General features: G+C 37.4%; 2 protein-coding genes and 1 long non-coding RNA gene across 11 annotated transcripts in view; 1 reads left to right on the top strand and 2 right to left on the bottom strand.

Moving 5' to 3' along the window:
- PRKACB (protein kinase cAMP-activated catalytic subunit beta) overlaps positions 1–40,429 on the bottom strand; it is a 53,823-nt gene extending 13,394 nt beyond the window's left edge. Inside the window, exons 1-4 of one of the 3 annotated variants that reach the window (XM_041421337.1) lie at positions 40,371–40,429; positions 3,852–3,913; positions 2,791–2,919; positions 479–577 (exon numbers count right to left, since the gene is read on the bottom strand). In XM_041421337.1, coding sequence (XP_041277271.1) covers positions 479–577; positions 2,791–2,919; positions 3,852–3,913; positions 40,371–40,413 — 333 coding nt within the window. In that variant the 5' untranslated portion in view covers positions 40,414–40,429. Of the gene's footprint in view, positions 1–478; positions 578–2,790; positions 2,920–3,851; positions 3,914–6,749; positions 6,805–20,480; positions 20,683–40,370 lie in introns of those variants that run through there. The other 2 variants (XM_041421336.1, XM_041421338.1) reach the window with 2 other exon arrangements.
- Positions 40,430–54,715: 14,286 nt separating this feature from the next.
- On the bottom strand, positions 54,716–67,446 carry LOC121344953. Of its 3 annotated transcripts, XR_005953905.1 has the most exons (6): positions 67,308–67,410; positions 62,349–62,504; positions 62,035–62,249; positions 61,301–61,442; positions 58,985–59,222; positions 54,716–58,313 (listed from the first exon to the last, which is right to left on the bottom strand). It is a non-coding gene; the product is annotated as an uncharacterized LOC121344953 (long non-coding RNA). The 3 variants fall into 3 exon arrangements; XR_005953904.1 differs by lacking the exon at positions 62,349–62,504 and having other exon boundaries at positions 54,717–58,313; positions 62,035–62,296; positions 67,308–67,427; XR_005953903.1 differs by lacking the exons at positions 62,035–62,249; positions 62,349–62,504 and having other exon boundaries at positions 54,717–58,313; positions 67,308–67,446.
- Positions 67,428–133,127, top strand: TTLL7 (tubulin tyrosine ligase like 7). 5 transcript variants are annotated; one of them, XR_005953902.1, is made up of 22 exons: positions 67,428–67,549; positions 87,414–87,589; positions 87,743–87,874; positions 88,786–88,907; positions 89,672–89,739; positions 94,340–94,498; positions 95,990–96,206; positions 98,629–98,793; positions 99,594–99,752; positions 104,445–104,539; positions 105,191–105,338; positions 105,422–105,495; positions 108,390–108,525; positions 109,329–109,415; positions 113,707–113,902; positions 114,608–114,888; positions 117,810–117,944; positions 119,597–119,677; positions 123,413–123,573; positions 127,419–127,592; positions 127,961–128,079; positions 130,774–130,900. XR_005953902.1 is itself a non-coding variant. In XM_041421368.1 (22 exons), exons 2-22 carry the CDS (start codon positions 87,565–87,567, stop codon positions 130,828–130,830), a joined length of 2,712 nt encoding a protein of 903 aa, XP_041277302.1. In that variant the 5' UTR covers positions 67,428–67,549; positions 87,414–87,564; the 3' UTR covers positions 130,831–133,127. The 5 variants fall into 5 exon arrangements, 4 of the variants coding, with proteins under 4 accessions (XP_041277302.1, XP_041277299.1, XP_041277301.1 ...); XM_041421368.1 differs by having other exon boundaries at positions 127,961–128,000; positions 130,774–133,127; XM_041421365.1 differs by lacking the exon at positions 127,961–128,079 and having other exon boundaries at positions 130,774–133,127.
- The last annotated feature ends 11,052 nt before the right edge of the window (positions 133,128–144,179 follow it).

The raw sequence follows: 144,179 nt of genomic DNA, 5'->3' as shown, positions 1-144,179 counted from the left end.
ATTAGAAGCTGAGCTCAAAGTTCTGTCCTTCATGGTTAAAACAGTCATTAACACCTGCCTCAGGTATAAATCTCAAGCAAAAAGATCTGCAGAACAATTACAAATTTACCATTCTATATAGTGGTACAGAAGACACACTTTGATATCTCTCAAAGGTAAAATGATGCCTTAAAGCTCCCTTGCTGTACAATCCAGCTGCCCTCCAAGAGAAGAGAAAACTCTGAGGAGTTTAACTTAATTTAATTTTTATTTTTTATTTGGAGATATCCTTTCAAACATTACCTGATGAACCGGGGTATATGAAGTGTACACGAGTGCACTCCACTCCTACTCAAGCCCTGGCAACAATGCCAAATGAAGCATCTTTGAAAACAAAAATACTTGAACTATTGTACAGTAAAAGTTATATATTTTAATATCTAAGGTGTAAGCATGCAGTTCCCTGAAACCCAACAACTGCTTTGAAAGTAATGACTACCTTAAAAGAATACTCCAGTTTAACAAGGAAAGGAAAGTTCACTGCTTGTAATATCCTCTTCTCATTCAGTGTGTGCTCTATCTGCTTCAGTTTGACGACCTAGGAGAGAAAAAACAATCTTCAGCTTAAGTGTGATATTTTATAGTTCTTGATAAACTTTTTAGTGTTAAACAATTAGTTGAAAGCAAATTTGTAATTTTACAGAAAATGAAAAACCTTATAGATTTCTAGTACAATAACAGAGATTGGATAACAAAGAGAAAGACATACGCTGAATGCTTTCCCTTTTTTTCAAGTAAAACGGAAATGAAAACTTATAGGCAGCCTGCCCATTGTCTAATTTCAGACATTTGTATGTTTTCTGTCATAAACAAAGAGATAGAAACGTGTTCTCACCAATCCATCTCCTATTTTTTTAACAATTAATGGAAGCTACTAATATATTTCTAATAGAATACATAAATAATTATGCTAAGTTGAAAAGGCAGGTATTTCATAAAGAAACATATCAAGACTTCTTATTATAGACAGAACCATCTAATTTATGCACAGAAGACTGATGTCTGTATGCAAACATCTTTATAATCCTGGGAGTCATTTACTGCATGTCCACTGCAGTTGATAAAAATGTGACCGTTTTGCTTTTTCCAGATAACTTTCCAATTTTGAGAGGTAGTAATGAATTTAATTAACTTTCTTAAAAAAACTCTTTAAGTATTTTTATGGCAGCTTTCTGAAGTAAGATGTTACTTCCTAAACTCCTTCAGTGATCACAACTCAGCCATTCACAAAGAAGGGTTCAAAGTAAAAAACAGCTGAGAACCTGAAATTTGGTGGTGGGCTCCTTGTGCAGCACTGGGATGCTCAGCCTGCAGGATGCCACAGCCATACTGAGGTCATGCTGAGGCACATTTCCACATGGGTGGAAATGGCTGGGCTGTCTTTATTTGTGCCATGTGCTGGAATGTAATTTTAACTTAATTGGATTTTTTTTTAAAATACAAGTTAGACACCGTTATAACAGGAGAATGCTTTAGACGCAAAAAATTGTATTTTTCTATGTAAAAAAAAATCCTGTCAGGTTTGACACTAAGAGGTAAGTTTGTTTTAGTTTCTGTTTGTGAGACCATTATAAAGCAGTCCTTCATTAAATGACCCATTATTCAAGGTCCAAGACTGCAACCACATGTAAGGAGTACTGGAACTGCAACTCAGGCAAAATAGCCTGACTGTGTCACTGCCACAGTTCCATTACATAAAACTACTCAGAAATGTAATAATGCCTAAATGCAGAAGTCCACACTGAGGCAATGCTGATTTTGAGTTTGTTAGTTGCTGATTATTAAATTCCCTTTGCCAGATTAATATTGTCTTAATATGATCTTTGTTACACAGCAGTGAAGTTATGTAGAGTGTCTTACAAAACACAAACAGCTCTTACATTGAGGACCTTGGCATCCACTAACCTAAATAATGCACTTTTGAAAAACTTGTCAAGACCATTAAAAACTACTTGTATTGATAAATTCTGTTAAAATACTTTTTGTATTCTGGAATTCTGTACTGTAAAATTTAAAATTTAAATTTTATCAAATGATATTACTTACTTAATCTAAGAGTAATAAACTGCTAAAAAAATATCAGGCTGGAGCGGCAATACAGGTTCAGACTACAGCACCGAAGTTTACAACACAGAAAATGTCCATTATGTGACAGCTGTTCTGAGACTCCTGTTCTACATACAATGTTGCTACAGATTCAGCAGGATTATTGCATAATTAAACATACAGAAAGTAATACCTCATAGGACCAAGAATGGAAAATAAGTTATTTGTGCAGACAATTTAAGTTTTAATTATGGTGCACAAATGAAATGTTGAGAATTTCTGATCTAGGTAGTTTTGAACTATCCTGCAAAAGTTCATCTGTTTATTTGAACTATAGCACTACATTTTGCTTTTGCCAAGAACATGCCACCTTACAAAATCTAAGCGAAGAATTTACCCAATAACATTTTATTAATACCTTGGACTTAGAGGCTACTTAGAGGCTTAGCAGGCCTAACTTAACAGGCTTAACTTAACAGGCTACTCTTTAGCCTGTTAATGTTACTGGCCATTGTACAAAGTCTACACAGTCCCAGCAACGGAACCTACTGGCTGAAAGAGAAAATAAAGCATTTAAATTATCACTGGTATCCAAGTGTTATAAGAAAAAGCACAGTATGTGCAACTCAGTTCAGCCACAGCTACCAGATCTTCATCTACATCAAACTCTTCTGTAGCACAAAACCCACTATAAATTATACCAACCTTCTGTTTGTCCAGTATCTTCATAGCATAATACTGTTCTGTGGATTTATGTTTCACCATCATTACTCTCCCAAATGATCCTGTTCCAAGGGTTTTTTGCCTCTCAAAATCATCTAGGCCAGCAGTATTCTATATGTAGGATATAATCACATTTTTACAATAATACCAAAGAGAATTTTAACTGTATGAATTCAGTTATGAAAAAAGTCGAGAAACACTACATTTATCAAAGGTAACTATAGCCAACTACACTGTTATAATTTGGTACCTGTCAAATTTTAAAGAGATTTTACATTGCACTCATTAAAACAGAAGAAGGCTTAACTGAATTATATCAACATTTTTGTAATTTGTCCATACAGCTGTCCATACATGCTTAGTAAGGAACATCTAGCAGTAAACAGATCATGAATATAACATGCAGATAAATAATCCCTTCATGCTTCATTATCAAGAATATTAGAACATGCAAAAGACCCCAAGCTCTAGAGACAGTTCTACAGGAGAGTTGTCTGAAGAGCGCATCCCCAAGTACATTTTCTCAGACATTCATCGCCATAGCATATCAAATACTGTATTAGAACAAGAATGAACCTTCCCTAAAATCCCAAATTTTACAAGACTTCTCTAACAAGCTCCTTAACCAGCTCCCAAGTCCTATGCAGTAGCCTTAATACTCTTAATTCCACTTACTATCATGTCAGAAATTATTAACATGGTAAATTACAGATGTGCCAATGCTTCTGGTTACTAAAAAAAGCCAACTAAAAACATGCCAATAGATTTTGAGTCTTGTCATGTTGACTGTGAACATCATTCTCGTAAGAGAAAATGTTGTTCAGTGGGAGCATTTTGTCAGCTCAGATCTGGAGAAGACTTGAGAACCTTTGTTGATAAACTTCAATGGAAAGTGACAAAGCAAGCATTAAAACAACCTGAAATTCCTTTACAAATTGCACTAAAATTATTTCTGCACTACTCATTACAGACTGATAACATACTTATAACATTATCCAAAAAATGCAATACAGAAAATTACTGAATGCTTAAATGAGTGATACCTGAGGGGGGCTTTCCCATTTTCTTAAAAAGTCTTCTTTGGCTTTGGCTAGGAACTCTTTCACTGAAAACACACAAAAAAAGTGTATTTCAATTAATAAAATTCATTGTGAGTGCAATGGAGATGCTTTGTTAACAAAATACATAAACTTTATTATCAACTTCTTTCTTAATTGATAATATACTATTTTTACCATGGATGAAAGCAAGCATCGATGCCTCTAGAACTTCTACAGTATCTCCAGGTGATAGCTAAGCTTTCTGGAGTAACTACATCATTCTACACAGATTACTTAAAACTTTACCAGCTCTAGTAGCTCAAATACTCTCTAGGCAAGCAGGCTTTAAGGTGATGTCAGACATTCTTAATTCAGCTGGGAAAAAACCAAACACCTGACATTTATAAATAGCCATTCCACAAAGATTGACTTCTTATCTGTTTAAATAAACATTGCATTTTCTTTCAGCTGCTTGAGTGTAATGTCAATCTCATTGCTTTTTCCCCTCATCACCTTTATTTAAAGGCTGTTTGCAAGCTCAAGGACCAAATGGACAGCATTACTGCAAGCAAAGACAAAGCACAGGGCTACAACAACACTGCACATTAGGCATGCCCACAGTCAGAGAATATGCAGTTTTAGTATTGATTTTCCATTGAAATTGAAGGAATGTACAATGGCAAAATTCTGGATGACTGTTTAAAATGTGCACCAAAATATTTTGTTCAGATCATCTCTCAGCTGTTCTCTTTTTTTGAATATCAATGCTCAGCCAGATCAATGTGGATTACTTCATGCACAGTCATTAACGGGAGGTGTTTCAGACATTGCTGTGGTTCTCAAAGAGTCACAGAATCATGAAAATATCATACTGGTTGTGTGTTCTCTGAATCATTTCACATAATACAACATTAATAACCGTGTTTTTTCTGTACTGTGACGTTTTGCCACAAGCAATTGCTAAAAATACACAGCAATATGCCAAGATTATTCTGGTCAATATCTAGCACTCTGTGTTTTAGCAATTGTATTTTACATTCTGACAGTCAAAAAATTAGGTTTATAACAGGTTGTAAACAAATCACTTGATGAATCAGAACTTCCTTGTACTTTTCAGTGAATACTAATGTTGACAAAGAAAACTTCAAAAATTCTCTTCTTATACTGGTACATTTCCAACAGGAGTAAAAACAGCAGCAGCCCTGGAGAAGGCTGATAAGATTTATTTTTTCCCCCTCCTTCTTGGGTGTGCTATGGGACTTGACTATCACAAAACACTCAAAGGAGGTTTATGGCTCCCACTACCACTGGCTCTAATGGAGCACTAAATAAAATGGTAATTTTGTAGAAGTTGTGAGAAGTTCTGGCTAACCTCAGCATTAGAAAAGTGTTTAAAACATGATATCAACCCAGCAATTTTATTTGAAGAGACACAAGCAATATCACAGAGGAGGGACATATTCAGTACTCTAAACTAATGGTTAAGAAGAGCGATAAAAACACAGTTTATATCAAAGAAACTGGTAAAATGGTATTAAAACTAACTCAGAGTTAAAAATATTTTAGTGGCTAATCAGTAAAAAATGTTAACATATATACCCTGTGTGTAGAAAATATTTCCTTTGTTTATAAGTTATAGAGGTTATTCATGTAACGACTTTTAATTATCCTAATTTGAAGATAGGACAGGATTTCCTGTGGCATGAAATAATTTTCAACACAAAAACCGGAAACTAGCAATGTCCAAATTCATGTTTGGTGAACCTTCTTCCATGAGGAGAACAGAGAGGACTTGATCAAGTGAGGAATACTGATACAGTTTTTCAAACATCAATTTATGTCAAAGTAGCACAATATTTTCTCTTAATGACAAGAAAAAAAATAGGAAAATCATTAAGATTGGCAAAAAGCTGAGCCTTCAAACTTTAGTGGCTGTAGCTTAGAAGTGAACGTTAACATGACACAGCACAACCAAAACACAAAGTAATTGGTTTTTTAAAAAATGTTATTACAGTACATATGTTTGAATATCCCTCATGCCATCTCTGTTCATATAAATAAATATTTTAAGTTGCCAGTTACTTCACATTGAAGTATGACTATTCAGTATTTATAAAAATATACAATGACATTTACAGTCATTTTTGTCTCTGTTCTACTTATGGAATAAAGAATGCTGTTTATGAACTAAATGTGATCCAGCTGGAAATATTCAAATTGCGGATTCACGAGAAAAATCTCTCATTTCAGAATACCACTAAGCCACAAGCTCTCCTGCAACAAAACTCCTACCTTGTTCTACTTTACTTTGGCCCTCTTTTCATAGAAATCAGCACTGAACATACATTTTCAAAATAAAGTCATCCAAGGGTAATAACTTATCTGAAAATCACTAGTTTTAAAAAACAGTTTCATTTTTTGTGCTCAGTTTTATTAAAATCAGTTTCTTCCTAATGGGAGAGTACATTGAATTACGCCTGGTTCTCACTTTCAGAGGTCACCTGGGCTCCTGCACCTCAACACAATTCCACAGGTGCTTTCAAACAGAACTTAGGCAATTTAAGTGCATGCACTTCAGTCATTTCTCAAAACACAACTTGGAATTTGAACTTTTGAAAATTATCTCTCAAGCACAAAACAGCAGCTCTTGCTACATGAGAACACATTTAATGTCTACTTTCAAGTGCAGAATCAAAATTTATGCCAACTGGGTAGCAGTGGCCATTGGTATTACTGTGATGATGCAAACAAATAGGTGTCATAGATGATGACTTAGAGGTTTTCCTCAAGTGCACATTTTTAGCCACCTTACATTATGATGATGTGGCTCTTGTTTGCTTTTCCAGTCTAAACTGTACCTAGCATCTGTGACTTTGGGCACTAATGAAGGAATGAGCATACCAAACGTCTCTATAGGTTCCCCAAGGGTTTGCAGGAACATTCACCCACACAGATGAGATGATGAAGAGAGGAAAGAAAGAGAAGAAGAAAAAAAAGTTTTATGCATTTCCACAACAAACACATAGAAAACACAAATACATTCCACCCGTTCCCCTCCCTACTCAAGAACAGACCCTGTAATAAACCAGCCCTTTCCCACACAGACAGAATGACTCATGTTAAATCACAGAATGTTTAAGCAAAGAAAGAAAAAAAAATCACCAAAGGCAGCTAAAATCAGTATGAAAAAAAGATGATGCATCACAGAAATAAGCACAGCTTAGAAAACTTCAGGAGATCAAGTTGGCATCTTTAATTATTAATCTATTCCAAGACATACACATCCACGGAACTGTTGCTAACAATAGTGTATCTATCTTCATCACAGCATGCTGGATCACAATAAAACCTGTAATCGGGTGATCTTCCCACTACTTAGCACTTTGTTCCAGAAGACAGCATGTGTGAATTGCATGGCATGTGGTAGATAGCAAAGAAGTGGCAAGCAGTCTCCAGAAAAAAAAAATCTCAATCAGATTTCAGTCCCATTACCCAATAACAGCAACTTGAGAAGTCTAAACTGCACAGCTGAAGTTACTGTATGCAAAGTGGAAGGTACACAGGGATCTGGTATGGACACCATATGAGTATGATTGAATTTGGTACGGCTGTCAGAAAAAAGGAACTAAGGATGTGGATATACAGGTTCCCATAAACATTGAAGAGCAAGGATCTGTGGCTGAGGGAAGTGAAGATGAGAGTGTATGCACAGACCAGCAACAAACACTGCTCAGACTGGGTTTACTGGTACAGTGGAAGCTGGAGCGCAGGAGGATGAAACCAAAGCAGGAGGATCTGCTGCTCAAGAAAGGAAGGTACTAGAAGGAGACAGCAAAGTACAGGTAACAGCACCAGCACAAGAACCACAGCAGAAACAATTGAACATGGCAGGAAGGACACCAGTTGGAAGCAGAGAGGATGCACCCACCAGCTGTGCAGGGATTAGGCAAGCACAAACACACAGCACAAACCCAGCCCTTTGCGACCAGCATGAGCAAGCGCAGGCAGGAGAGTCAGGTTTTATGCAGTGCAAACACCCAAAACAGGACATTTGGTGAGATTCAGAAGAAGGTGAGAAGAAATGGAATAATGGCCAAATACCACAAGTGAATGGCTTGAAGTAGTCTTACAACTTCTGCTCTGGTTCACCTTGGTTAGAAGCAGTGCTACAACTACTACAACACAAGGCCTCAGCTACTCCCCTGGATATCACAAGGGGGGCTTGTGCAGAACTGTACTTGGAACCAAGGCAACATGAAGATAAGCAGGAAAATCTGCTGGAACAGTGTTCTAAGGGAAGAGGAACCCAGCATCCATAGGTTCCTAGGTAATGTCAGCATAGGAGTAATTAAAGCAAGCCCCAAGCAAACAAACCAACAAAACCCAAACAAATGAAAAAACTCTGCTACACCCAAAACCGAAATACCCCTGAGCCCACCTCCAAACAAGAGGAGATTGGTCTCTATTAGTATATTCACACACTTCACAATATGTTTGCTTGTTTTATTGATCAACTTTTCTATGAAAAGTTAACATGCTTATTAAAAAAATTGTTAACTAAGGGTATGAATACTGTAATGAATACTTTGACCTAAAAGACAGTTTAAGGGCAAGTGAATCAGAAGCAAGTTCATGTAAAAAATCAAGAGGCTGAGGACCTCTCGGTTGCAGGATTGCAATGACAGCAGAGGGAAAGGGGTCACAGATGGAGCAGTCCTGAGAGTTACCATGAGTTACTCTGCCTTTCTCCCACCTCCCACATGCACAGTATTTGTTATTCTCAATCACATCTCCCACAAGAGCCAGCAAGCCAGGATTTTTTTTTTTTAAGAGGAAAAAAAAGTATTTGGCTAGCATTCACGGCAAGAAAGCAAGAACTAAACTGATTAAGACTAAACACTGGGCACCACTACAAACCCCCATCTGCTGTGCTAAATGCCAATCTCTGTCTGGTATTTAAAATGCCCTTTATCAAAATACAATTCAAATTTTGTTCCAAAACTGTAATATAATCATTTGAAGTCTGGAGTTAAATGGGCTATTTAATTAAATCATTTAATGGAAAAATGAATATGTATGAAGAGATTCTGGTAAATGTATATGTATATTTCATTTTTATAAAAAGTGTATTTATAGCCTTAAACTTTATCAAGATGTACATAGATATCTCAGTGAATCCTGTGGTTATGGTACCATATTTCAGATGCAAGTGAGAAGCTTCTGATTCCGGTTCTAAGTCCCATTCTTACATCATTAACCTGTTGTCTAAATTTTCAAATATTTCTCTTTTGATTAGCAGGAATAATATAAAAAGGTTCAACATAAGGTTTCTCTGCCCTGGCAAGTGTTTCAAAATGAACACAGCTAAGTGTTATGTATTATCATACACTCAGAGGAAGCAGTGAGAGCACCAATTAACAATTTCATAGCTGGAAAACACTTCAAAGCCCAAACTAAAATGGTGTCATTGAAACAGGCCATCAACAAAACCAAGCACTTTATTTCTCATACTATGAAAACAGTGGGTGAAAAAAGTCCGGGGAAATCACCAGCCCCCTCGTGAAGAGCTGACCAGCAAGGAGTCTGCCTTGTTTCTGCCAAGGCTAGATCAATGAACTGCATCAATTGAATATACCATTTGTCCAGGTTTTGACTTCAAGAGCAAGGTTTCAACTTCATATTTCTCTTTAAACACTAATTATGATAAACACAGGTGATGCAGAACAAACCAACTTACCAGCTGAAACGGGTAAGACCCTTTCTTCAGTTAAAAAAACAAACCAAACCAAATCAATCTAATCCAAACCAAACCAAAAAACCAAAATCCAACACTCCCCAGAAACAAAGAGCCAAACATGTGGAGCAGTTCTGAAAGAGCCCATTAGCTGAAATACAAAACCAGAAAGTTCTTAGTAGCTACATGATCATGTAAAAATTATGTATCTACTAATTAGTAGATTAACAGAATTAAGCTTGCTGTTGACTGAATATAAGCTTGCTATTAAAATGGAAGCACTAATTAGCTAACTGTATACTGCAAACTTTTCTATAGAATACTGGAAAGAATGGGGAAGAAGTGGGAAAAGAGAGAGGCATACTAAAAACAGAGATAAACAGGATAAACAGTAAATTAAGACCAATTACAGCTGTTGTGCCTAAAAACTAGAACAAGGCAGTAGAATCTGATCTTAGTAGGAGCACATTCAGGAGCTAATTTAAAATGTGCAGCAATTGTAAAATACAAATTGATCTTATCCATTACAACTAAATTTTCAAGCACAGGCAAAAATCTTATTTTAATCCTGTCCATGATTTTCATGTTTTAAGCTAAACAGTATTTTGTGAATTTCATAAAAGCAAAGTTAAAACAGTTAAGAGCTCTGTAAAGAACCCAGTTCACCTCTTTACTTGGCTGGCTACACAGCAGCAGCCTGTACAAGAGATGCGACAGATTAAGACACATCAGAACAGGAGCCGGGATTTCAGCCATCAGGGATAACACTGATCTTTGTTGAAATCAGAGCAGTAGATACTCTACTGCACACAACTGCCACAGTCAGACTGACATCCTTCTATTTTTATTATAGACAATATAATTGATTTCATTTTCAAATCCAATGCTCAGTCTCTCTCCCTTGATCTTTTCTTAAATACCTAAGTACTGCTTCAGAGGTGGTGAACTCTGCTGATGCCAAAAAATATAATACAATAGGGGCCTCTCTGGGGAGACAGAACCAAACCCAAATAACAGAGTCACTTAGAACATGAATCCCTGAAATTTTGTTTAACGCCCCCCAAAATGTATAATGTAAATCAGTAAAGTCAAATGTATAATGCAAAGCAGTAGCTTTTCAGTCACAAACACAATCAAATCTTGTACTAGCATTGCTCAGCAAAGTTGTACATGCATCCTTGTCCCAGCTGAATCCTTTTCCACAAAAACATACATATATGAGATAAAACTCTGCTTTCTTAATCTAAAAGAGAATCCAGACCCAATGTTCATCAAAATTTACAAACACATACTTTAATAAGCGACTTCTCTCTCAACAGAAGATAAATGCCAAAAGCCCCATAGCAGCTAACCAAAACTTATGATCCAACTTAGGATCTATTATTCAAATCCTAAAGTAATAATAACATGCAAGATTTCCTCAATGCTGACAAGCAGAGTATCTTCATCTGAACATCCACATATAGGATGTGACAAAGCCTCCTGCAGATTCCTGGTGGCTGAGAGCTGTTCCACCCCACCTTTAAGTATTTTGGCCCTTAAGGCTGCCACCCCTCTTTGTGACCCAAGTTTTCCTTTCAAATTAAAGAGCTATTAGCAACCTTTTGGTGATGGATTAGAGTTGGGGTTTTTGTTTCAATTCTCTAAATGGATCAGTTAGAACCAGCATTCAATTAGTTCTGGAATATATTAAAACTAGGCTTTAGCTTAATGAAACGAGTCTCACTCATACCTTCTTCCTGCCCTTGAAGCATTAATTGAAGGAGATGACACCTTTGTAAATCTGCTTCCTCTCTTGCAACAATCCATGTGATCTGAAGCTTAAAAGTCCAAGAAATAGCAGTTTGGTTTGTTAGCCTACAGTTCAGTGTGGGCTGAAAAAAACCCCACATCAGTCCTGTCCTCCCACAGTCACTCATTCCTGCATTTCTCTAATGATCTTCCTTGAAAGAGCAAAAGCATTCCTGCGTCTGACTGCCAAGCCAGGTCAGGGAACCAGCCCAGACTAAAAAGTAATGGGCAGAAGGCAGGGAATGAGCAGAGAAGCAGCTCCCTATTCTCTTCTTCTTATGAATGCTTCTCCTGAGGTGAGTGGGCAAATATGGGGGACAGAACTGCTCCTTTTCTGAAAGGGTATCAGCTTGTGCTAGCATGACAAGGCCATGAACATACCACACTGGCCTGCTGAAAAGGCTTCTGAGAAATAATTCTAATTTTAAGTTATTGGTTTTCAATTATTCTATTGAATAATTCCATTATCTTAAAATTTAAAATTAATGAATTATGTGTTTAATGAAATTACTTTCAAATGCAGTACATAATACTCCCCACTTAAAAATTTGTTCATACAGAAAAAAAAATCTATGTGAAGAATCTTAACATGTAATTGAAGAATCTTAACATGTAATATACTCAACTGTCATACACTGAGGTACTTTGGAAGCAATTAGGAATTAAGCTGCAGCTGTGCAGAACCATTCTCTATAGTTGTGGCTGAACTTTGTCCAGCAAATAATCTAAAATGTTGCAACTATCACAGGACCTGTAGTGTAAAAGAACACCTTTCTGTGTTAAATATAACAGTATTAACAATACAACAAAAAAAGCTGAAAACTGTGTCAAAATTCAAACATCTTTTGTTCCTGCAATGCATATATTTCCATGGTTACCATGTGGGGAGAAAAAAAAGAATACAGTTTAAGAATGAGTTCCAAGAACAACATCTTCTAGGGCACTACTATAAAGTATTTTGTAAAAGTATCACATTTTTGAGTAGAGCTTTTTAGCAAATTCTAGCAGTTAACACAAATACACAAATTAATCAGATTTTCCTCTTAGAGCCAAAACCACTTACCAAGAAAAATGTTTTCAGCACCTGCTGCAGATGCCCTCTAGTTAAGCTCTCTGCACCATTAAGATTCTGGCCAACTGGTCAGCACCCACCTCCCTCTCCACATCACTGCCCCACATTTCCTCTTTGCAGAAGTTCAGTGACTACAAAGGATAACATACTGCCATGCAGCTATCCCTGAGACCAGGCTTTATGGCTAGATTATTAGCAACTGTAACATAAATCTGCAGGTAGCTCATCTTATCTGCATATTGACTAATGAATTCCCTGCAAGTAAGGAATAGTACCACACATGCTCGTGCACAAATACCCCTTCCTTTTAAAAGCAACCTTTAGAAGTTTTACTAAACTAATTTCTTCCTTATCCTCCGAACTAAACAACTGCAGGGGCTGTTCACTGTATGGATTAATTTAAAATGTTACTTGAGAAGAGAAACTACTTTGTTGCTTTTTCTTTTTTCCAAATATTTAATACAAGGCATAAAAATAATAGTAGATGCACCAATCTTGGTCTCTGTACACTCACATCTAAGCCCACTTCCCATAAGCTATCTTGTTCCAGCCCTTGCATAATTAAAACTCCACAAAAATTCTCATATAGATACTTTGGGATCAGCAAGACATCTTCACAGCTGTCAGGGCAAATCAGCAAAATAGTTCTTCATCTCCTCACAAGATCTGAGCTTCTGACACATCGCTGCACTGACATATCTCCTGCAGAACATGCTTTCAATATTTACAGGAAAGGACTGCCTGCAGTAACCAGCCAAGCAGGAGAAGTTCATTTATACCCTTAAATAGCAGAGACTGGCTTCCTGAATAAGGAAGTCTTATGTAAATAAACACATTTCACAATTCAACACACTGGGTGAATAACAAGTTTTTGTTTGTCTCAGGATTAAGGCAAGCAAAAAGTATGTAAGAATGTTTATTATCCATTCTGATAAAGAATGAGATTTTAGAGAGAAACTGGGTAAATTCAGCACTTATTTGGCATAAAAGCATGCATAAAACTTGCATAGAACTGAACTGCAAAACCTAAAAAATAAAAAAAAGCTGAAGAAATTTAACCACTTTAATTCTTAATGGGCTGGGGTATCTGTCAGCAGCTAAAGATGAATAAAGAAAAACACCAAAAACATTGTGCAAGTTACAAAACCACCTGTAAGAACCTCCACAATTAAAGCTGGGAAACTTCTGTGAACTTTGGCCTACAACAGCAGGACTAACAGAAACTCTCCAAGTAACCAGCAACAAATATATAAACAATTTGAGATGCTAACTAAAAACAATGGCAAAAACCAAATCTTTCTGATAAAAAAATATACGTAAGTAATGAATGTAATGGCAACTAGAGTAAGTCAGAGTTCAAGATTACAACATACCAAATACCCTTTCCTTTGGAAGAAATCTCAATTCTGTTAATCTCATTTTTTGCTTCTACCCCAAACCATGCACTTTGTGGATGTATTTTATGAATTATGTAAATGCAGCAGCTTTTGTCTTGTCTTTTTCAAATATTTTGTACAAGAACTAGAATAAAACACGAATCCAATTTAACACGAACCCAAGAAATTGCCATAGTTTGCTGTCAGAGGCTAATGGGTAACAGTGGGGAATTTTTGCAAAGAGGAAAGCATTAGTCCCATGAGACACCCATAGGCAGATATATGGTTCTGGCACCCGGAAATTCCATGGCATCCTTCCATTTTTTTACAATCTTTTGAGCAGTGGGAATAATCAGCTGCTGCTTATTGTCCCTTGCTGTTAGAAATGTTCTCAGTGCACATAACCAATGTATTTATACTACCTCCCTTCACTCCTTACACATGCCTATGCCACAGTGTGCCCAAAACTGGACAGTATTTCAGCAGAGTCCATCCGCGTGGCTCACGCCCTTTCCATGTACTGCTCCATCTGTCTCCACACACATCTGGGAAATGTCTTTTGAGTGCAAGTGTCTGTATCACCAATTACTTCTATTTGCAGTATTGGAAAGTAGTAGCCCAATCATGTAATTAGTGACACTTCAGAATATTAAGCCGATTCTTAGTGAAACAGAACATTTAGCAGACTATACCTTTCACCCCTGGGAGCTGGGCTATTAGTTACTTGACCTTACAGTTTTATCTGTTCAAGCTATTCAAAAGAAAAGTCCAACTTCAAAGAAATAGAAAAACAGCTTTTTCTTTGAGTCTTTCTAGAAAAAAAAACTAAGCATATAACCAGACCTTTTTTGGGGAGGGAACAAAAGAGAGAAATAAAAGGGGAAAAAAATTAGCCACTCGTACTTGCAATTGAAGAAAATACATAATTTTTTCATCAAGGTTTCACTTGCATCTTGGCCATCTTTCACAAGGAAAGCATCTGATTTTATCCACTGACAGGGTGTAATGTAACACTGCTGCAGTGAAGTCAGCCACAAAAATGCATTGAAAAGCATAAGTGGTTTAAATAAGGAAATGTTTACAGCAAAGACTTAACCTTGATGGAGCAGGAGATAGTTGCCTTTCCCTTGTCAAAATTACACTAATTTATAGGTATTTTTGATTGGGAGTCGACACCTGTTAAAAGTTGTTCCTATTTATTTCTATGTTTTAATGGAACTGAGAGCCTGCATGTCAAGATGAATAAAATCTACAGATGCAAATTGCAGAATAAACCCCCAGGAGAAAGAAAAAATCCCCAACCCTAAACAGAACCACCCCCCCCCCCCCCCCCGCCCCAGAAACACACACCACTAAACAAACAAAAAACCAAAATAATTGTTGAGGTTACAAACAGCTATAACCTCTTCCTCACCTAGCTTGTGTGAAATTTATTCCTTTATGACTCATAAATCATAAGAGAATATCCAAATAAAACCCAAAATCTCAGAATTCACAGACCTGATTCCCACAAATCTCAATTCCTGTGGATGCTATGACCTAACTGTAAGAGAACCAGAGGAAAATGTGGTGGAAAAGCCAGCCTGGTACCAGCTGGTGAAAAGTGGAGACTTTCTGACCCCAGGAGAGACCTCTCCATGAGCAGGGGAGGCGGCTGTGACATGGAGGAAATGCAGAGGCTGTCGCTGCCCCCCCTTTCCCCAGAGGCTGAGCGGGGACAGGTGGTGGCGGGGATGCCGGGATGCCATTGTGTCCCTGATGCCATCGTGTCCCCGCGGGGCAAGTGCGGGCCGTGTGGCCACAGCAGGTCCATGCTGTGCTCCCACCTGCCAGCATCCCTGCAGGGATATGGGGAGCACAACCAGGGGCTGGGACGCCACTTTCGGGGACAGCCTGCATTTAGGTTTATTCAAAGAGCCATGAATGATGCTGTAGCACAAATCTCCATTGTGTAGGTACAAAGTCTGAAACACTGCCTTAATAACTGCATCGGTTTTGACATTTATACTTTGTACACCAAGGAAATGACAGCCACACTTTCCATTCTGGGGAAGATGACCTCAACACATTTGTATGAGATAAGTATAGATAAGCTGATATTAGATAAGGCAGTGGGATAACTCCTCCCTGCCAAGCACACAAGTGAAATCTTTGTAAAAATGGTCCTTTAAATTTGTAGTATTAAGCAAAACCACAGACACACATGCACACAAATACCCCACATACATGATTAACTGCTCTTTCTTTTCAAAAAATCTCTGTCTCAAGTAATTTTCCCAAGCTCCAGACAATCTGTTTGAAATGAAAAGGCATCACTTTGGAAAACAGCATATTTGGGCTTTTTGAAAACAATTTTCAAAGGATATATTTTTCTAAGAAAACAGATTTACAGTCTATATATTGAAAAAAACAACTTTCAATAATATTACAAGTAAGACTATAGCACTTCACAACTCCATTCATTATATTCAATATACCTTATAATAACTAGTCACAGTGGTTTGGGAAAGTAAATACCTGCCTGATAAGTTTACCAGATCTATTACAGTATCTCATTTCAAAAGAGACTCCCCTCCCTTACTTCCATGAATGACCTCAACTATTCTGCCATCCCAGCATTTAGAAGACTAAAAAGAATAGCAGAATAAGCTGGTTCAGATGAAAAACAAAAGCCTGTTTAGATTTTTCAGGTGATGATTACAATAATTTCAGAAGGCTTCTCTGATTTGTATCAATTCACAGAAAACAATTATGAGTGACACAGAAAATTAAATGAACAGACGTGTATATATTCAATTACAAAATTGTCCAAATCAGGTATTTCTAAAAGAAAGCTTTAAAATAATATTTAAAACACTAAATACCAGTCATGCAAAGCAAACTGTTTAATAAAAAACTGCAAATCTTTAATAATTTTACAAAGAAACCCACAGTGAGTCGATTACAAAAACAAAGAAATCAGCAGTCGATGCAGCTCTGCAGACAAGAAAGAGAAACCTGGTAGATTTTTCCCTGATTGTGAAGATGGAACAAAAAATGTGTCAAAAGGGAATAGAAAAGACTTACCATTCATGCTGAAGAGCTAGTTTTCAGAAACATATTGCTCCAAATATTAATCCAACAGTTGATGAAATATGTTAATCTCTACCAAATCAGTGCTTCAATCTCTAAATACACTTACACACTAACCAGAAAGAGAGCACACAGCATCCAGAGAGCTGCACTTCCTTATGAGCTCCTTGTGATGCAAAAAACTACGAAGCACAAGATACCAGTAGAATATCAAAATCAATATTGAGGACGCAGGTATTTGGCTTTGCTCATTAACTACTACTGTTCTGACCAATGCTACCTATTCATGTCTAAAGCAACTCAAAATGGCAGGGGAAAAAAGCATGCAAACACCAGGAGGGTTTAAGATGTTCTCAATTATATCAAGCACTGGTTGTTTCCATGGCAACCTTAGACCAGAATTATCTGTTGACTTGTACCCAACTAGTAGTTATTCTAAAGCTTTAAGCAATTCATACAGTATGCTCTGTACATTATTTCATATTTAACATGTGTTTTTTTCTCTCTACACACAAATATACAAGTAACTATTCAGCTAAATCTCTATAAATCATTCTACTGTATTTGGAAGTATACTGGTATTATTTTGAATCAGAGACCAAATGATATTCTTTTGACTGTTTATCACCCATCCACTTTCAATTTAGAGACTATGAAGATGGCAGATGCACTAGTGGTGACCCTCCTGACCATTTCAGTTATCCAAGTTGTTGATATTCTTATGCAGATTTGTTAAACACTTTATTGGTTCAAGAATATAAGACACACTTATCTAACTGTCTCTACATTCAAAACCATGCAACCTCGTTCTCCTTTCCTTTCGCATTTCAATTTTTGAAAGAGCAACAAGCAACTAAGAAAACAAAGCAAAAATCAAAATGTAGGTTCCGTATAGTTGCAAGTGGTCACAGTCAAGACTTCTAAACAAAGAATGAAATGCATCATTCTGATGGCTCCCATCAAGTCCCTTTCACCCCTGGGCGGTGCAGCACAACTGACCTGGTCACCAGTTCAGGCTCTACCATCACATGTGTGCTCAGTCAGCTTTTTAAAACAGATTTCAAGGCCTGTGATGCCCTTAGTCACCTCTGCCCTACTGGACTCTGAGGATATTACAAAACACAATAACTTCATGCATCAACCAAGCATCCAAGGCAAGTTGGAGAAACTGTATGCTTTATGTATCAAAAAAACAAAGCAATGTTAAGTTTCAAACTCAACCACTGAAAATCCCCTAAGGCCATAGACCACACAGTAATTTATTCAAATCATAACACTGACAACAGCAACTGACAACCAAAGTCCACCAAAACAAGCAGCAGGTCCTTCCCCTTCAGCAAACCCAGAGCTTCTGCAGAAACTGCTTGTAAAAGAAACAGACTTGCTATTGTATTTCATTACACCAGAAGATAAAAATACACTCACTTCCTTTTCAAATGGATTGTACCTGAAGCCTAAAACAACAAAAACTCTGAGAAGCTACTTTCCAACTTATTTTTTCACGACTTAGAGTGTTTTTGCCTTGAACTTCAAGAGTAATTCATGCTGTCTGCTAAGTAGCTTCACCTAAAACTTTACACTAACGTTTCTAAGTTGCAGTGATATTGTCAGAATAGTTGAGAATATTCAAATATCCTTCCAAGACAAACACAAGTATGTTTCTAAAACACTGCTTATTCATTAAACTTTCTGTGAAATTAATCTACAAGCTGAATTCAGTGACTCTACAGAATTCTACGACATTTCACTCTTGGATATAAAAACCCCCCACAACAAAACAACATGACCCCCAAACAAATAAACCAACCAAAATGAAATTAACAAAAAACCCCAAACACCTTGTTTCTCTTTCATGTTTTAGAAACTATTTTGACAGATGCTGTACTTTTCTGAAGATCAAATTAGGAGTCAGGAGTAGACAGAAATAATTCCTCCACTGTACTCCTTTTCTTCTCTATCAGTCTGGCTACACTGGTAGCAAAATGAGAACCTTTAAATGTGAACTCAGTTCATGGGTACGTACAGTAATTTATGTTATTATTTTTTTAAATAATCTAGAGACTGAAAGTAGAGTTTCAGGATGAAGATTCAGAATTTCATCCCAAAACCAAAGCCACACAGTCACCCACCACTCAGTTACCAGCTCAGCAACTTCAGCTCAGAAAACTGCATGCAACTGCTCTGCTTAATGACAACTTAAAATAGCACTCACAGAACAGCCATTTTCACCATGTTTATCAAGAGACACGACAGTCCATTTCCTCATCACACATGTCACACTAGGAAGCCTGCCTTATGAAGAGGGGGAGAAAGTAGAGACTTGTACAAAACAGGTCGCAATTTGTGAGTGTCAGTAGGTCATTACCATGTTTTTTCTTCATGGTATATAAACAAAAAGGCTTCAGTGTTATTTTTTTCAAACAGCTATTTACATAAAAAAGAGCTTCTACATAAACACAAGTATGTGCCTATTTTTAACAAGCTGAAAATATTATGGAGAAGTGAAAGCTCAGAATTCATGCACTTTCATAATTTATCTTCCCAACAAAATGAATCAATTCTTTCCTGTCTCATTTGGGAGACCTAGATTTAATCTATTTTAGATCACTGCATTAACACCTTTTTGTTTCCATGTTTACTGCTTATCCTCTGAGAATAGATTCACTCCCTATTCATAAAATATTTTAAATTTCAAGTAAGAAGTATAAATGCTGATTTTCTATATGGTAATATTGTGATGCTGAGAATTTCCAGCATGGCCTATCTTCAACTGAAATAATTGTGCTATCTTAAATCCATCAATGAATCTGAAATTTGGAACGAAATTATCATAAATTACCATATTGTAACATTTTAAAATGAGAATTTAACCAGAGACAAGAACTGCTTTGCAAAATACTACACAGCTTTAAAATAAAAAGAAAATCAAATGTCAATTTATTTAGATTGTGATTTTTTGAAATCTCTTTTATTACTCAAAATACAACCATGACAAATTTTAATCCATACAAATAATACTGCAAACTGTTCGGTAATTAAAAAATTAAAGCTAATCAGCATTCCCACACTAAGTTAATACGTAATAGTTAAAATCAAACTAAATTTTATATTGTTTACCACTATATAGAACATTTCTGATGTATATATCCGTTAAAATAAAACTATGAATTATGAAAATCCCTTTAATTTGAATTTTAATCTGCACAGCAATGTCTGCCTATTTTGAAGTTTGAACGTTCTAGTCTTTAGTTAGAGTCTTCTATTTCTGCTGAACTCACTGATTTAATTTGAAAATGAAATAAGTAATTTAGAAGTAAGAACTGGGGTGGGGGGGCTTGCGAAAACAGGTCAACTGTGCTTTGAAAGAAAAAGGAATGCAGGATAAATTCTCCTGCCAGCCACCAGTCCACGAACCAGCCCCCATCTCCCCCTGCCTGATGCAATATGCTCTTCTTCCCATTACTACCTTTAGGTAATGAATTACAAAATTGCCCCAGAACCTATCACAGATCAGTGTTCACACTTCATTCACGAGGCAAACTGAAGAGCAAAGACCTATAAAAGAAAAAACCCCTCCCCACACTTACTTGATTTGTCCCACTGGACAGTGAACTCAGAGCACTGCTGGCTCTCATTTTCCAGAGCCGCTCTCTGCTCATGCGCACCATTCTTGGAGTGCCTATGGAAGAGGCGGTTAGCAAACCCTTCCAGTCTCTGCAGCGCCGTGGCCGTCCCCGTGCCCTGGCTACAAGGGACCTCCTTGTGCCCTGCCATCTACACACACCAGTGACTCTCACAAAAGCAAAAGAGAAAACATCTGAAGGGAGCTGGACACCCCACTGCCACAAAGAGCTATGCATGTGTCGAGCTTCCTGCCTGCAGTGTTTGCTAACCACGACTCTCTTCTACTTCCTGTTAAGGAAAGCTCTATGATGTACTGGTTTATACAGTGAAAAGTTTCTTTTCATGTAAATTGAAAAGTGCTTTGTTTTTTAAAAAACAAACAAGCAATAATTTCTCTAGTATGTGTTCTCATAGCTTTTTTACGCATTACACTTCATACTTAAGCATACATTTTATGTTAGAGTACTATGAACAACCTGTTCAGAAGTAAAGATCAGAAAGTAGATAGGTATTTTTTTAATTTACCACAACCACACGTGAAAAAAACCAAAAGTAACTATTCTGCAGTTCCTCCCCTGTTATTAAGATGGAGTACCACATCATCACAGCAAACATAACCAGCTGGAATCTAATCTTTAGTAATCTCATGCTTTCAACTAATCAACTTCCTAAGCAAGGAAGTTACTGGCAAACACTACTGAACAAACTTATTTTAATACTGGAGGAAGAAAAACCATATTATTTTCCTCCTTTGTGGATAAAATCGGTGACGAAGTCGAGTTGCACATTTAAACACAACTGCACTGTACTTTTTCAAACTGGCTTCTACTTCCGCGAATGAACCAAACGCATTTAACTTTTTGCTGATTTCATTCTTTCACAAGAAATCTTAGTATTTTCAACTGTGGAGTAAGTCTGGAAAATGTAACTTTTAATGGCACAAAATATAAGGAAAAGAAACTGAAAGCTGTATTTAACTCTATAATTATTGGCAAATTATGTAATTTTGCATGCTTACAATGGGTAATATTAAATATTCGTTTTTGTGAAAATGGAAACACATTTATTTTGGAACATCTACAATGTGGCTTTTTAAAACTTTAGGCTATTCTTAAGAAAGATTGAAATATGTTTTCCACAATCTGTCTCCTGTCTTACAGTCAACACGTGTTAAAGACATACCTCTCATTTTTCACCACCATATATCTCACTGCATGGTTTTCAAATGTCAGCAAATACCCACCCTTGGACATTATATAACCATTTCATAACAGCCTTGTGCCTCAGAAAAAACCCTCATGCTGACAAACTGCCCATGACAGTGATAAAACAATAAAAATGCCAACAGACAGATTTTACAAATTTGGCTACATTCTTCCTTTTGGGCACTGCTACACTTGTGATTGGCCTCGGCCAGCACAACCTATTACATTTCTAGACTCTACACAAAGCCCAGGAATGCCCTGTGCTTGCAGGCTCCAGATACCCTGGAAAAGTAACTTCTTTCTCCAGCCCCTGGTCAAAATTTGGAATCAACTGTATAAATGCCTACATTCTGCGCAGCCATCTGCTAATTTGGTTGAGCATCAGCTATCGCAGCGGTGACCAGGCTGCTCCTCCATCAGGGTCTGGTGCTGCAACCTTCCCTGGATGCCACCTCATGCCTTCCAGCTTTTCACCTGCTCTGTTCCAAGACCAATTATGACATCCACAACATCCCATTGGTTCAAGGCTCTGCTGCCAGAAACAAGAGGTAGTGAAGATCATGAGGATCTGTTTGTCTTACCAGGGGTCACAAATAGGCAGAAGGGATCTATTACATGCCATATATAACCAAACACATTAAAACAGAGTAAGGCCATGCACCTCCCACATAACAATATAAAAAATATTTAAGACAACATCAAGATGCTTATACCCTGCAGGGTGATCTTTCTGAAGCTGAAGAGCCTCTCTGGAATTGTACAGATGTGCTCCCTCTGTAGCTCACCATAAGTCCTTGGGCACTGAGAGAATCTTTCCAAGAGACTCTCTAACCGTGGCTGTTTTCTCCAGTAAACAAAGCTACCCGGTACAATGTATTGCTTATCTTGTCTCTCTGGTCTCCCATGGTTCTGAGCCGTTACACTACTGTTGTCTTATCTTTCACACAGGTCTTCAACTAAACCTTTTTGTTTCCCTGATCTGAAAGACAGTAATTTACAAAATTCACATTACATAAGATCCAGTTTGCCAGCCATGTTGAGTCCATGGAGAGATGTGGAAACTACCACAGAGCAACTCTGCCCATCAGAATTCAGGGCTCTCAATGCACCCAAATGTCCAGCCTGGTACTTGAGGCAGGGGCCAAAAATAAGAATCATAAATACTCATACTCTGACATCACAGAAGTAAGTGGTTCAAGTGAAAACATGTTACCAAAAAGGAATTCTTAGAAGAAATCCTAAGAGAAAGCGTGAATTTGCCAGAATTTTATGAATTACTGCCAGTGTACAGTTACAGAAGTTTTTGCACATATAAAACATGAAAAGCAAGCACTGGTCACATTTTCACAGACAGTAATACACTTTCCTAATCTAGGAAATTCTTGGCATTGATTGGCATTGCCCAATGACAATACAAAAAACTACTGTGCAGACCTATATCTCACATGGCTTTCAGTGTCTTCAAATGAAGTCCATGATTTTTAAAGGTGGAAATTCCTATTTCCGTTTACTTAATCTTTCACCTTATTGGCACACTGATCTTCCAATTAATTATTACAGCAAGTAAATTATTTGCTATACAGGAAGAACAGAATGCAAGAAAGAGTCTGACATTCCTGTTCTGCAAGAGATAACAAACTTCCAATTTCTTGCAGCCAAAGTCAACACCAAAATGTTAATTTTCTTTAGAAATTTTATTTTTGCTATCTTCTGACCACCAAATCTTGGCAAAATTTTAAAACAAATTCAAAAACTCAGAGCAGTAACATTAAACAAGTAACAGAAAACTGAAACATTCAACTCTGAATTTGAACACTGCATGTGCAAATTCTGGTATTTTGATAAACAGTATTTCAGCAAAAATGCTCCCACAATTTTATAAAAAGCAACATCACGAGGTGTTAGCCCAAGGACAAGGGTTAACACAGTGGTCCTCTAAGCTGATAAAGGCAACAAAGCCATTTACACTTTTCCTGATGCCAACCTATTGGTTGGGCAGATGTCCCAGGGGCTGATGCCCTGTGGCATGTTGTGACACACAGCACTACAACGCAGCCACAGATCTTCCAGCTCCTTGTTGAAAAAAGAATCTACCAGGTAGCTACATGGGCAATTTATTTTTAATAATCTCTGCTAAAACAATATTTCTCAATTTCTAAGAAGAAACTCTACTGTACCAGTCAAGCCTTAAAAATGCAGGATTAAGACTAAGAGAACACTCCTCTCCTCAAAGGACCCAGATGGTTGAGTAACAGCATGTTACCATGTGTTGTAACTTTACTTGGAAATCGTTAGAAATATTTTTAAAGGGTAATGTGTGCATTTTTCTATATTCAGGCAAAGCAGGACTGTACAAATAACACCGTTCTCTAATGTTTAATGGAGGTTAACCCTGAGAATCTTGTAATCAAGAACAAGAGTTTTTAAGACAAGTAAATCTATTCCTTGACAGGACGTAGAAAAATGGGTTTACAATACCAACCAAATTTCAGATCACCTACAGCTAAATAAAATTTAGGCTTTAATTCCATATATTGAAGCTGTATTTTTCTGGTTTCATGTTCTATTTCTCTAAATAAAACCACTATTTTCTATCTTCTTTTAAATATGAAACATATTATTTTAAATTGAAATATTTCTTTTTTTCAGAGGCCTCTATTTGTATTAAAGAGACATACTGCAACATTTTCTGCATATTTTTTGGTAATCAATGGAAAAAATAACTTAAACCTTATAAATGACTAATAAAGAACTTATTTTTCCTAGAGGTTAAAGAAAGTTTATTTATTTGCTTTAAAAATTGATGACTTGGTGAAACACATTTTCTCCTTTATGCATCAGTTATTTCAAGAATGAAAGATGAACATCCAACTTCAGCATTTATTATTTATTACAAAAGGAATGAGCAATTACTTGATACAAAGTATTAGTGAGGGATCCTCCATTTTTAAGAGCTTGGGGATCTTGCCAAATTTTGCTGGTCTCTTACTGACCAGTAAAGTATTTTTAAGTTGAAAGATGCAGCCAACACATTTCATAAAAAGAAAATAATTTAAATGTCTAATTTTGAATTAAAAAATAAAAGTTTCTAAGCATTTAATGACTCTCAATTTTTTTACGATATATACAAAAAAACTAGAGTGTCTGTGCTATAAGCCTTGGGCAATATGTGTGGTATTTTTCTAGTTGTTAGATAAACCTTGAGAGAAAAGGATGTAAAACAAAGTATACAGATAGCCCTTTTGTAACTCAAAAACCCCCTACATTTTCATCCGAAATTATGTAATTGAACACAATCCATTTTGAGTCTTGCCAGGCATGCATATTTCAGAAGGAATTATGGGTAGAGAGACAAAAAAAGGCCCTTGAAAAAGCAGATGTGTTTTGATTTTCACTGTACATCCAGCGCTATTCCACTGGATTGCATTTCTTCTTAAACACACGGAAGGAGGAGCAGTATTTGCTCACAGCTTACAGCTTTAATGGCTCTCCATTTTGAAACAAAGATTTTCCAAAACATACATAAAGAAAATAAACACAATCAGTAACCTCCCTGATTAATAAACCACAAGAAAGCAAACCCATACAGGTTTAGTGTGCCTCTCTGCCTACATTTTTTCTAACAAGGTTAACCCTTCCTAGAGAGTCCCTCCGAGAGCTGCACTGAGGCTGGGACTGCAGCACTGCTATAAATAGGACCGCCAGGAGGAAGTTGTTGCTATGGAAACTCTAGTCATATTTCTATTTTGACTCCATAGGTCTCTACTGGCATCTACTGTACACCAGTTTAACTGCAGCACACATTTAATACCTTCTCATCAGGAAGCATTAATTTAAGCTCACATGGTCAAACAGCATTATTTGCTTGTTAACCATGATCATACAAAATGAATAAAAAAAGAAATGAGAACTTGGAGTAAAAAAAGAAATAAAAATGTCAAATTCAGCATCTGATTTTTCATATGTAAGCTAACAGTTCTTACTCTTCCCATCAGTTTTCTTGTCACAATTTGACAAATTCGTCATCTAAGATGTTGTGATTCACATATGTGTTCTGGACACATACCATGGCAGCAGATCAAGTTTCCTCATTTCTACCAACACATTATCTGGTCTTTTTGAAATCAAATACCTTGTGGTCACAGTCCCAAATCTAGCACTGACAAGAAGGGGACAGAGAACTCTCTCGGTACAAAAGGCCAATCTTAACAAAACTGCCAAATTTGCCAAAGACAAGTGGATTTCTCTCCTAAGACATCACCTTGTTCTATGCTTGTCTCACAGCTTCCTTCTAGGTGCTGTGCTCACTGACACCGGCCAATATGACATTTCAGACTGCAAGATCAACATTGGCAGAATGTGAATAAAAATTACACAATTGCTCCACAGTAAAACAAAGGTTAACCAGGAACCATCTTTGAAACAGCTGCTTTCATCTAAGTACAGGAGATCTGAAAGTACTGGTGAAATCTGCTCGGTGTCCGTGCCCCTCCAAATCACACACTGCTCAAATAACCTTCTGTAGTTACTTGCTAGCACAATTCACGATAGCTTGACAGCCAATCAGAAGTTTTGTACAGTTACTTTGCAGCAAAAGAGAAAGTACCTATGCATGTGGTTTTTGTTGTATTTATACAAAATAGTACTCTGCCAGGAGTAAGCTGTTTCTGCTTTTGAACCAATGAGGTCTAGAAAAAACATATAAGTATATGGACTTTAAAAATTAAAATCCAAGGTTAAATTGTGAAGCAATTTAGCATGAACTCAGTTGATCTGCCTCTCTGAAAAACCTAACAGTAAATAAAGGTTTTGGTCCATTTAATTTACGTCAAACTAGTCACTTCTGTTGATTAATATTGAGCATTAATGGGTTATTGATCCAAAATGAGTAAGATGAAGTTCTTGAATTAGAAGAACCATGCAGACATTTTGCTCAGTATCTGACTGGGCTCAAGGAGAAGCTCCCTGCTCCCATCCTGGCCATTCTCCATCAGAACAAGGATGCTGAAGATCTGGCTCTCACAGGAACCATAAAGGCTCCTGCACATGCAAAGCTGCTGTGGAGAGGATCTTGGCTACAGGAAGCTTTGGGTAGAGGAGCTCTCCTTTTTGCAAAATCTACAGGTTTGGTCTATCCTTCCTTGGTTTAGCTACTTAGCTAAAGGAACTTGAAAGGAACTGCCCCATATGAGGCACACTTATGTTCAAAAACCCCTTCCTAGGACACATTAAGCATTATGTGTCCTGAATCAGAGTGCTACACATAACAAATTATTATTAACCCTGAGAGATCTGGAGTCATATTTATAGATAGTTTTTGATGCAGGATAATGGGAGGAAGGAAGAGAAAGGACAGCAGCAAAATGTTCACCTAAACAGAAGTCTTGTAGGCAAAAATTATTCATTATATTAGCAGATACACTTCACTACCAGATCTGTACTGCACAGTAAAAGACCAGAATGCTAAATACTAGAGTAACCAGAGACATTTTAGCAACACTTTCAGGAAGTCAATCTGCATTTTAAATCACCAGCATACTTCCTAGTGGAAAAAATAACCCAAACTGAATGACTCTACCTTGAGCTAAGTATTTTAAATTCATACCTTTGTTTTCCTCCAAAACTGGAGCATTCCTTGATTACATGACATTTAGATTCAATTAGAAAAATATCTAAATAAGAAAGCAAACCCAAAGTAACTCTATTAAAAGGGATAGTGCTTTTTCATAGACTGAAGGAGTAGAGAGTGCAAACTAGAATACAGTAGTGGCTTTCATAAAGTACACTCTGAAGTACAAAACATTTGGCCAAGTGCTCCAGAGATGCGCTCACCACTACACAGCCCCTGTATTCCAGTGCCTCAGCAGACTGCCCTAGAGGTCCTGCTCCCTCCTCTCTCACCAGCCTGCTCAGCTTCAGATACCCCACAAAACAGAGGAACAAGTGAAGCACTCACTGTCCCCCACAGCAGCTAGAGTGGAATATGGGCATTAAACCCTGAAAAGTAGAGGGGATGCTGCTGACCACAGGACAAGAGGCTGTAGGACATGTAAGAGGTTCACATTTCAGAGTCCAAATAAGACATCTTGTGCTAAGTGAGTGGGATCTCAACTACAGGAACTTGCACAACGGCAGAGGCATCACAAGCATAGCTCAGAAAACAAGATTTCTCTATATACTGAGGTTAATTACACTATGTTTACAAAATATATGTTAGTCTGCATTTAAATGGAGTAACAAATGCCATCTGTTGGTTTAAGACCAAACAAAGCATGAGGTACAAAAATTTTAACACTGAACAGAAAACTTTAGAAGTACACAGACATTCATTTATAATGTGTTGTATAAACACAACTGAATATCTCAGATTTTTTAGAGGGAAAATAATTTACACACTAACCTTCTAATTATTGGCTATTTTTCTTAGTGAAGCAGCAATGAAGATCACAGATCATACTTTTTTCCCTATTTGTGATGGGTTTTATTTAAAAAATTCTAATTTGTATAGATTTTATTTAACATGAGGTGCATTGTTTATTATTAGTCTGAATATAATCTTAAATAGCATTTACATTTGAATATAACAGAAATAATTATCTAAGTTTAAAAAAATTTCTTAAAATTAAACATTTGCCTTTCGCTATTTATGAAATGTGTTTACGAGTAAGCAACAAGCACTTGGCTTCTCAGTCCACATTACCTTGTGGCATTCCCAAGTTGTTACTTTACAACAAATGCCAAAACAACTGAAGCTTGGACAGGTAGAATGGTTTAAAGGTATCTTTCACTCTTCTATTTACAATGAATGAGATAAATACATGACTACAAGTATATTTAATTTGGTTTTATGTTTGCTTTAAAGCACAGGAAAGCAGGAGGCACTTTCCACTACAGAAACACTACAGATAAATGCGTAGTGTTTCTTTTCTCTTTTTGTGGATAAAATACACCAATCTTTGTAATTCTCTGAACTATTGTTTGAACAAAGTCAAACAATTCACATGGCATGCTAGCTCCACATGCAATATGAATGTCATCAACGATATAATTCCTTAATACTGTATCCTCAACCTCTCAATTGTATTTTCCCTTTCAAAGCAGCATGATCAAAGATTTTTTTAAAAAAGATCAAAAGAAAGTAGTGATTCCTTCACCAACTTATAGAGAATAAGTTACAAGCTGTGCTCAACATATTTTATTTTTAGTGGAAAATGAGTGCTTGATAATACATAACATTTTTATTCTGAGAAGTTTAACAATTCTGCATTTTGTTTAAAAAGCAAATATTTTCTTTATAAGAAACAGGTTTTCATTATGCTGGCTACTTGTAATACAGCTCACTCCATTAGATTTCACAAAGAATAAGAATTTTCCAAGGTAACACTATTTAAATAAAATAAAGAAATAATTTAAAATTAAGTGTAATATAAACTTTTAACTGACAGGTTAACCACAGTAAATCGTCTCAAAGCTACTTTTTAATTAGATACAAGAACATCCATTAGTTGAAATTGTATTTACCTTTAATTTTCTTTAAAGAGAAATAAGAACAAAGAGTAATTAAAAATGCATTCTGAAAATCCCTGTACTTCATACTGTGAATTGCCACTAAAAGCATCTTCTCAAAGCAGTGACAATCAACCCCATACCCTCCTGAACAAGGATGCTGTGACTCTTGTGTACCACCGTGTGCTTCAGCACCCACCTCCACTGCAGACTGCACACAGGGGGAGCAGATCCTTTGCCAAACAGGCTTCACCATCTGGGCCTTCCTGCTAATAACTGGGAATGTCATCCTTTATCTGGCAGTGGTTACATCATAGGGTAGGCCATCCTAATCAGGATTACTCCAAAATAAAGAAAATGTTTTGACTATTCCTATTTTGAATGGGTGAAGTCTATCTCATGATAGCATCATACAGGCCCTTCTTATTTCTGGGAAATAAAAATCTCTCTAATTTAGCAGAGCTGGAAGACATCTCTTGAGCTTTTATCCTAATTTACTTGAACCATTTTGAGAAAAAATGCTTAAAAGTTTGTAACTAGCCAGAGGCTTCATTTCTTCCTCCTGGAAGAACAAACATGTTTCACTGGGAGCCAGCCTCAGATGCTCATAGCTCTTCCTAACAAGCTCAATACAGAATTGTTATTTCTGGGAGTCACATGGCATGTGGGAAGGTTCTGGTTTTCTTCCAATTCCTCTCAAGTTAAAATCTACCCAAGAAAGCTGCCAACTGCCAAAATGAGGTAACAGTTGCACTACATTGGGCAATTTTTCTAAACTTATTTCCACTATAAGATCCACCTTCCTCCACTTTAGGGAGGGTGGGTGGAAGGAAACACATGGCATCCCATTTAAGTGAAGTATCAAAATAATGAACTTAGTAATTGCAGTAACTGAGCCCTCTCCTCACCCTTCTGATACAAAAAAAAAAAAAAAAAGGCCCAGCACTTAAACTACAAGAAATAAAAGCCTAAATGAATACTTATCTGAAGTGAAAATGAGAGCTTACATATTATAAGCTATATATTACACATATATACATATTAGGTAACATATGGCATTTGCATTCCTTTGTCTCCGTGAAGTTGACACTTTCAGAAGAAAATATCAGCTTCATTTATGAGCCAAATAAGGCAAAGTATTATTGCAGTTTTTGAAAACACTGCTGATACATGATTTTTCTGCAAAGTTGTGCAAGGCTAACAATGCATTTATGCTTTGCTGGAAAACTTGCAGTCTCATTGCTATTCATGTTGAAACACCAAGTTTATCTTCCTTCCTTGCTCTGAGGAAAAATGGGTACATATATACTTACTCTAAGAAACAGGAAAGAAATGTTGATATTCTGGGTACAAGTTTTGTTCTACTTAAAGCAACCAGCTCAAGGAATATAGATAGGAAAAACATACTTTCAGAAGAACTGCAAACAAAACCATAACTAACAACCCTAATTACAAAATGTTTGCAGTCAACTAGAATAAGTATAAAAATAGCAGGGCAGGAAACTCAGTGTGAACCTTTAACTCTTCTCCTTTTCTACAAAGACAAATTCTTCTCAATACTATTAAAAATGCAATTCATGTCTCTAGGTAAATATTTTAATTCTGAAAATCATATATGAACATCATTACATGAATATATATATTACACAGTATTCTGAAAAACTTCCCCTCCTCCTTCCTCTCATTTGGACAGTTTTTGTTGAAAGTGTTTCACTCCCTTAAAGGAGTGAACACACATCTAGAGACACAATTACCAGACACAGGACTGGACACAGCCACCTGCAAGACAAGAGGCCACTTACTCATGTCCTGGGCAGTGTGCTGAGGAGGCTGAGCTCAGATGTTCTCTCCGCCATTCTTCACAGAATTCTTTTGCACCTCTGCTTTTGCAAATATCCCTTTGATATAATTTTGTTCCACATATTATACATAAAAGTATTTTTCAGTTCAGCCTGACTGCTCAATATGCCAAAATTTCTAATCATACATTCCATCTGTTTTCATTAATTTATGTAGTCTAAAAATAATTGGTAGCCTGAAATTCAACAGAAAACTCAGCCATACACATGGAAACAATTTCAAATAAAATTGACTGTTTTTTGTTTAAATTAAAAATAAGACTTATTTTGTTGTTTCATGCTTAAATTAGCATCCTCAAGTTCAAACACTGTTAATTTTTTTTTTGTATCAGACAAGAAGATGGGTTAATATCACACTTTTGACAGTAAACAACATAAATTGGCTGACATATTAAAAATTAAGAGAATTATAAGTACACATAAAAACAACACATTTAATAAAGTCTGATTTTTGTCCTAAATCAAATAAACCCCAAATTAAGGCCTCCTAAGAAAACATACTGAGTGAAATAGATATTTTCAAGACATATTTACACCAGCAACTTTACTTATTGCTAAAACAGGTTAAAATATGAAAGATAAAGGAAATTATATTTGCTTCTTTGCTTACAACTAATTAGTGAGCCATTACAACACAGCTTAAAATTAAAATATTATTTTCTCTGCCAGTAAGTGTCCACTTCAGGAACAACTATGACACAAGCATAGGGAACACAACAATATTACAGTATACCAGAACAAAAATTAGAATTTCACAACAGAACTGGGGGAAGAAAAGGCAAAAAAAAAATCAGAGGAAGGGGTAACAGGCAAAGAACTGAGAACTGATGCAAGACTGCATTAGGGAGCTGGCACAAGGCAGAGGTAAAACTGAAACAAGGAGCTAAGGAAGGACAGAGTGAGGGCTCTGCATCTGAAACCACTATGGTGAGTGAAGTCAAAACCTGAGTTTGAGGGTTACAGAACAGGAAAAGGCATCTTCACCAACAGTCTCAAACAATTAGAAGAGTTTTATACTCTCATATTATTAAAAAAATAAAGTTGTACAATGCAAGCCTCCAAGAGTGTAGCGTAGCCAAAATTTTTCTAGATAAAAAGGTCTGCCCTATCAATGTACATGGAGAAGAAAATAGCCTAACCCCTTGCTGCACCAGTTTTTCAGCCCTTTAAATTTAAAGGACAATACTCCATATCTCTATACAACTTCACCCTTAATTCTCTTTTAGACATTCATTTTAGAAGGTCAAAGGCCAAAAACTGATTTAACACAATCTTATTATCTCAACTCTTTTCAGTTCTCAAACTAAAATGGAAGCTTAATTTAGTTACTGAGTGCCAACTCGGTATAAAGGAAAGATGAAACATCCACTTCTTCAATATTCTTCAGTATTTTAGCAACTTATGACTTGGCTCTAACTGACTTAGGAAATGAATAACAAACTACAGATACACTTTGGGCATGCTAAACAAATGGACCCCTCAAACACTAAAGTTTGCTAGATCTTGTTTTGCTAGCCTTCATTTTTATCTGATGTTGCTACAGATACTGGTTGAGACATTTAAGCTGTAAAACTTAGTGGCTGCAGCATCATTAATATGTTGATGTCTTCATATGAAATAATAATAATAAAATAAACAATCTGACCTTAGGGTGCGATCTCTTCAGCCAGAGCAAAGACTGAAGCATGAGAAGTGACTTCAGAAAAGCACTTCTACTCCTTGGTTTACAGGATAAGATATCAAAACATCCAAAGTTTATCATGGATTGCATGGATCACCTAAGGGTACTCCCCCGGACCCCAAATTATGATGCAGTTCAGACTGCAAAAAAAAATAATATTCCTTTATGATGTGGTTAAATATTGGTATCTATGGTGCTGCTTGTCATTGGTATTTTTGTCTTTGTAACTTTCAGACTGAATTATTACAAGTGGCAATTACACACATTTATGCTCAAAACCCCAACTAGAGTCAGTGTACAACAGCACTGCATGCTCTGACAGAGCCATGGAACCAACAGTTTAGTGACATTTTACCTGCTCTCCTAAGACTCATCTGTTGCATTCTACAGCTGCCTTCAACCCAGAAATTACTAAAATTCTTTATTGCCTTGGTGACTCTATCCATTTTCATGACTGTGATGGTTTGGTGAGGTGAGATATAACATTTAACTTGGACCATGCACAGTGAGGATAAAGATCCCGAATGGCCATTACAAAATAAATATTAACCTAAACATAATTTCTGAGCCATGACACCACAACTGCAGAGTAAGAAAGGTAAAGACTCTTTGATTTCCAATAGTTGGCATATTTTTAATACAAGACTTGTTTTTAATAAGAGATTAATAAGTTTTGAAAAGCCTGTCACCTACAGGGAAGCAAATGTTTTTTCTTTGATGCTGAATGTAAGTTCACAGAGAAAACAATTTCAAAATAAAATACTATCAATATGATTCTGAGCTCATGACTTCCAGCATACATTTAATTTTCCCTTGCAGTATCTGAACATTTTCAGGACAGAAATGAAGATGATGAAGTTTCCCCAGCTTGCTTATTTTGAAGAAGAATTTACACAATTCACCTGACTTTATTTCAGGCTTTTTAAATTAACAAACATAAAAGCTTGAAACATGGCCAGAAAGGCGAACGGCTATTCCAGGACCCCATTAGGAGGCACTTTATGCAGGAACACATGGGAAACCTGCTCTGCAATAGAAGCCAAAAGTTTGCAAAGTACTTTCCCAGAGTCCATTTAGGTTTAAAAATAGAAATGTAGTATTATGATACAGCAGTCACATGTGGTACATTTGATCTATTTTGAGCTAAAATTAATAAGCACTTTGAGAACGTGAAGTAAATTGATATACTAATTGCCATAAAATAAGGTATAGTTTTCTCTCTGTAACAGACTGCCAATTTAGATGTATGACTGGCAAAAAATGAAGATACATGTTATTTTAAGTTACTAGAAGTGTTACTACAAGCCTAGGGTAATTATAAGAAGTCACTTTACTGTATTGCCGTATGCCTAGGTCTTCTAAAGAATTAATTGTTAAATTAATATTTGCAGTTATTTGCCAGTTTACAGATGAAAGGTGTTTAATAGTGCCAACTAATTTAAAAAGCTAATTATTTTCCCAAACCAATTTCCCTGTTATTTTCCCTATGTTTTTCCTAACAGAAATTCAGAAATGGTTAAAAGCAATAGGAGTGTTAAGCCTGATTGCATTGCCTCTGCCTTGTTTTTCTGGAACATCGCGAATGAGAAGTAAGGATTTAAACAATCATATGACTCCCAAGTTTAACAGCCCAGATTTTCAGTGCACCAAGCCTAAGTAGGAAGGTCAACAAATACTGCAGTTTGACCTCGGATAAGAGCTGAACAGGATCTACAAACAGTTTTCATAGCGTGATACTAGAGCATGACACATTTCTGCTATTCCTACAAAACACTGATGGGTGGGCTTCTAATGAGATTTTTAGGAGTACTTCTGAGTTTAGCAAAAAGAACTCCATAAGAGTTCCCAAAAGGAACTTATCACAAGCAAAGGCTTATTACAACACCTATTCCTTTCTTATGATCCCAAATTGACTGTCTTAAACTTGATATAATATTTATACAAATTGATTTCTTCCCAATATTTTAAATAAATTCCTCTAACTTGAACATAAAAATATGCAAACTACAAACTATGTCAGTGAAAAAGCTACCATATGACCTCTTAGCTTTATTGTGCATTCTAAACACAATAATCAGGAATTCCAGTGATACTGGATAAAATCAGCTAAATTACTATCAATCTATTCTCATACTAATTATGACGATTTATGAATAAAGACAATAACCGAATAGTAAAATTACTGCCTTTTCATAGGAAGATGTTTACAAATCAAACCATACAAACAAGTACTTGTCTACATAACTTAAACAGAAAACTATTTCTTAAAGACATGATTTATATTTCACATTTTGGCATTCAAAGGCATTAAAAAAATCAGAATTAGTATTCTTTTCATAACCTCTGCATGGCCCTTGTTTACACATTCTTTGTTACAACAGATACAGGCATGTATTCAATTTTCCACAGACTGGTACTTCCTGCAGAACAATGTATGGAACTACCCTGGCAATCAATAAGGATCAGGCAGTGAAGGAAATGTATCAGTTGAGCTCCATTGGAAAGACCTACAGAACTCTGGAAGCAGGATGAAGTAGCCTTTAGCAGCATCAAGACAAGCTGCTGCCAAAGGCTACTAAATACCATCCTTGAAGAGTAGACACTATCCTTGTTATGTGACAAGTTACTTAAACCATATGATTTTCAGCCGTAGGTACTCCTGCTTTTTTATCCCCAGGACGATGAAATAGAGCGCCTATTTCACAAAGAAGAAATAAAAACTATTAGAACAGGAAGAAAACAAGCAGGGAGGAAAATGAGGCTTTATTTTATTTTCTACCCACTTGCATTGGTTAACTTTTAGTAACAAATCAAATAACTTTCATATAGACCTTCAACAGCTTGGGAAAAAGGCGTAATGAAGAAGCAGAGAGGGGCTCTGCGTGTATGTTAATTACAGCTGAAAGAAGTTCAATAGGACTCATAAGAAGTATACATAGAAATGAGGGAAATAAGTTCAATTCCTTAATAAAACCCTTTTCCCCTGCCCCCATCATGAGACTGATTTTAATTTGCCTGAGCAAGGAATCCTTTAATTGTTACAAGAGCTTTTTTATAACCATAAAAATTCATTTTAAGATCACTCTTTATTATGGACAATAGGGGCCTGACAGAACTGGAATAGTTTCACCAGAATTTTTTTAAAGCTTACAAATTTACACAAGAATTACAAACTTTCTTAACAGCAAGAGAGCATCAGTTTTGCAAAATAAAGTGGCATGCTTTATGTCTGGTGGTATGTGATCACGAACTCTGAGAAGCTGTTTCTGTAGAGAAAGCATATACTGAAGTTTTACTGCCTGGGAAAGGAAAATTATGTATCACCTGAAAATTATGTATCACCTGAAAAGTCCCATCTCAGCCTGTTGATAGAAACACTAAACCATAAAATGAAAGCAAAGAACTAAGTAACACAGCAAAAGAACCTTTGGACAGTACATGTCATTACAGCTCTGCCAGACAAGAAAAAACCAACCAAACCCATGCTCCTTACAAAAATGCACATTGTCACCTACTTGACCCGAACAGGTTACCTGTTTCCATCACCCACTCATCACTTGGACAGAAATAAGTGAAATGCTGCTCTCTGCAGATTCTCTTGATTCAACCCCGGGTATTTACAAAGAATGTATAAAAATCTACCTATACAAAGAAAAGAAGGCAAGAAGTCCATAACAAGTTTTCTTTAGCCATACTCGGTCAAAAAATGCCTGGCTGTGTTTTTCACAGGCCGTCTTCCACTATTTGCTCAAACTCTATCTGGGGTATTCTTGCTGTGTCTTTGACTCCTCTGAAAAACAACACACACTCATCTTCCCCAAATGATATACAGGTACATAGGTTCTCCTCCCTGAAATATTCCACTGGTGAGCTGCCTGTTTTTTTTATTTTGAAAACATCAGTTTGGCTGGTTTGAGTTTTGGTGGACTTTCTGGTTTATTTACCAGGAATAGGAAAGTTGCATTTCCAGCCTTCATCTACCCAGCCCATAATACCACAAATGTGATAAGAAAGGACAGTGTAAGAAGTGTTTGAATAATTCTCCTCTTAACAAGGAAAGTAAGATATTGAAAACAACACTGAAATAATATAACTTTTACTTCTAAGCAAAGCAAAATTAAACTAACATTGAGTAGCTAAAAATATTAAAATGCATAGTTTTTAATCTGCAATAGTCATCACTGTCTACTACTTAAAACAATACTATTAATTATCCTGTAATATGAGATTAAAATATATTCTTGAAATACAAGGTGTTAAAAACAACCCCATGGCACCTTGTTTCAACAAGGTGTACACATCCTTTTTCTTTTTTAAATATTACTTGGACAGGTGCAGGATTTGAGGGGTAAAGTTCATTAACAATGACAATCTCACTAGCTCAAAATACTTTCTACATCAGACTTTAGAAGACAAAAGACAAACAGAAGACAGATGTATGGCGTATAAACATTGGCTGGCAAGAAAATATTTTCTTTTAGTGAGAATCCTAGCAATGTTTGTCATTAAAATCACTCAATGAAAAGAATGTGAAGAAAATACAGCACAGAAGATACATCTCTTATGTTGTTACATGTACTAAAATAGAAACACTGAATAAAGACAAACTGTCTTGATCCTCATAAATTAATTTGTTCCTAAGCTAGATTCTCTTTCTTAATAAATCAACAAGTAATACTGCAACATGTAGCTTGAATTAATGAAAATGCTGTACTTGCATTGTGTAACAGAGGACCAGAATATAAGATTTCACTTCAAAAAGATTTTCACTCTCTTAAAGTGAAAGTCTTCTTAAAAATGCTCTTGTTAAGAGGTTAAAACATTCAATAATGTAAGAAAAAAATGTTAATTGCACCATGCTAGTATGTGCCAATAGAACAACCAAAGAAAAGCAGATCCCTTACCTATTAATGGCTTAATTTAAAAAAAATTAACTTTAAACACAAATGTCCAAATTTTTCTACCCTTAACCAGACATCCAAGTTCAAAACATTACTACCACACCATCATCATAGACTGCAAATGATTTATGGCCTATTTACAGGGGGCTTCATACATATAATTATTTTCAGATCAAAATTAGTGCTACTTGGAATAGCAGTATGACCCACACATTCCGAGATTTAAATAGAAAAATAAAAAAAAAATCTAAGAGGATAAATATTTCCAATACACTTTATTTCCTTTTATTTATATGAATCAAATACATTTGCTTAAAAAATTTCCCCACAATGTATTAAAAGACTTTCTTTTGAAATAGGCCTCTTATTTTGGCCACTTTATCAAAATTGGTGGCTAAGATGGGAATAGGACAAGAGCTGGCTATCATCTCTACTCTTTTGTGCCTTCACCAGTAAAAAGATGAACTGATACCTGCTTTCCTGTAGTATGTCACATACAATGTCTACAGAATATTAATATGTATTACAGAATTTTGAACTACTACCATGAATGCTTTAAAATGCACCTGTTGAAATATTAACTACTGTTTCCTCACATTTTCCTAACTTCAATTCCAATGCATGTCTCACCAACATCATCATTGTCAAAATACAATAAAATGTTTACAAACAATGATCGTGCCTACAGCATAATTATATTTGTTGTATTAAAACTCTTATGCTTCTTCTCACTTTCTCCAACCTGAAAAACCATCACCATTAGTGGTGATGGTAGGAAAATTTTTTCTTGCCCTTGTTCAGAGCTTTTCTTTCTTCAGTTAAACAAATTCCATCTATACATCAAGTATGCATACTTCAGTATAAAGCATCTATAAATGTTAGGCTACTGTTAGGACTACATTTTTGCCTTCTTAAATTATAAAAATTTCAAGGGGCACATTTATATCTGCTTGTAGGTCATCTTTCAAAACTGTTCTAATTTTGCCATTCCTTCTTAAACACTATTACCAGTGAAGAAGTACTTGAACAGAATGATCAGCTGGAAGTACTTTTTAAACAGCAATGATGTCTAAGCTCAGTATTTTGGTACTTCACATTGCAGTCCTCTAAGTTCAGTTCTAAATCACCCAATCTGTGACAATTACTCTGTATTTGGACCACAAAACCACCTCAGTAAGTACATCTATAAAAATGAAATACTGGTTTTGTTGTGGTTACATATTGTCTCATAAAATACTGCAAGGTTGATGCTGCTGCAGCAGGAAAGTAATTCTGATTCAGATAACCCTCCTGCAACCACACAAAGAAATGAGAACCTCCCAAACAATAACAGATGTCAGCAGCATCTGCAGTTTAATCGTTCATGAGAGAATACACTCTGCCATGTGATGAAACACCAGAAAAAATTTAATGCTACTTTTTATTGAATAGTTCTTGATGCAATCACAAATAGGGAGATCTAGTGTTTCATCATATCCTCGGAGTGCAATGAAGGTCCATTGGGCTCTTTTCAGCAGGGAAAGGAGTGTCCCAAAGAGGAGTCACACCAACAGACGTGTCAACAATTCTTTTTTTTTTTTTTTTTTTTTAAATGCACACTACTAATATACTTCTGTATTTTGGAAGAGAAAAATACTCTTCATACTATAATGCTCTAGCTGATACCTGTATCATTAGCAAATACTTAATAGGGACTAATAATACCACTTCTTAATTTTCTTGTACCTTTCCTCTTCAGTATTTACTATTACATCAACTCAAAGTTGCCAATACTGTGGCTTACACCCATATACTGAATATATTCCATCTTTTGCAACTGAAGCATACATTTTCCCCAAATACATTTCCCTCACTAAATGTCTCCTTTTCACTATTACATGTGCATTCAACAAGAAATAAAAAATGTTTGTCATATAACTCTTGCCTTCTTGAGACTATCCAACTGTGTTCAGACCATTTGAGAGGAATTCTTATCCTGGCTTTATTTCTTAAAAATGTACCTATCTATCGTCTCCTTCCCAGCTTGCAGCCACTTTCTACAAACCCCTCTCTAGGGGCTCATGTGGTCCAACCTTTCTTGACAAAAGCATGCCCTAGACAAGATGGCCCAACACTTTGTCCAGCTGAACCTTAAGTGTCCTCTGTTGGTGAGTCCACTACTTCCCTGGGGAGATCATTCCAGTGGCTGACAGTTCTCCTGGTGAAAAATTTGTCTCCAAGTCCAAAGGGACTGCATGTGAAAGGACTGCACTTTCACGCTTTCCATATTGAACATCTACTGCTGTGTTTTCTCAGCCACTGTGTCTTGGGCTAGTCCTGTTAACAACTAGACTGGCAGCAGAACAAGTAAAGTTTGTATGTATTAGTGGAAATGAATGAGTCAATTTAGTTGGTGGAGAAAATTATAGTGTTGTGAATAGAACTGTGTAAAACCAGCCAAGTACTATTTTCTGTTTGGAATTATTTTCACACAAAGAAAGGCAGAACTACCACAAGTTATTTTTGAAAGAAGGGACAGTAAGGCTATGAACTTTATTTTTACTTTAACTGAAAAATACATCCCACAGAAAATCAGTATCTTCACCGCTAAGCAAGAATACAGTTCAACTGCAGAAAAGATAAATGCAAGAGATGCCTTAATTTTGTTTTTGCCAAAGATAATACTAAATTTCCAATGCTTACACCTCTAGCACTACCATACCATTTAGGTTAACTTTGGTATTGGATTCTTTCACATCTCTCATTCTGCTGCTGCACAATTCTGCTTCTCTCTTCTTCCTCCTGCTACTCCTTACTCACAGGCTATATCTAAGAGGAATGTGCAGGTTTTAGTCATCTTCCAGTTTTATTTGTCCCAACAAATACTTGAGTACATTCTGGAGCAATTAAAATACGAAAAGGAAAGCTGGTGATCTTTTTGATAACTTTGACAAAAGAAATTGTGCTGACAGCCATGAGGGTAATCACATTTAACAGAACTAAAATGATACAAACGCTATTTTAGTCTCATTTGTAAGCAAAAAATGGGGCAACTCTTGCAGATAGTATTTGAGAATTGCATGGTGATGCACAGCACTACAAAATCAGTCAGCAACACCTCTGGATCAAGGGAAGGCTCTGAAGAGTCCCTCAAATTAAAAAAAATCTCATGTTAACACATCCAACAGGTGATACTGACACCCTGCAACAGTAGCATTTTCTTCTCCCCTTCAGTGAAACCTGTGTTTTCTTCAATGGCAAAAGCCACTTGCAACACCATTCCCCCTTTTGGATTTCTCCTTTGTATTAGCCCAACCTAAGGTGGGGTGGTGTTTTAAGATAGGTCCATGAAATAAAGGGTTAAAACAGTAGCACCATGTGGGAGCAAGGGTCTTAACCATTGTGGTGAGACACAGAGCAGTCCTTGAACAGCTCTATCAGCACAGGAGGAGCAGTGAATTGTAGCTATGAGCAGAGCAGGAGGGGTGATAAGGGCAGGCATTTTTCAAGTCAGCTTTACTGCCAAGGAAAACTGGTCATGTAAGTACTGCATAAGCAGCAAGTTGAAGAACGGTTCATAATTATAGCCTCAAACCTCAAGCTGAAGACAGTAGAAACATGTTTTGCTTTTTTTCAAAAATATCATACCAGCAAAAATCAGGTTCTACTCTGAAGACTCTTGCCCAGCAGACACTATAAAATTGCTTCCAAAATAGGTCCTGAAAAAAAACATTCTAAAGCAACAGTGACAAGTAATAGGGACTATAACTGGTTTGAAAATTCAACCAAATCATCATACATCACTGGAAAGAACAAGTTATTTGACCAAACTATGTTATGTATTTCTGCTGTCAATTACTTAGCAGATGTTTTTCTTTAATAAACTGCACAGTTTCAAGCATCTGCTTAAAAGCAGAAAACACAAAACAAATCCCCAAAACCACCACCACCAAAAAAATCCCAACTCTTCTGAAGTAAATAACTAATACCATTTTAGCTCCTGAAAGTACCAAGCTTCTAGAGACACCTTCCATTAAAAAAAAAAAAAACAAAAAAACCACAAAAAAACCCAAAAAACAAACAAACAAAAAAACCCCAACAACAAAAAAAAAAAAACAAACCACCCAAAACCCAAATAAAAACCACAAAAAACCAGCCAAACAAACAAAAAACACCAAAACCAAACTAAAAATCCAACAACTCCCCAAAAAATCCACAAGAACTGGCTGAAGCTATACAATGTGCCAAGTATACCTGGCACCTCTGGCAGAAAACCACAGAACGTATCTTGGTGCATCTGGCATGAAGGTAGTCAGGGGTGTCCTCTCTGCCTCTCTAGTAAGAGCTGAACTCAACTACATGACTGAGGCAGGAGTAACCCCAGCAGAAGACTGTTGTCCCGTGAGATACAAGTCTTTCCCATGCAGTATTTCGGTAGGCTTCATGGCATCCTGTTCATCTTCACACCTCATCTTGGAAAATTCCATTATGCCCTCATACATCACTTTCTCACCATTTGCCCTGCCTAGACAGCAGGGGATGGGATCTCCTACCATCAGGAGAGGCACGATGCCAGGTGGATCAGCTTGTACTTTGGGCTAAATCCAGAGCTCAGTCAGGAAAAATACATTAAAGATATGAGCACATCCATAATGCTCTGCCTGGGGTCCTGAAAGCTGGCTCCCTCTGGGATAAGGTGGACATGCATGCCACGGCCCAAGTGGGACTAATGGCAAGCTCAACCTCAGCTTCTCCAAAACCTCTTATTAAGATGCTCTTGGTTCATCTTTACATTTATACATTTCCTCTCCAAGTCTCCACACGATGCAAGATCTCACCATCAGACTCTACTGCTCTGACCAAGCTGCAACCAGGTGGAAGAAGCTATCCAGGATGTCCCAACACTTGTAGTACTTTGATCTCCTCAGGCAGAGCATCTCTGGCCAGCATTCATCAGCTCCCCTTTCTGGGATGGGAGTATGTGGACAAGATCCAAACCATATTCTGCTCAGAGCTCCCTTTGTTTCCCTGTTTTTACATTTCTCGACTCACGTTCCTTCTTTTACCAGCTGTTGCCTGTTTTTTTTCTCCATCCTCATTTTCTCTAGCTTCTCATTCTCAAGGATAGCTCTAATATTTTATTAGGAATAAACTGATATCTGTTCCTAAGGAAAAAGCCAATAGAAGCAATGACTCAAAGCAGCTACTTAAAAAAGGCAAGAAAAAGTAAGCATAGGACATTCCTCACTCCTCATGCCACACAGTTTCACAGATCATGCCCTCTAGCTACTCTAGATAAGAGATGTCACTTACACAGCAATTACATAGTAATTCTTCACATGAACATCATTCCATCCTTGCCAACCTTTTCCTGAGTGCTCACCTGAGATGCAAGGAGTTTGATGTTCATCACCAACACATGGTAGTAAGTATTGCTTAAAAATAAAAATTGTTAATTGAAATTGAAGAACCCCAAACTCTGAACACATTCTTTAAAGTTCAAGAATGTCCTACCTTGGAGTTCAATATAAAAAAACCTAAGTTAATATGCAAATGAAAAAAATTCTGCATTTGAATATTAAATGAACAGTTGGATTATGAGGTAAGTTGTATCAAAAGAGCAATCTTTTTGGAAGAAAGCAGATCATAACAATAGACCAAATTTAGATAGAAACTGAACTTTATTAGGTATTTGTGCAATCTGTGTGAAAAGCAGGCTAATTTTTTTTAGTGTCAGTTTTGCATCTGATCATTCATCCTCAAGAAATTCAAGGGAAAAAAAAGCTAATTTGCAAAAGAACCAGGAAACACCCTAAGAACCACTACAAAGCACTACACACCCTCAATCTCCCAGGCAATTCCACATACCATGAAGCTGCTGTACACTTAAAACAAATTTCAAGACTTGCTTGTTTTGCAATTTGTTATTCATACATGCCATTATAGTAAGCTAAAGGATCTAGCACCTAATTTCTCTCTGAAGTTCAATTCACTACACACATACCACCGCAATGTAGATTTTTCAGCCAATGGAGAGAATCCAGTTTGAACACACGATGCACTGTTGCACTCTACTGCTTTAGAATGCTTAACCCATAGTTCCCAAAGCAGAGGACCAGTGCTGGGAGTTGCAGGGTGTGCTTCTCACTACACAAGTCTTTTCAAGGAACAAATATACAACTGAGGCATTGAATTTTTAAAAACTGCCAAAATAAAATAGTCCTCAACAAGCTAATGAAAACATCTTCATATCTTCTTTCATCATAGCTGTTAGAGGAAAATACCATGATCTTTCAAATGGGCTTGGCATGATTTTAGCTATGTAATGCTCTTTCTCTCTCTGTCTCTCACCACCTACCCTGTTCTTCAATGAGAAACCCTGATCAAAACCTCCATCCTCCACAACAGTCTATGGAGCAGTTAATAAAATGCTTGAATATAGATAATTTGCATTAAAAACTTTATCTTAATGATAGACTTTGGTGGTGCATTTAAATCACAATTTTGCCCTGCGCAAAGTAAGGCTAGATTATCATATGCTTAACAATCAGAATTTACATGCACAATAAAACTGTTACTGCTGCTTGCTACAAGACAAAGAATTCAATACCTAATGTTACAGTAATCAAAACTAACCTTAATCATTACAACAATGCAACTACTGAAGTAGCAGAGTACATACACCCTTAATTATGTCATTTTGTGAGAGGGAAAAGCAAACTGATTCTGGGCACAGGCAAAGTAACAGTCTTTTCTATCTTTCAAGTTTCCATCTTCTTGCCAAAAAAGCACTTTCCTTTGTTTTAATTTCTTGAGCCACATGGCAGCTGTGGATGTCTGTGGGTTTACAGACAATGCTAGCAGCAAGTGCAGTATGTTAATGAACACATACTTCCTGGAAGCAGCTTAACCTGAATGAAACAAAAGCAACAAAAAGTTCCTGATGTCCTCTGTTTAAATATTACAGTACTTCAGCAAAAGCATACAAGTTAACAAGAGGCAGAGGAATAACAAACTAACAATTATCTTTACAAAGCACCAAACAGTTTATACATCTATCCACTCAGCCAGCAACATTTTAAAGGACACACAGGTAAGGTACCTTGCTACTTTACTGTTACTCTAGCACAGAAATACTGTATCCCTCTAAAGAAAAAACGGCAGTGCAAGTAGAACAGCACCTCTCTAAGTCCTTCCTAAGGGGAGGATTTCGCTCAAAATGCTCATCAGGCTTTCTCTGGTAAAAATCAGCTATGCCATAGAAAAGATTTTTGCTTTCTCAGAATCTGGACACCCATTTATCTCTTACATGCAGAGCATATTTATACACCTCCTTGATTTACTGAAAAGTATTTCTAAAACCAAAATTACTGCTCAGAACTACAGACAGATGACATCCTAGTGTAGAGAAACTGGTTGTTTATTCAGAAGTACAAAAACCGTGGCTTTAAAAACCTACACAAAACAAACACCAAGGTGTTTTCACAGCTTTACTGCATAGCATAATGCTAAGAAGTTAGCCTAACCCTTACTACACATATAACAAGGAATACATTCCAGAAGTCATTCTACCACAAGTCAGAAAACACCTTTTCCTTCTGGCCAGGGAAAAGCAGTAGGTAATTTAATGGAAGAAATAAAAACTTTGTTACATTTCTTCCTGTGAATATCAAATTGCAAAAAAAAAAACCCCAAAACAACCAAACAAAACAAATAGATACAAAATTAAAATCTTAAACAGAAAAAAAAAAAAAAAGAAGAAAAGAATCCTCTTCTAAAATACTATTGTCTTAAAGGTCCATATGGCCAGTGTAGAGACAGAAGCAAGCAATGTTTTGCTCCATTTTTCTCTACCTTCATATTGCTCTAGATGTCCAACTGTCAGGTGCTAACATCTCTCACCAAAAAGTTGAAGTCTTGAATTTCTTATACAAACAAATGCAGACGAGAAAGTGGTAGTTTGGAGTAATAATTTTTTTCAAGAAGTTGGCAGAGTGAGATATTAAAGAGCTCAATGCTAAAAAATACAGACTCCTTTTTCTTGCCACCTGAGCACTTCACTGCCAATGGTGCTTTCAATGCTTCCTTTGAATCTGTCTTTTCCCATCTGACACCTCAGAAAATTGATTTGGTGTGCAAAAATAATTATGGCTACCTCAAAAGAGATAAAACTTGCATTGTTTTCTGCCTATGTAAAATACCTTAACAATGGATTGGAGAAACACTTGAATCCTGACCTGTGAAAGGTCTAGGAATAAAACCTGATTTTTCAACAGGGCAAGTCACCAGATGGGCTCAGCTGTTTTGTGAAACCTTACTCTCAGCGGATGTGATTCTGCTGAGATGTGGAAGAAAGAGCAAGGGAGATGCCAAAGAGAGGCTCAAACGAGTCCTGGTCACCTCTGCTGATCCCAACATCACAGGCAGGGCAGTAGCTCCTTTTAGCTCCCTGTATAGCCTGTATAGCACACCCTCTAAACTGCTGCATCCCAATTCTCCTGCTACACAAACTAAGTCTCACCTTCATTTCCTGTCAGTATTTGCCTCATTTCCCAAAAGAGTTTCAGAGAAGATATTATGTTTGTACAAACAAAATGGGGTCCTAGCTCATGACTAGTCCTCCTGAACACTAGGATAACAAAAAGAAATAAAATGTGTCTAAATCCTTTCCCAACCATTGAAGGGGAAGGTTAAAAAAAAAAAAAAAAAAAAAAAAAAGGAAACAAAGTGATTTTATCCTCTAGTTTTGCAACTCTAAGACAACATACTCCCCACTTCAACTATCTCCTCCGAGCTCCACTACTACTTTGTTCTCTTTCCCATTTCCCAGGAAGCACTTCTACCTCACAGCACAGAAACTGCTTATGGTAGGAAAATACTTGCAGTACAGCCTGAAACCACAGCTCTCCTTTTGGCAACAGCAGTAGGTCAGGCAGCTCCTATTCAGTGCCTGCTATCCACTCTCTTCTCTGTGCCATATCCCACCTGCACTGGTACAACTGCTTGTGTGGCTGAAGCGAACTGGATCAGGAAGCCAAATACAGGTAACTGAAGTCCCTCCTGCTTTCCCTTTCTGTAGGGTTATTTTTAACCTAGATCAATCTCAAATTCAGTTCACCTTGTTGTCTCATAAATAGTTACTCCAGCACACTTGAGGGCACAGAGGCAGGAAAACAAGTAGCAGGGGAGAGAAAAGCAGAACAGCAAATGAAAGAAATGCTTATGAAATAGCACCTTGCACCTGAAACAAAGACAAAGCTTGAGAACAGCACTGCAGGGCAGACTTTTTACCAAGTTCTAGCCCTAAATTTCAGAAGTTTATAAGGAAAATCCCCACTGACTCAAGGTTCCTGAAAACTTTCAAGCTTAAATGCTAGAAGCACGGATTGAATTAAACAAAACTAACCAGTCTAGATCAGATCTGATCTGGAACTCACCTGCTGTATAGCAGAAACAATATTCTTTATTAAACCAACTGCTGTAGTTTAGGGGAAAAAAAAAAAGCATCTGGACAAATAAGTCCTTTATGATGTCTAGAAAGGATGCAGGCAAAAGACAAAATCTGACAGCTGTCCAAAAGCCTTTCCAAAGGAGCTCTGTCCAAAGGAGGGATGTGTCAGCTCCAGGAGAACTTTCACTCTCTGGAGAGGACTCCTAGCCAGCCTGGCACTGAACGGAGCAGAGCCTTCCACTCACACCATAACCTGCACTGCTGCATCCTCACATTCTGCTCTCTGTACCAATGAGAGGCTTCATTTTTGCAGCACAGCATAGCCTTAATTAGCTTAAGGAACAAAGTGACTTGAAAGAATATGAGAAATCCCAGCATTATTCAAGATATTACTTTTGATTATGTCACTTCTACAAATGTGGATGGGTAGACAAACAAACACTAAACAAACCCAGCAAGGAGGGAATGCCAAGTAATTTAAAATGCTCTATCTCTAAAGTAGTCTGAGCCTATAATAAAGGCCTAACCACAACAGCTAAATACAAATCAATTTATCACTTGGAGGCCTTCTGACCTTTTGTTATGCTACCATGTGGCTATCTTTAATGAGTGATAACCTCTCTTTGCTAGTCCAAGCTGTGAATAAGCATTTTGTTTTTAATTAAAGCAGAATTTTCAGATGATGCCTTTCTTCACATAGTGCATACTGGTAGTCTTACATTGGTGATTACAGCAGAGGGATTTATCAGGTATCTTTTCAGCAAGTAATTACAACTATTTCTTATTTTCTTATTGCTGAAACATACCTGATTCATAGATGACACAAACCCAACATAGTGGGAAAGAAGCATTATATACATTGTTCAGAGATGTTATTCAGGCAGACCATTCCAGCATCACTCCAATATATACTTTTAATTACTCTTTATACAATACATATTTTAGCCGATGTTCTGATCCAAGAACAAGGCTCCAAAAGATACCCATTTCAACACTGGAATGCTAAACATAATGAGCAAAAGAAAAAAGACACTCTCTGTTAAATAAAACTACACTCTGATCAAAAACACTCAAGCAAGAGCCTCGAACAAGGCTCCAAAAGATACCCATTTCAACACTGGAATGCTAAACATAATGAGCAAAAGAAAAAAGACACTCTGTTAAATAAAACTACACTCTGACCAAAAACACTCACGCAAGAGCCTTTGGAAAAGTGACAGGGAATCAGCTACCTTGGGATAGCAATGGATACAGAGCTTTTCACCTCTACTTCATCAATTTTAATTTAACCAAGGTCAGCAGTGATAAAGCCTTGCCTCATCTAGTCTTAACAAGAAATACACTTGTGGCCTCTTTTGGTCTTCAGCAAGAAAATACAACAGAATGACCCAGCAGTGAATACCCCAAAAAATATGGAAAATATGAAAAAACAAATACCCTCAGTTTTTAAGAAATGCACCCAGAGGAGGTTAAAATCTACTGCAAAAAGTAGAAGGCTGCATCTTCCTGTCAAGCACACTTCAAAGGAGCACTGCTTAAACTTTCTACAAATTATAAGAGTCAAAAAGCAAAGAATTGAGCATAATGGGAACTCTGTCATACTGAAGATACTGTAGGGAACACTTCGAGGAAAAGTGGGAGTGAATGAACACAAAACTCACATGCAGAAAACACATCACATCACACATGCTGTACTTGGCTATTTAAAGACCACAGAAGTGAAAGTTAGTAAAATCATGCTGGATTAATAGAACCAGAGATCTGGCTACCAGGTAAGAAGATACATGTGGTGAATTATGCTTTGAAAATCATGCATAGTTTCCTTTTAAAATACATTTTAAGAGCAATTTGCTACCACATACTGCTAGAGAAAAAGCAGCAAAGACCATCTGAATCCCAGCAAATAAAACTCAGAAGCCAAGCCCACATCATCAAGATCTATTGGAAGAAGAAAAAGTTTACAAATCTTCCACTGCCTGAAGAGTGCATTCTAATTACCTGGTCTCTCAACTAGCTTGATGGTTACAAAGAAACAGACAACATCACGCCTAAGTACTCTAAAATCTGTGGGGGAATGGGCAATGGGGGAAACAAAATAACCCAACAAAAACCACAAACAAATCTGCCAGTGGGATTACTATTAATTCATAGCCAAACCTCTTGCTATCGTGTATGACATTCCATTGCATATTTAAAAAATCTGTATTATTGTGTTATCTGATGTAAAACACACACAAAACTTTCTACAAAGTATATAGTTTTCCAGAGCAGACATTCATTCTAGTTTATAAAGCAGTTCTAGTAAAAACATTCCTGGTTTGTGTGAAATTAATAATGATTTTGAAAGTAACAGATTCTCTTGCTGAATTAAAAAGTTATGTGACCTTTTTAAACCTGAGATGTGTTGTAGCTAGGTTTCATGCTATTTCCACAAATTATTCCAAAACAATGAATAATAATAAAGCTAACATTTTCCTACATTAATTGCAACAAGTTAAAGAGGACTCCCTGTGGCCTTTTTTAAAAAATGGAATTTACTACATGTTGACATTTTTAACTTTTAGGTTGCAAAAGTTCTCAACTACCGTAAATGGAGCAGCTGAAAAAAACCCAACAAATAACAAAGAGAATAATTAAATTAATATTAGGATGAGGAATCAGAGTAAATTTTATGGCTACTGATAATTGTGTCTCTCCAGATTTCAAATTAAAGATACTTATATTACTGTTCTAAAAGGCCCTCAGAATTTGTAGGTTGCAGTGGAAAACCATGAAAGCATTTAAAACAAAGTTTAAAATGGAGCCAGAACCCTGACGCTTCTTGTTACCAAAGGACAACTTTTAGTTTTGGTCCTCTAAATCAAAACCCAATGCATATTAGGAGACCGTGGAACAGAAGGCCACAGAAATAAAACCCTAAGAGATGACACTAACTTTCCCTTCCATCTTCTGTGTACACAATGTATCTTGCCCTCCCTGCTACACAAGCCCGATTCACTCTGGCGGTGACCAAGCTTAAGAAACCACCGCCACTCAGATTTCATTCACCTGCAACTTCAGCCCAAAATACTCCAAAACATTTCCTCTCATCTACTACTGGTGTCCACATATTGATGGTTTTATTCCATTTCACTGCCTAAGTGAAGTAACGAGTAGTAAAGACATTTGACTATAAATGGAAAGCTACAATAAATGAGAAGGATGTAAGGGCCATAGTTAGGTGAACAGCATTTACTGTGCTGATCACAGACAGTGCAAGAGGTCTCAAATTACACTTCATGAACTAGTAAGTATAGTTATCAGGGGAAGCTATGTTACCCTTCATTGTTCTTCCAGGGACCTTAGCATGCCCTTGATCCACACAATTCCATAAGCTTTATGCATGAATCAAGGCACAACATCACCTTTAGAATTCAAAGTTGGATATTCTTCTGTTAGCCCTTCAAACAATTTCATTTGCAGTGTCCTGTAGTCTGGAATACATGCTACTGAGGACACTTAGCATGCAAAACTAGAAAACTGGTACAAAAATGCAAATAAATAATCCAGAAATATTAAAGCTCCATCTCATTTTATATTTCTTTTGGTTTTGGTTGCCATGTATCATATAAATAGACGACAATCAACATTCATTGACAGTAAACCAAATGTTGTTTCCAATGATTAATTTGTTGTATAGTATTCTTATCTTACCAATTTTCCATGGTAAGTGAATCCTGGTCTTTCCCAGCAGTATGTCAATGATGACCAAGTTTTTCTCCTAGTCACAGGAGTTGTATCATTACAGAATTTTGCTGCTAAATATACTGAGTAATTAAACATCTGAGCTTGATGGCTCTAGCAGCATTTCATTTTTAAACCCTAACAAAGGGGGAGAGAGGTTCTGAAGGAAACTCCTTCTGCAACCCAAAAAATTACTGTATTTTGTAGTATGAGAATTTATTAAAATGAAAGTAAACATTGTGTGTTGTAGTGTTGTTTAACTGCACAAACTAATAGCAGTACAGTTAACATGAAGTACAAAATGCAGTGTTTTGTCATCTAAAATACTTCAAACAATCCATCCTCTCCATACTTATCTTTATAGTTAGGCTAAAATACTTCCCATCAAAATTAATGCACTCAAGCAAAAAACAAAACCACTAAACAATAACGGTCATATAACAATTTGGATTGTGAAGTCTAAAATAATAGTGAGCTAAGACACAAGAACTGAAAGGTGAAACCAACAATCAGAACTGGGTAGGTCAGCCAGAGCCCCTGCTCCCACAGCTGGAAGCACCCACTGCAGATCCCTGGGAAGCCAGAGGAATGCTGTGTGGGCAGGCCCCGGCCTATGCAAATCGGGTTACCTAGTTCTACCCCAGACCTCAATAGTAAATACACAAAAAGTACACACACTAAAAAATCTCAAAAAAAAAAAAAAACCAACAAACAGAAAACCCAAAAACAAACAAACAAACAAACAAAAAAAACCCCACCACAACAACAAAAAACCTAAAACCAAACCCACTCCCCGAACTTCGGCGTTTAAAGTTATTTCCATTTTATTGCCCTAGGATTTTCTAGTAACAAAGGGTATTGTTGTCACAACACTGAGCTTGCACAACTGCCTGCTCACTACATCTTGTCTTCACTCTTATCCATCATAAACATATCCAAAGTTTTTCACTAGAAGTAAGTCAACGTGAAAAAAAAAAAATAAAGTCTAGGGTTTTCTTCCCAACAACTGAATCAGCTTTACATTGTTCAAAGTTATGCTGAAATACTCACAGGGAGAAAAAACCCCAACAAAACAACAAAAACAAAGCAAACAAACGAACAGAAACACCAGCAGAAAGCTCCCTGCCATGACGAGTTCAGATCAATGCTTTTGTCTTCCATTTTACTCAGGGCTCAGGAGAGCAAGGCTGTACCGAGGGCTCTCCCAGCGCGCTCCCGAGCGATGTAAACACGGCGCGGGGCTGGGGCTGCGCAGCGGGGCGCGGGCACGGCCGCGGGGTCACCGGGGCTGCACGATCCGGGCGAGCACAGGAGTTTCTGACCTACATTCCCCGCAGCGGGATGAAAACCCTCCCGCCGCAGACGGAGCGCGGCGGGCGGGCGGCCTCCCCCGCCGGCAGGGTGTGTTCGGGGGTGGGGAAAGCGAGCGGGCCGGGGCGAGGATGAAGGCTGGCGGAGGCGCCGACACCTGCCCGCCGACACCGCGGCCCCGCCGTCGGCTCCTCCTCCACCGGGGACGGACACCTGCTGCGGGACAGCCGCACGCGCGGCCCGGAGGCGGCCTCGGCTCGGCGGCTGCGGGCGGGTTTGTCCCGCTGGTTTCCCGAGAGCCCGCTGAACCCCGCTGCAGGGCCGGGGTCGGGCGAACTCCCCGCGGCGCCGCGCAGGCCGCGGCTGGGCCTGTAGGGGCGGAGGTCTCGCCCCCCCCCTGCAGCAGCACCCGCCCCACCGCGGCGGCGGCAGCGGCGGCGGAGCTGCCCTGGCCCCGCTCTGGGTCTCTGTGTCTCCGGCCGCCGCGGAGGAGGAGGCGAGCGCTCTGCCCCCTCCCCCGCCCCGCACTCGGCGGAAATGACGGCCGGGGCGGCGCCTCCTCCCGCTGCGCCGCCCGCGGGGGCGCAGCCGACCACGGCCGGGCCGCTGCGGCCGAAGCGGGGGCGAGGCCGCTCTGCCCAAGGTGACCCCGGGAGGCCGCGCGGGCCGCGGCCCTGCGGCTGCGCCCGCCCCGCGCCCCTGAGCATCCCCGAGGACACCCGCCCGGGCCTGCACCCCGGCGGCCGACGGGAGGAAACTCGCACTTGCCGCCTGTTCAGTGACTGTTTTTACACGGCTGTCCAGACTATAGGAAAAAAAAAAAAAAAAAGCCGTAGAAAGTAAGCGGGCTGCCAGGATAGAGTTGCTTTTTTTTTTTTTTTCCTCCCCCCGTTTTGCTGCCACCCATCATAAATAGCTCCAGCTACACATTTTCAAGCGGTATTGTGACTTTCAAGTTGATGATAGCTCTCTTTATATATTTATCATGTGAAACGCTTTGAGTGTTTTAGCACTGGAAGGAAATGCTTATCAAAAAAAGGCTCTATTTTATGTGCTTTAAAGTGGAGAGAGTGGAGAGCAGAAGTGCTAATCTTATGGATCACAAACTGCATATATTCTGCCAGGACAATGTATGTGATACCCACCCTCTTCTGGCAGCATTCTTTCCCCAAGAGTGCAGGAATTGTTCTGGCTACCATCCTTCACTGGGGTTATCAAAATCCTTTCCCAGCACCGTGGGCTGCCTGCTGGTGAAGCACATGCTATCACAGTCTAATACTGAATCACCTTACTATAAGACAGGATTTTATACACTAATGCACACTAAAGTAGATACTTCCAGGAAATTTCCAGTTTCCTAGGCTCGTGCAGTGGAGCGCAGTGTATGGGAGCACTGGGCAGATCTAGCCAGTGTGTGGTCTACCTTGACAGTTGTACAAGCTGCCTGGGTTATATGGCTGAAAAGTTTTGGGAACACTTACCTGAATTATCTTGATGTTTTGTAGGTTGAGGTTTGATCAATGAACTTCTCAGTTTAAGGGACTTTCTCCTGATTTTCTTCACCTTTTCCCTTGCATTACCCTGATGTGTGTTATACTGCTTACTTCAGGGGAGTACCTGTGTTTCTATGATTAGGAAGCTGTCTCTGAGGATGCCAGGTCTCTGTTGCTTTGAAGATAGAAACAAGACTCAAACATCATGAGGAAATAACCTGCAAACCATTGAGGGCAATGAAGCAGCTACTATTGAAGAGGGCTGTCTCATTTTGCCAAACATTCTTTATGCACTTAAAAAGAGGTTCAGCGAGTTATCAGTAATTCACTCTGCTGAGGAATGGCATGTAGATTGCAAAGGCCAGATCTGCACCAGGAGGAGAACTTAAGCACGTGAAAATGAGAGGGTACTTTTTCTATCTGTCATCTCGATCATTCATACAATGACAAAAAATAGAACTCTCAGGTGCTGTAGTGTTTGAATAAATATCTGAAAATGATGTCTCGGGTAAAGATCTTATCCCAGTTTTAAATGTTTTCCCTGCTCCAGCCATCATAATTTTAATTTTGGCCAGATTGAGTCTGAGTCAGCTGATTTTCATCCAGGTGCTGACAGGCATTTTGATATCCTTGAGAAGACAGCAGTGGCATTGCTAACAAATGAGATTTGCTGCAGCATCTTTAGCATATTCCTGGCGTTACAGCTCATCCCTTTGCTGGCAAATTATGCTGCAAAGGCTGCATATGTGAGAATCCACCAAGGTCCAATAGACATGACTGTTCTTTGGGTCTAGGTGGACAAGGATCTTTGCATGTACTCCAGCAAAATCCTACATATACATGTCCAGACCATAAATATATATATATATATGTATGTATATATATATAGTGTGTGTGTGCACCAATGCAATGACACTGGTTCTCAACCATGTGCTCTTAATGCACATGGTATCACTGATGGATTTGCATAAATGTTTTTACCCAAACACTCTCTTTATCAGAAACCTAACAAATATAATTCAACAGTGCTGTGAAGTATTAAATTAACCATATCCATGGTTCTAGCATTACACGTGTAGGAAAAGACAACAGAAATAAGGAGTTAGGGATGGACATTTGTATTCACATTCACACTACTCACACATCTTATGCTGTATTAACAAGTTAATAGTCGTTGTTTAATTGCAAAACATACCGATGATTATAGATATTATGTGTATACAATCACTTAGCATTCAGACTGTCAATTCTTATTCCAGCCATAATCTTCACTTTCCTTAATTTTTTTATATAAAATCCTTTTATGCTGAAATGCCTTATATCACTCCTTATTTACAAGTAGTTTGCCTTCTTTCAACACATTGGTTGAAAAATAAAGTAATGCAAATATGAAAATGTTCTGTTTGTGTATGTTAATATATTTCACTAAAGGCCCAATCTCAAATTTAAAATTTCATTTGTTTTGCTGATCTATATGAGATTTAAAAAAGTATGCTCTAAGAAAGTCAACTCAGCAGTTTTAGCAGTATGGATTTGATGATGTTTCAATGACTCTCAGCAGGTTTTCATACAATTTTTAACGTATTTCTTGGGAACTATCAGTTAGAAATATCCTAGCAAGACTAATCCTTCACTCTGATAAAGCCTAAAGCTCTGTATCAGATGTGTAGTTCTCTCATGAAACTCACATATTGTACCCTATATAGACTTAGAACTAAAAATGAGAGGGTCATTTCAGGACAAAAAAGACCATTTCTTCTGGATTAAAGACTCTCAGGTGTCTTTACAGAAATCACCTGTTCATATGGTAATTACTTCTGGAGCCACATATCCTTTCATTCCATAATCATTCTGAATTCTAGATGAGATAGTGGCATTTCTGTAGCAACTCCAGCAGTTGTTTTCAATACACATTTGAAACAAGTCACTAAATTTAAATCATTATGCATCTTCATTTTCTTCTCTCGAATTTGAGGTGTGCCTGCATTGCAAGGGGTTGGCATGCACAGATTGATGGTCCAGCCCACCCATACTGATCATCCCTAGCCTGAGGGTGCAGGCTCTGCTTGAGTTTTGACTATGTACCTGCCTCAGCTGGGGTTCTCCTTCTGTGGCCAGCCTGCCTTACCATTGCAGCAGTGCCTGTAAACTGCTGGCTTTGAATACCAAATTAGACTGCTCTTCCCAAAATCCCACATTCCTGCATCTTTGAATACCCCTGGCAGCCTCCTTCTCTCTCCTAAACAGAATGATATATTTGGCATTTAACTCCTTGTTTTCCCTTCGGGTTGTTCCAGGCTACTGGCACATTTTCTGCTCTCAGCTAACCCCTGTTCTGCCAGTGTGGGATGCTTTTCTAGCAGGTTGCTAACGTGCCAAGAAGCATATGCATTTCTTTGTGGCTATGGAAGATATTTTCCAAATTTTACAGCTTCTGACCCAGAAACAGGAATATTCATCACTGCAGCATAATTTCAGACCTGCCAAGAATATATCAATTATGTCATGTAGATGTGCTAAGGGAAAGGATGAAAGCAGGAACACAGCAATTTCCCTTGCTCCCTGTACTAGCTATACAGACAGCAATAAACTACATCCTTCTGCAGGGAAGGCTTAATCCACTGATGCCAAATTCATTCCAGTTGAGGACCCACCCACTCAGAGAGAAGTGAAAGGACTTACATCATGTTTCTACAATATCTGAGACTGCCAGCCCCTGAATCCACTATGAAACCAAAGCAACTTGGCCGAAAACTTGCTCTGCCAGATGTCCTGAAAAATGTTCTTTGATGCTCTTCAACTGTGAATCCAAAAGGAATCTGGAGCCTCAAGGAGGTGTTTGGCACACCATGGATGTTACAATTTTGAGGGACATTTTAGTTTGGAAGAAGTCTTAACTAAGGGCAACTTGGGTTCCCTTCAGTGTGACTAGGTAGACTTAAAGCAAAAAGCTCCAAAGGAAATTTACACTAGCAGCCACTGCCACATTTTTTTTTTCTTGGCATTAGATGTTTTCCAAATATTTCCCAAGATAGCCACTGGTCAAAAAACCCCATGTAAACCTAGAAGAAAAGAGTTTATATATTCCCTTATTGATTTTTAACTACAGTTCACCACAAGACTCTGAAGAGCCATAAAGCTGCAAGGTGGGGTTTTTTCCTGATGTTTTAGACCTAATTTAACAAAACAGGTTCTATGTTTTTGCTGTCAGTATTACCCCCTACAAGAGAGCATTTGATCAAATTTTCTATGGATAGTGGCCACATATTAATTCACCACAGGAGGTAACAGGTGTTTTGTTGAGGTCAATGTCCTGCAGAAGTGACATGTTTTTTTCAGAGATAAGCTACAGACTGCCTTAATGGGCAAGTCCAGCTGCTCAGTTTTTGGCCTTTATCTCCTATGATCATTTGGCAGTGGGTGTAGTCTCTTGCTATCAGCCAAGCAGCACTTTTTTCAGTTGCTTATAATTGTTCTGCAGATTATTCCATATAAGTTGATTTTGTACATATTAAATAGAGGAAAGCAAACAAAAAAAAAATCACTTTTTTTTTTTTTTGTTGTTGTTGTATTTTTAGTAGTTTAGCAACATATTTGTACTGCTGCACATGAACTATAGCAGGAATGAAACCTAAGTCAGAGTTGATGGTATACTTGTCTGATATTTGATTCTAGTTTACTCCCACAGATTTGAATAGAAATACTACTTGTGTAGTCAGTTATTAAAAAATGCATAGCTGTTTAAAAAACTATATAGTAAGCCACTTTCAGGATAGCTTCCAATTATGGTAAGTTCACCATAACTGAGAGGTGATCAATATTATACTGTTTGTTCTTACTTTATATTAAGACTCTGAATCACCTTCTACAGAATTAAGATGATTAAAAACAAAAAACAAAAACAGTGGTGTTTTTAATTTATCTTTTTAGGTCTTTTCTACAGAGATCTCCAAGTTAATTACAACTGTTAATTTAAAGTACACTAAGCTATATTAAATGCCTCAGTATCTCTTTTTCCTCAGAATTAAAAATGACCTTAATTCAGTTTAGCCTCACTCACTTTGGAAGTGAAATATGCTAGGTTACCTGAAGGTCATTTTAATTCTAGCTAGGAAAGTTCAAACAGTTTAGCAAGCTTTCTTACATACTCTGCACCCAATAAGTAAGGAATGATGAGGAACTAGTAGTCCCACATCTAAATCTAGGCTTCACTGTATTCTGCTCAAATGTATGTCCTGTAAATTGTGTCCCTCTCTCACATATTACTGTATTGGTTAAAGAAGTCTAGCTAAAAAAGTTCTTAATGCATAATCAGCTCTTCTGCTGTAATATCTTTAGTAGTACCATCCAAAAATAGGAAAACAGTCCAAGATGGTTTTCCTGTTTTTTTTTTTTTAATTTCTAGAAGCACATTTTTAAATAGAAAAAAAAATCAGTTTCATAAACCTGTATTTTTACCTCTTTATATTTCTACAACTTGCTGTTTTTATCTCAGAGTTAGAGCACAGTTCCTAGAAATACTAGGAGCTGTGCATATATGCCTAACAAAGGTAATATGTCCCATTTGCTCTTATGTTTATTATTTCTTCTGCACACATCATCTTTCACTGCAAGTTTTTTTATTCTACAGAAAACAGTCATCCAAGGCAGCAACATGCAGTTTCTTCATGGTTCAGACTCCTGGCATCTGAAGACAAATAAATACAAGGTTTTACTTAATGTTCAGAGTTTTCCATCTGCTTTATTTGTGTGATTCCTTGCTCAGGAATTCCAGCTCTGGGTGTTTTCCTACCTCTGATATCTTTGTCTTATGGTATTTTCAGCTCTTGGTAATATCTAAGGTTTCAAAGCACAGTCCAGTCCAACACTTATTCAAGTACTAGTTTCTTGGCAGATTCTAAATTGCCTCATCTGGAGTCTGCTTCTCCCAGGAATCTATTTCTGTATTATTTGCTCCACTTTCTGTTGAAAACCACTGGCTTTTTAAAGTTGGAAGGGTTTTACATTTTTTTTTAAAATCTAAAAATCTTCACTAGATCGTACCCTATGGTAGGGTAATGCCACACTTCATCGTACATTTCTAGCACCCCAATCTTATATAGTAAATGTAATCTTATAATCTTGTCAGCCCAGCCTTATAAAGTAAAATACACTTTTAACATTCAGGACCAAAGCATATAACTTTAATACGCTTCGTTTTTATGTAGAATGCAATACTCCTATTTTTTGTACCAGCTTCATGAATATCCTCCTTTTCTTGGATTGCTGAGAAGTGTTAAGTATGCCAAATGCATCAGCACTTGCTATTTTCAGAAGGAAAACCTCCTTCTGATAGACTTGCTTTTAAATAACACTTACTGTTTCCAGATGTACACTGAAGTGTTCTTGCCTTCTTTTCCAGTAGTTTCTGCTATTTCCGGAGTTTGAGCCTTTAAATGCTTTAATTTCTTCTCAGTGTCTTTTTTAAAATTTTTTTTTATATTGCTAGTGCCATGAATGAGTGGTCATTCTAGGCTCAGAGGGTTTCAGCAGATGTTCTTCAGTCAGGTGCCTGCAGTGTATTTTCCTTACATTTACAAGCCAGGAAGCTAAATTGCTAAAAGAATATTTAGACCAGTAGCCTTTCATTAGGAGAAATAATAAATAAAACAAATAATAGCATCATATTCATAGGGGTGAATATATTGAAAAAAAAAATCCATGCAAGAAAAAAAGAGTAAAAGCCACTTTCCATATGAAAAATAATAGCAGCCAAAACCGGATTAAAAGTTTATTTACTATTTTTGGATTTCTTTTTGTTTGTCTTTGACTCAGAAAGCTAAAAGGAGAAATATCTACAGTGCGTGCCAAGAAGAAGTTATTAATTCTCATTAGCACAAAGAAGAAGTGGTTATTTCAAGTGGTTGTAATGCAAATGTCAGTGTAAAAGTTTTTTCCCCTCAACTCCAGAGCCTGAGAAGCCATTGTCAGACTATACTTTGATATCAGTAGATGTTCTCTGTATTTGATAGATGTATGGCTGATTCACCAAGAAAGAGAAGTTGAGTGTTTTCAAGCACTGTTTTAATCTCATGAAACAGAAACTTTGACTTCTATTTGCATTTAGTCCAAACCATATTTTCTCTAAACTCAGTTTCACATCTGAAACATAGAGGTAATTTTCAAATAATAGCTGAAATAAATGTAATGCTTCCAGGGAAGCTTTTATTTTTAAAATCCATTTTAAAAGATTGTAACCACGTGCAGTACAGTTTTTGCACATGAATGTGACAGACAGGGCTTTTAAATTGGCATTAAATATTACGATTTTAACCGTCACATTTACAAGAAAGAACCCCATTCTTTTTGTGCAAAGAGCAGATGCATCCCCAAGTAACATATTAACCAATAAATGTCTACATATAAAAATTATCCTCAAGCATTTCTCATTTCCAATGCTGTAATTCCTTTCAAATAATTTCAGGTAAAATGAATCAATCAAGGTCTCTAACAGAGGATGTATAGAAATCTGTCTTGGGAATAACATCTGCATTTATTTCTTATGCTCAGGTGCAACATTTTAACTCAGAGGTGATGGCATTATATGTGTAGATCACTTGAAGAAGCTAGATATCAAAGCTTGTCCTTTGATATTTCTTCACAGAAATCTTCCCTTCCATCTACTTTATCACAGTAAAAGTTATTCTGTGATTTAGTCAGATATTTTTTGTCCCTCCTAGTTTTAATTTTTTTATACTGCTAAAATAAATTATATTTTCATTCCTCTCAAAAAATGTTCTTTTCTATCCTCCAGAGGCTTTATATGCCTTTATTTTTACTCTTTGCTTTTCCTTCTTTCCTATCCCTTTTGGCCTCAGTTTGTTTTGTTTGCCACTCTATTCCATTTACTTGGTCTTTCTCTTCACTGTACTGCAGATTTACTACCAGAACTGTTATTTTGTAAGAGTTCACAAAACCAATGGAATTCAGCAGCACAGTTTGGTGGTGTTTGGCATCCCTTGCCTCCTCCAAATATTTGGTACGTTAGATCTTAATTTTCACTGATGTTGAACAAACATGAAGGCATGTTTAAGTCAGTCAGAGCCTTTCCTCATCATTACTGAGAAGACAAACCAGATTTCTGATCCCTGAGCAAGGGCGAAGGCCATAAAAGCCATTGCTGATGAGAAACTATTTTTCTGAAGTCTCAAATGAAATCTTGATTTCTTTGTACTCAAATGAAGTTTTGCCATCGGTGATGTCAGGATGTTACCTGCAACACTGGGCCTGTTTTCTAGTTTTGTGCCTGTTACTCTTCATAAGCTATCTCAAGGATATACTTCTCTTGCATCCTCTTTTTAATTTCTGCAATAATATTGCATCAATTTATTGAAGAGACAAGAGTATAATTGGCCATATCCATTCCTCAAAGTTAGCATAGGATAATATATTGAATAGGCACAAAAGACATGTTAGAAATGGTCCTTGGGTAAATAACTGATTGCTATAATTTCCTAGAAATGTTAAATTCAGATTGCAATTGCTCTCCTACAGTTTAAAGTTAATTTTCCCTCTGGATGACAAGGCAGGAATATTTTTTTCAATTTATTGTCTATTTGAAGGGGGAGTTAAATATTTTGTATATGAATCCTTTAACATGCAAATATTAATAACACAATCAATACCAATACTTACCATTTATAGAGGGCTTTTTCATCCACACATTGTAGCATTATACAGTTAGAAGTAAAAGGCTTCTGAGAGTTTCAGTGGTGTTGGAGAGCAGGATTTCCATGGCAGCTGGGATTTCAAGGAAGGAGGGAAGAGAAAGGCTGGGCTGCAGGACAGAAGAGAATGTTTGAAAATGGTAGAGAGAAGAAAAGAAAGTCAGGACAATTGGAGCACATACATGTGCAGGAGAGGAGAACAGATAAAATAATCATGGAAGAATTGTAGAACTTGCCTCATGCAACTGGAAAATATGCAATATAGTCTTTTAAGAAAGATTAACAGGAGATGCTAACCTATCTCATTTGGAGAGAAAAAGTGTTGCTTGAATTAGGAGAAATATTATTTTGTTACAATCTTGGCAATACACACACTGTCCAGGTTCATCCCTGCCTGTGTGTGCTCCATGTGTGCTGCTGTCTTTTCCCTGATGACTCTGAGTGGGGTAATTTGCAGACTTCTGGTCCAGACACAGTCTTTTAATATATGTTTGTACAGCTGCATCACAATGGGGGACTAATTTTGAATGGGGTCTCTGTTTTCTACCATAATTGAAATAATTAATCATAGTCACTCAATAATGTTGTCACTGTCAGTTCTTGCACACAAAAATCCAATGAGGTCATAAGGAAATGCACATTATGTTAATATTATCTATTATAGTAAAAAAATTACAATCCATAATCTAACTCAAAACTCACCACGTCTATGTAAAGTAAAATTGTAGTAGTCTTTTGTTTCTTTGCTGCAGCAAGCAGTTGTAGGAAAGGATTGGCCAACATTTGGAGGATTCTCCTGCCCCAGGCTGGGTTTCCCCACAGGCAGGGCTCCTTTCCTTGACGTGAGTTTGGAGCCCACAGCACAGACAGGACAGGCCCCTTTAAATCTCTGTTTTATCTGGTTGCCTGGACAACCCCTGTAAACATCAGTGGAACAACGTGTGGTCTTCAGAAAGCTGGGGACCTTGAGGAAAAACGAGGTCATTTGGGGACAGACAGATCCAGTGTAGCCTTACCTATATGAGCAGACATAGATTTTTTTCCACAGACTTGTTTTGCACATTTCTTTTTGAATGCTTCATGTTCTTATAGGTTGTTTTAATTTGTGATATATGGAAAAAATAAACATATTTTCTGGCAGCAGGTTTTTTTCTTGTTTTCTATGTTGCTTTCTGTTGTGACATAAATATATACTGATTAAATATTTATACGTAATGAAAGAAGAATATGAGAAAGAATACTTTGACTATACAAAAGTGACAACTCTACTTACCTTTTTTTGGTATGACTTTTTTGATAATATGATTTTTTCCATGTTTTTAAATTTTCATTTTAGCAATTAAAAGTACTAGTGAAATTCAAATAATGGTGAAAAAGTTACCATTTGCAATATCTTTTGCCATTAAACATGATAAATAGAGGGGTTAAATATTTGTTAGCTGTTAGCTGTTATATCAAAGTAATGAGCCAATCACTTCAGATTTATTTCAACAAACCTGTATAGAGGAATTTCCACTTATATCTGGTAAGGTATGGATTGAACAGATACTGAGAACTTCTACACCGTGAAAGGACATGCATGGGAGAAAGTACAACTTTGCTGGGGTGGAAGTCTCATGCCCACTTTTCTCATATTTGACCATATTGCTTAAAATAATTATTTTATTACTATGTCCAGCTGCAAAGGACGAGCAGCTCACACCCCTCTTTCTACCTGGGCCTGCATGCCAACAGTAGCATAAGTATCTAGTAACATTGGATGAACTTGCCCCAGTTTGTGAATATTTACAAAAACTAGTTTTATTTCCTGGATGTCCATAGTAACTTAGGTGATCAACAGAAGTAAGTTTCCACTTTCCTTCAACTTATGCCTTATTTCATCTTACAGCCTTCATACAGTAGAATATTTTTTTCTTCATGGCTGCTCAGGCAATGTTTCCCCAAACTGCTGAAGTTCTGGGACTTCCTTTCTTAAACAGAGGAAGACAGCAAATGGAACTTTGAAGAAGAACCTCCAAGCTTTGATTACTAAACAGACACAGATAACCGAAATTAAATTTTTTGTGGTTAAAAATAGAAGTGTTCCTATCTTAAAGCTGTTTAAAATCATGCCTGGACCAAAGGAACCTCATAAAGCTTGGGGATGATTGCAGTCTGTGGGGTTATGGTATCTGCTTACATCAGTACTGAATTTCACCCAGAGCGTGTTTGGAGTGTTGAGGACTATAAAAAGTCATTGTATATGAAATGCTACATTATGTCAATATCATAGTGCTACAGCTTGTAAATTCACATTGATCTGTATAATAAAAGATGTTTACAGCACTAATGAACTCAATCAAGTGCATGTTTGCTGATACATAAAAAAGTAACAAGCCATCTTGCTGGGCATTTGATTTCCAGGAGATAATCCCAGACAGTACTCTGAAGATTAGAGAGAGAGGAGATAAGAAGCTGTGACAGGCTGGCAATATCTGCCTGAAACACCATCCCCTGTTAGCAGGTGTTGGTGCTGCTGGGAAGCTGTTGCATGGATTTTGCTAACACGCTGAGCAGATGGCTTATAAAAGAGATGGGTGCTGCTTTTTGAAGCAAAAATTATGTATGGCCTGAGAAGTATTGTAGCAAGAATCCTAAGGGAATATAAAGTGTAGGGATGGCAGTTGAGCTGAACCTTGTTTCTTCATTGGTAATGTTTTCTAGGCTGGCACTAGGAAATGGATGGTTTATGACAGCACAGATTATGTTTGGACATGGCTTTATAGCAAGGGAGAAAATGCACCTGTTTAGAAAAGTGTAATTATATACTTAGCAAATATATTATAAGATGAGTGTTGTGCAAACAGAAGAAAACACACTATTTATAGCTATTCGCTAATAAAAATAGATATTATTCCTCTTATAAATCTATATGCTGATTCTGTTTCAAAGCTTTTGAACTTCAGGATTGTCACATTTAACGTTTTGAAGATCTGTTTGGCATTTGCAAGTACCAACAGTTTCTCAAGGGTAGAGCCTGTTTCAACAGCAGAGGTAAAATGCAGCTTCAAGTTTTCTGGACTACATCAGACTGTGCATCCTACTGCAGCTCTGTAAGCTGGTGGTTGAGTGAGCAGGAGAAACAGGTCTGCATTTCCAAGTCTATTTTGTGACTTTGTTCAAATACCAATGTTCTTTAGAGAATTTAATTATCCTCTTTGTAATTTGAGGACATTGTATTTACTGACTTGGAGATGGATTACATACACAGCAGTACAGTGCTCATAATTATTCAGGGAATATGTTCATAATAACATGAAGGGTGAAATAGGAACCGTGTTCAAATAAATCATAATTCTTTCACTTGAAGATAGAACTGATCTGATTGCCCTCACCATTTTTCAATTGTAACAATTAAAATTCATAAAGAAATCCAGAACTTCTGTATGGAAAAATTGGAAAAACTGAAGAAAATTCTTAGAAATACGCAGATTTCTGAGAAAGCACTTTCTTCCTGATCTCTGTTTTTCTGTCTTTCCTGTTTCTTAATTTATGAAATTCATAAGATAATCTTCATGCCCTGTAAAAGGTATTTTTATTACTATTTCTATTTACAATAACTATCTAGGCACATCTGTTCTCTAGTGCATCAATATTCAATATTTAAACTAGCTCAATATTAAAAATATAACTCTATTTAATGCTCCTAATTAAGCATCTGCGTATTTAATACCCCGCTTTGGTTCCTTACTACATTTTGTTAGCTCTAATGTTTCAACATGGAGGTAACGAGTACCATTTACTCTCAGAGTGATTCAGAATGCAGATCGCATTAAAAAGAGTAAATCTGATCTGCTTCTGGGAAACAACAACTAAAAGCACATTCAGGAAGAGATTAATGCCTCCTGCCTCCCAGGAATGGAGAGGAGAAAAAGCATTTCTGCTGTGAGGCTCTGGCCTTTGCTGGGAAGATGTGCTCCCAGCTGAGAACAGCATCCATTGGTACCAGCCCTCTGAAAAGAGGAAGCATTAGCTGCACCTGACAGGGGAGGCTTATCCTAAAATCCTCTCGGGAGCCAAGCAGGTCACAACTCTAGTCCCAAACTTCAGGTTTGCCTGTGAATCATAAAGCAACAGCTGGGTAGAGTCTCATCACAAACTCCCGCTTGTGGTTTGCTGCTCTTCCCAAGATCTAATGCACTTTGCTCAGCAGAGGAGTGCACATGGCTTGGGGTGGAGAGGCCTGGCTTGGGCTGTGGAATGCGGACACACCGCTAAAACGAAGCAGGCAGGGGCTGCGATATCCCAGCCCAAGCTTTGACCCAGAGATAATGTGCACTGCATTGTCAGCCTTGTAAATGCTTTCATCTGCAGTCAGTGGCAGCATTCCAAATGACTAACGGAAAGAGAATCAAACCTTTCCTCAGGAGCATCCTGGAACACAACTTTGGCACCACCGCTTGAGAATAATGGCTGTTCACGTGGGGATGAGCTTAGATCCTGGTGCTTTAGCATGGGTTTTCTATCACTAAAATACAGACCTGTTCCTACAAACACCTACAAAAATAAGCACAGGAGCTGCTATCAGACTATCAGATTACATGTTTGTGGCCAGAAATTACATCTCTGCTTTTTTCTTTTTTCTTTCTTTCTTTTTTTTTTTTTTTTTTTTTTTTCTTTTTTTTTGACAAACCCAACAAAGGTTTCAGTGGCAAATAAATCATAATTTCGGCATAGCAGTAGAAACCACAATGCAATTTGTCATCCAACCCAATGAAAAATACCATGTCTGTAAAAAGTAAGTTCTTCAACTTTACAAGTTACAAGTTGATACCACACATGAGAAAACATTCTGATATCTCTCTAGGATTTCCTAAAGGATTTTTCATGTGTTTTTCTGGCCTTAGCAATCATTTTAGCATTTGCAAGGAGCCCACAATCTGTTCCTATTAAAGTATCAACTTACCTCAAAAGATGTTAAAATAAAGTAAAAAAAAAAACTTAATACTGATCAAGTTACAATTAAATTTTCATTTTCATTTGACATTATCAACTTTGTTTCAGTTCTTTCTGACCAAGAAATAGAAAACCTGATACTACGCCTACTGAATAGATTTATTTCTAACTGCCTTAAAGAGGTAGTTGTAAACATTCTCAAGGAAGGCCTTATTTTAGCCAAGAGATTGTGCAGAAAAGACCAGACTGGAACTGATTTTAAAGGTATGTGAGTAGTGGGGAATGTGTGATGTAAGAATGTAATAGTATGAACAACGTAAGATCATTATTTAATAAACCAGAAGTCAATAAAGGATTACAGCTAGTTCCATGGCAAACATAATGCAGATGATATCAAATGCCATGGTGACTTCCACTGCTTGTGAATTGGGCTCCTGACCTTGATAAACACAGAGGATACTAAATAATCTACTGAGATAACTGACTACATTTCGGTTGGGGTTTTATGATTTATTCTGTAAGTATTATTTTTTCTGTGAAACTTTTTATTCTTCTGAAAAATTCCTAAAAAATTTGTTTAACTAACGTTTCTCTATTTTTTTTTCAGTCTTTATTGCATTTGTCTGATTAGGTCACGTGCCTTTATGTGAGGATGTAAAGTGTTTCAGGAAAAGCCCGAAATGGCTCTTTCAGAGTGGCAAACAGCGACTGTGCAAAGCGGAAAAAGATATTTGTCTAGGGTTCCAAAGGGGAAAAACCCTGTTTGGAGCCGCGGGCAGGGGGCACGGATTTGTGGATCGGGCAGGTGCCGGGCTGTGCGGGGGGAGCCGCCGGCGGCTCCGGGCCCGCGCGGGCAGCGCCCGGGGCGGCCCGCGGCCGCCGGGTCCGCTCGCGTCCTCGGGCAGCGAGACAGCGCGGGCCGCTCCACCGCGAGCGGGGGGGGCTCCGGCGGAGCGGCAGCGCTGCCCCCGGCCGCCGCGGCGCCCGCCCCGCTCCGCGTACGCCGCCCGACGCCCCTCAGGGGCAATCCTCGCACGTACCTGTGTGGGAGGGTCCGCGCTCCCCGCCCCGCCCGGCCGCCCGGCCGCCGGCGGTGTCCCCTCGCAAGGAATGGTTTGTCCCGGCTCCCCGCCGTAACCTCCCGCTCCTCCTCCCGCCCGTGCCCGGCGCGGATGCTGCCGCCCGGGATCGCCCCGCCCGGGATCGCGCCGCCCGTGAGGCGCAGCACGCGCCGCCCGCGAGCACCGGAGCGCTGCAGGACCGCCCGCCCGCGCCCCGGCAGGTGAGGTCAGGGTGAGGGGCCGGCGGGGCGCGACACCTCCTCCTCCTCCTGCGGCGGCGGGGGACAAGCTGCCACCCCCGGGGAGAGGCGGCGGAGCGGCGGCCCGCCGTGATTCAGCATCGCCGGCGGGGAAGGGAAGCCGTGTCCGGCCGGGGGGCTGCGGGGGTGCTGGGCGACCGGGGGCTGCCGGAGCGGGATCTGTCGCCGGCTCGGGGCGATGCTGCGGGGCGGGAGCGCGGGGAAGCGCCGGCAGCCCCGCCGCTCCTCCGGTGGCCCGGGGCGCACGGAGCAGCGCTGTCCGCCCGGGGCCGCGGGCAGGTGCGGCGGGAGCGCGGGCAGCGGCCCCTCGGGAAGTTTCCTCAATGCAGCGGGAGAGAGGATGACTGCGCGTGTCGCAGTGTGAGGAATAGGGAAGCAGGAGGCATTCCAGGATTAAAGGTATTAATTTTCTCTTCTCGCCTCCCTGCCCTCAATTTGTGCATGCGAAGCCCATCGTCCGTGCGGGTCGTATCGCATGTACGGCCAGGTCTCTTCAGAACCAGTTAAGGTTAAAACGGGATCGTCTTTTGGCAGTGGTACCCAGTGGAGTCTGAAATGTAGAACAAGTTAAATCTCTGGAGATGCAAGTCAAATATCTTCCTGTGCTTTCTGTGCTTAGCTGGAAGCCCATAATCTGTGAGATTTTTTGAATTTCTGCTGCTGAAACCACACATAATTGTAAGCAAAAGGGAAAAGCAGTTGATGCTGGAATTTGAACGTGCTGCTGAATTCTGTGAAACTGACTTAAGGTCTCAATATTGATCGCTTTTGTGCCTTTCTTATGTATTTTCAGTTTGAGTACCGAAATTAGACGTTATTCCTTCTTAAACCCCCTCTAAACCAACCAAACACACACATCCCACCCAACGCTAGTTCAGTATACTTCTCTGTCTAAATCCCTCGTTAATTAACCAGAGTGTTAGTACCTATCTAAATAATATTCAGAGAAATCCTGCTGGTTCTTTTCACACATGAATGGTTAGAAGTACTTTTTCTCTGTGGGAATTGGTTGTCCCCCAGATACTGCCGAGTATCTCGAAATATACAGTGACTTGGCATCTGTAGAAGCTTTTACCCTTGTTTTAAGTGCTGCGATGGGGGTTTTAGTAGAAATAAGACATGTTATTGTTTGAACTAATGGTAGTTCAAACAAACAAAAAAAAAATAGAGAAGCAGGTATTATGCCATGGGTTTTCGTGTGTGGAGAGTAAATATAATGTCTGTGATAACATATGGAGCTATTATCTCTGAAGCAAGATTCTCTGGAGAAAAATGTTACAAAGCTTCAAAAAACTACATGAGCTATTTATTACAGAATATGTGACTTATTTTATTATGACAAAGTATCTTTTTACCTGCAGATATTCACCATATTGTGCAAGAAAGTTTAGAAGAATAGTTGTCAGGTTTTTAATTTTTTTTTTCTTTAGAAAAATGCCCCTATTATAGATTTCTGATGGTTTGGATACATTCCACATATTTCCAAAGGGATCTATCCAGCACTTTGGGAGTGTTAGAAGAGGCCAGGAGATCAAGGCTGTCAGCAGTTATTAGGTAATTATTCCAGTAATCTAACACTCATTTTAGTAATCTGAAGCTCAGGTTTGCAATCAAAATAAAATTTGTTCCCATGTTCTTCCAAAGCTGATAGTGGTAAATTGGCAGCATAGATTTAGTTGTGGACAGTTCTGAAGAACTGGGAGATTAATTGATCAAGAAGCAGTTAGACACAAAGCCATCTTGCAGTTTTTTGTACAGTTAGGATTTTTCACTAGGATGTTTTAATGCTGTATGTTGGTTATGAAGGCCATAAATAGAATTTTGAAGGTGAAATGTGGCACTCTGATGCTGACTGCTGAATGTGCTCACTCTGAATTGTCAACCTCAAGAATGACTGAAGTATGATTTCTTGATTTTGAATCTCCATCTGTGGATCTTTATTATGAATTTTAAAAGTCTCTGTGGGATGCATATGGCAAATTTCTTGAACAACCACATTTTCTAATGTTCCGTGCTTTTTCCCCATTTTTTATCTTGCCTATATTTTAATGTTTAAGGAGTTTTGATGTTTAAGGAGTATTTTTGCATTTGCTAGCTACTTGCAGATGTCTCATACTAATTGAGAACACATTAATCTAAGTATGTAAATCCTGAGGAAACAAGAAATTGAAATGAAACCTTAATGTCTGAAATAGGGAAATGGATAACATCTTCCAAGCCACCCTGCATCTATTTTTGCAAAGCTCCTTTTTAAAAAATGCACACAGAAGCATGTTGCAAGATAATTTTTTGATATGAGTTGCTAATGTTTTTTAAATTTTGCGCTACAATTTTATCAGTGTAAAGATATCTTGTAGAAACCAGCAATGTTAATTTCTCACTCCTATATGTTTCCACAAATCTTCAGAGAATTCCAAGTGTTATTACTGGCTTGAAGTGTTGTGGCTTTTGGGGCAATCCTAAATCATGAAGACATTGAATTTTTGTGATAGGCCTTGTATCAGTCCCTGACAAAAAAGATGAATGCTTGCCAGTCTTTTTCTTTTTGATGAGGTATTTCCATCATCCATAGTTGACACAGTGACTCTACAATGATCGGAGTGGGAAAGGAATAGTTTGGATTTGCCTAAAAGAGGGAGTTCATTTTATTTGGAAAGGTGCATACAAACTGTCAAAGCTAAGAAATCTCACTGTAAGTACCAGAGCATTCATACTGGAGCATAGTAGCTGGATTTTGTTTTTCCTTTGTGAACTTCAGAACACTTAGCCCTCGATTAATTTTTATTTTCTGCATACCTAGAAGTTAATTGGGACCATTTGAATCCTACTGATGGAATTCAAATGGCCCTTATTAAGCACGAGGAGCTCTTTAAGCTCTTTAGAGCTCCATTAATGCTTACCTAAAGTCCTGCCAGAATGATACTTTGCAACTACTCCTCTTGCAGACATTATGAGCTTCCTGGAGAGTTTACCAGAACCAATGAACCTTTTAAACATTAATATTTAAAATACTAATGTATTTTTAAATTTAGAATGGAATTTGTTGATGTCTACTACTGCAAAAGAATAATTTGAAATTGTATGGATATATGAGAAAAAAGGTGACATTCTGAAGGAGTCAGACGCCTTGGAACCTGGTGGGCATTAGAGCAAATGTTCCTTTTCCAGGGTTGCAACCTCTTGGTGCCAGAATCTTTCACACCAGGAGATTCCATAGTGCCCCAGTCTACTCAATCCTCTTGTTCATGGCAGTGAAGGCAGGAACCTACAGGTTCTGTAAGGGGTTAAATAATAGATTTTGCTAAGAGCATTTCCCAGTTTTCCTCCTTGCCTTCTCTCTGAAGTGTTCATACAACTGTACAGTATAGTTTCACAATTCTACCACATTAAATTATACTCATTTACCAACACTTTTGCTCTGCCTTGAATTTCATTTGCCAGAAAACAAGCTCTAACATTAGAATAAATTTTTGGCTTTGTGTTTTGAAAGGTTAAGTGAAGCAGACATAATGGTTCTTTCTTTCAGTATCAGTTTTAATCAGAATACAGGATCTCCAAAATGAAGACCACTGTATACATTTGTACTATTTGTTTTCCCAGTGTTAAAAATTAAAGTTCAGATAATTGAAAATGTTAAAATATAGATCCACGTTGTTTCAAAGGCAATATTAAAAAATATAATCACATGGGGTTTTTATGAACATTAATTTCTGGGGACAGAGGAATAGTACTGCTTTACAGAGAGCCCAAATTAACAATAATGAAAGACAGACAAAAGAAAACATTCTGATTTAGGGATCACTCTTCACTTTCTGGAGTGGAGGGAGTGCCATGCCACTTCCCAGTTATGCTTGTATTTGGTTTTGGAAGGATTCCAGATTGAAGTTTAATATGCACCACTGTCCAAATGCACCTTAGATGGCTACATTACTGTTAATTGATAGAAAAACTGACTGCCTAAAAGGATGGAAGTGCTTTGCACTGCAGTTCAGGAGCGCTTTGTGGCCAGCAGTAGTAACAGAGTACTAACAGTCACTCTTCAGAATAAAGACATGAAGACTAAATCCACTTTTCATATATAATAAATGCTGCAGAAAGAGTTGAGTAGGGTGTGAGTTTCACAGTTAGACTCAGCAATGTGTTGACATGTTTATTTCCATCCTTGCTTAGTAGCAAAATGCTAAATATATTCTTCTTTGGTTACATTAAAGTATGTTTCCTTTCAACCTTGTCCTTGGGTTGACATGTGTTTGTTTTATTTTTAGCACTTGAAAACCAACACAGTTATATCCCTATAGGGTGCAGTGGAAGCACTGGAGTATAGCATGAGAAAATGAAATGAGATGCTTAATACTGAATTGTTGCAGGTGAAGAGGCAAAGATCTTAATACTGATTACGACCACAAGAAAACAAGTGGACTGACGGGACAGAATATTTTGTGATTTGTTGGGGAAATCACTCTTATCTGCTTGCTCAGAGTGAACTTCTCTTGAAAAATATAGCATAGGGCTACGTGATAGAAGACTGTGCTTTCTATGCTTTTGTGGGTGGTTGTCAAGTGTTTAGTGTTCATTGAACATGAAATTTCTCTGAATTTGTAATAGTGTTTTATCCTTCCAAGCTTATCTTGGTGTTGTGGAAGGTGGGAGAAACATGCAAAAACATTTCATGTGAATTATTGGCGAAAGAAATCTCAAAGATGTCCAATTTACTCACCCAGAAAAAACTACCCTTTGAATTAAATTTTATTTCATGGAGCTTTTTAGAGGGATATAATATTATCCTAACTTTTTATGTCAACTTGAAACCTTTGAAAGACTATAAATTACTAGTGAGCGTTAACAATTAGGCATTAATTTGAATAAAAAGATTTTTTTTTTTTCTAAAAATGAGCAAGAATGATCTGAGAACATGAGTTTGGTACATTTTGTGCCACTTAAAAAATGGGAGCATTTACTGAAAATAATGTTTCTGAGTATGGAAAGGAGCTATCCAGTGAATAAAATAAAGGATGGATATACAGGAATCAGTGCTGTTTCAAGCCAAACTTGTTTCAAATTCACAGAGTTGGGAGTCTTGTAGGATATCATACTGGTTTTGGCTGGGGAAATGTTAATTTTCTTCACAGTACAGTTTGGGGCTACATTTTACATTTGTGCTGAAAATTGTGTCGATAAGAGATGTTTTTGTTATTACTGAGCAGGGCTGACATTGAGCCAAGGCCTTTTCTGCTTCTTGGACTGCCATGCTGGCAAGGAGGCTGGGGATGCCTGGGAAATTGAGAGGGGGCACCGCTGGGACAGCAGATCCCAGCCCACCAAAGGAGTACCCCAGAGCATATGACAGTCATGCTTGGCAAATAAAGAGGGGTGAAGAAGGAGGAAAGGGGGGATGTTTGGAGTGATGTCTTTTGTTGTCCCAAAGAACTGTTACTCGTGATGAAGCCGTGGTTTCCTGGGGATGGTTCAATGCCTGCCTGCCCATGGGAAGTGGTTCATGAATTCCTTGTTTACTTTTCCTGTGCATGCAGCTCTTGCTTTCCCTATAAACCTGTCTTTATCTCAACCCATGACTTTTCTTACTTTGATTCTGATTCTCTCACCCATGCTGGGAGATTGAGGTGGTGGGGAAGGGAGTAAGTGGCAGTGTGATGCTTAGTTGGCAACTCAGCTTAGACAGTGACAGATATTGACCCAGAGCAGCATCCACAAATGCAGAATAGAAGACAAGTAAGGGAACAATACAGAGTTAGATTTGAAAGTCTGGACACCAGTTGAGAAATTATGCAGTTAATGACCCCGAGCAGTCAATTAAAAAAGCCTATATATTACTTTGCTCCGTTGCCTCTAGGTATGAAGAGAAAATGAAAGGACATTGTGGCCTTTTTGCCAAAAGCAACACTCAGGAACACAAGCACATACAGGAAGCAAGTCTTTGATATTTTATGAGAAAATGAAATAAAATTTATTTAGAAATGAAAATAAAAAAAATCTGTTCTTGTGAATGTGTGTTTGGGAAGGTCTGACACAGTCAACACACCATTTAGTTTCATTGATAAACAGAAAGTCTCAGTCATGGGATATGTATGCATAATACAGTTCCAGTTGTTTGAGGATAATGGAGTAATGGTACAGTTGAAACTGAGTTTCTGCAACAGCTGGTTGTAAGACACCTGGAACCAAGGGAGTATGAGGAGCCATGGGGAAAAGTTATCTGTGGGAAGAGACTTCAGAGTGATGTCCAGATTTCACTCCCTGTTCTATTCTTCCACATGGAATTACGTCTCAGTTGGCTGCACTAAGTTTTGTCCTATAATTTCCTATTGTTTTGGAGTTCTTGAAGTAATTTCTTCAGTTTTGGGAGATGTACCTGGCCAGTCATGACTGAAGTAGAGGCCTTAATCCTTCTCTGGGATGGTCAAGCAAGAGACGTTCTCTGTTGTTCTGAGAGAGCTTCTGCTCCTATCATTTGCAAATTAAGAGGGTAGAAGTAAGGGGAAATGTCTTTTACGTACACTGTAGCCTTTGCACATTCTGCTCTGCAGCTGCATTCTACCTGCATTTGATTTCTAAAGGCTGGCATTTGGGCTAGTAGGACTACCAACAGTTTATGTGAATATATCCCTTCCTATCTCACTAGAATCTATCCATAATACTTCATCTGATGCCTTGAGAGGCTTCCTAGAACAGAGGCTAGACAGTGTTAAAGGAATAAAGTAGGAATTTTTAAAAAAAGCCTTCAAAGGACACACCTTGGGCAGTACAAGAGCCTGGCCAAGGCTATACCCAAGAGGGACAACAGATCACACATTTTCACACTTTTATAAGTGTGAAAATTTACATATTGGGGTTAATTGTCCAATTATAGCTTCAGGTTATGAAGTCTCATCCTCCCAGATTGCTCTCCTCAGTTCCCTGTTGTTTATACTTTTTGGGCAGGAAAAGGATTGTTTTATTTAACTAAACTGTGAGAAGAACTTGCTGACACTTTATATGAAGTTCAGAGTTATATACTAATGCAGCACAGAATCTGGATAATATGAAAGCTATAACTTAAGGCATCACATTCTTGTAGGATAGGTATGGCACTAGTGCAGTCAGTCTTGTCTGGCACATCCGATGGGCCTGACTCCTATAAAACTAATGCAAAACAATGGAGTGCACTTGGTATCTCCAGCTTTTTCTCATGGTTGTTCTTTTTTGGTGGCTGTTTTTTTTTTTTTTTTTTTTTTTTTTTTCCTGTGGGGGAAGAGTAATCCATTTGAACAAAGGAACATTCCAAACCTTTTATTGTCAGATATCCTTTGTGGTCCACTGTCCATTAAAGCGTACTGAGCTGTCAAATTAGAGTAATCTTTTCTTAATGTAAAAGAATAATATGACAAAGAAAAGCCATCTTTTGAAATGATGTCAGAAAACAATTTCTTATTGGTATAAATTGACATTGTAAAAGAAAACAACCTCATTTGAAGAATATGAATTGTTTCAGAATACTATAGAAACAGCCATTCCAGTAAAGGGTTTCCCTTTTCTCTTTCCTTTACTCCACTTAATATTTTATTTGGTTTAAAAATTGATCTATAAGGTTGTAATGCTGGCTTCACTGAAACCAGGTAGGTTTGATTTCAAAGCTCAGATCTCATTGGTCCAAGCCTGGAAGAGAATGAGAATCTTTTTTCTTATTGCAAATTATTAACTTCTTTTGCTTCTATACTAGTGTCTTGTGTTATTGTGATCTTGACCTCTTAATTCTACGTTTGGAGAAACCATTGTCCTGGTTACAGTAGCTCATATCCCTGTTATATCTCTTTCCAGTCACTGAGTCATTTTCTGTTTTTAGATTGTACTTCTTTTTAGCTTATTGTTATGACTAAATCCTACTGACTTTCTTCCCACAACTCTTGTCACTAAGTAAAGTGGGAAATAATGCATTCTTTTCTTACAGCATATATCGTGCCTTTGTCTTGCCACCCAGAACATAGGGAGAAAATACCTAGAAAGGGTTAAGAAAGAGATCTAAAAAGTGCTAGAGATAGGCTAAATGGGAAGGAGCTGCTGCTGCAGCCAGTCTTTCCCTGGTGTATTACTGCCTGAAACTGTATCAGCTGTCAATTATTGATAGAAAAACCTGTTTCCGGAGAGCTGACTCCTCAGATAGTTTCAGCACTGCAATACTAACGGTAAGTGATTTCATTTTGCTACTTCTACTGCAGAATTATTTTAAATCTGTTTCTGTATCAGTGGGAGGTCTTGGTATGACTGGGTATTCTGCAGTATGTAATCTTGTCAGCAAAATCCATGATAAATAAATGTTTTGCCCTATCAGTAATTGTATGCAGAAGAATTTGGTATATCACTCTGCCACATGCTGCTGTAAAGGTTTGGTTTGTTTGTGGTTTTTTTTTTTTCACTATGACTCTACTGCAGACTATGTTAATTGAAATCCATTGGCTTCCGTTTGAATGCTCATGCATTCTGTCCACCACATATATTTTGCAATGAGTTCTTTTTCCAGAAGAAAAAGAACTGTTCCTTTTCTATATTTTTTATGCTTTTTCTCATCCATCCTTGAGCTTGCAGTTTATCTTTCCTTATAACAGAGAACTAGATTCAGGAGCATCTACTGAATGCAGTAAATTGTGAGCCCCTATTTGGACAAAATGTACTTGTGGAGAGCAGCATGAAGCATTTTCTGTGGCAGTGTATCTGTATATCACCTGCACAGTAGTCCCTGTTTCTAAACATGTGAATCCTGCATGAGCTGTGGAATATGAAGTCCTACCTCTAGACAGCCAAGCAATTCTGAAAGTGATACTTAAAGCTTGTAATCTTTGCCAAGAAAGAGAGAAATTTGGAGGCAAGTCAGTGAGTTTGAGCTGTAATTTCTACTGTGAGGAAAGTTTGATTTAAGTGGACTCTAGTTTTGACGTGGATGAGACCAGAGTCTTAATTATAATTCTGAATTTTGTCTTCAGCAGGTCTGTCCTGGAACTGAAACATCATGATATAAAGTCACAAAAGTCAATAGAAATATATCTATACTTACTTCACTAGGTTACAGAGAAAATCCTGTATGCTTGATCTCATTTACATTATAGACTTGAGAAAAATTTTGTAATTTTTGTATGTATCTTCAGAATGATGGGACTAGGAAATTTCCTGAAGAAAGCTTTTTATTCCTTTGAGCAATCAAAGGAGCCAAAAAAATTTGGAAGAAGTTTCGTATTTGTGAAGTAATATTCAGAGTCCTGCATCAATGGCCAACTATGAATGCCAGTTTATTATCCTTTTTTTCTTATTTGGTATGTCAGTTGTAATCGTCTCCATTCTCATTTGTATTGACACTTTGCATGAAATGTTTTCTGAAAGATTTATTGTTTTAGTTATTAGGTGTATTGTACCTTTTCCATACCTCTGGATTTAAAAATGCCTTCGAGTCAGTTTGGTGCGTCTCCTTTTTCCTTACCTGTGGTTATAAGGCAAATATGCTACTCTCTGGCTACTTACATTCTTCTATAGTGTGAAGGGTATGATATGTCTGAGAGAGTCAGAAGTGCAAAAGAATAAACTTCATCACTTTCTGCCTAGGATAATATGATAAAAATAAAAAAAGTATGTGGCTCAGTTCCCAATCATGTTTTGTTTTGGCTGGCAGTGATGTATGTTGCTATAACATAATAAGAAATTAATGTATTTGTTTCTTTTGAATGTTTGAAAAGCAGTTAACTTTGCAGCCAGCATGCATTTGACTATATAAGTTTATGCATTTCTTTTTAGTTATGAATGCACCTTGAAGAAATATAAGATTAAAGCAATGCAAAATAAAATTGAGCCTTGCTAAATGAATGGAATATCTCACTGCTCCAGCCTCTAGTTGAGGACTTTTATTTTAGAATACTTTTCAATTGTAGCTCTTAGCTCTTAATCCTAACCAACACATTTTTTAAATTAAAAAAAAAAAAGAAAAAAAAGGAAGAAAAAAAGTAATACACACATGCCAGAACCTCTTACTTTTAAGTGTAGCTTTTTGGGACTTGACCAAGATGGATGAGGACAGGACTAACTGTGATATTGTTCCACACTTGGAACATGGCTTCTGCTGTGATTACAGCAATGGAGGCAATAGTCATGCTTAGGGCAGTTTTCTGCTCAGGTTTTGGAACTATTTTAAACTACTTTAAAAAGCTCTGGTGCTATTGTCAGTATGGGCTCTGCAGCTCAGAGATGGTGCATGATTACTCAATAAATAAACTACTGAATACTACAGGGTTACCTCAGTAATGCTGTACTTATTCAGAAAGTACATTATCCTGATCCTATGAGTTCCAGCAAATCTCAGGAAATTACTTTTTCTAGGCTATTCTCATGTTTTAAGTAAAAATTAAAGCTAGTGCATATAAAGTCATGTACACTTCACTTTTCTCTCTTATTTTGGGTGTTCAAAGTATTACATTTGGGATCAATATTTAAGACGTTATTTTTCTAGGCTTTGTGACTACATGCTGTATTTCTCTACAGGTGAGCAGTATTTGTACAAAATATTCCTATAGTAGGATAATGGAGTCTCATCTCACTGCCAGTGAGGATAGTCACTCTATTTAGATCCCCTACAATGGATAAAATAGTGTGACACAGAGGGTTTGGAGCCAATCCAGCCTTTTAAGGGAATTTTTATAAATCAGGTCAATTCATTTAAAAGAAGCTTCTGAGGGCTCACATCCTTTTGAAACTGCTTGATGTTCTCCTGTTTTTATGTGCAAAAATATTTTCAAATCAATGGTATCCCATTGAGCCCCAAGTACTAAGCTGTGGGAAGGAAAGCATGTGTTTGTGAAATATTTTATAGCTGCTGGGGTTTCTGGTTCATTTATCAGCTGTTTACAAACTTACTAGCACTGAGTGTTGGCTGCAGTAGTCTCAGTGGTATTGTAGGCCAGCTGTGAATATTTCTGACTGTCATCTGTACTTTACAGAGTAGAAGTATATGACAGTCATTAAAATGTTAGAGATCTACCAACACTGATACAAACATACAGGTATTGCCAGTGGAGCTGAGCAAATGATTTCATAATTGGAAATGTCAGGATAATGTGATAAAGAACTTGGTGATCATATGAGAGCACCTTTCTTATACTTTCATGGTCAAGAAGCCTTTGAATAAAAGTTTCTTGTGATTGCAAGAAACTTCTTTTGGTGATTTATTCAAGACCTAATTATTGTCTTAACATTTGCACATCCGATGCTGAAACTACAGGCTAATGTCTGCCAATTTAAATTTCAGACTGCTGTGGGAGTGTCACCCTTGTTGTTAAACTAGAAAACAATGTTATGTGGCAGCATGTGAATTAGGATGATGTAATCTTCAATCAGAGTCGTCGTGGGCTGTGTGTGAGGATTGCAGCCCATGTCTAGTGATGTTGAAATGAATCTATGAATCGCAGGCTTGTAAAATATGAGATGAAATGATGCAGACCAACACAGGGCTGAAGTGTGGCTCTTGTGACACACAGAACTCTGTAGAAATTAATTTAACCATATTTGTGTTCTTGTCTTCCTGAGCTTGAGGTTGTTTTCACACTAAGCCAATGCTGCCAGCTTGATGCAAGGGAGGGAGAATTTGATGTGTGAGGAGGAATGGTCTAAAGATATCTTTTTCTCTTTTTTTTCCTTCCCCAAGATCCTTAGCAAATCTCTCCCCAAGGTCTATTTATAATATAATGAATCACTGCAAACATATCAGCCTCATTAAAGGATCAGTGCTTTTTATGCTAAGACAGCTCTGCTGATATATGTGAAATGTTAAATTGTCCTATCTTGTAGATCCCTAAGGCCTCTAGCTTTTACTTGAGAACTAAATCTTTTGAGAAGTGAATGATAGAAAAAGAAAGGAGTAGTATAACTCCAGCAGTGATTAGTGTGTGGTGTACACCATTTGAAGCACTGTATGGTAGCTGTTGGTGTGTGTTGACGTGCCATAATGAAGAGCATGGATGGCACACTGCGAAGTCAAAAGAAGAGCAGAGATGCTCCCACAGGTGCCACAACTCAAATTCCTCTTCTAACTCTCTCTTGTTTACCTTTCCCCCTACCAAACCCACAGTGTTAATGTCAAACCTCAATATTACTATGACACAGGATCATTATGGAACGTTGTCATCTCTGTTTCATCCACTCGAGGCCGTGACTGTCTCACCACAGAGTGTCGGCCTTTAGTGTGTGTGAGTCCATCAGTCAGTGTGGCTCCTGGCCTTGGCCCTCAACACAAACCAAACAAATGTCCTTGTGCTGTTTGGTTCAGGGGAATGCTTCATTTGAGGTGCCAGGGCTCCAGCCCTCCTGTGGCCATGGGTGTCCGGCCACTCAGCTGTGGCTTGCACAGCTGATGTGGCTGAGGCTCTAATGGTGTGTGCATTTCTAGGCTGGAAATGCCTACAGCACACCAATGCTGTTTAAAATGAAGGTGGAATTGTTGTATATAATATATTTATATAAAACCATTTCATATATATAGATATATATGAAATATTAAAAAATGGTTGTATATAATGGTTCTATAATAAATAGAGCTTGGCTTCCATTCAGCAGTGTTCAGTGGAACTCACTGTGATCAGGGGGTAGGAATACTTTATGTTCCAGAGTTAGTGAAATGTCCTGCTGTCAGATTTGTGCTGTTATTGACACAGTGAAGTGGTGAATGGTAATATAAGATCTATGCATTGTCTCTGCTTTTTGCTGGCAGAGAGTAGAACATGAAAGCTGATTTTTTTTTAGCAGCAAGTGACAGAGATACATATTTTCTGAAATTTAGATTTTACTGTATAGAAGCATTGCTACACTTGCTTGTTTGAGCTATTTTATCAATATTTTTCCTTGCCATTATGAATGCTAAATGATGTTTAAGTTCGCAGCATTTTATTTTTGAATTATTGATTTTTAAGTCATACAGGTTCTTTTCTCTTGCTTTGTCAATTAATATATTTTCAGTGTTTTACTGAACAAGTAAAAGATTCAAACCTTGACCTTTCTGTACTTTTCTAATTTGGTCTCACTTTCTTTGATGGTCCTTTTTCAATATACAAACCATTACTATGAAACTCTATAGTACTCGATTTGCTAACAGTCTGAAATATGTTATCACATTAGAAAGGGCTTTTGAAGGGTGAGAATGAGCTAACAGATAGTCACATTGTGTGCTCTGCTATGAAGGTCACTTTGGAGGTCGTTTTTTAAACAGAAAATCAATCTTCAGATTTGAAAGATTTGACATTGATTTAAATTTGGCCAGTGTTTTGAAGTTTCATTTTGGAAAATGGATGAATGAAAAGAGAAGCAATATTAGTTCAAGACAGCACTGAAATTTAAAAAATGGCTTCTATGCCCAGTTGTGATCTCTGTATTTTGTGAGTAGGAAGTGATTAATGCCTGTGAAACTTTAATGTGAATCTTCCACCATTTTAACAGCTTCTAATCCATTTCCTGTTTTCTGAATCAGACACTCTGTACTTATCATTTCATAGATGTTTTGTGATATTAAACAATAAAAAATTCAATCCAAAGCTGTGAAGTGCAAAGTCAGGAGAGGACCAAAGTAAAATCTGTGAACTAACATTGCAAAGCTCCCAGGGCTCTGTGCCACTGCGTGTTGCTGAGCCTTGGAGCTGGCACTGGAGGGTCTTTCCTGGCTGGACTCCAGCCATTTAAAATAGTGCACTGTAGCTTGGCTTGGTCATTTGGTATGGTGGCTTAGGGAAATGGAAATGCTGGCCATTCAGATAAACTAGTTCAGATAGTTGTTTTACAGAACTGCATGATTCAAAACAACAAGTTGTGTAAATCATGATGTTTGGATTCCTTTGTAGCTTGTACCTGTCCATTTAGCAAATCAAACCCCTGAGAACTCTGCATATTCTCTTCATCTGAAAGAACTGCCGAATAAATGTCTCATCTCTTTGGTGGTGGGAATGAGGAATGTTGAAATTAATAGACTTCATTTGACTTCAGAATATTTTGAACCAAGCCCTAATTGCACGCAATTTTAAGCCAGCTGACAGATAGCCTTTTAAAAACAAGTTTGTCACTTTGACTTATCAAGCCTCAAAATGAAGACATATCAAGCCTCTATATTTTGCATATAGAATTTCTCTGTAAGAGTGAACACTTGCCACCAAACTGTTCTTTGAACATGTAGCAATAAAACTGGTCACTATGCTTGTTTGTAGCAGGAGCACTTCAACATACATTTTATAAGGCCATATATTAAAAAATCATAAAAGGGTAGGAGGCTTTTAGTTCTACAGTTTCATTGCTGAAATTGTTATTATCTTGCTGAGCAGGATCCTGAAAAAGGCATTTTTCTCTATTAATCTCATTGTGAATCTGTATTTTATATCTTAATTCCAAATCAAAAGTAGATTATAGGTTTGCATAACTGTAATAAATAGCACACCCCTCACTATGGTGTGTCCAGACTTCTACACTCTAAGATCTAAGGGTAATTGACTTAAATGTTAGATTGAAAAAAATCAGAACTCAGATGTTTGCTAGGTCAAATCTCTGAAGGCTACGTTCACATCTTTCTTTTACCTGTTTCTGTAAAATATTTGTTAATTTGATTTTCCAGCTAAGTGAAGAGTGGGGATTGCAGCACTATGATGTTGTCTGTGGTCACCTGCCCAGTTCTGTAACTGTATCTCCAGTGTGTCTCCATTTCACTGTGAAAGCTCCTTATGTCAGGAGCTTTGTGGGTTTCCTTCCAGCTCCTCTGCATTTCCAGACACTTGTGACAGCACTGAGTAAATTGCACTAATGGGCTCAGAGGAAAGCAGTCTGCTTGTTTGAAAATCTGTTCTAAAATATTCCAGCTCACTGTTGATGAGTGAGTACTTATCTGTACCCAAAGAATTCAGGAAATTACCCTGACAATCCATTTTTGTAGCCTTTCACTCAGGTATGTAGGATGTTAGCTGTCTTTGAGAGGTCTTGCCATATGTACCATGGCTTAAGATCTGTAGGCTTGTTTTCTGTTCATGTATGTAAAGTTAAACACATGTGTAACCCATGGAGCTTTTCAAAATGGGCACCAGTAGTATCACAATTGCTTAGAAGGAAGGAAGTTCTCATTACAAACAGTACACTGAGTGATGTGTGGAACACAGAGCATTTTGTAGCAGGTGATTCTACCATTCTGAGAGATTAAATATATCAGATGAAATAATTTTAAATGTGCATATGCAATCCAGTATATTTTTCTTAGGGTGCACAGTTGTGGTTTCAAAGTTACTGGTCTGATCCAAACTAGGCTGGAGAACCTCAATTATTTGAGTTGTTTGGAATAGATTCTCAAATTGCACTACCTTACTTTCAGCTTGAATTCGACTCTTCTTGCTCTTTTTTGATCTGATTAATCAAATCTTTTTCTGTGATACTTACTGTTTGGGGGGGAAAAAAAGGGGTGGAGTCTAATGAGATACAATTACTATTTAGAGATTAAAAACTTTCCAGACTGCATCAAGACATGAAGTGAAGGTTTATGAAAGGCAGAGTTCCCTTGTGAGTAGTCTGGAGGAAAAAAACCAAGAAAATTAGAGAGGGATTTGTTAAAAAATATTTGCATATAGTCTAGGCCAGAAAAGTATTTTTCAGGGCAATTTACTAACTTATTAAGATACACTTAATTTGTGTAACAGCATGAAATCCTATTAATTTTTGAGTTTCTAGTTTGTCAAAGAATCATTCTATTGACTATGAAACCAGTTTTTTCCACTGTCCCCTGCTCTTTACCAAGGCCCTGTTCCTTTAAATGGACTTGAGCATCTGGTGTGTTCTCTGTCCATGTGCAACACTTCTCACTCGGGAAAGAGTATCCTGCCTCTCCTGTCCCTGGAGGAAAAAAGATCCTTTTTTCTTTTTTTTTTTCCTTTTTTCTTTTTTGTCTTCTGTGCCTTTCTAGGACAGAAATGTCTCTCCTACTGTCACTCTCACACCTTTGCCAGGCAGCTGTAAAGATAACATCTCATCTTTTTTTTTCTCTGTAGAGCACTTTTAGTCAAAGCGCTTGTTTATATAAGAGTGTGCTAACTTGATGAAGATGCTTTCATTTCTTCTTCACAAGTCTTTCTCCATTTATATGTTAACCATTTTTGTTCAGCTACCCTTGAATCTGTATGGTTGAGCAACAAACCTTCACTAATTTATGTGTATCAGGATTTCAGGAGGGAAATGGCATGTGCAGCAGGAACTGCAATCCTTTTCTGCCAGAATGTGAATTCCAAGATTTCTGACAGCTGACTTGCTCCAAAAGTCCCAGTTTGAAAATAGAATGCTTTCTCCTATGTTATTAAAAGCAATCTCTTGGAAACAGGTCTCTCAGGTAGATTACAAGCAAGATATGCCTCTGCATTATTGTAGCTGAATGTGGGTTATAGGTTATGCTTATTTTATAAGCAAAAACTTGTCCCAGGTACGAAAACTGACTCAGAATTTGGTGTAGTTGTTAGCTGACAATGCTGCTGCTGTTACTGTGCATGATCTGGGTGAGTCCTGCAACCAGCTTTGGCCTGTAAGAGGCAAAGGCTGCCTGCAGAGCAGTCTGTGCTGCACAGCTTTTCCTTCAGCTGTGCTCTGACCTGCGAGTAGGGCTTGGCAATAATAACCAATCAGAAGATGTGAGCTAGAAGAAGATGCCTGGGGAGGACCTGGGTCAGAGAACGAAGTAACTTTGGGATGATTTCTGCTGTATAGAATTAAAAAAGAGGTGTAGGACCTTGTGGCTGCCAGGGCCTCTACACTGCTGATGCTGACTGTCCAAGTGAGCTCTCCTCCTTCCAGCTCCCTCCCCTCAGCAGCAGCCCTTCATGTATTGCTCTGGGAGGTGTCTTCCTGTCTCTCCCAAGTGATCTATTCCTCTGCTTAGAGACTTGGTCATCTAAGGGCAGTTAGAGGAACAGTTGCAGTTTATCTGGGAAGGTTGCAGCTTCCTCAGCAGGGTGGTGCTAGGTTTTCTTGCTGCAGAATTGGAACATCTCATGCTACTGCACTGGGGATGCACAAAGCAGGGAGGTCTAAACAGGGGCAAGTCTACTGCTCCCATGGCTTAGCCTACAATTCACAGCAGTAATTCACTGCTCTGGGTAATGTATCCCCCCAGATGACATGCAGTGTCTCTTGACATGTCACGTCATGACTCTTGATCTGTCACTTGGCATGGTGGGAAAACATGCTGAGACTGTCCCATTTCACTGGACCTTATTTGCCCTTTGGAAAGGAACAAAGGAAGAACTGGATCCTATGTAAAATATTTTGGAAGACTAAAGGTTTAGAACTGCTGGTGCTTTGGTATTCAGTGAAATGCTTGGTTGAAGATGGACTACTGGAGAGAAGTCAAGGAGTTGTAAAACTATTTTTAATTATTACATACAAACTTAGGTCAGAATACGAATTTTTATTGGTATGGAATGGTGCTTTTGAAAAGTTAAAATGCTAAAGTAAGTTTGAGTGCAGAGTACAGGCCCATTACTTTGTTTTCCATATGGCTGAACTACTAATTGTCCTTAGAATACTCTAAAGGTGGCCATACATCCTTACCATCAACTCATGTATGTGTGCTTAAAACTTGACTGGTCACAGACCTTGAGTGTTGGTACATGCTATTTAGACCCTAAAGAGTATTCTTGTGACATGAAAATAATAGTGTCTATCTAAAGAAAAAAAGAAAAGCAGTAATTCAGCAGTGTGGTGCAGTTTGGAATTTTATGGTCCACCTTCAGAACACAGTGTGTTATAGTAACTTTGGGCAGATAATTTTCTGTGATTGTAAGATGAATGAAAGTTCTGTGAGCTGCTCGCTTTTTATTAGCATATCAGAGCTTGTAAATCATGCTGTGTTAGTAAAGGGCTGGTGTTTCTCACAGGTCAATGTTTGTCTTCTTAACATCCTTCCAAATGTATTCAAAGTTTAAAAAAGAAAAAACTGCCATGCATTTTTGTATATTCATAGAAGTCCTTAATTGGCTAACAGACGTACTTCAGTATTATTCCCAGGAACTAAACATGTCTTGTACTCTGGTGGTATTCTTAGCCTGAGAAACAGATAACATGCAATAGCCAGTGAGTCACTGTGCCCAGCACTGCTTTTCCTTCACAGTGGTTTTAAGGAGGACAAATGCTTTGCTTTCCCAACTCTGTGTCTAATTTTAGTATGCCAGTGGGCCCAAGGACTTTCAGGCCACCTTCTCAGATAATGTCATCCAAAACATTCAAACTTCAAAATGGCTGGGTGTTACAGCTGTGCTGTCTGACATTGTATCTGTGTATAAAACATCTCCTGCTCTTTGTGGATAAATACACAGGGGCACTAAATGGACATGAGGGAGATTTGTCTGGTTACAAAGCAGAATTTGACTCCTGGTATATTTGTGACAGTCATAAAAGAACCATAATCTGTTCTTTTTATGCTTTTGCATTACTGGGCTGCTAAGGGTAAATGTCTGCCTGAAAAGGAATTTAGATCTTGGAGCTCAAAATAACTGCTTTTGTATTTTCTTGAAAGGTGATGACTTGTCCAGAACATACATCTCTCTCTCTCCTCTGTTGTGCGTGTACACACACACAGAGAAAAAGAAAAAAATGTGGATTTATAAGTAATGTTTTAGTAATTTCATTAATGCACATCTTGTCTAGTTTTATGACCACATATATTTTGCATCATAAGTCATGGCTGAATTTGACTTTGTTGTAATTTTCTGCTATTTATACTAGAAGAAATCCCTTGTGCTCTCTATAAGCTATTTTAAATAAGTCTCGCAATCACCAAAAGCAGCAATACGAACTGATCTAAAGCTAGTGTGAGGAACTTTAGCTACACATATAACTGCAGAAAAGAAATGAAAGCTTTTAAAGATCAGTAACATGTTATATGTTTTGAAGACTTGTAGATTTGTTTGAGGCAGCCAGCCAAAGACAGCATTTATTTCCTTGCAGACTTTGCCCAAAATCAGTGTGTTTAGTCCGTGTGTAGCAGTGTGTTTAGATGTGATGTATTCCCAAGGTTTTCTTCCCCTAGTATTTTAACCCTTTGTTCTTATGTGCTTAAGCTGGACCTAAAAAACTTCTTAATATGTGTGATTTTTCATGTAGTGCTGGATTCATGAGGGAAAAAAAGAAAAAGGAATTTTGTGTGACTGTAGATGTAAAAAATAGCATTTTATGCAAGTAAATGTCCACTTTAAAAACTGGAAATTTAAATGTCAATCCAAATTCTCTTCAAGTCATATCTGTTGTGTCATGAAGTGGTCATTAAACTGCAGCCACATTACCACATGGTTATTGGATTTAATTGCTTTAAAAAACATATAAAAGTGAAAAAGAGGAAACAGATTGTTACTGTGATTTCAGTTATTTCCCATTTGGTACTGAAAACCTGTCATACAGTGTATTTAAAATATGTTTTAAAATATAAAACTCTAAATTAATTGAGCTTTATGGAGCTAGAAAGTGGCAGTATTGATTGAATTCAGTGTTACCTATTTTCAAGTCCAAAATGTCCCATACCCAAATGAAAATCAGAAAAAGAGATAATGTAATTTCATTTTGAAAATTATCACTGCAAAATGATTTTTCCAGAAAGAAAATAATTGAACTGCAATGAAAAAAGTTTTGTATTTATAATAGCTTGATCAGTCTTCTAAAATAAGCAATTCTTTATACATGCAATTAAAAGTGCTTTCATATTTAGTTTCCTGCTATCTTCTTTTTTTTTTTTTTTTTTTTTTTTTTTTTTTAAGGATTTGTCTATGACTAAGTCTTTCAAATTTTTTTTTTAATACAGGTATCTATCCATTCCAGAACTAATTTTTTCTACACCCAGAGACTGAAATGGCATGACTGGAGTTTTAAGTAATTTGGCTTTGACAGTTTCACCATTTGCTGAGAAGCTGGAACAGAATTTGAACTCTATTTCTGCACTATCCTAGGTTATAATGCCATCCTTTCCTAATGAGGGAGGTATGCTAGTCTTGGATTTTTAATATACCCTATGAATTATTCAGTATGCTTGTACCTATAAATTGTGATGGAGTACTGTTTGTATTTTTAGTTAATTTGTATATGTTATTTGAGATATAAAAATGTTAATAGTTACAACATTATTTTTCAAAGATAACCATGGAACTGCTTCTCTGACTTTGAGTTCAGAACTACCCTATCAGAGCACAATTAAAAGAAAAGTCAGAAAGAAGAAGAAGAATGGAGTCATCACTGCCAATATTGCTGGCACAAAATATGAAATTGGTAGGAAGCTGCATATTTTGTTTTCATCCTAATAGCCTTTGATGTGAGAGAGTTACTGATTAATGGAGGGAATTAATGGACTCTGCATCAACCTGACAGTGAGACATTTCTGAAGGAGTTTCTTTTATAAGAAATCTGGGGTTTTCTTGTAACATTTGATTCATAGCTTTGGATACTGTGTATCTAGTAACCCCCCTCTGTTAGTCATATTAATTCCTGCTTGTTACCTTGAAATGTAAAAAATTAAGTAATCAAGAAGGCTGTGGAAGAGCCTTCTAAATATGTGTTATATATGTGTTTGGAAGTTTACTTAAAGCCTTGAAAGATGAACAGTGTAAATTCAATGTTAAATACTAATTATTATACAGAGGCTTCTCAGAAAAATCTGTTAAGGTTTTGGATTTTCATGTTTAGTGCTAAAATATTTTTTCCTAGAATCAGAGTTACGCATGGCATGTAATCAGTCTTTTTTTAAAAAATTAAAATAATGCATGCATTTACTTTTGCAACACTGTACCTTCTCTATGGAGGCATTTTTGTCCCTATCTGCAGTGACACTTATAGTCATCACTGCTTTAAAAGTAACCTATGGCATAAGCAAAATTAAATCTAACTGCTGTACAAGGGGGTTTGTGCTGGATGATTGGGGAATACCTTGAAGCTCTTTGCAGTTCCCATCAGTGGTTGTGCTGATTCCTGCCTCACTATAAGGTGCTGAGACATTGTAATGGCAGGTTTGCAATAGACTGATGGAAATATTGCAAGATAAATAGCTTGCCATGCTAACATTGTTCTCAGATGAAGGGGTCTATATTGGAAGTATTTAAAATCTTAATTGATTTTTTTAAATGTTGAAAATGAATCTATTTTAGAGATTCAAAATAGTCCCTAAGAGTGTGATTTCTCCACAGTGCGTGTGGTAATACAAGAGATGGGATTTGTGAAAACGCGTGATGAGGATGAAACAGCAAATCTGATCTGGAGTGATTGTGCTGTGCAGCAAGAGAAGATTGCTGAGCTGCAGAACTATCAGGTGCCGTGGTAGTTAAGATTTTTGACATGTTTCCATAAACTGCTTTACTCTGAAATGTTCAGTAATGTCAGTAACTGCTCAGTTCTGTTTGTGTAGAAAAAATCCCCACACAAACCACAGCCAAACAGGCTGCATTAAGGCTGTACCACTGCATAGCTTAAAATCCTCTTCTTTTTTCCAGAGTTATTTGTTCTTACAAACAAGCAAATTAAGGCTGTACCACTGCATAGCTTAAAATCCTATTCTCTTTTCCAGAGTTATTTGTTTTTACCACTTGGAATCTGGTGTATAAATATTTGGGGCTGTTCTTTCATGCTTTTTCCTGCCAGTTGGGTGTTGTGAATGATCAATTTAAAGAAGATACAAAACATCATTTATAAGTTTCTCATAAGCTTTGAAGCAGTAAGTTAAGAAACAGAGCTCTCTCTCCACAGTCCTGTGAATAAATATTTTGGTTTTTGTACCATTATCTTGTGTTTGCATTCTTTGTTTCTAGATAGCTTTGTGAATAAACGTATGATAGTCTCATGTATGAAATTAAATCAATGGGCACTTATATGGATGGAAGAGAATACAACTTGCAGCATCTTTAACATTGTTAAGAATAGGTACTATAGTGCAAGATATTATTTTAAATAATTTAGATGTAGCAGTACTTGTGTTTGCCTGAGCCTGCAGTTGAATGTTTTAAATTACTGTAATTAGGTATGCCAGAGAAATGAAAAAGTTTCAATTAATTTTCCTTTTTTTTTCTACTTCCTCAGAGAATCAACCATTTTCCAGGAATGGGAGAGATATGCAGAAAGGATTTTCTGGCAAGAAACATGACTAAGTAATATTTCTTTTAATATTAAGAAGTTTTCCAGCTGTGGTATTTAATGCAATAATATACAGAACTATTGCTTTTGAGGCTTGTTTATTTTTACTAAGAAACTAGGAGAGGACCAAGAATAATTTTCCAAGTTCTTTAATAACTTTAGCTTTGGTCCTGGATCTGTAGCATTAGAGTGGGCTACTTTATTTCTCCAATTGACTTCAGTGGAGTATTATGTGGGTTCACTTCTCTATCTAAACACTGCAGAATGTGGGTGAGTTTTGAATTATTGTACAATAAACCTAATACATAATACACCCACGTATGTATCCCATAATAGTAGAACAGAATAAAAGAACTGTATGTGGCTGGATAGTGCATCTGGACTATCCTGTGCAATGTGCTGTAGGATAGCCCTGCTTCATCTGGGATGCTGGACCTGAGGACCCACTGAAGTCCCTTCCAACCTGACCAATTCTTTGATAGTACTTGTTTAAAATGATTAATAGCTATATTTTTGTGTATATCAAATTTTAAAAATGTGAAGCATCTTAATGTTTATATAACAAATTAGTCAGTGAGGCTCATTTCTCTAATTACAAATTCTCCTCACTCTAGTGGAATAACTGGGTTCTGAGGAATTATTCTAGCTGAGAATCTGTGAGTAAGACTTGTAAGAAAACAATTCTACATAATGATCTGATAGCCTAGTAAGGAAAGGTTTGAGGGTAAATATATGTCAATATTTTATTCTAATCTAAATTAGTTTGTAAAGCAGTTATTAATAGAGCTAATCATTTGGCCTTCAACATGACTTACACAATTTAACTGCTAACAGAAGAGAATTTGTTTTCATATAAATGTAATTAATGTAGTATCTTCTCTCTCTCTCTCTGTCTCTCTCTCAATTTCTTTCTCTTTTCTGTTCTGTAACTAGAGCACATAACATGTAGAATGTATGTAACTATTATGATGCAAATACTGTGTGCATTGGTGTCGTGTCTCCATGTCCTACATGTGGACTAGAGCTCCCCTGTGTCAGTGGTGCTGCACAAGCACTTTTCTGTGCCCCTCTGAGACTGAAAGAAAAAACAGAGACAGCACATAGAGGCAAACAGCTGTTTGGAGAGGTCTTGGAAACAGCCAGTCAGCTTGGTACACAGTGTATTGCTGCAGTTCTGTGACAGTTTTTAAAACATATGGAAAACGGACAAAAAGCTCTTGTTTTCATGCACTCATTCTTTCAAATACAGCCTGATGATACCTCTTTCAACCTACTGAATTCTGAGTTCAGAACACAGTTTAAAGTTACTCATTGCTGAGATAGCACATACAGATAAGATGGGAATAATTTCTCTTACACCATAACTCTAGCTCAAACATCTGTGTTGTGACTTCACTTAATAGCAGTAGATATAGCAGGGCTTAATCAGTTGGCTTTTTTTCTCAATACTGGCGCTCACAACTCGATACTTAGTATTCATACTTTATAAAAATCAAAGTGATATGCCTTGAGATTGCTGGTGAAATCCTAAGTCACTTGGGATACGTGGTTGAGCAGGCTCTTTCCTGTAGAATGCAGGATTTTGTTTCCTACACCTCTTGTTCTGTCTTAAAATTTGGATGTGTAGAAACACTAATTCTCTTGTCTTGTTTACTGCTGCATGCCATATTTTCTATTCCCATTACTGACTGCTGATTACTATCATTGAGAGATAATGAAACTATATTGAGAATTGGTAGAGAGTGTACTTTTTTTTTGTTTTACTTCCAAGTTTTTTGCTCTACTGAATTCAGTAAAAACAGAGGAGAAGGTGCACTTTTCCCAAGGATGATTGGGAAAGGGCATGGATCCATCTATGCAATATTGTCTTTTCCAGCACCTTTGTTGATTATATTTAAAAGGTTCATTAACTAATCATGGGCCAAGAATCATTCTCATCCATATATATCCACTAACTTTTCATATGTGAAAAGTCAGAGGATTTTGAAATTTAGGCAGTGGAATCTGTGTTATTAGACTGAAGGTTGTGCCTTTAGTGAGCTATGTTTTGTTCCAACACCATTGATTCTTTTGTACAGAAAGCGCTCAGATCAAGAGCACAGTCTGACCACATTTGTGAGCTAAAATAGTACTCAGAAGAACAATAATTTGCTGTTTATTTCTCCTGATAAGCACAGCAAAAGCTAAAGGATAGAGGAGCACAGTGAAAAAGTGGTTACTCATAGTAGTGGACAGCCCATGTGCTGAAAAATAGGGCTATTGTAATGGGATAGGCCTTGATTCCACAGGCTACTTAATGATGTTCCTAAGCCCTTTCTGAATGGGGCCTTGCAGGGAAAGAACAGAGCTGAATTATTTTTTTGAAAGTTTTAGTGAGCCTCAGAACTTATAAACAATGCTGAAGTATTCCACTTCATAATATGAAGTGTTTGTAATGCACCCAGTTCAGTTATGCATTAAAAAGATAAGGCATATGGAACTGATATACTTTCAGTCACGAAATAATATCAATATATTGGAATAGTTTGAAGCTATATTCAATGAGTAGGGTGTGTGTATATTGAAACCCTTGAGTAAGTTAAATGGCAGGTCTCTAGCATGTAACAGGATGCATATGATAAATAATCTGGAGAGGGATTTAAACTAACACAGAAATTGCTTTTTGCCTAAAAATAGGATAATTTCTGCCTAGATAAGGTACTCGGTTGGCAAAGTAATAACATTCGTAAAGACAGAGCAGATGGAGAGTTGTTTAACAATATGAATGAATCAGGAATTCAAATATCTACTTCTGTTTTCAAAAAGTTTTCCTGAATATTTAGTGGCTTTCATTGAAGTAGATTTGTGAGAACAATAGTTACAATGAAGCTGCAGAAGCACTGAACCTCATGCAGTTCTGCTGTAGCTATTGTGGTTTCTGCACAGTGTTTGTTGGGTAGTTGGCTACACAGTTTGGTGACAGTGTATCCATTATACCAGTGGGGCTTGGCTACAGTCCTAGTCCTACACATGTGGCTGAAACAAAGCTCTGTTTTCCCCATTAGTATTTTAGCCACTTAAAGAAAAAGTATCTGCCCAAGAGTATTACATAAGCTCATAGTAGAAAAGAAAATTAGAAATGATATTTCCTCTTTTACACATTAGTTATGCTGATGATATTAGTTTTCAGTACAAAAGGAGAAATATACCTAAATCTATATTTAATTATAAAATATTAAGCTTCACCATAGTGGCATTAAAAAAAAAATCAAAGTTGGGGAACTTCCTGTATCACTTAATTTCTTTTTAAACTTCCAATTCTTTTCTGTTGGTCTGTGGATATTTGTATTTGGATGTGTCCACTCTATGCTACAGAGTAGTTGTGCGTTACCTGAACTAATTTTGTCTGAGGTTCTGTATGAAGGAAATTTCAGGTACTCTGAGTACGTGAAACAACCTAGCTGCACCAGTATGGAACTCAACAAAGACTAAATTTATCCTTGGGAACGATGCCACCAGTGTACAACCTCCAAGTCCCCATTGCTGCTGTGGCTTGGCTGCTGAGCAGGGTTAAAGCAGCCCGTGTGTACCTCAGCCGTACCCACAGCGTGTGTGGGTGCATCTTCCTGTCTGCCACAGACACAGCTCTGGGTGATGGACACTTCTACTACCTGAATTCTTTACCATTCTTCTTCTTCCATTTTTCTTCACAAATAATGGAGCTATAGAATGAGATGCACTCACTACCTTAGATGCCACAGCTATTAAAGCAGGGAGATCAGGATCTTGGTGCATCCTTTCCCCAGATTCAGAGTTTGATTCCCTATTTTTATTTTATTTCTTTTACTCCACCCCTTCACCCTACTCCCTTCCTGCCTGATCTTGCTTTGAATGTCTTTGCTTTCTTTTGATTAAATTAGGTGCTCTTGGAATCTTAATCCAAATATACTGGGACCAAAGACTAATCAAAGCTTGTGTGATTTGTCCTATGTAGGAAATGAATGAGTTGATTGGCCTATGTCAAAGTCTATTTACTACAATTCCTTATTTTTAAAATTCTTTCAAAAGGAACAAAAATCTCTTCCTTAATTACTTCCAATTTTAATTTTAATTTTAAATTCAGTCTTTTTTGCACCCAAGAAGAAACTCCAAATATCCCAACTCTTCTTTTTTGTGTCTTTTGATCCTCATAGCTCCCCAGACACCTACCAGTATGAAAATTAAAATACTTCTCAAATACCACCACCCCCCCCCAAAAAAAAAAACCCAACCATGGTTTATTATAAGTTCAATATTTCTAAGAATAGGAATAGCATTAAGTCATTTGAGTAAATAGCCAAAAATTGTAACAGGAGTGAGATGGATGCCAAGAAACAAGATGGATACCAGTAGTATAATAAGCACTTAAGGAAAAAATGTTCAAGATAGTCTGCTTTTGAATCTAACACATTCACACTCATATGAATATGTAATAGAGCTCTAACTATTATTAAAGAAATGCAAAAGTTTGCTTTCATATTACCGAATTTTGCTGAAAAAGCTCCCTTGTCAAATTGTCATGAGTGCTTTTTAATCTTGAGGATTAAAACATCAAAGTAGTCAAAAGATTTTAACTCAATTACCCTTTTTGTGCAGAATGATCAAGAGTCAGCCTCAGGAGTACAGTTTCATTCCTCGAACATGGATCTTTCCTGCAGAATACACACAGTTTCAGAACTATGTAAAAGAATTGAAGAAGAAACGTAGACAGAAAACTTTCATAGTCAAACCAGCTAATGGTGCAATGGGACATGGGTGAGTTGTGAGTTAACTTCAGTCTTCCTACCTGTTAAAGGTGAAATCCAGTGCTACTTACAATATTAACAGAAGCTGTGTATTAACAAGAAGATTGTATTTTGAGTTGTGTGAAAGTCAGTGTACTTGGTGAAGGCTTCACAAGCCTTAAATAAACTCAAATAATTATTATGAACACAGTTATTTTATTGTGAATTTTTTGCTTTGCTTAGATTTATAGGTGAGATTGTATTGGGCATAAATGGCAGGGTTTTGGTGGCTGGAGGCTGCAGGGATGTGTGGGAGGTCAGGATGTTTCGCAGCTTTAAAACCAGCTAAAACACCCCATTGTGTTCCCAAACTGCAGCCAGTCACAGAAGCAGAAACGTGTTTGAGAGCAGCAGCCACAAGGTTTAGGAGAGACAGAGGAGATGCTGTTGGGGATGTGGCTGGATGTGCACTCTTGGAAGCAGGGCACACCCCTGAAGAGACTGCAACCTGCACTTGAGTTGAAGAAGTTTTGTTTGACAGGGCTGCACAGTAAAAATCCAATGAGATAAATATTGCAATTGTATTTTTAGTTCTTTTTTCCCCCAATACTTTGGTTTTAGATTTTATTGCTTTTAATATCAATTTGAATTATACTATATAGTAAAGCTCTTAGTTTCTCAACTTATGTCAGAATTACTACAAAAGTAAGGCCCCCAAACTTTTCAATTTCTTCATTTTTCAGTCCTCTTGATAAGGGCAAAGATGAGCTAAAGGGAAAGGTACCAGCACAGTTCAGAGAAATTTCTGTAGAGTACTTCACTCTATTAGGAGTATTCAGTATCAAACCTCTGAAATATATAATAAATAGTAGAGAATAAGGTTAAGGTAGCATTAAGGTTCTGGGAATTTTAGGTTAATAATTCTATACTGAAAATATTAGCTTTTACAGTTATTTAAAAGTCTATGTGGTTGGAGATTGGAAGTTCATAGTTATATATAAACCTTTTTTAATTCTGGTGTGAGCAAACTGGAAATACAGAAATACTGTGCTTAATCTATGCCATCCTCAGTCATATAGATCAGTGTGCTGCTTTGCAAACTTCATCACCTAAGGTTAGCACTGAAAGTTCTTTGCAGCCTGTGCCTTGGGCAGAAGTTATGACAAAGACTGGAATTCTATTTTTAGAGCTGCATGAGGAATAATCACAGAAGCTGGAGACTGGTCGTTCTGCCAAACAATTTCTAAGTGTAGAGCAAACCCATTATTATGAATTGTTGAATCAAAGCAAGCAGAAAGTTACTTTGAAATGGCTCATTGGCTTTTTTCATCTAGTGAAGCACAATAAAGGACAGGAAACCAAAAGCCCTGTAAGGGAATGGAGCTTTTTCTCTGCCCTAAAAATCATATATCTAAGTCTCTTTCTCTAGGTAGACTTTAGCCTCACTGCTTGGCTGGGTGACCACAATAATCTATTTCAAAGAGTAATGTCCAAGTCTTAAAATAACTTTTGTTTTTACCAGGATCTCTTTAATAAGAAATGGAGAAAAGTTACAAGCTCAGGATCACTTAATTGTTCAGGAATATCTTGACAAACCATTTCTTATGGAAGGCTACAAGTTTGATTTACGTGTGTATATTCTTGTAACCTCCTGTGATCCATTAAAAATATTTTTATATCATGATGGACTGGTGAGAATGGGCACGGAAAAGTATCACCCCCCCAGCGACTCAAATTTGGTAAGTTGGAGTTCATTCCAATTTATTGCTTATGGTATAGACTTTAACCTATGTAGTGTTTGCAGGTGGTAAAATTAAATAAACTGGGACTTGAGTTCATCTGGATAAACTTCTGTATTGTCACTGAAGAGAAAAAATTTTATGTGAAAGATACTTAACACATGGTTTTCTATCAAAATCACAAGTATAGCCACATTATTGCTTATATATAAAATTTTATATGACTTTGCATGTATGTATGCTAAAGAGTTTAAATATATTCTAGAGGAAAGAAAAAGATAACAACCCAAAAAATAAAATCTAATCACTGCAAGAATGGGCACATTGCTTTTATGTTCGTCTGAGACTGAGGCTAGGGTGGCAGGTGCTAATAAGGTTTATCTCCTGCTAGATCATTGCTTAGCTTCATGCTTCATCCATGAAGTTTGAAGCCTTTTTTGAGGGTCCTGCCAGGTTTCAGCCTTTGTGTTGGGAACTGACACAGAAAGGAGAGAACCAGCACTGCAAGTGCTCACTGCAGTCCCTGACAATGAGGGAATCTCCTGCTGCTGCTGCTGTTTGTCAGTGAGAGCCTCAGCAGGGACAGGGGTATGTGCTTGGCAGCTTTAGGGTGATTCAGTAGGGCTGCCGGTAAACACAGAGAAAACCAAGAAATAGTAAGGGTCATGCTAAAGATTTTGCACAATTTCCTCCTCTTGTTCTACTATATAGCAAGTTGCCCTACTGGGGGGTGTAAACCCTTCTCTTTTGGCTCCGACCAAGATGCAGATGTCTAAGAAGAAGTAGATTTGCAGCACTGGAAGATGTTAGTAGATTAGGTTTGTTATACCTCTGTCTGTACTCCATTGCTTTTAGAGCAGCTTCCATGTAATTATGTAACAGAAAACACCATAGAGCCTTTTTGCCTACGTGAAACTTAAAATTCTGACTGTCTCTTGTGTGCCTTTGAAAAACGCAGGTACAATTTGAGGCCCAGTACAAATGCTATATTTGGAAATGTTCCAGTACTATATTTGGAATAGTTTGCTTTTACAATTTGTGTATTGCTGCTAATCTCGGCATTAGCAGCACTGAAATATGCTCTGAGAGGATAAACAGAGCAGGCAGTTGTTTCTATGTTCTCAGAACTGTTCATGCTGGAGGTTGTCTATTGTGTGAAATAACCTGCTTGTCACTAATGACATTGTTCTTTGGATGACATATTTGCACAGTGACATTGTTCCAAATAACTTTGGACTATCAGTTCAGATGCCCAAACACTTTTTTTTTTTTTTGGTAGTCTAACACATAATTACTTTTGTCTGAAATAATTTGAATTTCATGGAAAGATGACTCAAACTCAATATATTTCATAATGATTGTTAAAGGAGTAATGAAGCCATGGGAGAAATTAATTATTTCTAGTGCTACTCATTAATACTGTTAACTCATTTGCTATTATATTGATTGGTTTTTGTAATTTCATTAAGTTTTTTAAAGATAAGGAAGTGTAGTAAGATAAATGACAGCAGAAGGCTTGTGTTATCTATTAAAGATTAATTGGAACAGAAGGCTTATGGTCATCCTAGAATATCATCTACTCTCATGTATGTAATCAAACATGACAGAGAACTGTCACTGTGATGAGGACAGGTATCACCATAGTATAAGTGAAAAACTGAATTAATCTCTCGTATATAGTGTAAATGTACAGATCATGGCTTATAAATTGACCTCAGAAAAGGAATTTATTCTTTAAATACAACAGATATTGTGAGTCTATTGCTGCTGACATTTTGCTCCATAAAGGAACTGTAGCACTCAGTCACTTATGTAACGTATGTTTTGAAATTTACCTCCCTCTGATGTGTGGCTACCAGCCAGTTACAAATGAGCAATTTTGGCAGATATCAGCATGGCAGATGAGTTTATATGTAAAAGATATTTTAAAGTATCACTATCATGAGAACACTTCTCATAAATAAACCACAGTGAAAACTGAAATGTGGGATTGTCTATGAAGCAGATGCCAGAGTATCTTTTAGCACTTTTAAAGTAGCACTTCAAAATACTGACTTTATTGTTTGCTTCTTGTGGAATGTAATCATTCTCTAAGTTATGATAATAGCTCTTTACTTTTTTAGGTAGTTGTTTATATAGAGACCTGTAAAAATGGCAGATACAGTATCTCACCAGATGTAGAGTGGTGGATCAGTTCACTGCATTGGCTTAAGTAGAAGCCCAGGTTTTGTTGTAAGAAGGCTACAGAGCATTCAGTCATGCAATCTTCCAGAATCAGAAACTACATCTGCATATTTTGTATTTGCAAATATGAGCTGTTTGATTATGTCCTTATTGATTTAATGTCAATTTTTCTTTACATGATTTTGAATTTTAGAATGGTTTTTAAAGTTTTTAAAATGTCTTTTCTTCCTTTTTTTAGAGTCAATTGTATATGCATCTGACTAACTACTCTGTCAATAAACATAATGAACACTTTGAACGGGATGAAACAGAAGACAAAGGAAGCAAACGCTCCATCAAATGGTTTACTGAGTTTCTAGAAACAAATAATCTTGATGTCTCCAAATTCTGGAGTGATATTTCAGTAAGATAGACTAAAGCACTTTATTTTATTTTGTGTATTTTTAGAAAATTAATTGCTTCTGCCATCTGCTTTACTGCAATTCAGAATGATTTTTGAAACTTTATTAACCCAGATTTTCAGCAATGGATGTCACAAAGGACATACTATAAACTATTATTATGTTTTTTAAAAGACTAAATTTATAGTCTGATTACAAATTAAATGTTGGCATTTTTTCTGAGGTTCAAAAGTCCTTTCAAGCAGTTATTGACATAAGTAATATGGTACAAAGGACTCATGCTATTTAAACTCTTGGTGACTTTATTTTAGTATATAAAGTGAACTTTATGTGTAAATATTTACAAAATTGTAGTCAGTATTGCATATATCTTTGTACTTACTCAAGCACCATTGAAGTGGTTGTTTTACAGGTATCTTTAGATGAGGAATAGGCTTGATTGTTAGAGCTTAAAGCTGTTTGTATGATTCTGAGAAGACTTACCCAAAATTATACTGAAAAATGAAATGGATGAAGAATGGCTATACTATACTATGTTACCAATTTGCTTTTATTATTTAACTTATTGCAAGTCTCAAAATTTATATGTACCATGGAAATTACAACAATAGTCTAGAACTATATAAAGTTATATATGGTACTACATAGGAATAGTTTGTTTACTATAGACTATTTATTTGGTATTTTAAATCTTTTTTTTCTAGTAGATATGTACATGAAATTGAAGATATTAAAGCACTGTAGTTCAGTGTGTGCTGGTGTTTTCTCTCCTGATGAATTTTTCTGACCCAAATCCCTGCAGGAGCTGGTGGTGAAGACTCTGATAGTTGCAGAGCCACATGTGCTTCACGCTTATCGCATGTGCAGGCCAGGGCAAGCACCAGGAAGTGACAGTGTCTGCTTTGAAGTCCTGGGATTTGATATTCTGCTGGACAGAAAACTAAAACCATGGCTCCTAGAGGTAAACCTCTTTATACAGATGTAAAGTACATTTTTAGGCATAAAGTTAACTAAGCCTCAGATGAATCCATATCTATGTAAGAAAACCTGCAAGGAAAATCTGTGCACTGTTGTTGAGTACATAAATGCTGCTTTTCTGCAGCATCCATGCAGAAGTGCAGTATCATCTTGCAGTGATTTTTGATACTGAAAAAAGGTTATTGTTTTCATAGACCGATATTGCATTTCAGATATTTTTGAAAGTTTTAATGGGAAATGTAACATTAATGTAATTGTTATTGTAGCTGGAGGACCTTGATTATAGCAAGTGGGTGCTACATAGATTTCCTTCATGAGTATGGCTATGTAATATGGCTCTGGTAACTTCTGTGGATGTGTTAATCTTCTCCTTTGTGGAAATCTGTTCTTTTCCTTTTTGTGTTAATCTTTTCCTTTTCGTGGATATGTGTTCTTTTCCTCTCCTGTGCTTTTTAAAAGCACTGCCATAAACAGAGAAAACAAATTTGAGATACAGGAAATTCTGCAAACAATTGGTATGATGGGATTGGAAGAAGCATTTCTTCTCTGATATGTTTCTTAGTGATACAGTTAAATTAAGTGGTGCTCACACACATTTTCAACCAGAAATGTTTGAACTTTGTCTGTTGTGTCTCTTATATTGCCCTATTAATAACTTATAGATGACATTCACTTGTCTTTTTTCAGATTGTCTTATTTCATTCTGTTAACTAGTTGGGGAGCTGTGCAGCTTGGGGAAAAAAGCAAAATGTATTCAAAATCTTTCTATTGACAGCAAGTCATGAATATGATTTGGCGACTGATGAACAAAATGTACACAATTAACTTACTGAATTATAACCTCATTTGCAGGCCATTAATACTGTCAACAGTTGTTTTGTCGTGCTTATTTCTCTCAGGGATTCATTATAATTTTAATTAGAAAAATAAAATTCCTCCACTGTTGCCATGCAGACATAGCATATTTGGTGGCTTTGATGTTCTCGCCAACAGCAGCGCATGACATGAACTTAGTCTGTACTACATCAACATCTTCTGTTTTTGTCCAGTGAAGCTTGCTGTCCCTTTGATTTAGCACTGCACTTCCAGATTATCATCTGTAGGTTGCCTGTAGCTTGCATATAACTGTGTGTAGTTATTGGAGTGCAGCCTGAAGGGTCTGTGTAACATTTCATTCAGCCTTATAGCAAATGCTGACAGATCAGTTCTGTGAGAGGTGGTGAGTCAGCCAGCACAGGGAGTCCATCCTGAAGGACACCTCTCTGTCTGCTCTGATGTTTCCATGAGCTATGGAGATTTTGGGGGGTTTGAGTCACCACTTACGGGTCTAAGAGGAGAATATATTATCCCAAACTCCTTGTTTAGGAGGGAGTAAAGTAGTAAATGCTCCTGGTATTTGGAGTTGCTGGAGAATACTTCAGGACTTGGAATTGTGTACCTAGTTATTACTTTTCTTAAAAGCAAAAGTCCAAGTATTTCCTTTTCTGCTTTTGGTAATACATGTACCCTTCAGCTTGTTTTGCCAGACATTTACCAAAACTAACAGAAATTTCAAACTTTGAAACTTGCTAATTTTGCATACTCATTTACTATTTTTTACCTTGCTTGTTCATGCTTTTTTGCAGCACTTCCAACAGTGTGTCGATGTATGCACATTGTATGTATGCTGTGTGTAATGTAGTAAAGGTCAAATCTGCAGTCTATGTACATAGACCACACATTATATAAAGTCTGTGTGTGTATATATATATATATGCATATATATAGATAATTATTTTTTTCTAAAACACTTGTGCTACTTCCACAGATTTCCACTCTTATCTCTTTCCACCATTTTCCTCTTGCCAAAACCCCCTTAGGGGAGTGAATCATTCTTTCTAACAGTGGTAACAAGTCCTAATCACAAGGCCCTGAATGTTCCCAGTGTTATGGGAAAATTGCCAAAGTAGGATTAGGATGATTAGTTTCATGTTTCCATGCCTCATGTAGCTTTTCTGTTATAAAGATAGCTTAACAAACTATTAAAAGAAATAAATTGTGCAACATATTATAATGTTTCTGCTTTCCTGAGTTGACTTTTGTTCATATTGCTTTGATGCATTGTAACTCCCCTGCTCCTTGATGCTATTGAACTTCCGGAACCTTCTACCATAGTGAGGGTTGTGGGAAATGCAGGATTGCCATCTTGTGGCACCAAGTGTTTCTGTCAAGGATCTGTGCAGCCTCCATCCTTTCTGAGTAGCAACAATGACCTAGACCTCCCTTCAATTCCCAGGAAATACAGTTTTACTTTTTGACCAAAATTTCCAAGTTACTTTATTTTATGTAAAAGAAAACCATACAGTTGAAGTTCTTGGATGGACTCCAGCCTTGTTCACTTCAGTTAGGATCACACAGTTGTGATCATTGGAGAAAAAGATAACTTGCATTTTAATAACTTCCTCAAGCGCAGGGTACCTAACTTCCTTTTTGATTTATGTGGGCAAGGCAAAGGAAATTTTACATACACATTCAGAAATCTATTATTTACTGTCACTGAGATGTGTTCAAAATCTGTTCAAAACTTTGTTATCAATCCAGGTGAAATGAATGTGAACATTTTAAACCAATCAATTATTGCTAATTCCTAATAATGAAGTAGTTAAAGTTCACATACACAAACTTTCTGGCATCTGCTTGTTTCTCTTGTGTGATGCTTGCCCTGTTTGTATCTGTGGAGGTCCAAAGGCCACCATGGGGTAGGAGAACACACTCTTGATGGTGAAGTTTTCTTCATCTTTGCTCTTAATTTCATGTTGGTTTTTTTTTTTGGTTTGCTGCCATGATCTACTTACTGGCTGTTCATTTACTGGCCAGCAATTGCACATGGTCTCCAAATTTTACCACAAGTCCTTTACAGCTCCTGGAATCATGCCATGTGCTTTCTTTGTTACCTCTAGACCCAGTATTATCTAGTTTACAACACTGCATTCCTGTAGTGAACACAATTTGACCACTGGCATCAGTATCCAGATTTTCAAGGCCTTTGCAATCATCATTCGCTTGTACTTTTGGGGTCCCTCATACAATGCTGTTTTTGACAACAATCTTCAAGATATGCCTTGTGGATAAAATTACTGTTATATTAACACAAGCTAGTTGTGCATGTCCTGGTTCTTGGGTCACTGAACTCTAAAGAACCATCTCCCAGCTGGCAGATGCACAGACAATGGTTTGGTAAGCTGTTATTGTGAATAGCTATTGTGGCATATCACTAGTAGGTTATCAGGATTACAATGCCACAGTCATACAGATTAGTCAGCAACCATATTTATTGTCTTCTTTGTGATATGGTAGTAGATAAACAGGTTAGTCTAAAGAGGTTGGTCAATTAAATATTTGGATGAAAGTCTTCCAAAAAAGAATATGTATAAATCTTTTCACTATTTCTGCTGAATTTTCAAGATTTTTCTTTCAACATCAGATCTCACTGCTCACTTTGCCAGTCTGTCTGCAAAAGCAGCAAAGGGGCTGATTGCCAAAGGTGAAAGATACCTGTCAATTATGAGCATGAGTGATGGGACAGCTGGGACACAGCAACAGGACACTGTTGGGTGGCACAGCATCCATGTTAGTTCTGTCCTACAACTGCAGTGGCTCTAAGATGCTCTAATATATTTAGAGTGTAAAACAAAAGAAACTGCTTAGGCCCTCTATTTTGGACATGCAAACTGTCTCCCACTTCTGATTTGTGTGTGGTCCAAGTCATTAGTTTTCACTTATGAAGCTCTTTTTTTATCTGTACCTTCTGTAACCAGCACTGCTCATGCACTATCAAAGTGAGATTCCTACTTGTCATTGGCACCCATTACCCAAGTACAAATTTTTATACCAGCCTGGAAAGAGTTCCTAGAATAAATCATTGTTCCTCCTCAAATCTTCCTGAGAACTGAGGTTCTGCAGGGAGTCCAAAACTTGTCAGGGTTATAGGATGTCAAGTGTATGATTTAGTCTCACTAAGAGATTCCCAGCTGCATTTTTCTTGTTTCTCTATATTTATGGTAAAATTTTTAATCTCTAATCTTGTACTTAGCTTGTAAGCTTTTTGTTGTGGAGACTGTTAATTATCTTATGTTTTCACACTATGTACTGATTTAATGGCTTAGATCTCTACGTGTTGCTGTCAGGTGTATCTGAAAAGTTATTTAATATGCTTAAAAAGACCTTGGATTAGAGCCTCTTTCTGTCCCTTTATAGTTGTTACTTTTTAGAGTAGTATTTAAAGTTTCTTTCAGACTGGGAACTAGAAAAGTTCTTTCTGTGCCGGATCACCACGTGGTGCCAGCATGGCACATCATCTGTTATGATGTGTTTAACAGCACTTTGTGTGGTAAATTTTCTGGTGGCAGCAGCCAAGAGTAGATTAGACTGGATTCACAATGGCAGGACTTGAATGGTGTTCACTGTAAATGTCTGGATAACCTGGTGACTGAAATGGTACATTTCCCAGCTTCCAGTATCTGTGATACTCAGTACTCTATTTAAAAAATATACAAATGGAAAAGACCTTCTCAACATGTATTCTCTTAATCTCTGCTGTATTTGAAAGAGCCATTTCTACAAAGCCTGTTACAATAGGTGTGTTCCCAGTGAACCTGAACATTCCTGAGTCTTCTGTGTCTCATTTTTTTTTCAGATTAATCGTGCCCCAAGCTTTGGAACAGATCAAAAAATAGACTATGATGTAAAAAAAGGTGTTCTGCTAAATGCATTAAAGCTTCTCAACATACGGTAGGTACCTTGTCCTCTTTTCTTCAGTCTGGCTCTATTTCTGTTGCTTTGATTTTTTTATTTAATAAATTTAAATTGGACTTAGAGGAAAAGAAAAACCTTTTTTCCCACCTTCATATTTTCAAAATGTAAATGTTTCCCTTGCTGTCAGTTTTGCAATAGAAATTAACCTAAATTTAATTTTTCTTCATGCATATATGCTTGCAAAAATGAATGGTAATATTAATTTTCATACTTATTTTTAAAAATTTTTCAAAGACATCTTGAAGTTGGCATATGTGCAGTCATGGGTACATGGCCATAAAGGAAATTTACTTGAGTGATAGTGTCACATTCAGTCAAAAGCCATACCCCTCTAGAGGAAAACTTTGTAGCTGAGATATGTTGAAAGAAATTTACACCTCAGGAAAATAGATACAACCATGTTTGTACATTAAATTGTAGCACAGAGTATATACAGTATCCATTAAAGTGTTAAAATTTTATAGCCATGAATGTTAATATTAAAAAAAAATCTTAATTAGTGTTTCAATTCTAATTTTATGTGATAAGCACGTCTGACTGGAAAATACAGATTATTTCCTTGATATGAAAGTTCATATAATTTTGACTGCATTGAATTGATATTTCTTAATATCATCTGTGTTTCAGGACAAGTGATAAAAGGAAAAATTTAGCCCAGCAGAAGGCTGAGGCTCAAAAAAGGCTGTATGGTCAAGGGTCAGTGAAAAAACTGTTGCCAGGTTCCTCAGACTGGGAGAAGCAGCGCCACACACTGGAAAGAAGAAAACAAGAACTGGTAGGAAGGGAAAAAAAGTGCTGTTTCTTCCTCATGGTTTATATTCTCTTTTGTTTTAATTGTCTTACTTTCTTGATTTGTAGAAGGAAAGACTTGCACAAGTACGTAAACAGATTTCCAAAGAGGAGCATGAAAATAGACACATGGGGAATTACAGGTGAATGTTTTTGACTGTATTAGTAGGAAATATTCAGTGTATTCTTTAGGAACAGTGGAAACAAGTATTTGTGGTAGATGATAATTTTATGCCAAAAATGTGTAGGCATTTATGGAAAATATGTACATATACATCAGGTATCTTTTTCCAGCTGGTTCTTTTCTTGATTCCAATTTTTTCCATGCACTTAGGAATTTATATGGCATCAGTCACCCTATTGTTCGTGCAAGACATTTGCTTCAAAGACATGATTGCTCACATTCAGTGTACCAAGAATCATGATTGTTGTTATGGACCTGTTCTCTAATCACATATGATCATTCTTATCATGGTGGCAGGGGGTGCAGTATGATATTCCCCTGTAAAAATGTCATATGAATTGTGTCTCTGAGGCTTGCCAAAAATCCTGAAACTTTATGGGTGCTTCCATAATTTTGAATAGTGTGACATTTGAAATACTTTACTTTTATTTTTGCATTTTGATTTTTGATCTTGGTAGGCTGAAATGTGAGTATCTTCAGATTCCTTGCTAAAATATGTTCAAAAGAGAGTTTTACATTGTCAGTTTCAACAGGCATTGACCAGAAAACAAGAATTTTGTTTTGTGATGTTTTTGTTATTTTTTCTTGTTATTTGCTTCATTGAGAATGGCCTAGGAATATTTGGTGAAAAGGAGCAGAGTGTGGCTAGTAATATATGATGGGAATATTTGCCCATTATTTATAACATTCATCCTGAATGTTAGAACATATTTTATTGTGAACTACTCAGAATGCCTTTATTGCTGTTCTTCATTGCTGCCTTTTTTTTGAGCAGATGTTGTATATTTCCCAGTAAAATTCTCATTTAAACAGATAGATGTTTCTGTGAAATTCACATTTTTTTATGATTTAACATTTTGCTTACAAAGACTCTTTCTTTGTAATTTTTAATTACATATTTTCTTGATGTGTGGAGCTGAACTAGTAAGTAAAAAAAAAAACCAACTCTAGATGTACAATGAAGTGACAAAATGGTTATTTTCATGCTACTTAAAGAAAGAAATGCACTATGATGCTTTAACACATTTTTCTTTTTGCTAACTTAAATGTCTAGCTTATTAACTGATCACATTTTAAGTTGCATTTTCAGTTCTTGACTGAAAATCAGACACATGGTCCTTTATTTAGCTTTTGGGTTGATGTAAATCATTAAAAGCCAAATTTTTTTCCTCAGGAAGAAATGAAGTGTCACTTCTTGAGGAATCTGAGTAACTTTTAAAAAGGCAGAATAGCTTTGTGTTTTCTTATTACCGTGTCTTTGAGAAAAGGCTGAAGGATCAGCAGAACATGAGAAAGAAGTAATTTTGGCTAGAGAAGAAGAGGAATTTTATCTGAGAGTTGTGCAGTATTTTCTCCATGTGATATTCTTCTGTAGAGCAGGACTGGCTTGTGTCAGGCATTGAGATAGAATCATGGAAATTCTGGATGCTAGTATTGCTGAATGGATTAATATTGCACTCTGAATAAAAATCCAGAGAAACCTTAGTCAGACTCAGGTGATTTGATTTAATCTGTGGATGTCAGCTCAGCAATTGTCTTAGTCCATGTCTGCAAGCACAGCAGGCTCCAGGAGGAGTCTTGGGGCAGCTGAAGTAGGACCCACACTTTCAAGCTCTTGTGAAATCATGAGGAATTGGAAAGGATGTACATGGCTTTGAATGGCCTTTAGCTGCAGTCTGTTCTAAATACATTAAGAATATTACCCTTTCTTTAAAGCATTCTTGTATGGCTTTTTTTTTCTGCAGTAGAATCAACACCATTAAAAGATGTTGACTGAAACTAAATTGGAACCTAAATCTCCTTTAGGTGTTTAATGCAAACTGGAAGCATCTTCATTTGGTTGTACAACTGCCCTGAGACTAATGGTATCAAATCATCCTTTTTTTCATTGCAACAAAATCCTCATGATAGATACCTTTTCAAGGAGAAAATGTCAAAAAAGGAACAACGAGAAAAAAAGAAACTTGTAACAACTTTAAAAAAATAAGTTAGAAAAGACTCACAAATACAAAGAAGTCACATAATGTCATGCACTGTATAAAGGGTGTCCATACCTTACACAGTGCAGACAAATTAACCTATGGGTTACTCCTTACAATACATTAAAAATTAGTCTTCTATCTTAGCCATATTTCTGGCTGTGTTTCGGGTATTCATGACAGATGGATTGGTTTTCTTTAAAGACCATTGTTACGTGATGAACATGAATAAATCACTAAGTCCTGCTTCTGATATTGTCATAATCTCCTTACCTGTGATTTTAGAGAATAATGGCATAGCTGCTCAAAATCAGCCACTGTTTATATCCATGTACCAGATTTTTTTTTCTTTCTTATAGCACCTATTTCTTGCTGTTAATTTTTTGGAGGACTTAGCATTCAAGTGCAGTACATACTTAATCTTTAATTAATATACTGCCCATGGGATCAAGGCTATTGTTCAGATTTTCACTGTTTTGTGTCCTTTGATTGCCAATACAAATTATCTTATGGTTCTGAATTTGACATACAATATTTTGTTAATATTTCATGAATCATTTACACCTGTATGTATCACTCATACCCACTGAAATTTCTGAGCGCTGCAAAACTGGGTTTTGGTATACCTCTGGAATGACCTACATGGTATTCCTTTTGACTGGCTAATTGCTGGCTTAAACATGAATGTGTTCACTGAAATAGAAGTAGATTTAGAGAGCAATGGTCAGAGTATAAGTTTTATGATTTTATATTATTTAATTATTATAGATGGGATGCCTACATGTTAAAAAAGAGACTGTGTATTAGTGACATTACTTTTGTGTGATGAATACCTCAGCTTCTAACTTAAACTGTTCTTTTTTGCCTTTTTCAGGCGAATTTACCCTCCTGATGATAAGACATTACTTGAAAAGTATGAGAGTTTGTTAGCCACCGCTTTCCAGACGTTTCTTGCTGGAAGAGCAGCTTCGCTTCAGCGGGAAATGAATAACCCCTTAAAAAGAATGAAGGTACTGAAGTACACCGAGTTCTGGCTTTAGGAGTTACTTTGAATTCATGACCTCATGGATTAGTTTCACTATTACCACATATGATGGCTGATAAATAGATTTGATAATGTTCCATGATCTTATTCTTTGTGCAGCCTGTGGGTCAGATCCTTGAATCTGGATGAACTGCAGTGGACCCAGGGTGGAGACAGGCTAGATGGCTTTAAGCCATCTAGCTATATCCCTGATCCTCAGCCTTACCCCTGGCCAAACCAGAGGCTGGCAGAAACTGCTTTTGAGCTGATAATTGCCTCCTTCTTCCTCCAGTAATGTTCTCAGCCTATTCATCCACTTGTATGTACTGGAACAAGAGGTACCCTAAAACCAGCTCCACTATTTTAAGGATTTAAGGCATCCAAAAATTTCACCTGATTTGCCTATTTATTTAGTCAGAGACAGTAGAAAAACAGCTATATTAATAACCAGCTAAGATGATATAATTTGAAATCTGAGAAATAGTTTTGCATCTTTGTAGCTGGCATCATCCAACAGTTTTACAGGAATCTTTGTTCAATCCTTTCTAAAGACTTTTTTTAAAAATATATATTGAGACTTGATTTTAACCTTCAATTTCATGTTGCTTGCAAGGAGAGATGCATACATGAGAAGAAATATTTCTATTTCCTCCTATGGAGGAATCCATAGTCCTATTGCAGGAATTAGTAATCAGAATAATTTCAAATTTCTACCACTTTGTGCTTGAATTTTAGAAGGACAGGGTATGTCCTGCTTTGAATTAATAGTAATGAAATTCCCATTTCTAGGAGGAGGACATTTTGGATCTTCTGGAGCAGTGTGAAATAGATGACGAAAAGCTAACGGGAAAATGCAGCAGGCAGCGAGGACCTAAGGTATTTGACTTCTAGATACCAGTTTTTTATTTCACTCTGTAGACAGGTTTTCTGAGAATTTTAAGTGGGGATTTAGTTACCTGATCCAGATGGAAGTTTTCTTCCTCTGACTGCCATTAACCTTTTAAAATTTTTTTTGAAGTATAAATAGAGGTATGACTACCATTTGTGCGACTAAATCCCATTAAATTTTTAAGGGGATATGCTGTCCTTCTTTCCCTCTCTATACCATTTGGAGGAATTGCCAAGCATGGCAACAACTGTTGTATGAGAGATTGATTTCAGTGTGTGAAAGGATTTTTATATCAACAGTGGATCTCAAAAGAATGCTTTCATCTCTAATTGACTAGTGCCAAAATCAGGATTTTTGAGATCATGGGATAAAAGACAGTATGGAAAGTCAAAGAATTAATTACAATTTTGATATATCTATAGCTTACTCCCTTGCTAAGAGGGTTGTACAGTATATCTTGGAACGCATTTTGTATCCAAAATCTGCTTTTAATGTGAATGTATATTATTTTTAGCTTAATGCTTTCTGCTTGTGTGCATAGTTCATGTGAGTCTTTGCCTTAAATAAACTGCATATCTCTAAGCCAGTAAAGATAAATAGTTTGGGCTTGACTAGAATAAGTATGTTTTTTATATCCTGTAAACATTTTAGGTCAAGTCTGCTTAGAAGAGCCTGCATCTCTGTTCTGAGCTTTGATGGATTTGTTTATGGATGCATGTAAATTTTTTTACAGTGTTTTATGTTTCTGATGACATGGTGTACAAATCTGTGGGTATCTGTACAAAATGAATGCTGACAATTGTTCTGAGCTTGAAGAGGTACTTTAAATATGTGCAAGAATCCAAAGAGCTACATCTTATTACAGGCGTGCATTCTGGAAAGAGGATCTACATGCCCAATCTGGTATTAAGATAGATTTGCAGGGACCTCATTAAAATATGGGGATTTTGTGAGCTCATGCTTTAACAGCAGTGGATTCATTTAAACAAGAGAAAAAACCCTCAGTCCACCCTAGCAGTACACTCAGTCCACATTCTTACAGAGATTCTTTTCCTCGAAATTTTGTTTTCAGTTCTTTACCATGGGGTCAGTTATTCAAGTTTAATATCTCAGTCACATTTTTTTCCTTTTTCCAGAACCCTGTCTTTTCCCAGCATCCCTAGAGAGCAGCTATCTGCTTGCCTGTATGCACACTGTTCTATTCCACCTCTACACTCCTTGCTCACAAGGCATTTCCAGGCTGGAGACTGTAACATTTAATTAAACATTAATAGGGTACTAAGCCCAAACTGAGAAACTTCTCTCAATTAGTTTTAAGATGAATTTTGATTAATTTATGAGTAAGACTAAATGCCATGGTCTTCTTTTATAGCAGGCAAATGGATTGTGTAGCTTATAGATGCCTTACTGGTACAATATTGTTTGCAATTAGATGACAAAGAAAAAATTGCTTATGACCAAAATTTCTTTTTTTTCCCCCCTCTAAAATTGATGAAATCAAACCAGAAAACAATGAAACTAGCTTATCCAGGGAGACTGTTTCTTCTCCTTGCAGTGTTCACACTTCATGCTATGCAGGATTCTTATTCCTGCATCTTTTTTGTGGCCCTGATATATTTTTCAATCATTTAAACCTTGCCTACAGTGAAGCCATGTATCAGAGATTTCCCTGGTTGCATAATGTCCTGTGTGCTCCCTTTGAAATACAGATGCCCATACAGATGGTCCTGATATCTTTTTCCAAAAGAGCATCACCTCTTCCCTGTGAGGGTTAAGATGCATATGGCCAGTCATAGGCATTTAATTGGCCACCTTTTTACAAAGAGGCTGCTATGAGATATGTAATGTCTAAATATATAACTATACAGAAATTTAGTGAGTGAGACAGGCAGTAGAAAGTACTATTGCCTGTCAGTCTGTCATGTAATAGAATAATCAAGCTGTAAACCTCATCTTGTAACCATAAAAATCCTATGGATAAAGAACTATTTGCATATTCAGGATCTAATAGGAAAAAACCCAACAAAACAACCACAGGACTGGTACTTTTCATGTCACGTAACCCAACAAGAAAGGTTCTTTGAGAAGATCGTGGAGTCTGTCCCTCCTTAAATTCAGTGGCTGCTCTGCTGACTGAAAGTACTCTTAGGTCAGATGCTCTGCCTCGGGTTGTATTCTTCCTTGAAAAAAACCCATCAGAGTCTCAGAAAACTAAAAAGACAACTGGAATAGTTAGGAGAGAGAAGTGTGCTCCTCCTCATGCTCTCCATACAGAGAAACATATAAACATCTTCATTTCCACATCCATATCTCTGCATAGGAGAGGCTGAGGGCTGTGCACCTATAAATAAATACAAGCTTTGCATCTAACAATTATTCTGTATTTGCTAGGAATTTCACACTTGTTTTTATTCGATGTGATTAGGAATTCAGTGCAGGAAAAAAGAAATCAAGAAGTTCACAGAATGAAGGCATTTTTTCTGCACTTGAATTTTGCGTAGATGGAGAAGGGCATTCTGGAAATGTCCAGTTTATTTATAGCCTCTAGAGGGCTCCTGACACCTACACACTGTCAGGGTTACCCATGTGTGCAGGACAATGGACTAAGGGACTAAAATAAGAGATATTGTAGAGGAAATAAGAAATTAATTTTAATTTTAATTCTTTTGGTATAAGATCCAATGAGTTTAATCACAGAAAAATTGGGTTAGCATAAGGCTAAAATCAAGGTGATGAGCTAGGCAAGATGTGCTAGGCAATCAGATGTCTCTTTAAGAGATCAGTTTATACCCAGATTCAGCTATTATTTGTTATTTATTTTGTAATTTCTTTGATTTTTCTTTTTATTCTTCTTTGCTAATTGATATTGTTTACTGTAGAATATGTGAGGAACATGTATATGATAAGTGGAATAAGATCTATCTTAAAGCCCCTGGGAGCTATGATTGAAAATGTTTGTTATACCTTGTGTAACTCCTCAGGAATGTCTGATCAATATGTCTACATCATACACAGCATTTCATGATAAGAACAGCTATTTTTAATAAAGTGGTTTGTGTTGAGGCACCTTACTTTTATCCCTTTGGCAGACAGATGCATATCAATCTTATATATTCTTTGTGTAACAACAATTGTCAGGGCTCTCCTCAATGCAATGTTCTTCTCTAACTTCTCCTTATCTGGGCTAACAGCTTGGGATGGCATAAACATAATATTAGTTAGTGACAGAAATCCCTTCCCTTCCTTGTCTGGAATGGAAGTTTAGGTAGCATCTATTTCGTAATAAAGTGTATCTTGCAGCAACAGGAGGTTTTGGGGCTTTTTCCTGTTATCCTCATAATAAATCTAGGTTCATTACATTATGCTAAAATGTTAGGAAAATTTAAATTCTTCCTGAGAATTCTTTTTCACTTTGACTCAAAGTATGTCCCGAAATTATGATTTAAATTTTTTTTAATCTGATGTTTAATTGAAATCCATTCAGTAGATGAGGCTATCAGCATAGCTTCTTATACAGCTGAGAGTTACTGGAAAGAAAGTGTGTAGGAAAAAAAGGTGAACCACATAAGCCTACTTAGGAGAACAGATATAATGGAAGATACTGCATTTTTGTGTCTGACTAATGGCAGATGGAAGACAAAAAATTTTCAATTGTAGTTACTGTTCTTGGATCAGTTTCTCTGTCTCCACCTTTTTGGTTTTTGTCTTGCAGTATCCTTGGTAATAGCACAGGATTAATTAGCTAATGACACTGAATCCCATGTGCATATGAGGCACCAAGAACCCCCAGCACAGCTTGCTATATATTCTTTGGTTTCTGCTCTCTGCAGCATGTAGATTAATCACTTTCTTTTTGAAAGTAAAACAAAGTTCCCTGATGTATTTTTCTACTTACATTGATCATTGTTAAGCTGTAGTTTCAGTTATTGGAAATACCAGTGAGGAACCTGAACTGATTGTAAATGGTATTCTGAATCAATTGATTTATGATTTCAAACCATAATTCAGTATGTTTGATAGTGCAATTCATACTTCAAATAATTCCTCTTCCCCCCCACTTATATTATGCTGCTCTTCATGTGACAAGATTAGAATTTAATGAAATATTTAAGCAATTATTCTAAAATCTAGGACAAACTGCCAACTAATTTGGGAGGGTTTATAGCTGCGCAAATATTGCCTGAACCCGCCTTAATCAGGGATCTAGTGTGATAGCAGGCTGTTTCTTTGGGATTCAATTAAATTTCTTGGGTTTTTTTTTCCTTTTTTTTTTTTTAGCCCTTGTGTTCAATGCCAGAAAGTGCACATTCCTTAAGGAAACCTAAGAACCACAGCAGTGACAGTAGCTGTGATAGTGGCAGCAGTGTATCAGAATCGGGAGAAGAAACTGAAAAGGAAGATCACAATGAAAAAAAAGAGAAAAAAGTTTCATATGATGTTGAAGAAAATAAGTACAAATCTTTGGAACGATCAGGTAAGTTAATGATCACTTTTCCAAGGAAGTCATTGACAATGAATTATATAAAATTCCTCAGTCTTTTAGAATGTGTCAACTTTGTATCGCAGGGTTAAACACTGGTTGCTTGTTTCAGTTTCTTTAAAATGTTTTCTAAATTGATAAGTATATACCATGTTATTTTTTGTTTTAGTGATGTATTGTCTGAAAGAATTTTATAATGTAGTTGCATATGTATAATGTTGCTTCTAAAATTTTATTTTTCATAGCAGCATTTATTTAGCTGAAAACTGAATTAAAAAATGCTGTAACTATGCCTTAACAAATGAGAGATACTCAGTCTGCAAATATGGGATCCACTGAGCAAATTTTCTCTCCTGTTTCCCTATCTTTATAGTCAGGAAACCACACACAGAAGTCACATACATTTTGACCTAAAGAGGATGTGCCCTCTCTCATAAATCTCATGTGTGTTATAGTGGATTAGAGTCTGGTTAAACCTGAATATGAGGAAGAAATAAATGTTCCTATAAGTATGTAAATTCTGTATTATTAGGGGATCTGACATGACTGACTTCTGCATAGATAGTTGTTAGTCAACACATATTGTAGTACAACATCTGTGCACACATCGATCATATCCGTTGTTAGTTACAAAGACTGAAAAATGGGTATTAGGAAAATAATAAGTAATAACATCATTAATTTTATATCTCTCCGCAGGTAGAATGAACTGCAAACCTTCAAATAAAAATATAAAGTCTCCATCATCTTCGTCCCCCACACCATCCACAGGTCCAATAAGGCGTTCTGTGAGCTGCCCTCGTTCCATATCAGTCCTCACTATGCAGTCCCAGGGAGCTGAGCAGCGCCCCTTTTCAGCCAAAGCATCTCTCCAAATGCAGAGAACAGCCTCAGTGAACAGGTCTCACTCTTTAAGTCGTAGCCCATCTTCAGCCAGATTCTGTCAGACAGCCACCTTGGGAACTATGAACTCTTCAGGGGTGAGTTAACGCAGCAGTTGCATTCAAAATATGTTCCATTCTTCTCTTAAACTCAATAAATACACCAGTAATTTTTGCAACATCAGAAAACTTGTGGTCCTGTAGTCAAGATTGTTTTGACAGACACAAGAGCATATAAGATCTCTAGACCTGTGTGTGCTATGGAGTGAGCGCCAGCTGTGATGTCTCAGTGTTCGTGGTGCAGCAATACAGATGTTACATTTTGTAGAAATGGGTGTCTAAGAGAATGGGAAACCTTCACTTTGTGAATGGGAATCTTTCACTTCTGAACAGCCTTTTGAAGATAGAAAGCATTGTGACTGAAACTCTCTTAAAAGTTTTCTGTGATTTGTTTGGGGGCTCCTGGTTCTGAAGTAAGGCTGTACCTACCTTCAAAATCTTTACAGTAACAAAAATACATTCAGATTTCAAACCCAGTGTATAGTCCAAGGGTAAATACATTGTGCCAGAATACAACATTAGGAAGGTTTTGTATGGCTGTCCATTGTAGAAGATGGTGAGATTAATTTTCAGCCTACTCACCTCTTTTGCATATGCTATACCACTGCAAAAAGCTCTACTTCCAAAGTGAGTAACTGAAAATTTATACAGTGCTCATGGTCTTTGTGATTTGCCACTGCAGTGACTGACTCAGAAGCCATTCTCTTTTTTTAAAAAAAATCTTTCATTTGCACCCGCTCCTTCAGACAGACAAGCAGCTGGCCCAAATAATTAATAAATCAGATCAAACACTTTTAATTGTTTAGAATTTGTGTGATTAGTTGTACTTTTCACAATTTACTTCTAGACCATGTACATTTTTTCATTTTGTTAGCACATTGTCTTCCTCTTTGGTATCTCCTTCACAGCCCAGGCATTTCTTCTTTAGTCTTGGGGTGATGGAGCCCATATTCACTTATCCCTAGGCAGTGTTTTCAGGGATCAATCCCCAGCCTTACTCAGGGTTGCATTGCCTGCTGGTGCCAGAGCATTTCCATTTGTGCTTTGATGCCTGACCTATATATTTCATCATCCAAATAATTTGTGCAGAGATGGGGCAAAACAAATTGCCACTTTTAACCCATATTTGCTGCCTCTCTGTATTGTGGTGAGCTTTGATTGTGAGCAATCCTTTTGTAATGCTAATTAACTTACTTCATAGTATTTACTATCTCTAATCATCATTTTTATCTGGTAGAATGCTCATTGTCTGTTTTGTCTTGAGGCTTTGTCTAAATGATGAAAAAGGCTCCTTTTAAAATTGTGTGCTGACATCTTGTGAAACACTCCTTAACATGGTTTTCCATCTTTAAAGTCAGCTAATAGAATTGGAAAGACATTAAGATTGTGTCTTCACAACAACGTGTTAAAGGTATTTTTTATTGCATTAGCTATCTCAAATTTAAAAAGTACCCTTTTATCATCACAATGTACCCTGAGAGTTTAATGAGACAGTGCTAATATGGATTTTTCTATTCACATTAACTTTATATCAAATACAAATTACTGAAAGATTAAAAGCCGTCTTTTACCATCTGATGTTAAAAATGGGCTACTCGCTTAAATTAACATTAGTAAGAAAGCATACTCTCTTTTTCATTGAGAAAGCTCCACCACAGAAATGATCTTGATCTTGATGTGCAGAACAATTACTTTGGGTGATAGAGCTTAGGTCATGCTTCCTAAAAATTATGTGAATAAAATTACTTACAGAATGGATAAGAATTACTTATAATTTAGCACTGTATTCTGAATGGAACTCTGTTCATAATTACTTTTGCAACTAAGAATAATATATTATATACTACTGCTAGAATACCATTAAAATTGATAAACTGTGACTTACTGAGAAGAAATCATTTGTGCATGATAAAGTGTTAGTTTATCTATCCTTTGGGCAAGAAAAGAGCAGTACGCTGCCATTTTTGGCGTCTGCTGAGATCCAAATGTTCTAAACATAGGGAAACAAAATTTAAAATAAATCATTTAGAGCTGGGAATTACAGACACATTCTTATAGGAGTTATAAGCAAAAGTGGATTTCAAAGTATTTGGTATATTATTATTTCAGCCATATTAACAGATTATCAAATACCAGAGTATTTTTTTGTACTTGAAAATATTTATCACTCACTTAAATAAAAATATCCTTAAGTATTGCAGTTGTTACAGAATACAAAGATTAGAAGTGCCTAAAAGTTTTGAATTTCACTCTGGAAAAATGTTAAAATTAGACTGACTTGGTCTTGCAAATGTGAAAATGTAAAAGTATGTGAAAGTAAAGAGGATCAGAAACACTTCTAACTAGCATGTCATGTTTTAAAGAAGAACCCCAAATCCCCCAGAGATGGCCTTCTGCAGACCCTGCAGGGGTCCAGATCAGTGTTGGTGTAAAAAGCATTGATACTTTCAGCAAAACCCTGGACAACTGGAGGCCCTGTCAGACCCCTTACTGACTAAAGCAGCAGACAAGTGGCCTTTTTAATGCTTCCTGAAATGTTGGCCCTGTGATATATTGCCTGTTTATTTTAAATTGTTGAAGTGATGAACTGAAAGGATGCTTTTTATGACTAATAATATTTTTTATTATGTTGAATTTAAATTCAAAGTCTGTTATCTCAGTTTCAAATTTATACTTAAAATTGTGGGCACCATAAATATGTGATATATGTTTGTTTATTTTATTTCAAACAAATGTACATTTTAACTGTTTTTCTTGGATTTCTTGACAACTCTCAGTAATGGTGATGCATTAATGTATGTGAAATATATTAGTTCTGTATTAGATAATATGCCTATGCACTTTAATAATATATTTTATGTCACTCTAGATTTTTTTTTCCTTTGGTCAAACAAACATCTTTGTAATGTGATTTAATGGCACATTTAAAATGTTTTCTTCTGCTTTGTGTTGGCTTTTAGAGTGAGTCTTTGCTGCAACAGAAAACAAAAGAGCAAGAAGTTGCTTTGACAAAAGAGACTCTTCTCCGTATCAATGACTTGAGAGTAAGGTTCCCAGGAAAAACAAATGAAGAATCTGAATTAATTATAGAAGATGTAAGTATCTATAAATAAGAAAGAAGAACAGGATAGACACTGTTTAGGCTACTGAAATGAAGGAAAGTAAAAAGCTCAATCTATGATTCATTAGCTCCTGTGGCCTTAAAACTTCCAGAACTCAGGATAACTCAAAAGAATTTGAAAGCTTGGAGCTTTGCATCCTTTCTGACCTTAAAAGAGCAGCACTGAAAACATTCCTATGTCCTTATAAAATATGTGAGAAATAATCAGGAGGGTTAGGAAAATTCAGTGTTTCATGGTAGAGAGAGTTCAAACTTTTAAGTAAGCCAGGAAGAATGTTACAATTCATATTTCATCTGATATTATTAAAACAGACCCTGACCTGTTTAACTTGCTCTCAAGCAGGCATACTAGAGAACTCAGAACGGTATGCTGCAGGCAGAATGGAGGTTTGAGGGTCATAAAGAACACCAGTCATGTGCTTTTTGGCTCTTGTAGTCTACCAAATTTACCTTTCTCACATCTGATGTTGTCCTGAGCCTTGTAGTTTGGTGTCAAAGACATGTGAAACAATGCCGAAATAAAGGTCAATTAAACCCCAATACTTGATATATAAGCAGAAATTGCATGGTGTCAGCTAACAGGATGGAAAAAAAAAAAAAAAAAAGGATGTTCTCTTCTCATTTTAGAAGGAAAATTAAAGGATTCAAACTAACACCTGTACTTTGATGTAGTGAGCACAGTCCTTGATCTGTTAAAATTCATCTGATCTATTATCTGGCCAGAAATGTCCTGAGCTCTGTGAGCTTCCAGAATGTTGATTATGTTTCTAGTAATCTCTGCAGCTACATTGGCGTGGAAAGGATTTCTCCTGTAGTGATGGTTGATTTGGTGCTGGTGGAAGATAGCACTCAGAGCCAGCAGGCTGGGCTTCTCAGAAGCAGAGCTAGAGCGCTCCATGAGACGCTGTCCGTGGTGCCCCGAGCGCGCGGTTCTGTGCGAGCTGCTGCCAGCGCTCCACCTGGCGCTGCTTCCTCGCACAGCGCCAGCCTGGGGAGCCCCACGCCTTCCTGGGGCAGAGCTCTTGTAAAATTCATCTGGCCATAGCCAATTCCTGGTGGGAAAGAGTTCATCACAGAGGAAAATGAGTGCTGGTGAGGGAGAACTTGTTAAAGGTCTGGAGTAGAGTAGAAAGATAAAATAACAAAATGTGAATAGAAATGTATGTTCGCAGCTTGAGCTATTTTGGTAGCACTTAGGTTTTGTGAGAGTGTTGCAGTACATATATTATTATTTATAGAAAGGATGATTTTCAGGTATATCTAATGTCCCATATGCAGCAAAACCCATCACTATTTAAATAGATCAGCAGTTATACATTCTTGAACTTACTACTCTCAAAAAATCTGAGCTGAGTCAGTCAAGACAACTTTCTAACTGCTTTGTAGTGTATGATTGTCAGAATCAGGTAGAAAGAGGGTGGTATTAAACTGAACCATCACACAGATCTTTGCAAATGTTGTCCCACATAAATTTGCAAATATTTTGCTATTTCTTTTGGAGAAAACTTCTCACAGCAGTCTTTAAGATGCTCACATTTTTAAGGGTTAGGAGCGCTCATGAATGAAAGACCAGCTTTCAGTTGTTTTCATGTGTATTTTTTATCTTGTGTTTTACAATAACCACAGATTATGGATAATTGGAAGTATCATAAAACAAAAGTGTCATCCTATTGGTTGGTAAAACTGGATTCAGCAAAGCAACGAAAAGTAAGTGACATATTTCATTTTCAGAAGGTCATCTAAAGTAGATGCACAGTGTTTCTACTGGTGTTTAGCAGTAGCTGGGATTGACTTGAGATGCCAAAATATAGGCTATTGTTACTAACATAGGTATGCATTAATTAAATTAAAGGACATTATGTTGCTCCATATTTGGAGAAGTATGATTGTTCTGGATTATAATTTAAAAATCAATTTCTCAAAAAATTAGTCTTCTAAAAAAAAGCAAACAAATAAGTGATTAATGCTTACATACCTAAGGTCTAGCTAATGTTCTTAGAAGGGTACTCAGCAGATTTGATTGATAAGGGCTACAGCAGTCAGCAGTTTCAGACCAGGCATATTAAAACTCCATTAGAGGTAGTGATGCTGCACTTGGCTGTTGGAGTATTTGACCCACAGTACTAGAATAGATCATGCTGAATAAAAAATGGACCTACCAAGCAAAGAATTTTGTCCTTTAAGCGTTATTTCAGAAAGACTCCAATAGAAGGTGGTTCTGTCCCTTATTTGACTGGCAGTCATGTTAAACCAAGGGCACATGTACAAAGTCAGGATGACAGAGATTGATGTGCCAGGTTGTTACTTGCAAAAACTGCACAATCAGAAATGTGGACTTTTTGCTCTTCTTGTGAGGACATCTTTTACAACTTTAAGAGACTTATAACTCCTAAAGCACTAGTGAGCCCTTCATCTTTGCTTGCACTGGAAATGATTTGCCTGTTTTTTAAACTGCTTTTAACCTCAATCCCTTCAAGCAATCAGATAGTTATTCTTAGAAGGGTAGTTTATAAAAACGGATTAACTTTGACAATGACATTGCAGCTGAGGACTGCCAAATGTCTTTTGTTGATTTGAAAGAAGTATGTTTTATATTCCAATGAGGTGGGTGAAGGAGAAATGAGCAAGGTGGAGAATATTTATGCAAGTAAGGAATCTGTCTCAAAGGTACCTTTCACAACTTTGTGAAATACAAAACAGAATCTCAGTCCCCTTCACTCTTACTTACTGGGAAATTCTAACACACAAGAAGAAAATACCTGGGCAATGTACTAGATTGCACAGTGTTCATACCTGACAGCTGTATTTGCTTAACAATTATTCAACATGATACAGAAATTTAAACTTACACTTATATTCTTAGTGTGTAATGTTCTGGCATTACAGCATGGGTACAGGAGGCATTCAGAAGTAAGTTGAGAGTAAACCAATTAAATCAATTCATGTTAAAAAGAAATTGAACCTCTAAGACTTTCAATAAAAAGAGATTTTTGTATGGGAGGAGTTATGACTGCTTTATGTTGCATCACTTTACATAATTTTTTTTAAAAGTGTTTTGATGGTTACCAGAGGGTTTTGAATATGCCCTTTCATAACATCTTGTTCTGCTATACCTAGATAATTTGTTTTCTTAAAGTAAATGATGTAAATTAAAGAGAAAAATGAAGGCAAGCTAGGGAAATTAACTTGGAAAAATGAAGATGTAGGTTTCATGAAGTTCCAGCCCTTGTGCAATGCCTTGTCTCTTTTCTTAAATGGATGATTCTTTTTGCCATGTTTGCAAACTAAGGACAATTAACCAGCACATTTCCTGCTCTGGCATATTGGCAATATCAGCACAGTAAAAACAGCAAGAAAGATTTTTTTTTTTTTTTCCCAGAGTACTTGGCAGTCTGTGGCTTGCTCTAAGATGTTTAGTTCTTAGTTTTCTTCAACTCCAGGTACTACAGTAAAAGAAAAAGCTCTACACTGGCATCGTTGTTCTTAGCTTATGTCTTTTGGACTAGTGAGAGAGTCTGTACAGGGTGGTATTGTTCTTTTTCACACAGGGAGATACTATTAGTTTGTGTAACATTGCAAAGAAATGTAGGGCTGATTCTTATGTGCTTTAGGGACTGAGTTGTTTCGTGTGTTTGACCAAGGATACTGGTCATGTGTGTGGGAATGGCTTGGACAGGTGAGACACAAGGAAAAGGGCTTGAGAAGCATGAAGGCTAATGCTGCTAAGGAAGTGTCCCATGTCCTACAGCCATGGGACAGTCCAAAACCTGGGCTTAGCTCCTGCTGTCACTAAAAAAGATCAGCACCCTTAACACATTTTAATATATTACTCCTTCTATTTCGCTCTTTGGGAGGAGTAGGCCATGGGTGTGGGTTTTAGTGCATTAGATACCTGCATTCATAAAGATTCCCAACAGAAAGGACAGTATTGTATTTACTTTGGGCTATTATGTGCATGGAATTACTGCAAGTCCTGTGCATGCAGACTAATCTCAGGTCTTCAAAAAGAGTTTAAATAACATGGGAAAAACCATATTTCATCAAGGCTTTCATTATTAGCTATCTATAGATTTTCTGCCCATTAAGCATACTAAACAGCTTCCTTGTGCTGTTGCAAGCATTTTGTATATTTAAGCTTTGTTTCCTTCATTGTCAGACAATTTATAAACAACAGTTTGTTGTGTAGGATCTAAAAATTGCAATTCCACACTATTCTTCCATAATTTACTGTTCTACTAAATCTCTTTCACCTTTTGAGAACCATGATTCATCATGTGAATCAGTTTGTCTTACATATCTGAAAGTTTCCAGGGAAAGCATTGTACCTTCTAATTTATAAAATCTTATACCAAATTAGCAAATACCTCCATCTGTTTACCACCCACTTGTGTTGTTGTTTTTTTGGAAGATGCTGTTATGCAAAAGAGGCAGAGAGAGTGTTTCCTTTAAAGGAAATTTCATGGATTTAACTGGCTTTTTTGTTGATAATTTACATGCACTGTAGGCTTTTTATAGGACAGATTTTACACTGCTCAGAGTGTCAATATTTGGTCTAAATACTACTTTGGTCCGAAGATATTCCCAGACTTATTGACATTATCTAAATAGACAGAATCCAAGACACTCTGGAGTCTGATTCTCTCCAGGGATTATGAAGGGAACATAGAGGAGTGAGTTAAGAACTTCCAGATATTTAATAGCGCATGATGAATCCCACCTTCCTTCCATGCCCCAGTTCAGTGGGATGTGCAAAGGTGTATGCAGGACTCTGGTAAGTTGGGTGTGCAGCTGTCTAGCACTATACTGAGTGCAGCTCAGTCTTTATCCTCTTGCATTTAAATGTAGCCCGTATGTAATAAATCCATGGTGTGCCTATAAATGTTTCTATTTTAAATATCTTGCTGATTGTTTTCTTACTTACTGATTTCACTACTGTCTCTTGCCAGGTACGCTAACATGGTTTGATCCAGGGTAACACTGAGCTCAAACAGACATTAAACCAAAGGCAGTTTGTAGTTTATCAGGACATTTTAGTTCTTTATAAAATAGATGTTATTTTACAAAGGAGTGGGAAAAGAAGATATACAATGCTTGGGTTAATTAAGTTACTTCTAGTCTTTAATTGTGTCCATTTTGTTTCTTTTTACCCTTTCTGTCATTTAAATGAGCTAGTATTGAACAGACTGAAAAAACAGAAATTAACTTTTCAGTAATAAAAATAAAATACTTTGATTTGGCTTTGCAAAATGTTACTAACAGAAAGAACATGTAATAAAAGTTAGCTGATGACTGCATAGAAATGAACCCCCGACCTCTGTAGGAATGTACAGGTATGCAGTCGTATGTACAGGGATAGCTGTCTCTATGCATGCAGGCATCAGCCATCAGTTGTGTTTTGGTTTTGAAAAATGTCTTTGATTTACTTGGAATGCTCTTTCCTAGGTTTTGGATATAGTCAGGACAAGTGTCCGTGCAGTTCTACAGCATGTCTGGAAAGCTCCAGACATTGAAAATTTACATCTCTACCGTCTTTTTAACCGTGTGTTTAATCGCTTACTTTGGAGCCATGGTCAAGGCCTATGGAACTGTTTCTGTAATTCAGGGTAAGCTGATGTTTCTTTTCTTTTTCTTCTCCTTCCTAATTTCACAATTACAATCAGTGCTGCCATACTTTTTTGCTCATCTTCATTCCCAAGAACGATGCAATACATTGAACTTGTTTTAAAAGCACCTTAAGATACATAGTTGAACTAAATCTAGCAATCAGGGCCAACGTTTTCAGAAATGGAATCAAACATTAAGTAATGTATTTGCAAATTTAATAATCTAAGGAAAAAAACTGATATTCAAAATATTTCAGCCTTAAGTCAACTCTTTTGCTGGATGGTGCATGATTTTTAGGCCACACCACTGTGTCTAACATGGACTTGCCATCAAAAGAAATCTTAATATTTATTTATGCTCCAGACTCATAAAGAGAGTTCAGTCACAAGTGCAGCTGACATCTCACACCAGATGCAATGTCACTTCTGTGATTTACTAATAAACAGTTCAAATTTTTGTGCTTGATTACATTCACTGTTTCCCATACTGGTAGAAAGTTAAGTATATGCAGAATATGAAATGTCCATGTAAGCAGATGTTTTGGTTTGGGTAGTAAATACAAGTTTTTTACAGGGAAGAGAAGATCTGGACATGTAAGTTCAATAACCTATACTTCAGAGTCTACATTCCTGAAATCAAAGGCATTGGTAGAAATACAGTCATTTATCATATGTGGAGAACTCACATATTGCCCTTGTTAATTGTTTCCCAAGAAAATGGATAACAAGAAGAGGGATATGAGGGGTCCAAAAGATAAACAGGTCTTTTATCATCATCTCATTGCTGAAGGCTTGTTGGTGTGCAAGCTGTTAGGATTCTTTACAATTTTTTCTTTTCTTCATGCTAGCAGAGGTGTGTGAAGTCTTGAGTACAAGATCAATTCTTTTGTTGTCATAAAATAAGTGGAGCTATTCTTTGACAAAGATCCAGTTCCTTGTAAGAGTTGTTACATAAAAGATTCTAAAAATACTGTAGAATATATAAATATCCAGTAGGTATAATGATCACTCTGCATGCAAAGCACTTCTTACAGATAATACAGAATTCATGGAAGAAAACAAAAAGGCTGTTTGCACATTGCCAGTATGTTGTTTATTCAGTTACAAGCATCCTTCTTGCCCCATAACACACAACCGAGAACTCATGGCAGTACCTCGGTAGCAGAGAGGTCAACTTCTCATCACTCTTCCCCAAGAGTTCATTGTGCCATTTTTAAGAACAGACTGGAATAAACATTGGTTGTGTGTAGAATTTGGAGAAATATGTTGGGAAAGAGATATTAACGTGCTGATTCAGAAACAACATTACTATATGAAAATACTTTAAGGAGTGTAGTGTGTTCACTATTCATAAGATACATGTCTTGGGAGAAGAGTGAAGCTAACGGCATTAAGGTTTCCTCTTGCTGGTTAGATCTCTGCTAGGTATGTGCTATTTTAATGAAAAGAAAGAACAAAGAAAATATCTGTGAAAAAAGGTGATATAAAGGGTTTCATAAAGGTTTGTTTTACTGTATAACAAACAATTAAAACTAATAGAAGAAAACTAGATGAACCAGTTGACTTCAGATGATTATAAAAAGTATAACACATGATTGACCACATTGCACAATCCAGTATAATGCTCTTTTTTTATCTGGTGAGGAGTCTGTGATTTCTTACTAATGTATGGAAGCTAAAGTTACAGCATAACCAATTAAATTTAGGAAACAGAATTCTGATCCCTTTTGATTGCAGTACAGTGGAGAATAAACTGAATCTGTGTAACACATGGAGGAAGTTGCACAGGCACATTTATATGAAAGCTCATTAAAATTCATGTGTATGTTTCCAAATCTCAGCTTTTGTGAGATTTGAAACTCATGACTATGTTCATAGTCAGCCACAGTTGCAGCAGGCCATATATTATTTGTCAATGAAAAAATGCCACTTAACTGTAGAAAAGTTATCACAAAGTCCAGAACCTAAGGAATTAAGGAATTTATCAGGAAAGTTTTTTCTACAGGATTTCTGAGTGAATTGAGTGAATTATAATAGAATTATGTGTAGCAATGTGAATCTGTTGAAGGAATGTAATACTTGGACTGTCATTTTGCTACTTTCTACCAACATGACTTCATGAGGAAAGACTGAAGACAATAGATTAATTTCTATTAAAATTTCTATAAAAATACATGCGGACAGTTCCCAGACAGAAAACAATTGGGAAAAAATATATGAAAGAAAAGTAGTAGTATGACTCAATGATCTTAAGAGGTCATTTCCAACCTAAATGATTCTATGATTATTCAGTTTGTGAAATAAAAGTTTTGACGTATACAAACAATACTTAAACAATTGTGTGAATAATAATTAAAGACAAATGCTTGCATCATTGAAATTTATGTTTGCAATGGAAATTCTGTAGAACTGAATGTTTTCATGGAACATACCATCCGGACAGAGGAGCCAGGCTGACAAATCAGTTAGCTATACATGCAGGTCATCTTTTAGTCATTAATGGTCTTAATTGCATCCTAATCATAGAATCATTGACTCATACAATGTTAAGGGGTTGGAATAGACCTTAAAGGTTATCTAGTCCCAGCCCCCCAGCCATGGACAGGAACACCTCCCTCTAGACCAGCTTGCTCAAGGCCTGATCCAGCCTGGCTTTGACCACTGTCAGGATTGGGACATCCACAGCCTCCCTGGGAAACCTTTGCAGTGTCTCACCACCCTCACAGTGAAATGCAGCTCAGTTTAAAAAATGTTACTAGGCAGGAGTGAGCTTGCTGGTTCTGTGATGTTGTTTAAAGGATGAACTTTCTACATGGGCATTGTGTAATCTACTGCTGATCTCTGTGGGCAAGGCTGAATCAGCCTGGATGCTACGTTGAAGCCAGATGCAGCAAATTTTCCTCATTCTGTGAAGTGCTTCTTTCGTACACAAAGAAAAAAGCTCAAGCTTACAAACCATCTGTGCTACTGGATAATAATTTTGTCCAAAAAAAGTCTTCACAAGCACCATATTGCCTTTTAAAACTGATTGAATGATCTATAATTTGGTCAGAATTTTGCACGAACAAGAACGCTGAGATGTATGCAAAGAACTATTTATTGTAGTCTTCTGCGCTGAAACACACCTGGTTTATATTGATGTGGTAGGCCTTGGTGGCTTTTTTCTTCTCAAAGAAAAATGGCTTCTTAAGTAAACAAAAGGAAATTTTATAGATGTACTCTGCAAATTGCACTTAATTGTAGATAACCAACCCATGTGACCAGAGGAAATAATAAGCAGTATTAGAATGACTAAAGTGAGAGACTCTCTTCATATGATTTTTTGGATAAGGAAGCAGAACACATACTAATCTCCTGTAAATTAATTTCATATTTGTTTCTTATTATAATGTACTAAAAATAAAAGTATTATTATGCTGTGTGGACATTTAGAAATAATTTAGTACTTTTATTAATTCCTTTAATATCATAATTCATTCAGATGATAGCCTGTTAAAAAGAATAAATGTTTTGTGTTATTCCTTTTGTAAGACAAATATACAATTTTGTGACCATAACTCTTTACGTGCTAAATCTAAGTAATGGCTCTGTAAACACTTCAGGGAACAAACCAAATGAAAAATGGCAGCGGACATTTCCCATATAAAGATTAACTTCTTACTTTGTGTTTTGGACTCAGCATCTACCAGTGTTTGTGTTAAATAGTATAAACCTTTCCTGTACCTTTTCTGCAAGGTTGTGCTTTTTCTCTTGTTCCCGTGTTGTTAGATCTGATATAAAAGCAATAAAGCTCTTAGATTGCAATTTGTGACAGAGACCATTAATTTGTTTTTTTTCCATAATAGGAGCTCTTGGGAAACCATATTCAGTAAAGGCTCAGAGGCGCTGACTCCGGAGCAGCTCCAGTGCTGCCAGCGAATAGTACAGCTTTGTAAACACTGCCTGCTGGTAGTTTACAAACATTCATCAGACTCAAGAGGATCCCCAACTGGGATGAGTCACCACTGGGATGATACAAGGTATAAATTTGAATATTTTCCTTCTAAATTATATGTATAAAGGATAGTACTGGAACAGGTTTTATTCCATGTTGCTACCACTAAACTTTTCTCTAAGTCTGGTTCCCTCTGTATTTAAGAAAAAATCCCATCAAACTCCCCAGCATTTCCCTTTATCCTGACTTTCAGTCATTCTTATCTCACTATTCCAGTCATGAAGTGGTACCAAAAGAAAATTTGACATACATATCTTGTATGTTTTATTAAACTTCTGTAAACTTATGTACATCTTGTACACTTATTAAACTCTTGATTGCCTACTGCCTAATTAGCTGCAGCAAAGGCTTTCCATAAAGTGAACTGAAAATCTCCTTTCTTCCCCTTCTCAGATCCCTCAAAGTCAGTGTTTCCAGATTTGCATTCCTAGAGGTATCCTAACATGTCAGATACTTCTGGCTTCACATTCGCAGTGGGCTGCTATAGGGGCACAGCTCCAGCCAAGGGTCAGGTAAGTGCCATCTGATTTACTGTATTGCACAGTTTTGCAAAGTTGATTTCCAAAATCTATAAATGGAAAGTTTTATTATTCCATCTTATGGAGCATAAATATATTTTCAAACCTTGCAAAACAGCATCATATAGTAAAAGAATTATTTGGCACTTACCTGATTCTCCATTGGCTGGTTTAGTTCCCCAACTGGATACAACAGGGGTTATAATATTATCAGTGTAGGGACTACTGAGAATGCTCCAACTGTGGCAGTCAATAATTTGCAATTAAACAGTCATAGAGAATTAAATGTCAGTTTTAAGTTACTTATGATCCAGATTCTATCTCATTTTAATTATTGTGTATATAAAAATTACAAATGCTTTGTTTATATAAAATATCTTACATTTATTGTTTCATAGAAGGGCTTTGTGATTTGAGCATTATGTGAAAATAAAATTTTTCATATATTATCTATTAAACTTATTACTTAATTGCTTACATGATATATCTCAGATTAATTATTTGATACACTGGACCCATGCATTACTGACATGTGGATCTTAAGACTCTCTAACATAATTTAAAGCCAACCAGAAATTAAATTTGTTTGATCACAGCAAAAGCAGAAGTATGTTAGCCACAAACCAATCATACTCAATATTAACAGCTACTGAGTTATAGCAGGAGAATGGTAAAGTCATTTGCATTAACTAAGACTAGAAAATCTCAAAGTTTTTATTGCCTTTACAGTGAAGACTGCAGAAATTTTACATCATGACCAACCACAAGCTATTCAAACAGATCAGATTACTCTAATGTACTCAACTAACAGGCTTGCTTTTGGAATGCAATGCAATTCTCGTCTCCAGTTTCTGTATTTCTTTGGATGCTGAATGGAAATTATTCATAAACTTCATAGGCTGGAGGAATCTAAGCCCTCTGTATCCTGAATATCAGTAATGGAGTATCAAGACAACTCTGATTAAAGTTACACTTAAATGTTTCATCTAGACATGAATACAGCAATATGCCAGTTATCCATGATATTCTGAATCTGTGAAATGAAAGACACATATGGAAATAAATTCTCTTGTCTGTTACAGCCCGCAATTGTAAGGGTAATTAAGTACTTTTCTGGAAGTGGGAGAACCACAATACCAATTAATTTTTCACTCAGGTTTCTGTTTGTAATGAATCTCTACTACTAATAATAGTTTTCCTGACTCTCCATAAAATTGTGTGGTGCAAGAAAATATTAGAGTATAATGTAATAAATGTATGAGAAGTCAATTTTTTCAAGACTTTATAAAATCGAATTTGAAGAACTTTGTTTTTTTCTGAGCACAAACAAATTTTTTATTTTATTTGTGTTTAGGAAACAAAAGTTTGTGAAACTAAAGCTTTCACAGTTTACAGATAGATAGCTCTTTAGCTGGGAAAATTATTTGTACAGGGAGAGATAAAAAGATAATAAACTGCCACACAATTCTTTAATAACTTGTCAAATTTCTTTTCAACTCTATCTCTTAACTGTAAATCTGCTAAGTAAATTAAACAATAGGATTGCTCAAAAACTATACCAAATTCTCTTAAAAATTAACTAAAATCAAACTGTGTAAAAAGCCATAAATTAACCTATGTTAGAAAAAAAAATCTACCTCTAGGTCCTTACAGTTTGCTAAATGACTTTATCTATTACATGGCATATTCTCTGGGTAGTACTGGAGTTTTTTACTGTATCATCAAGCAAAGGTAGGACTCGGTCTGGTGACACAGTGAACTGTCAAGCTCACTACCAACCCATTCCAAATCAGACTTTATTTTTTCACAAATTCTTTAAAAAATGTGTTAATGATAAAATTTTTCTCAAGCTTAAACAAAGCAAATGTGTACACTTTCTTATACAGACTGTTCCTCTTGACACAGTGCTGCTGTTTCTATCCATGAGATCAGTCTGACCAGTCTTTTAAATTATTTGTCATTAATCAATATGATTCACTAGAATTGCACAACTATTTTTAAGCAATAATTTATACAATGTGTAATGTTAATCCATCCTAACACTGACCTAATTCATTGTGAAATTCGGATTTAGAATGGATGTTATTTTTGCACACTTTATTTACTTCTACAATTAACTTTTAGTTAATTACAGGATTAAAATATTTAAGAATTAGTATTAGGTATATGATAAACTGCTGTTTGTATTTTTGGATGAAATACAAGCTATACAGTTGCCTGAATTTAAAAGGTAAATAGTCACTGATGTGGATTGAATTACTACATTGTAGGATCATTTCTTCCTTTACTACAGTAGTGATAACATGTCTATTCTTAGAACATTAGAGATGGAAATATTTTTGGTGTCTAATCAGTTTTTTTTAATGATCCAACTTTTTATAAGATGTTTTTTTTGCCCAGCTTAAGTAAAACATGATTCTGTTGTTTACACAGGATTCCACTGTTTATTTATTTAATGGCTTGAAACATAAAAGACTGGAAAGATGTTTGATCCTCATACAACAGAGTTTAGATTCCTTTTCTGAGTTAGTTTGTGCCTATTACCCTCTGTGTTTCATAAATAGCATTTACTGTACTGAGTTTCCTGCACACACCAATTATAAAGTCTGGCACATTAACAACTAGTTCTTTTGCACTTGAATGTTGCTTTGTCTGTAAACTTTGCTTTATTTTTCATATCCTTTCTAGGTGTTTATTGCCAAGACCTTCACTGTTCATCCTGAAATCATCCTCATCCAAACTTAGCTGCAGTCCATCTGGAACGCCTCGCCCTAACATTTTGTTCACACACAGATACAGTCACTTGTGAAGTAAAAGGAAATTGCTGTTTGTAAATAATAGCATTCAACTTCTTTTTTTTAACTTGTGATGGAGCTAAACATAAGCGCTGTTATATATTTCCTACCATCATATTATAATAAAATTTAGCTGAAAACCTACTGTAAAAGCATAGCTTTTCTGGGAACATGATAAACCTTGTTAAGTTGTTTACATACACATGTGAATGTGTAGATCTTGCTAGGTTTATAAGTAACTCCTTCCTACTAGAAATGTTATTTTTGCTGCAGAATATATAAAATGGAATTGTTCTTGAAGATTCTATTACAGTATTATATTATTTTGTAAGTACAATACTTGGACTTGAAAATTATTTATTGTAAACTATATTATTTATTGTCTCAAATGTCCTTTAACAAAGCAGATAATTAGAAAACTCTTGCAGAACAGTAAAACTGTAACAGTTATCAAAAATAATCTGATCAGTTCTTGGATATGTTTAAAATAAACCCCAAAAGTCTGTAAGCCAAACCTAAAGCAGACATATTTTTATTTCTCCTCTGAAATGACAAGATCTATTTAATACTGCTGTTTTTCTTAAAGGACATGATATAGCATCTTTTAGCCAAAGCAAAGGCATCTAGTACACAAACAGTAAAATATCAGTTTAGGCATTCACTTCCTAATTGGATTCTCGTAATAAAATGGAAGCCAATGTTTGTTTCCAGGTTTTCATTCACATTACCTGTATCCTGTGCCTTTAGGTTTCCTTTGGGAGCAAGCAGTCATCCTCAGCTCCACACGCATGCATAGTGCATAGTTTTTCTGTTACACTGCCTAAGTGGTAAAGCAGACATTTTTAGGAAATACTGCAGCTGTAATGTATTATTTAAAACTTAAACTAATTGGTTTGTTGTAGTTTTTAGCATGCAATCCAGTACCTACTGTAGAATGTATCTTTGCAATGGACAGTATTTTCTAGATTGCTGACACCTTTAAATGTTGGAAATCTAATTCACTAAAAGCTCTCATTCAGATCTAGATTCCTGAAGCTGGCTGAACAGCACAAAACCAAAATGAGCCAGAGCAGGAACCTAGTATTTACAGGATTTGTAGCCTGAAAACATCATTTGGGTTTTGATACATACAGCCATTCGTCCCACTCAGCATTGTGCCATGTGAGCCTTATTCATTAGAGAAATAATTATTAAAGAAATCAGTTATTCTAGATTTAAAAATAATTAAGTTTTTTATTTGAGTAAAGAACAGAGTAGTTATTATTTACCAAAGACTCGTGTACTTATGAATCATTTAACCCTGAAGAGTGTTGGTAAATTATCAATGTATTTCAGGTATACTTTAAAAATAATTTGGGGGCTAATTATCCTCAGGAGCAAGTATGTTAGTGTTTTTTGATATCCAGCAATTTAAGACAAATTTAAGAGACTTAAGAGATTTGAGATTGAAGTTGTATGGAAATTATTTTTTAAGAAGTTTTAGTCATAGGATATATAAAAACTGGGAATTTGGTTGAGATTTTTGATGCCTGTGCTGTAGTGCCTCAGCTCTAGAACTGCAGAATATGTAACAAGAATATATAACAAGAATATTTGTAAACAAATAAAAAAAACCTCTTGAGATTATCAGATCAAAGCAGTCTTTTGGTCTGGTAAAGTCTTTTTAATTTTTGTGGTAATACTAGTTCAGTAATATAGTATGTTCACATTAACTGTATATCTCTTTTGGTCCATACAGTGACTATTAAAGCATACTCTGGTTACCTGTAACACCTAATAAAAGCTGTAAATTTTCTCTTCTTGGAGAAGGTTTCCATTGTATTCTACTTTTGGCCATAAGGATAAGATCAGCTTCCAGCTTAGCTTGCCAGACTCTAACAGAACTTTAGGATGGGAGGTTCACATGTCTTTATTTTTTTCCTTTTATTTTTTTCTAAACTTTACTATATGATTTCTATGTTCAAATGCCAGTGCTGGTATTTGAACAAGTCAATTTGAACAGATCAATTTGTACAGGTCAGTCTGTACAGAATACTCTGCCAAAAGAAAGAGGGCTACTAACCACACCTATGGACAAATCTAGGAAAAAAATTCATTTAGCATGTACAAAAGTGGACTAGATGGTGGTTTACATCTGACACTACAATATATTTGTATTTCTGACAACCTTTCCTAAAGTGGTCATGTGTTCCTAATATAATGTGTGAATCAATACCTTCAATAAACATCATGCTACACTTTGCTGCAGCTCCTCACAACCAGCGTGTGTGCTCTGCGGGTGAACTACGGCTGCACCTGCAGCCCAGCTCCAGGCAGTGGAAGCAGTTTCCCCTTTCCTCTGCAAAACAGCAGCAATTTGCTTTGTGATCAGACCAGTGGTTCTAATAAGCCTTAATGAGTGGCCTTGAGCTCCTGCAAGCCGTGCTGTGGCAGCACCTGCAGCCTTTTGACCTGCAGGTCTGCCTGCCCCTCACGCTGGCCGGGCCAGCCGGGCCCTGCCTGGGGAGCAGCGAGCTCACGGGGCGCGGCCGTGAGGGCAGCACCGCAATGTCTTCGGTAGCGCTGCGAGATGCTGGCTCTGTTTGCAGGTGCCGTGTGATGCCAAGCAAAGGAACACAGAGATGTTACCGGTGGCGATCTCTGCCCGGTTCCGACACGACTATAATGAGGTAATTAATGGGTTCTGTTAGCGGTGTATCACAGCACCTGGAACGCGCCCGTGAGTGTCCAGCTCTCGCCGCCTGAGGCCGCAGCCCCGGCCTGCCCGGTGCTGGGAGAGGAGCGGGGAGCGCTGAGCTCCTCGTTTATCAATAACGGCACCTCCGGAAGCCAAATATATCGCCTTATTTTTTTTTTTTTTTTTTTTAATTTTTAATTTTTATTCCCCGCGGTTATTGCAGTTACACGGTTTTTACAGTTAATTAGTCCGGAGCGCGGCCGGCTCCCGGCAGGAGAGGCCTGCGAGGGGCGGCCCCGGGCGGGGCTGGGCGCCGGCAGCGCTCACCCGACCCCGGCCCTGCGCCCACCGTGCCCCGGCGCTCCTGCTGCCCTAGAGAAGAGATGCGCTCGGAAATGCCACTTATTAAAAATTGCAAAGACTTCACGCGTTATTTGAGGACCAGAGCAAGGAAAACACTTTTTTGGAACCATTGCTTAAATTATGTTGGAGGAAATGTTACTTGAAGTATAACATAAGGACACCTATTTGTAGACTTTGGCTTTGGGTTATTGTCCTGACTTGAAAGACTGTCTTATACCCATAGAAAAATCAGCCTCTAAGTGTTTATTCTCTGTATTGAAAAGTAAACAAATTACTCAGTGTTTAAAATTACATCTAAAAGGTTTTGTACCTGGTCTAGGAACTCTAGAACAAATTCACTTTTCTATATAAAACCTTAAGTTTATGGTTTATGGCTTTCCCTGTATATTCAAGTGAAAATATTAAAAATATGCCTAGAGGGATCTGGATAGGCTGGATTGATCAGCAGAGACCAAGAGTATGAGGTTCAACAAAGAGAAACACTGAGTCCTGCCCTTGGGTCACAGCAAAGCTCTGCAGTGCCACAGGCTTGGGGCAGAGTGGCTGGAAACTGCCTGGCAGAAAGGGACCTGGAGCTGCTGGGTATGAGCCAGCACAGGCCACAAAAGCATCCTGGCTGATACGAGAACTAGCATGGCCAGCAGGACTAGGACGGCGATTGTCCCCCAGTCCTTGGTGCTGGTGAGGCGCCTCGAGTGCTGTGTGCAGTTTTGGGCCCCTCAGTGCAGGAAGGACATGGAGGTGCTGCAGGGTGTCTGGTGGAGGGCAGCGGAGCGGGTGAAGGGTCTGGAGGGTAGGTCCTATGAGGAGCAGCTGAAGGAGCTGGGGTTGTTTAGCCTGGAGAAGCGGAGGGCTCAGGGGTGGCATTATCTCTCTCTGCAGCTCTCTGAAAGGAGGGTGTAGCCAGGTAGGGCCAGGCTGGTCACCCAAGGAACTGGTGACAGGACACGAGGACATAGTCTCAAGCTGTGCCAGGAGCAATTCAGGTTGGACATTCGTGGGAATTTCTTCAGAGACATGATTAGACATTGCAATGGACTGCCCAGGGAGGTGGTGGAGTCACCATCCCAGGAGGTGTTTAAGAAAAGGCTGGACATGGCGCTTGGTACCGTGCTCTAGGTGACATAGTGGTATTTGGTCACAGGCTGGGCTTGATCTTGGAGGTCTTTTCCAACCTAATTGATTCTGTGAAAAGACTGAATTGCATTGACAGTTATAACATCTACTTTAGGTGTTAGCAAATATGAGTATTTGCAAGTTAGCTTTGCATGCGTTGTTAAAACAGTTAACTGGAAGCTATTGCAATGGGAATCCATTTTCAGGAGGAAATAATTTGCTGTTAAATGGCATTCTTACTAGCAAATCTTTCCCTTCAGCATTTGCTAAAAACATTCGTATTTTTTTCTGTATGTGGTAAAATTCCCATGTGTTAGGTTGTTATTCTGCATCTGTGTTCTTTGTTCTCTGCCAGCCACCTCTCATGCAGTTCCCTACATTACTGAAATCTCTTGTTAACACAGAAGAGTCTTTGTTAGTGTGTAAATACCTGTAGCACTTTAGCACACTTAAGGAAATGGGGGTAATTTTACCTTTTTCTTATATGGAACAGAAGACTCTGCTTGTGGGGAATCAAGGAAGGTGCATTCTGATGTTTTTACCATATCCTCATTTCTTCTTTAAAACAAAAGGCAACATTTTTGCAGAAAGGAAATTGTTAATACTGAACTGAGTCCTGCCCTCCTTTCAATAGAGATGCTACAGCTTATCCTATTCAATAATGCAGTTAAGGCTACTGTGTGTGGCCCCAGGTACCCGCTGCGTGTCTCAGCCTGCTTTTAGCACCACAGAGTGAAGTGCAGCCCGTGCCTGGCTGCAGTGGGGTCTGACACGGGTGCCCAGCGTGCCCTGCTGGCTCAGGTGGCTGCACAGCAGTCGGTCCCCCCTGTGCCGGCCCCTGTCGGGACTGATCCGCAGCGTTCTGCAGGGTCGGGAGCGTAGGGAAGTGACCCCTGTCCGCCCTTCCTCTGTGCCCCCACAACGCCGCTGCTCCTGCCACGCAGCGCCAGCACGCAGTGCTGTGGGATGGATGTGAGCACGGGCATCCCGCTCGCTGCAAAGCGCTGCCTTTCAAGGCTGAGGGGAGCAGACATGAGGTAGATTGGAGCCCAAAAAGAGTATAAAATGTCAGGGGATATGGTGAGAAAAAACCGTTACCCTGCAGATGGTTTCACATTAAAATTTTTCCTTGTGCCCACCTTTGTGGAAATTATGTGCTGTTATTGCAAATAATTCTGCCATGGCAGAACAGATGGTTTCACTTAATGCTATGTATCGTTTTTAACTAAGTGGTGCAATGTCATCTGACTATCCTATATCATTAATACATAGTTGTTCCTTACAAAATTCCCCACAATCCACTGTCTCTTTTGGAAGCTTATCAGAAGGACAGAGAGGACCTTATTTTCTAAATAGAAGCTTTCAATTTCAAGATTAAAAAAAAAAAAAGTAATTCAATATTTTGTATTTCAAGCTATGTAGTGCACAGATTTCTTGATCTGACCCAGGTATCAGACTATCACTCTGGTTGTCCTTGCACAAGAGGGATGGGATTAATTTACTTTGCAAAGAGAAATACAGGTGAGTGATGCAAGTGGACTCAGCAAAGGTGCATCTGGCACAAGAACAGCCCAATATGAAATCTCAGAATGTGTTTCCAGGAGAATGCACCTGTGTCCTGAGCAGCCCTTGTGTGTAAGCATCTCTCTGCTGAGTGGTCTTGCTCATAACTGAAGATGCTCTTACAGTTCTGACGTTGCTTGCTGGTCCAGGGACCTGTGGGTCACATACAGCCAGAGGTTTCATTAGTTCTAGTGTTTGGTAAAATAACTGATTTACAATGTCCCTTACAAAGACATTAAACCTGTCAAACAACTAAACATAGATAATGAGAAGTAGTACAAATTGTCCTGTGCAGAGATCTGGACTCTTTCTGTTAACTAATGAACTGGGGACACTGTGCAGTCTAGACACATTTTTTTTTTTGAAACTGACCATGTTGGTAAGGAGCTGGCAATTTCAGAGATTCATAAGTGTTGGAAGAGTTGGACTTCATTCCATCCCACCTATCCTTTTCCATTCAGCTGTATTAGGTGATTGCAGGTGTTCTGCTGAGTCAGGCCTCTTCCCTCCCCATGCAGGGTTTGTACTCCTCATGGGTGTGATGTGCTTTTTCACAATTGTGTGGAATTCAAGCCATCTGATTTCTTTTATTCTGATTCGGAGACTGAACAAAGTAGTTGTATCTAAAAGGCACAGTAGCAGACAAGTGTGCTGTGGGGCAGTTTAACTTCAGTCACGCTGTTGGTTGCTTTGGTGTTTGCTCTGGTCTGCATTATGCAGCCAGAAGCAACTGAGAAATCTTACTGGCACGGTGAAAAATATGTTCCTCTGGCACTTAAAATAATTCCTACAAGTATTGGTAAAATGGACCTGACAGCATCTTTCCAAAGTTTAATTCAGTTAATCTGTGGGATGGTTTGCCAGATTAATCAGAATGACTGCCTAAAGCCGTGTGGTTGGGTTATAGTCACTAAACTTGACTATATGGCACACCAGACAGAGCTGGTGCTTTATTTCTGTCTGCAGTAGATTCAGCCTGTATGTTCCTCTCCTGTCACCATGGCCTCTGCTTTTTTTTGAAACAGAGGAACCTCTAACTCCCTTCAGCTGTGATGTGCCTTTTGAACAACTGAGAAGCCAAATGCTTTGCTCCACAGGCGTGCTGCTGAGTATGACAGTACTGGTCACAAGTGGTGAATATAGTGGAACATAGGTAGCAAGGGCATTTTTTTGAAAAGCAGGTTAAGTGCAGTAGTTCTGTAATTGCCATCCTCCAAGCTGTTGGTTCCTCTTGCAAGTGTTGTTGTAGCTGTCAGAGTAGGGTGGCTGTTTGCTGTGGTAGAGGAAGTTGTTGCTAACTCAGACTCTTCTTCCTAAACTTTGCAGTTTTAATTCCTTCCCTCCCCCAGCTCACTGAAATGGAGAAAGACTAAGTTTTGTATATCTTATAACTTCCAAATGGTAACAAATCTGGGTTTGAGGAAAAAGCTTTAATAGAAATATGAATCATCATCTGACATGAAATGGTGTTCAAACTATCCAAGTGTATGGGCTTATTTGTGGTTGAATACACCTCTTTTACAGAAAATGTGTTTCAGCTGCCCAAATTGTATCCAATTAGTATACTCTGCAACACCTCTGCCTGTTGTATATTTTCTTTCAAGTGCACCAATTCAGGTATTATTAATGATAATAAAAAACCCACTTAGGATTAGAATGCTGAAGTAGTTGGATGTCTGCTGTTACTTGAAAAACACCGACGTTGTGAAGAGGCTTGGCTCTCAGTCAAGCTTTTGCAGTGATTACATCTATTTCACAGTAATTTTTTTCTCCTGTGCAGGCTGGAACAACATGGTGAGGATAGCTTTACTGGTTATTATAGTCAAATCAAGTAAATAAAGTTGGTATACACATTTCTGTGAGTTGACAGCTGTATAACTTGTTTCACAATTCTACAAGGACAATTATATATATATATATATATATATATTTTTTTTTTTTTTTGGTATCAACAATAACGACATCCAGTAACTCTAATATGCATGTTGTCATATCAGCATTTTTGATATTTAGGAATTTGTACCTCACCTGCGTTGCAGCTTCGCTTGCAGAGCCTCAGCAGTAAGCCTCAGCAGCAAGTATAACACTTTAATTATTTAATCAACACTAAATTGTACTTTTCTGTGCAGTGCTATTGCATTTTACTATTTTAAAATAAAATATCATGTTTTTCAGAAGCAACTTTCCTTTCATTGCACACCTACTAGTGAGCCTTCTCTGTCTAGTCACGGTAGTCCAGCAATGCTCCTTTCTTGTGTCTGTACACCCATAAAATTCAATATCAAGGTTTGCTATTCTGTGCGGAGAAAGGATTTAATGTTTTGGTCATGTTGGTCTTAAACTACGGAGTGCTGAGATTATTTCTAGTTCAGGAACTTTATGTGGAAATCTGCCAGCAATGGAGCCGTGCTGCGCCCTGCCTCCGTCCTCTGCAGGTGTCAGCAGTGTCACCTGTGCCGCTGGAACCGGCGCTTCCATCACCAAGGGTGCTGAGAGCAGGGTCTGTGTCGGGCAGAGAAGTCCTCTTCCTCCCGTTCCTCTAACGTTCCTCTCTTTGTGTTTTAGTTTTGTAAGTCTGCATGAGAAAGCTTATAAAAAACCAATGATCCTCTCTCAACCTGCAGGTTTTGCTTCTTCAAAACACTGGTGAAATAATCCAGTTCCAACTGCTAGCCCTTCAGAACAGAGGACTAAGGTTTTGTGGTGCAATGGCAGTAAAAGAATTACTTTAGCTCTACCAATGATTTTTCTTACCTATTATTATTTTCATTATTTTCTTCAAAATTGTTGGGAGAGATTTTTTTCCCAAATTAACGTTTTCTTGTTGCCAAGGGCAAGTGAGAGAGCAGTCTAGTAATAATTACCCTGGGCTTTTGGTACTGGTAGTTATTGTTTCTCAGAAAATTTTCTTCTGGAAGATTTAATTCTTGTTAACACTCTTTCATCAAACAATGCAGATAACTCTACCCCTGTGTAGCTGAGAAGCAATTCTTAAAATAGCAGTAATTTTCTACAAATCAGTGTCAAGTAAATGGTGTGGTGTTATTTTGGTTTTTTAAACTTACAATCTTGTGTGATTTTATCAGGTGGAATATGAGGTCCAGCAGCATTTTTGCAGTCAGGTGTTGTCAGACATACCTACAAAAATGCAAATCAAAGGGGCCTTCCTTAAGTTTTCTCCTTTTTAAAAACAGTTTGCTTTTCATATATTTTTTGTTGTGTGACATAACAGAAAAATTGCATTTTTAGTATCTTATAGTGCAGCATAAAATATTAGTGTTATTCAGGAGCATGAAAAGTCATTAATGAGTGACATGTATGAACTAAGTATGTCACATGTAACCTGGGGATTAACTTACAAACCTCGTTCATGTCATCGTAGTGATACGGGAAACTTGCAGTTGTTTGGAAGAGAAAAAGGTAGATTATCAGAGGTATAGAAAAGCCAAGTATTTTCTAATTACTTCTCTAGTTAAGGAAGAAAAAACCCTTCTTCAGCTGCCCCCAAAGGAGTTCTCTAGTTTAAGCCAGTAATTGCAATTAAGAACATCAACTAAAAGAATTATATAATGCTGCTCCACTTTGCTATTAAAAGCTTAAACTTTTGCTCCATTAAAATTGAAAGAGGGGGAAAATCTAAAAAGGATTTAATTAACTAGTAAACTTGAGTGTTTATCAACTGTAAAAATTATTTGATTTCTGTAGCAATAGGATACAAATCAACTTGGAGATTTTAAAGATCAAAGTTAGAATAATTGCAAAAACACTGATTGGCTATTTATTTATTTTTTATTTTTAATTGAATTTTTAAAGCTCAGTATTTATGGATATTTTTCCCCACTTACTATGGTTCATTGGGATTTGGTGTTTAACTTTGCATTTATTCTGTAATCTGTAAATTCAAAGGCAAAATAACATTTGTGACCCTTAATAAAGCCTCAGTGGTAGAAAGTTGCTCTTGGGTATATCAGCTGTGTCAAGAGACCATAATCAGCAGATTTCTGCCTTCTGTTCATGTTTGGGCTCAACTGTAACTGAAATAATTCCAATTAAGGAGTTAGTAGATCAGCAACAGCGAATTGACTGGTCTGAACTGTGAAGGGTCATGATGTAACAGGCTGCATCCCACCAGCTGCAGAGAACTCCAGCCTCAAGAGTGTACAGAGCCTTACTTTCCCCTTCCCCTTGGTCTCCAGGCTGGGACAGCTTCTCGTCTGCTCTCTACAGCTGGCTAGCAGGACGGCAGAAAACAGAGACATGCAGGGTGGTGAGCTGTATGGGGTGGGAATCAAGACACATTTAATGGAGTTGTGCAGAAAATCGCCTTGCAGTTTGTTGGGACTGGTTTCTAGAGAGATTACAGCAGTGGGTAGTATTCAGTGGAGCCAGGGATTTGACAAACTCAGGGCGGGATGAGCAGACATCACTGATGCTCTGCTCATGTTAGCAGGCGTTAGACTGAAACTTGTGTCAGGTGTTTGAAAATGAGGCCTTACACATCGCAATGTGGTTTTAAAATGTTCTTCCTTGTTTTGGAATTTATCTTACAAGTGACAAGACACTCTATGAGGGAAGCAGAAAGCAAAAAACAATTTGTTCTGTGTTAGATTGTGGAAATTCATGCACTTTTCCTTTTGAACAGCACTGTCTTCTGCCTAGCTTCAAATGATTGCATGACCCCCATCGAGGTGCTGGCAAGCAGTGTTCAAGTAAGAAACAAAGAATTGTGGCTGTATAACAAATTGCAAAGGCACCCTGGGAAAACATGTGACCAGGGAGCGTAGATCTCAAACACTTCTCCACAAGGTTTGTCCTTGTGCTGAGCCCAGGTGTCTCCTCCTTGGTTTTGCCCTGAGGTACTCTGAAGTAGCAGCAGTCTGATGCTAGGGTTGAGTAGGATAGAGGGGGCTGAGAAGTGCTGTTGCAGATAATTTCTCAGGATTCTCTCAACTCTTCACATCTATTGTTTTAGGGGTGTTTAGCCTGGAGAAAAAGAGGCTCGGGAGGGAACTTAGTGCACTCTCTAATTACCTGAAAGGACGGGTAATTGGAGAGAGCAGTAGGTCAGTCTTTTCTCCCAGGTGACAAGAGGAGACAGCCTCAAATTGCTCCAAGGGACATTTAGAATAGATATTACTTAAGATTCCTTCACTGAAAGGGTTGTCCAGCATTATGACAGGCTGCCCAGGAAAGTGGAGAAATCATCATCCCTGGAAGTATTTAAAAAAATGTAGATATGGCCCTCAGAAATATGGTTTAGTGGTGGAATTGGCAGTGCTTGGAGTTGATCATAGAGGTCTTTTCCAGCCTTGATGATTCTACGATTTTACAATGATTCTGTTCCTCTTGAGACCAGTTTCTATTATTACAGCTTATCTGACATCTTGTCCCCTGCATTACACTTTTGTTTTGATTCTGTTGTGTCTTGCAAAGATACATGTTTAGGCCATTAGTTAAAACAGCTACTACAATTTCTGCTCCAGAGGTGTGTTGCTGTTTATGAATCAGTCAGTTTCTGTTCTTGCCATTCATGACTTTGGCAGAATCATTTGACTGAAGTATGGCTCCATTAATCTCTCTCTTCACTGTTTATATGTAATAATTAGTTTAAAATTTCACTCATCATGATATCTGCATTAGGTATATCTTGTAGTTACTCCTGGGTCAGCAGCTGTAGTGGGAATTCTAATCAAATGGCATGGTCACAACAGTTCTCCTGCTATTACTCTGATGTGTGTATGGATGCAGCAATTTAACTACACAGGCTTCCTCACAGGTTTTTGGGGAAGTATTAAAGAGGTTCAGAAACTTTAATTGATTTAACTTTCACACTTCCATGTATGATTTCTTTGATTTACAGGTTAGGCGGGTGCATCTGGATCAAGTGGGATGAGTAGCTTTTTTGAACTATGTTAAAAGATAAGAATTTTCTAAATATCACTAAGTCCTTGAGTAGCTATTCTTTTTAAACTTATTGAAAATCTATGTATTCCTTTATTTGTTGTTCATAGAAGAAGGGAAAAGCTTCCAAACTGTTGTGGCTAAAATGATATGTCACCACAGTTCATACATCTCAGTAAAGGAAAGAGGATTTCAAGATGCTGAGCACTTCATTTTGTGCCACTGAAATCCAGGAAAACCAATAAGTTTTCTGTCATGTTAATGAGGAATGATTTTTGCTTATTTTTATGCATATAGGTTTGAAAGCTTCATTTTATGTCCTTAAATTAAGAAGATTGTCCTTTGATGATTAGACTTTTTCACAAAAATAAATGGAGCAAAGTATTTGCCCTCCTTTTGTACCTTAAGTCCATGTGTACCCTAAGGATTAATCTCTTTAATTTAGATTATTTGTCCTGAATGAAAAATAGCCTGAAGGTTACTGGGCTCTGTATAACTACCACACAGAATTGGTTATAAACATTATTACTGCAGTTCTGTGCAGCCCAGGTGGAAAGGACAGGGATTACTATTAAACATTTTTATAGTGCAAGATATGTACAAGCAAACAGATGAACACAGAGGAGACAAAATAGGACAAGAGATGAGGAAAACAAGGATGTAAAGATATCACTGGTGAGAAGGTGTTGGCTAAGGAAGAGTTCAAACCAGGAGGATGGGGAGGGTAGGAAGGCCCACAGAGGGTGAGATGCAGGAGAGTACAGGAAGTGGGAAGGACTGTGTTTTTGTGCTGTGCTAGATGTCTGCTCTGTGAACTGTGATGGGGGTCTCTCAACAAGCATGAAGTGAGAAAATCCACTTGCTAGAATTTTCATCTCCTGTTTATTCTGCCACTACACACAAACAACTGTGTTTACACTGAATTTTTCAGTGCACGCTTTACTGTTTGCTGGCTTTGCTTCTCCTCCCTTAACCTCCAATGAAGTTGGACATGAAGGTGCAGCTGCCATTACCATGTTAAAAAACCAAAACAATTTATCATAATATTGTTTCTGAAACTATTCCTGCCTTTCCACATACATATTTTTGATTAATATTTTTGTACATGTAGGTAAGGTATTGTAAAGTATTTGAGCCACTTTGGTAAAGTAGCTTGTGGCATATAAGCCCGATGAAGAGGCAAGGAGTAGAGCAGCTAACTTTTTACATTATTAGCCTTTTCTGAGATGCAATAACAATGAAAAAATAATCAGTATTTTAATAGGACTAAAATCAGAAGCTAAACATCATTTGTAAGATTAGTTTTGGAATCGGAGCTGAATAAATATTTTTTAAGGCTGGAGTTGTTGCACAGGGAAATTTGTGTCAGTACTGCACATTCACCAAAAGAGAGCAACATAGGCACACTGTATGTGCTGCAGGCAAGGGGCCATTTTATACTGTAAGCAGGAACATATTGTCCTCTGTTTTAGTCTATATTTTACCTGCCTCTGAATGTGATGAATGTGGTGCAATTATTATTTAGGTTTATAGTTATTGATGATGTATGTTTTATGGATCATATTTTTGTCTTTCAAATGTTTATGTACAATATGTTTCCTCATTCATTATGACTGCATTTAGGATACATGCTTAGACATTTACTGAAACATTGCTGCTTTTCTTTCCTGCTAGAAACT

Source organism: Onychostruthus taczanowskii, unplaced genomic scaffold (genome assembly GCF_017590055.1).
Source record: "Onychostruthus taczanowskii isolate IOZ18803 unplaced genomic scaffold, ASM1759005v1 scaffold7, whole genome shotgun sequence".
In the NCBI taxonomy this organism is placed as follows: domain Eukaryota; kingdom Metazoa; phylum Chordata; class Aves; order Passeriformes; family Passeridae; genus Onychostruthus; species Onychostruthus taczanowskii.
This window is presented reverse-complemented; position numbering and strand designations above follow the sequence as displayed.

Bases quoted from the DNA above. Each gene is read 5' to 3' on its own strand.
- TTLL7 (XM_041421365.1), top strand. From the start codon at position 87,565: ATGCCATCCTTTCCTAATGAGGGAG. The intron at 104,540-105,190 runs GTAGGTACCTTG...TCTGTGTTTCAG, and splicing joins TTAAAGCTTCTCAACATACG to GACAAGTGATAAAAGGAAAA. The intron at 127,593-130,773 runs GTATAAATTTGA...TATCCTTTCTAG, and splicing joins CACCACTGGGATGATACAAG to GTGTTTATTGCCAAGACCTT.